At 46.8% G+C, this 143,589-nt stretch overlaps 1 protein-coding gene and 1 long non-coding RNA gene across 6 annotated transcripts; one reads left to right on the top strand and one right to left on the bottom strand.

The window, feature by feature from the left end:
- On the top strand, positions 22,767-142,606 carry NRP2 (neuropilin 2). 5 transcript variants are annotated; one of them, XM_005676406.3, is made up of 17 exons: positions 22,767-23,772; positions 38,055-38,232; positions 57,752-57,933; positions 64,714-64,944; positions 66,342-66,497; positions 68,445-68,614; positions 70,387-70,542; positions 83,229-83,373; positions 84,547-84,896; positions 86,989-87,133; positions 91,498-91,614; positions 94,537-94,677; positions 106,713-106,975; positions 108,515-108,611; positions 109,718-109,753; positions 136,950-137,000; positions 139,323-142,606. In XM_005676406.3, the coding sequence occupies exons 1-17, from the start codon at positions 23,700-23,702 to the stop codon at positions 139,625-139,627; spliced, it is 2,796 nt and encodes a 931-aa protein (XP_005676463.1). In that variant the 5' UTR covers positions 22,767-23,699; the 3' UTR covers positions 139,628-142,606. The 5 variants fall into 5 exon arrangements, with proteins under 5 accessions (XP_005676463.1, XP_005676464.1, XP_005676466.1 ...); XM_005676407.3 differs by having other exon boundaries at positions 22,768-23,772; positions 109,718-109,738; XM_005676409.3 differs by lacking the exons at positions 136,950-137,000; positions 139,323-142,606 and adding an exon at positions 119,572-123,075 and having other exon boundaries at positions 22,771-23,772.
- Positions 26,596-28,980, bottom strand: LOC108637783. Its single transcript, XR_001919307.1, has 2 exons — positions 27,635-28,980; positions 26,596-27,261 (listed from the first exon to the last, which is right to left on the bottom strand). It is a non-coding gene; the product is annotated as an uncharacterized LOC108637783 (long non-coding RNA).

The raw sequence follows: 143,589 nt of genomic DNA, 5'->3' as shown, positions 1-143,589 counted from the left end.
AGGTCTTGGGTATCCGGGCTATCATGGGGCTTCCAACTCTATGCTGAGTGGTTTGAAGCAAAGCCAGGGGGAATTCTGGTTGTTAGTCAGACAATAGAACCTGTTCAGGCCCATGCTGTGGGGCCCAACCAGGTTATTGCACCTCCCCGCCCCTCACCACGGGGGACAAACGCCACAAGTGTTGTGACCTCGCCTACCCTTACACCCTCCCTTCAGCTGACCCAACTGACCCACTAGAGACCCAGGAACCCCTGTGGGCCTTGGTCAAAGAAACTTACGAGGCCCTCAACCACTCCAATCCTAACGTGACCCAATCCTGCTGGCTGTGCTACACCCTACATCCCCCTTACTACGAGGCCGTGGGCTAAAATGCTACCTACAACTTATCCATTCTCTCCAACCCACCGCAGTGCCCTTGGGGAGACTGCAAGGTGGGCCTTACCATGAAAGAAGTATGGGGTTCAGGGACCTGCTTAGGCACGGTCCCTACCGATAAATAAACCTTGTGGGCCCAGACTGGCAATAATACCAACTTAGCCAATAAGACCTATGTCATACCCGACACCGGGGGATGGTGGGTGTGCTCACAGACTGGGTTAACGCCCTGTCTCCACTTGGCTGTCTTCAACCAGAGCAGGAAATTCTGTGTCATGGTAGCGGTAGTGCCCAAGATTACATACCATCCAGAAGAGGTCCTCTACAACTTTTGGGACCGAAATACCCCAGCTCCTAGGCATAAGAGGGAGCCCGTTACAACTATTACTCTGGCAACGCTGTTCGCCCTGGGAGCAGCTGGGATGGGCATGGGCATTGCTTCTCTGACCACAACATCAGGGCTTCATCACCCTGAGGGCTGCAATTGACAAAGACATCGCCCACATAGAGAAGTCCATGGCAGCCCTAGAAAAGTCCCTGACTTCCCTTTCCGAAGTGATATTACAAAACCGCAGGGGACTAGACCTGGTCTTTTTGCAGCAGGGGGGCCTCTGTGCAGCCCTCAAAGAGGAATGCTGTTTCTACGCTGATCATACTGGGGTGGTTCGAGAGTCCATGGCTAAAGTAAGAGAGGGATTAGAGCGCAGGAGGAGAGAGAGGGAGGCTCAGCAGGGCTGGTTCGAGTCCTGGTTCCAGAGCTCCCCTTGGCTGACAATTTTGCTACCCTCCCTGATGGGACCACTCATCATTCTTCTGCTGCTCCTGACTTTCGGGCCTTGTATCCTAAATAAGCTTTTGGCCTTCATCAAACAATGGCTCAACACGGTCCAGCTGATGGTGCTGCGACAGCAGTACCAAGGGCTCCCAACAAGCACTCCGTGGCAAGATAAACGGCAGACGCCCCCTGTCATCCCGGCCATACCCTACCCCTCGTCGCCCCTGTTCAGCAGAAAGTAGCCAGAGAGAGTCGGCGCCCCTTGTCCTATATCAAAAAAGCCGGGATGAAAGGTCAGGGCAAGGTCGGGCGTGTTGAGGCATGCCTGGGCATGCTGAGGCATGCCTGGGCGTGCCCGGGCATGTCGGGACATGTCCCGGCAGAGAGTCGCAGACAAGCCCCGGAGGCGGGCCGACACGGAGCCCTTGGACACCAATCACTGCTGAGCCCGCATTTTCTTCCTTATATGGGAGCCCGGCCCGGGCTATAAAACCCTTCCCCACCCTTCATACCTCGAAGACTCCCTTTGCTTCGCAGACCCCCTTCACTTCCTTGCTCACCCGCCCCCAGGAGTTCTGCCCGAGAGCGACCGCCCAATAAAAGGCCCTGATCAACGGTCCATAGGGGTGGCTCTTTCTTCCCACGGCGTTTCTTACAGTTACCTTCACAAACATTTCTTTTTCTCCGTCATGTCCCAATGGTAAGTTTTCGCTCTATTTTTGGACACATGCTTTTATTTCTTCGCCAATTTCCCTCCCCAATAGCACTAATCTGATCTTCATTTGCATCCCCTTGCTTTCGTGACAGACATAGCTGTGCACGAGTGTCAAGCAGACAAAACGATTCATAGGGAAAGTTTATGTGTCTTTAGAGGCCTCCTGCAAGGCAACTGTTGACCCCCATGCACCCCATTCATAGCGCTTCGAAATTTGTTCAGCTTGCTAACAAGTCACAGAGTGTTTAGAGAGGAGGGATGAGTCAAATGGGGACCATGAACAGATGGAAAAGAGCCAGTTGTTATGCTCCAAGTACATTTCCCACATTGGAACACCCGCATCAAAGCCTGGAGGTATATACTGCATGCAAGGCACCCACGTAGGATAAAACTGGGTTAATTTACTACCAAACGCTTTGTTTCTGCATTGCATAATCACAAATGTGCCCCCAAAGAGGCAGTGTTGGAATGTAAGCCAGGGCAAGGAGCCAGCCAGACAGGAGATCCTGTCCTCATCAGACAGCTTCTTCCGCTTTCCTGCCAGTCCTCCGGGGCCATTCTGGTCTATGACAGGGACGCACCTGGATGCTGCTCATGTCTGTTGACTTGTCTTCTGTGTACCAGGCTAGTGATGTGTGTGTGTGTTGCCAACCAGATCCCAGAGCAAGCTGGTGACCTATAAAGTGTAAGTGACCTGGTGCCTTCGAGTGTGGAAGCTCCCCCACCCTGTTGCTGCCTCTTGTCTTGTGAAAATTACTGCTCTGAAAACAGAACTCACTGTCCCTTGAGAAGGGCCTAGAAAGGACAGCCCTCAGCACATTTGCCTCCAAGGCCTTACCATTGAATCTCCCGCAAGCTTGAGGAACAGATTGTCAGAGACCCACTTAGCAGGCCCCAAACACCTCAGTTGCCTCTACTGGGTGAGGAAATTGCATTCAGGGAAAGATGCGTCTCAAGAAAGTTGGCTACAGAATGGGTTTCTATAAAGAGAATTCCATTTTCTTCTGGCTTCCATTACAAAATTGGAAAATTTGTCACACTGGGGGAAAAAGTCTCTCAGGAGACTAAAATGAACATTTGGGGTGAAAAAAAAATGACTGTAAACCCACAGCAATGGCACGTCTCTCATTGCAATGAACCAGGAACTGCTGAGAACTACCTAATGGTTCACTTTTCCTTTGAATCATTTCCAGCATTTTGTTGGCACTCATGAACCTCACCCACACACACTGTCGATCCTTTTCCCTCCCCGCCCAAATATATGAGAACTGTCCCCATGACTGAAGGTCCCATTTCTGTGTTCTTGCACCTCTCAAAACTTGGACTGTTCGTTCATGTTAGTCTGAATCTGGCATTAGGCTGCAGCATAAGATTTTATTCATTCATTCACTTGTTTATACCCTGCTTCATTCCTGTAAATAATTTGATGTAGCTTACAGGGATAAAGATGATGATATGGTATGTTTGCATTTCAGACTTACTTCTACTAGTTTGCCCTAATTATGTCAGTTTTGACATTTATAATGTCACAAGTTACAGCATTAAATAATAAATATTAACCTATTTGCGTTGAAAGAGTTTGAGGGAGTATGTAGCCCTACCTCTCTCCCAACATAGCTTCTGCCACATCCTAACCAAGTAAATGGGGAGATATTTCTACCTCCTCTCTGTAAGAGATGACTGTCATGTGTCGCTGTAAGGCTTCCATGGGAAGTCCTCACTTAGGACATGAAGCTTGGTGGGCTTCCCAGCGAGTGAAGAAGCTTGAGTCTATCTGGAAAACTCTTGCACAAATAACCTTTCCCACTGCCACCACCAGATGAGGGCATTTATTTTTCTCTCAGTAGTGACACTTGAGGCATTTCTAGCTCCAGTTTCTCTTTCTTTTTAATAGAGACTCCTGGAAAAGCAAGTCTTTGCTCTCCGAACCCAAGCTCCAACCCCCTCCCACCACCACCTGACAAAAACTGTTTATCTCATTGTCATCCACTCTCTGACTCAGTGGAATTTCCTGAACTTTGTCCACAGAAACCCCCTTCCCCAAACTTCCCCTTTTCTGGATCAGTTCCCCCAGTTATTTCTGCTTTAAAGACTTTGTAATCATGAATAAGACACTGGGGTCCTTCTCTTTGCCCCACGAGGAGTGACCACAGGTCCCCTTTGGGGAGGGGATAGGAACATTGATCTGACAGCTGAGCTGTTGGGCTGGTAGCCAGACACATCTCCTGATCTCCCCACCCATGTTGTGGGGTCAGGCCACCTCCTTCTGCAAGGACACATTCTCCCTCAGAACTGTAGTAAAGCCCCTTCCTACACAGTTTCGGGATCACAGGGCATATCCTCACGAGGTCCAGTGGATTTACAGAATCTGTGTTCACCAGATTCTGCTGTTGCAACCCCAAGATCTCCATGACTTAGAGGGCAAAGGTTTGTGTCCCACTCAGAGCACATGTCAGCACCAGTCATCTGTGGCTCAGCTCTGCTTCTGTGCCCTCTTCATGCTGGGATCCAGGCTTATTGGCAGCCCTTGGCGGGCACATGCCCTTCTTGCTCATGGCAGAGGCAAAGGGCAGTGGCCAAAGCTGACACTGGCTCTCCAAGTGACTGCTTGCAGGTGACACAGGTCACTTCCCCTTGCTTCTCAGCAGCCAAAGCACATTCCTGGCTGAGTCTGGGATGGAGTCATGTCAAAGGGGTGGAGGTGCAACCACACGGGTGAGAAGGCACTGCACACCACAGACAGAAGAGGGATGTGTAACACTTCTGCTGCAAATGAGGTGAATAACTGGGACAACCATACAATCCATCATGGTGCCATTGAAGTTTGGGGCAGGCTCCCACAGAGGAGCTAACGTGTTCATTCCAACGAAAAAGTATCATGGAGTTTCACTCTACAGCTTTTGGAGGCAATAGCTCATTATGTCTTCAAGCAGTCTTGAGTGTCCTCCACAGACTCTCTTGTCCCTTCTTTACATCACACTCTTCACTCCTTCCCTTCTCACCACACACACACACATACACACACACGCACGTTTGGGTCTTCTTGACTCACTCCAGTTCCCTCCCTCCCCTTCACTCCCAGGCTACAGTCCCTCCCAAAGCTGCCTCCTGTGCCTGGAAAATTTTTAGGGGTACAAAGTACAGATGCTCTTGCCTTGGTCCCGTTTCTCTGTTGGCTGAGGTAAGAAAGCCTCAGGTCCTTCTGCTGAAAGAAGGAAGGAAGGACCTACTATGGGCTAGCCTCTAGGAAATAGCTTGCTGTTCTTTGCACCCCCTCTGAGTGTTTTAGTTATGGTCCTTTCAATAAATCAGGTATCTCCTCTTTCAATAAATCAGGTATGTCCAGCTGCAAGCGTTCATCTTCTGCCAATGGGTTTCCCTGAGTTTATACATGAGACTCATATTCTTCCTGCTAGTAAAGCTTTTGTACCTTTTTAGACTAAAAGGATATCTGTCTCCTTCACAACTTTGGTTACATATAAATTATGTTAACTTGAGAGTTGTGCCCAGCACTTTTAAGATTTCTCAGCGTGTCAGTGCATGTATGTGCAAGGGCTCCTTTTTGTTGTTGCTGTTCATTTGTTTTCAGCAGTAAGTGAAATCCCTTCTGCCACTTGATCAACTGGAGCCCAATGCTGGGAACCATCCATACCTGCCTCACCCCTATGCCACCGTCATGCTTTCTCCTCTCTGCCAAGAGTGCCACTATTTTCTTATACTCTTCTGGACCTCACTCCTACCCAGAAGTTGCCAGGTACAGTTGAGCATCTTCAGATTCCTGAGCCACAGGAGCTTCTCTCAGCATTGCACCATTCCTTGTCATTCACCCAGGACCTCATATCACTGGTTCCTGCTGCTGCTGCTGAGTCACTTCAGTTGTGTCCGACTCTGTGCGACCCCATAGATGGCAGCCCACTAGGCTCCTCTGTCCCTAGGATTCTCCAGGCAAGAATACTGGAGTGGGTTGTCATTTCCTTCTCCAATGCATGAAAGTGAAAAGTGAAAGGGAAGTCGCTCAGTCCTGCCTGACTCTTAGTGACCCCATGGACTGTAGCCCACTAGGCTCCTCTGTCCCTGGGATTTTCCAAGCAAGAGTACTGGAGTGGGGTGCCATTGCCTTCTCCCACATCACTGGTTAAGTCCCCACATATTTTAGGCAAATAGCCTGGGATTGTAACCACCCTCTCACACTTCTAAATCATCTCCCAAACAGTGCATACCTCCACTAGGACTTTCATTTTTCTGTTTGCCAAATTTCCTTTCTAAAGTCTTGTAGAGAACTCTAGCCTGAATACTGCTTACATCACCCAGTCTCCCCTGAGGCAGAGTCCCCCTTACCCAGAGTAGAAAGCAGCCTTGAGACTGGCCCAGATCAAGACCCCAGCTCCACTCAGGTAGACAGTTGTCTTGATTTCCATCCAGAAAGGTCATGACCTTTGATCTTCATGATGTTTGCATCCCTGCCCCAATGCCTAATCCTGCTGCTTTGGGACAAAAAGTGCTTACCTATAAATTGCCAGACTTATAAAGGACAGATGACCATTTAATATCATGTAAAGCCAACTGCTTCGTGAAAGAATGTGCGTGGAGAAAGGGTTGTTGATACAAATGTCCAGTGAGCGAAGGCTTCATGGACTCAGGGAGGAGAAGGAAGGCAAATCTTTGAGGGAGACCAATCTATTCCAATCCCCCTATTTTCCAGAGGAAGATGAAAATACCCAAAGCACCGAGTAAAACTGCATGCAAGGCTGATAAATGATAGAAAGTAGACTATTTATCCTTTAAAGCAGCACTTTCTGTTTTACCATGCCCCCTCCTTGAGCTAATTTTTTTCAGTGATTTCTTTTCAGCCACAACAAAAAGGTATTTGAGGTATTTCTATTTTTGAGAATGTTACATGGGCTGTATATTGTCACCCTGCTTATTTAACTTGTATGCAGAGTACATCATGTGAAACGACAGACTGGATGAAGCACAAGCTGGAATCAAGATTGCAGGGAGAAATATCAATAATCTCAGATATGCAGATGACACCACCCTTATGACAGAAAGTGAAGAGGAACTAAAGAGCCTCTTGATGAAAGTAAAAGAGGAGAGTGAAAAAGCTGGATTAAAACTCAACATTCAAAAAGCTAAGATTGTGGCATCTGGTCCCATCACTTCATGGCAAATAGATGGGGAAACAAAGGAAAAAGTGAGAGACTTTATTTTGGGGGGAGCTCCAAAGTCACTGCAGATGGTGACCGCAGCCTTGAAATTAAAAGACACTTACTCCTTGGAAGAAAAGCTGGCAAACTCAGGTAGCATATTAAAAAGCAGAAAGATCACTTTGCCAACAAAAGTCCATATAGTCAAAAGTATGGTTTTTCCAGTAGTCATGTATGGGTGTGAGAGTTGAACCATAAGGAAAGCTGAGCACAATAATTCTTCAATTAATGCTTTTAAACTGTGGTGTTGAAGAAGACTCTTGAGAGTCTCTTGGACTGCAAGGAGATCTAACCAATCCATCCTCAAGGAAATCAGTCCTGAATATTCACTGGAAGGACTGATGCTGAAGCTGAAGCTCCAACACTTTGGCCACCTGATGCAAAGAACTGATTCATTGGAAAAGGCGCTGATGCTGGGAAAGACTGAAGGCAGGAGGAGAAGGGGATGACAGAGGATGAGATGGTTGGATGGCACCACCGACTTGATGGACATGAATCTGAGCAAGCTCCAAGAGTTGGTGATGGACAGCTAAGCCTGACATGCTATAGTCCATGGGGTCACAAAAAGCTAGACATGACTGAGCGACTGAACTGAACTGAACGTGATGAATAGTGGCAACTTGTTCCCATTTAGACAGGTGTCGGTTTATTTAACCTAGTTTCCATCAGAACTAGTAGAAAAAAATGTAGTGGTTCTTTTCACCCAAGCACACCTGTCTGCTTGTTCCTGGAGCGATCTATCACACCAACAAGAGAAAAGTTATCATTCAGTGGGCATGTGTGTCTTACTACCCGTGACTACCAGGTCTGGATCTTTCCTTGTCTTGCTCAAATCTAACTCTGTGTCATATATAGACTGAAGGACAAGTCGTCTCTTCTCATGACCCCAACTAGAGAGCAATTAGCTGCATTCATTTCCGTTCAGTCACTCAATCATGTCCAGTTCTTTGTGACCCCATGGACTGCAGCACGCCAGGCTTCTCTGTCCATCACCAACTCCTGGAGCATGCACAAACTCATGTCCATTGAATCAGTGATGCCATCCAACCATCTCATCCTCTGTTGTCCCTTTCTCCTCCTGCCTTCAATCTTTCTCAGCATTAGGGTCTTTTCCAATGAGTCAGTTCTTTGCATCAAGTGGCCAAAGTATTAGAGCTTCAGCTTCAACATCAGTCCTTCCAGTGAATATTCAGGACTGATTTCCTTTAGGATGGACTGGTTTGATCTTGCAATCCAAGGGACTCTCAAGAGTCTTCTCCAACACCACAGTTCAAAAGCATTAATTCTTCAGTGCTCAGCTTTCCTTATGGTTCAACTCTCACATCCATACATGATTACTAGAAAAACCATAGCTTTGACTATACGGACCTTTGTTGACGAAGTGATCTCTCTATGCTGTCCAGGTTTGTCGTAGCTTTTCTTCCAAGGAGTAAGTGTCTTTTAATTTCAAGACTGCAGTCACCATCTGCAGTGATTTTGGGGCCCCAAAAATAAAGTCTGTCACTTTTTCCATTGTCTCCCCATCTATTTGCCATGAAGTAATGGGACCGGATGCCATGACCTTTGTTTTCTGAATGTTGAGTTTTAATCCAGCTTTTTCACTCTCCTCTTTTACTTTCATCAAGAGGCTCTTTAGTTCCTCTTCACTTCATCCAGCCCTGCATTTCGCATGATGTACTCTGCATGTAAGGAGAAGGTGATGGCACCCCACTCCAGAACTCTTGCCTGGAAAATCCCATGGACAGAGGTGCCTAGTAGGCTGAAGTCCATGGGGTCGCTAAGAGTCAGACACAACTGAGCGACTTCACTTTCACTTTTCACTTTCATGCATTGGAGAAGGAAATGGCAACCCACTCCAGTGTTCTTGCCTGGAGAATCCCAGGGATTGACGGGAGCCTGGTGGGCTGCTGTCTATGGGGTCGCACAGAGTCAGACACGACTGAAGCGACTTAGCAGCAGCAGCAGCAACTCTGCATGTAAGTTAAATAAGCAAGGTGACAATATACAGCCTTGATGTATACCAATTAGATGCATTGGTGCTTAGTAAATGCTATTACATGGTGACATATTTTTACTACAGTGGTGGTAATTGTTTTGTTTTTTTAAAAAATCAACATCCTGGTGACAGACCCCAGTTTGGCCAGCTGATGCTGATTTGTGGTATGTTGCAAGATTTCTTTTGGAATCTATTCCCAAGCTCTTCTATAGACATGTGAATAAACAGACCATGTGGAGAGAGATGGGAAGGGCTGGCACTTGGACTCTTGAGTGTTGCCCTGTGGTGAAAGTACAGAGCTTGGTGTCAGAAGTTTAGAGTTTAATTTCCTGCTCAGCCAACAAGTCTTTGTGTGATAAATAGACTGGTATGCTATACCCGTAGGCAGAAAGACTGTCTACACAGCTTTGGTGCAGGGGGATCTGTTTATTTTGCAATTAGCAAAAAGGTAAAGGGTCTTGTCTGAAATGTTTAGGAAGGATCCCAGACAGTCCTTGACAGTCCTTCCACCGACTGTTACTGTTGTCTTCCTCTTTAAACAACCCTCCTGCTACCACATTTTAAGAGAGTTTGAGAATTTTTTTTCTTATCAACTCTAACAAATATCACAGAAGCATTTGCTCACATTAATTTTTTTAAATTGTTTTCCTTGAATCTGGGATTCCTCTGAATATATTCCCCTTGAACAAAAAGGATCAAAATACAGAAGCGATGGTAACAGTATTTCTCATGAAATCGCCCGGGTGAGTATTTTAAAAATAGCAGCAGAAGAGGCTTTGATTTCTTCCCATCATAATGTTGCAAAAGAGTCTAAATACAGCTTTGCATTTGTTTAACTGAAAGCTGCCATTTCTCCATGTCGGTTGGGTGTTACATCTCAAAATGATGAGCACAGTTAACTTCAGCTACTGTCATTCCTAAAATGATTCTATGAAAGATTCTACAAAGAGAAACTCTGTAAAAACTGGAATTACATAGAGAAATATTTGGGATGGGTTTGCATTTGATATGACTTACATTTGGCAAAAACAAGAAATGTGAATATATTGAATTTTCCCAACCTGGGAAAATTTGTCATTAATTGCTGTTGTTCAGTAGCTGTCATATCCAACTCTTTGTGACCCCATGGACTGCAGCATGCCAGGCTTTCCTGTCCTCACTATTTCCTGGAGTTTGTTCAAACTCATGTCCATTGAGTCAGTGATGCCATCCAACCATCTCGTCCCCTTCTCCTCCTGCATTCAATATTTTCCAGCATCAGGGTCTTTTCTAATGAGTCGGCTCTTCCCATCAGGTGGCCAAAATATTGAAGATTCAGCAGCAGTCACTGCAGTGAATATTCAGGGTTGATTTCTTTTAGGATTGACTGGTCTAAACTCCTTGTTGTCCAAGGGACTCTCAAGAGTCTTCTCCAGCACCAGTTTGAAAGCATCAATTCTTTTGCACTCAGCCTTCTTTATGGTCCAGCTCTCACATCCATGTGTTGGCAAAGTGACGTCTCCGCTTTTTAATATACTGTCGAGGTTTGTCATAGCTTTTCTTCCAAAGAGTAAGTGTCTTTTAATTTTGTGGCTGCAGTAACCATCTACAGTGATTTTGGAACCCAAGAAAATAAAGTCTGTCACTGTTTCCACTTTTTTAAATTTTTCATTAATCTATTTGTCATTAATAAATTTGTCTCATTAATAATGAGAGTAATAGCAACAACAATAACAATACAAATAAAGATTACCATAACATGATACAAAAGCTTTTCATGATTTTTACACATTTTGATCTAAACAGTAGTAGTTTCAGAACCTATTCCAAACAAATAGTTCCAGGTCAATCTACACTTACTGGGTTGGTCAACACTGGGACTCTTATTCACTTAAAAAATATAGACTTCCTTCAATTTAGTGTCTTCTTTTAGATTGTTCATAATATACTTTGATTCACAAAAATGTGATTTCCTACAAGCTAGCTCAAGAGCACATTTTTGCATGAGTCAAGTTGCCCCAGGATAGGAACACAGCTCCATGGCCATCGTGTAGACCTGCACTGGGTAAGCAGCTGCAGTGTGACTGGGATGCCTGGATGCCGGTGTTTCTTCTTGGTACATGTGTGTCTGCTCTGCTTCAGGAAGGCAGTGGGGGATGGATACAGAATATTGAGTGTAGAAATCCTAAACTCTGAGTCAATTTGCCTAGCCACAGATTTTCAGGCAATTAGGTAAATAAACTTGAAAATTAACTCTTGGGCATGTGCAATGGGCCCTAAGCAGGTCTGTTGGTGCTTTCCTCTGTTAAGGATGATGTATCATTGATTCCTCAATGGGATCTCCTCGGTCTGGTTCTCCCATCCCAAAGGATGTCAACTAAGGTCCTAGGCGAGGAAGGATGGAAGAAGTGGGTCATCAATTTCTAATCAAATGCATAATCTTAAAAATTATTCTGAGACAGAAAATCGTACTACTGAAGCCACAACTAAGGGCCGGTGGGGGCGGGGGAATGTGTGTTAAAGTAAGTTTACTGCTGCTTTGAAAAAGGTGACGTAAATGAAGACTCGCAAGACTAGTTTTAGGAAGGCAGAATTATCTGAATCCCCAGGGACAAAAAAATAGAAAAACTTTCTCACTAATTCTTTTCTTTCTTTAAACATTCTAAAGGTTTATTGAATTACAGTTTTAAGTAAGAAGGCAGTTTGCCCTACTTGGGAGAAGAACTTGTTAAGCTCTTTAAAAAAAAAAAATGTAACAGTTTCTGAGAATTCCAAAAGAAGGCAATTTCTAGCACCATAAGCAGAGAAGGCAATGGCACCCCACTCCAGTACTCTTGCCTGGAAAATCCCATAGACAGAGGAGCCTGGTAGGCTGAAGTCCATGGGGTCGCTAAGAGTCAGACACGACTGAGCGACTTCACTTTCACTTTTCACTTTCATGCACTGGAGAAGGAAATGGCAACCCACTCCAGTGTTCATGCCTGGAGAATCCCAGGGATGGGAGAGCCTGATGGGCTGCCATCTATGGGGTCGCACAGAGTCGGACACAACTGAAGTGACTTAACAGCAGCAGCAGCAGCAGCAGCAGCACCATAAGAGCAATGTAATTTTGAATTTGGTTCACAAGGTTGGCATTTTGAAAAAATATAATACATTATATTGATACTTTGGTAAGTTATTTGGTAATTCGTGCTGCTGTTTTTAAGACCCAGTGCATAAATATCACATTTCCATTAATTCAAAAAGCATTTATCTAGTACCATTTATATGCCCGAAACTGGGTTAAACACTGGGATTCTCTGATGAACAATATTACTATTTATTCAACAAGTAAAATTAAGCAAGAACTCTGTTCCATTGGAGGCTTGCTATAAAAATTAAACAGAATCACAGAATTTGAGAGCTTGAAAATATGTTAGAGATCACCTAATCCACTGAAACCCACAGAAAGTAATATATTTTTACATGTGACCCAGAACACGTGTGTGTTTATATGTGTAAGAAATATATACATAAGTGGAAACAACTGTTTCATGAAACAATATACACTCTTATTTTATTCTGATCTATTGCATTTTTAAAATGTTGATCACAAATTTCTAAGTTGATTTCAAAATCCACTAACGGATCTCAACCTGGACTTTGAAACGCACCAGTGTAGCAAAACTCCTTATCTTAAAGATGAGCAATTAAGCCTGAGTTAGGTTATTAGCCAACGATAGTATTGGTTAATGGAAAGACTAACTTAGATTCCCTGTCCGATGTTTACTAGTCTCTATCACATTATCTTATTTTGTTTTTCTCTTAGAACTCCCTATCATCACTTGAAATGACCTCGCTCCTTGTTGACTTGGGTTTTATCTGTCTCCCCTACTAGGAAGTAAAGCACCTGAGAGTAGTTGCCTTAACTGATGTAGTCACCATTATTCCAACCATGCAGGGCTCAGCATATAGTACCTGTTCAATAAATATACTTTGACTCCATGAAGCCTCTAAACTGGACCCTGCTTTAGATTCACCTGAATATTTGGTAAAGTCATTATTTTGGAATAATAACATGTTCTAATAAGTGAGGAAACAGAATCACAGAGAAATGAAATGATTTGACATAAAGCATCCACATGGCATCAACAAGAAAGCAAGAACAAGAAACTAGGTCTCCTGACCCACTTCAGAGCCCTTAGTTTCCTCTGACATGTCTGTCAACCTACATTGCTAATCCAATTATTAAGTTTATTAGACTGACTTGCCCTCGAATACTCCTCACCCCCAAAGTGCAACTTTTCCATTTTCCAAGGGCTAAGGGAGCTCAGTGTTGGAGAAGATGAGGTCTGTGAAAATAATGTCAGTCGGGTATAGCAACAGGAAAACATGCTTCCAAATGTGTTGAAAGGTCAAAAATTACATTTCCTTCTTCTAAATTATGATCAAATCAAATGGGAAATCAAATGCAAAGTGTTTTTACATCCTAGATCCTAGCCAAATTCTAACAAAGAGACAAACTTGCTTTGTCATTTAACTTTGGGGGGTGCTTGTGTAAAGGGAAGCAAATTGCTTCTGGTCAGAGAGGTTTTTATTTGGCAAAGTTTCCAGTATGACTTTTCAAACTTGTCAGAAACTTAACTCCAGGACTCCATGTCAAAGAAAAACAGAATGAGAGAGAGAGAAAGAGAGAGGGCTGAAGAGAGCTTCTGACTTTAGGCTACAGATGAAAGCCCAACAACCACTGCAAAACAACCACTTTTGAAATGATCATTTTGCAACTCACTCCAACACATCAAACTCCGTTGCCCACTTGACTCAGCCCAGCTTCATCTGGCATAGGGTTAAGGAGCTCGCCATGGCAAGTGCATGCCAGGCTTTCTCAGAATTACCCCAGCAATCCCCAAGTGTCCCCTGTCCATGCTGGGTCTTCGGTAAATCCAAGAGTCTAACATCAGAGGTGAGTGATTGAGAACAAGTGCCTTTCATCCTAAAAGGAAAGTTTCCACTGGATTTTAATGAGTGACATTGGGTGTAGAGTTTGGGACAGCCTGGGAATACTTTGTCTTCTGAATCAGACTCAGCAAATAAATACAGGATGCCAGGCACTCCATGCTTTATCCAGTGACCCTAGACCAGGGTTTTGATGTTTTTATTGCCTATCTTAATGTTGGGGAGGGGAAGTTTGGAAATTAAATGAAAAGTGATCAAATTTATTGTGCTCTAGAATCAACTTTCCATTTCATATTATCCTAGCATAAATTTTGCCCCTGCATTCCAATCACAATGAAAAACATCAGGGTACAGAACTCCCAAGAGGGCTGGTTTCTGCTTAATGTACCTAGAGGGAAGAGCCTAGAAAACATTAAAAGCAGTAGCTAGGAGCTTTAATGAAGTTAACCTGCTGAAACCAGGGGAAGTTTGCCTTAACTACACCTGAAAGCACTTTGATTATGGCATTGGCTTCAAAAGAAACGTGGTCCCTCATTTCTGAGCTCTGTTGCATTGAGAAATAGAATGGCACCTTTACATTCAGGCTAATTTCGCTGCCTCGCTGAGAGCTGAAAGCATGCTGAAGATGGAACGGATGCGGGATGGCCCTCCCACCCCCATCCCCCACATCACAAGTCCAAATGGACAAGGGGTGGAGCTCTGTACCCTTAATTGTGGAACAGGTCGTAAGAATGGAAAGTCCCGCATGAAAAATGCCTTCCGGTTCAGATAAAGATAACCTTCCACTTTCTGCTCAAGTTGAGCTAATCAGGTTCTACAGGTTGGCTTAAAAGAAATTTTTTTTTTTTTTTTTCAAATAATCCCTAGCCTTTATAAATTTCGCCTCTCTCAACATATAAACTCCCTTTAGCTTTTTAATATTACAACTCCTTTTTATTTTTTTGATGTTTTGAATTTGTTAATTTCAGCTTTCTTTTTCATTTTTCTCTTCTGCTGATCTCTCTCCTAAATTCCTTTCCTTCCACATATTTTCCTCTTGGATTTTAGCTCTGCATTTTCTCCTATTGTTTCCTTTTCTGGTCACAGCTGCCCCCTAATGGTTTTCAAGATCATTACTGCTTAGGCTAGGAGAGACAGACAGGGAAGGGAAAAGGGCTGGAAAAAAGGAGCTGAAGAAAAATATAAAATATGTTTTTGCTTTAAACTTGAAACATAGTCTCAGTATCTCTGGAAGGATACCCAAAACCCATATCAATGGGGAGATGAATTGGAAAGGTGAACTGCAAAACTGGGAGACATTCAATGAAACAAGTTTTCATTGAACACTTTTGCTTGGAATTTTTAAAATGATGTCCATTTATTACCTACTCTTTTTTTTAAATTTAGAAAATAAATAGAATTCAAGTCTGCAGATAGAAAAGGAGACAGCCTGTACAATTTATCTTGGTGCCTGCAGAAAGCAAGCATCAATCCAAGGTCCTCCCCATCCAGAAACTCAGTTGATTGGCAGCTCAGTAAACTGCGTAGGAGTAAATATGAAGGAAGAGAGTGGGAACAAATGACTCTGGTGGGTGTGAATTAACCCACTCCGGAGTATCCTCCATAGCCAAAGGTCAGCTCCCTGACTCTTGCCTTTCCATCAGGGCTTTCACCGTCAAATTAGCAACTATTGCCATCATAATGTAACAAGCACTTGACAGTGTAGATGTCTAATTAAGGCACTGTAAGTCACAGGTTGGGCTTCCAGGGTGACTCAGCAATAAAGAATCCACCTGCCCGTGCAGGAGCTTTGGGTTCAATCCCCGTGTCAGGAAGATCCCCAGGAGAAGGAAATGGCTACCCACTCCAGTATTCTTGCCTGGAAAATTCCATGGACAGAGGAGCCTGGCAGTCACTAAAAGAGCTGAACAGGACTCAGCAAGCAAACAATAACAAAGTTACAGGTTACAAATCTGAAAACAGCAATAAATAACAACAAATCCCCTTACAAATCAGTGGGGGTTTGAGAGGCTATATACACATGTGAAGGAAGGAAAAGGAATGCATCTCATGGATGGAAGAAACACATTTCCAGGAATTTTAGTCTATGAGTTTAGTGAGAGAATGGGAATCTTCAGCTTAAAATAAGATTTTCCTGAATGGTAGAAATTTCATCTCATAATCCCCAAATTACCCATCACATCACCTAAAAATGCCATGAAGTTATAAATAAGTTCTTGGCCTAATCATCAAGTGGAATCTTTAATTTTTTTTTTTTTTTTTTAGGAACTAGGAAAGGTCTTTGTCCAAAAATCCAAAAATATCTCTTCTGAAAGCCCTACCAAGATGCCTAACATACTTACTATTACTTATGCCTTGGGAAAAGGTAACAAATGAAATGGGCTTCCCAGGTGGCTTAGTGGGAAAAAATTCCCTGCCAGCAGAGGAGACATAAGAGACACCGGTTCAATTCCTGGGTCGGTCAGGAAGATACCCTGGAGAAGGGCATGGCAACCCACTTCAGTATTCTGGCCTGGAGAATCCTGTGGACAGAGGAGCCTGGCAGGATACGGTCCATAGAATTGCAAAGAGTCAGACACGACTGAAGCAACTTAGCATGCACGCACCCAATGAAATGTTGGGTAAATATTTCATATAACATCTTGTAGGAAAACCCAAATGAACTTTTTGGCCCATCTCAATGCTATGAAAATGGAATATCCAGTTAAGCCTCATCCATGCATTTTTATTTTCTTGGGGGATAAAGGATTATCAATTTTAATAACTGATCATGGCTATGAAATTAAGACTAAAACTAGCTTTTAATTCACAAATGTGGATGGAGTCCTGGAAGATCCCAAGCCAAATTAAAAAAACTGAAAAAGGGTGGATGTCATGGAAGAATATAGATTTGAATGACTTTCCCTCCTACATGTGAGGAAATTGGTTCCAAATTTGTTATCCGACTTTTCAAGGACACCAAAGAGCAGTGGAGAACGAAAGTCCATCTGCCCTAACCTCAGGTTTCTGCTGCCCTAACCTGCTTCTTTCCACTGAGGGCTTGAGTTGAGGCCAAGAGCCCAGAGCACTGTGAAAGGATTCCTGGTCACTGCTCTGGAAAAACTGTCCAAGAAAGCAGAGAAGGGGCACAGGGTGATAGACAGTAATATAAGCCAGCCCTTTTCTTCCTCAACAGGTAGAAACCAAACATTTTCAAATGTTTCCTATGCTGATACTGGGATTCCCTTTTGGATGAACAAGTCGAGGGAGCCTCAGAGACTAACAAGGGGGTGAATTTCTAGGGCTTCTATGGGAAATGTTCAGCTCTGGTCTTTTGATTATCTAAACCTGAGTGGTTGTATTTGTTTAATAGCCTTAACATTATGCAGAATCTCTTTATTTTTTTTTTTGAGGGACTAGGAAATTATAATTTTTTAATAAAATTAAATACAACTTAAAATTCTATTATCAGTCACACTAGGCATATTTTAAATGCCTCATGTTGTTGTTCAGTCATTCAGTCATGTCTGATTCTTTGTGACCCTGTGAACTGCAGCATGCCAGGCTTCCCTGTCCTTCACCATCTCATGTAGCTTGCTCAAACACGTCTGTTGAGTAGGTGATACCATCCACCCATTTCATCCTCTGTCATCCCCTTCTCCTCCTGCCTTCAAACTTTCCTAGTATCAGGGTCTTTTCCAGTGAGTCAGTTTTTCGCATCAGGTGGCCAAAGTATTGGAGCTTCAGCTTCAGCATCAGTCCTTTCAATGAATATTCAGGACTGATTTTCCTTAGGATTAACTGGTTTGATCTCCTTGCAGGCAAAGGACTCTCGAGAGCCTTCTCCAACACCACAGTTCAAAAGCATCATTTCTTGGCACTCAGGCTTCTTTATGCTCCAGCTCTCACATCCATATATGACTATGGAAAAAAACGTAGCTTTGACTAGACGGACCTTTGTCAGCAATATCTCTGCATTTTAATAAGCTGTCTGGGTTGGTGATAGCTTTTCTTCCAAGGAGCAAGCATCTTTTAATTTCAAGGCTGCAGTCACCATCTGCAGTAATTTTGGAGCCCAAGAAAATAAAGTCTGTCACTGTTTCTATTGTTTCCCCATCTATGCCATGAAGTGCCTAAAAGCTACGTGTAAAACATTGTTACCTTTTTCATTGCAGAAGGTTGTACTGGAGAACATGGCTTTTATAAAAATATTTGGCTGTGCCAGGTCTTAGTTGTAGCATGCTGGATCCTGGATCTTCACTGTGGCGTCTGGGACCTTTAGTTGAGGAATGTGGAATCTAGTTCCCAGACCAGGGATTGAACTCATGCCCCCTGCACTGGGAGCCGCAGCGTCCTAGTCACTGGACTGCCAAGGAAGTGCCTGGAGAATGCTGCTTTAAAGTGAAGGATTGATGGAGTCCTTTTTGAGAGTGATGCCTCCAATGGACAAAAATGAGTGTATCAGAGGAGGAGTAGACCCATGTTTAAACCACAGAGTAGCGAGAGCAATACAACTTCTTTAGTTTTCTTTGCCAAAGATTCTGGAGATGTTTGAATGAATTTTGCACATTTCACTTGGGTTTTTTTTTCTTCTTCTTCTTTTCATTCATAAGTCTCCCTTCTACCTGATCTAGTGTCTGTGTCTGAGAAAGAGATGAGAGACCCATACAGTAGAGTGAAGGAGATCTCAATGCTTTATGGAAATCTGTGAGGATTCTGGAAACGCACCAAAATAATATCAAATAGTAACTCCACGGTAGTGTTCAAATGTATTAACTAAAGAAGAATGTTGATTGTTTAAAGAGTGAATAGTAAAAAAAAAAAAAAAAAAAACTTATTGACCAGAAACCCAGACTTCAGCTTCGAACAAAAGAGAGAATAAAAAATGAAGACCTATTACATTTTAACTGAAGCTTTGCCTCTGAGACAGATGCAGCTAAACATTAACTAGGGCAGTGTGGTGAATTACAGATTAAGACTCAATTATGTCTCCCATCTCCGCCTTCTGGGGTGAGAGCTTGTCGATGTCAGGGCTCAGATAACGGGAAGCACCGTGTGACAGGTGGCATCTACTGTGGAAGCTTGAAACTTCTGGAACTCTTAGATCCTGTGTTCCCAGGAGACAAGACCCCAATGTCTTACTTGCTTGCACACCTCCTGCAGAGTCATGCTTCCACGAGCATTTAATAAGCACAATACAATGAACACAGATGGAAAACTATACCTGAAACAAACCTCTAGTAACTACCAATGGTTCAGTGGGTGGGTGGTGAAAGGGCTGGATCCAGCTCCATAAACCCCACCAGCTGGCACTTTAAACATGTTGCAAATCCCTTGCACCCATGAGGTGAGGTTTGGTGTTTTCAAAAGGCTCTTTGCTATTGCTACTAAATGTCATAAGGCAAAGCTGGAAATACCACCACTCTGGCATTTTTAAGGAATATGTTCTTGGGGACTTTCCCCAGAAATTTGAATCACCTGCTTCCTATCTGAAAACTGCCTGGAGAGGAAATGTGAAGAAATAAATACCTGGCCAGGTCCTTCGATGGAAGTGCATATAACTAAGATAAGTGCAAACACAGTGTCTCAGAACAGAGCTCCTCAATTCTGATCTGATGAATATTTATGTAGAATCACCTAAAACATGGGTTAAAAAAGCAGATTCCCAGGTGTAAGGAATCTGATCTGCAGGAATATGGTGCCCAGGGATCTGAATTTTTTAACACTCACCCTAGGTGATTCGGATGTAACCTTGGGTTGGGACTATCGAACAGGAAACACCCATCTCTCCTTAGGGGTGTGGCTGCTACAGCTTTCTCTTCCAACCTTTTACAAACCTGTTTTTTGTTCCCCACATCCCTTCCTGTTAAAGGAATGGAATGTGGGATGGGATTATCTATTATTATTCCACGATTAAGGATAAGGATGTAAAAGGTCCTAGGTGAGTCACTGATTCTACCAAGAATCTCGACTTCACTAGTTAGCTGTTTTCTAGTCAGTTTACTGTTTCTGTTAACTAGTGCATTGTTTCTGTAAATGCCACTAGTCTTTAGTAGACAAGTTTCTCTATGACGGGGGTCCCCAACCTCCGGGATCTAATGCCTGATGATCTGAGGTGGAGCTGATGTAATAATAATAGCAACAGTGTACAATAAAGGTAACGCACTTGAATCATCCTGGAACCAACCCCTCTCAGTCCATGGAAAAACTGTCTTCCATGAAACCAGTCCCTAGTGCCAAAAAAGTTGGAGACTGATGCTCTATGGGACTCATAAGAGTGAAAGATGCGGACTCACAAAATAAAAGCATGGTGCCTGGCTCACCCCTGCACCTCTGGTCAAAACCAAACCAACTGCAGCCAAACCCCTGAGATTCCAGTCCAGACAAAAACTGGGGCTGGCAGGTCTGAGCCAGTCCTGGTCTGGAGAATTTCCCTAAAGACTGGATTTCAGAGGGCACTGGTAGGATTTGTTTTTTGTTCCCAAGAGTCCTAGGAAGTCTTGAATCAAAACAATTCTGAGTCCTCCCTGAGTCCATGGGCTCTTGTTCACAATGGACTGGTGAGGTCTGGTCTCATCCTGAATCTCCCCTGGTCTGATAAAGGGCTGTGGGCTCCTGGAAGTCTCATAAAAGCACCACCAGAAGAGCTACTGCAGGTACTGTTACAATTATTTATTGAGTGCTGCCCCCTAGAGGATTAAAAATGGCCTGGCTGTGCTGGGAGTCCCCAGGGCTCTGAACCAAAGACTCACCCTCTCTACCCAGCAGAAGGAAGTCAAGACTTGACTCAAGTGGACTGATTAGAAGTCCTGGAACACTTTCTGAGGACTCCCAGAAAGTGAGTTAGCTCCTTCTTAATGATACCTCTGTAAAATTAAAATCCATGACTGGAAATCAAGTCCAGGAACAGAACACTGAGACTGACCCTTCTCCCTGCCACACCGGACCCTCAAAGCGGCCTCATGGGGACCTTCAGCCCTGAGACCCAAACAGCAGAAGTCCAGAATTTCACTCTTACGGTTTCCCAATGGGCTTCAGTTTACTTTTACTTTCTGTCTCCCCTTCATCTGAACTCTGGCTATAATGTTCTCAGAATTCTTCCCTGTTGAGCACTTGCTAGGTTGGTTGGTAGGGGGACATGATTCTAAGTGACTTTCGTTATTGGGCCTCCGCCACTGTAGATAATGTCCCTAAGTTAGTAACTTGGCAATGACAGAAGCTGAGATCTCAAATTGAGGTTCAAACTCCAGACTGCCTCTTTACTCCATTAAACACTGGGGGAGCAGTGGTCTTTCTTTACAATTGACATTTAAACAGGAAAAAATAGTAAATTTGGAGTTTTCAGGAATATGGATGTGCTCTCAAGGCCAGGAAGAAAGGAGGGAAAGAAGGAAGGGGAGAGAAGGGGAAAAAAAGGAAAGGAATGAGAGGTAGACTTTGGGCCAGTCTGGGGATATGCACATTGGAAGAACTCACCAGGCCTCGCTTAAATGCCCTTTCACGCCAGGCGTCTGAGATTAACAGTGTGATAGGCAGCCTGTGCGTTTACACAGCACGGTAAGTCCTTGCACGGCCTGGCGCAACTATTTGCAAATGACTTCTGATTCAATTTTGTTTTGGTTATCTCAGTGTAAATAACAGTTAAGTGGGAGCTACAGATTTTTCAGACACTAAAAGTGATAAACAAAGCTAATGGCAAGTCCAGATAAGGAGGAAAACCACCCAGAAGAATCCACCAGCACAGGCAAAGAAATAAATGGAATAGTCAGATGTGTGTGTGTTTCTTGTCACCAAAACTTTATTTTTCTTAATCTGTGGAGTGGCAGAAAAGGTATACGCAGAGTGTTTAGACTGTTTCTGTTGGAGTCTTTATGATACTGTAGTAATAGGTGCCTAGTGAAGCAAGACAGTTTGGAACCCACAAAGACATCCTTCGAAACAAAAACGCAAGTGTTTTCCCAACTGTTAGCTCGAGGCTCCCTCTAAACAGTTTTCACGCCTCCATTTAAAAAATAGTTGGCATAATGCTGTTTTCTTTCCTCGGCGGTGTGACCACATTACCACCGGGAAAATGTGAAAAGAAGTAGTTTCTGTAGCATTTTGAGAAGTCTTCCTACCTGGACATTTTTGGAAGGTTGGCGGAATCCATTACCTGAAAAATTGCTTTGAAGAACGTCTTTCCTCTTCTGATAGTTACAAGTTAGGGACGCAGGAAAAACTAAACCCTCACGCAGAGAAGAGAGGAGTATGTTTGGGACACAACAAAGGATCTGAGTAGTAAACGCAAGGAGTGTTTGGGGTTTTATTCAGACAGGGCTGAGCGTGTGTGTCGCCGCCACGCACTGCTGCCGGCGCGAACGCATGGCTGAGCTGCTGCCGGGTTCCCTGCTCCAAACACTGTACGCCACCCAACTCCTCTTGTAACGCCATTGCGCGTGGCATTGTGCTGGGCTCTACGTGTGTGGCACCGGAGTCGGGGAATCGGGGGCGGGGGGACAAGAATTTCCTCCGTTTCCCGCGGAGTCTCCCTCGAACGGGGGCCAAGTGGCCAAGGGCAGCGCGCCCGGGAGGTGCCCGGGGGCGCTCCTTCTGCAGGGCATTACGCACGGGCGGCCCGGCGAAACCCGGCCGCGGAGGTGCCAGGGTGGCGGGAGGTGCTGGGGGGAGATGGGTGGCTTGAGGGGGGAGCTGCCTTAACTTTGATCCGGCCGCTGCCGGGGGAAAACCGCCGCCGCCCCGCCCGAGCTGGGTGCCGCGGCACTCGCCTCTGCGCCGCGCGTCTCCGCGGCTGCCTCTTTAATCAGGAACACAGAAGGGGCGGGCCCTGAGCCGGCGCGTAATCGGATAGCTCTGCCGCGGCTCTGACATCCACATGCTGCTCGGCCTGAAAAGGCAGCGGGGGGAGCCGGAGGGGAAGCAGAGAACGCGAGCTAGGCACCAGCCCGCAGCCGCCCCCAGCACATCCTCAGACGCGCAGACACTCTGCCGGGCGCTGGGCGAGGTGGAGGTGAGGGCGGGCGCGGGCGAACTCGGAGAGGGGCTCGCTCACTCCCAGGCGATCCCAGCCGCCGCCGCCGCCGCACCACCACCACCAGCAGCCACAGCAGCCGCAGCCGCAGCAGCAGCAGCTTCCTTCCTCAGACTCCCCTCGCGAGGCTGGCCAAGCGGGTGTAGCCGTTAGGGGAGGCTCCCGCTAGGGGAACCCGGCGAGGGCAAGAGCTTGGGCGGCCGCCTCGCGCTCGGGCCGTCCGGCGGTCTGTGCCTCCGCCCGCGTGCCGGTCCCCAGTGCCGAGGGATGTCTGTCAGTGTACGCCTCTGAGATCACACAGCTGCCTGGGGGCCGTGTGATGCCCAAGGCAAGTCTTGGCTTGTATTTTTATTCTTTTTTTTTTTACGCTTGGCTAACGGGAAATACTCGGGATGTTGTAGGATAAAGGAAATGATACTTTGAGGAACTGGAGAGGACATAGATGCGTTTTGTTTTTAAGAGAGGAAATCCATCCTCTCTTCCCGGCTTGCTCCCTCTTTGCTGATTTCAAGAGCTACCCTCCTCTGGTGAGGTGGGGACCCAGCAAGAAGAAAGGTGACGACAGGCCGCCAGGACTCAGAAGGGAAACACTGACCGGTAGGAACCTTTGCAGAGGACACTAAGGAAGAACACAAGGGAGCGAAAAACACAAAGACTTACCATTAAACAAGAAATCTATAAAAACAGCTCTGGAGAAAACCTTCTCCAACATGGATATGTTTCCTCTCACCTGGATTTTCCTAGCTCTCTACTTTTCAGGACATGAAGTGAGAGGCCAAGCAGGTAAGCCCCCGAAAGTTTGTTGTTTTTTTTTTTAAATTCATTTCAGCGTGCCTTTACCTTTAAAAACAACTGCTAACGCAGGGGGCCACACGCAATGGCAAGAGAAGGAGAATCGCTCAATACTGAATAATTCAGAGAGAGATCCCAGTCGGCCCTCCCTATACCACCACCGCTGCTAAAACCCAACTTTTCTTTCCTGCTAGGAGTATGTGACTATGTGTGTGTTTTGAAACATAGACAGAATTTGGCGGTGTTCAGATGTCACATATGGACTGAATCAAAGGTTTAAAAATACTACAAAGCCTTTGCATTACAGTTTTGGGGAATTTTTTTCCCCTGTCTTGAAGCAGAACACATCTCCCATGAGTTTCTTCAACCTAGCCAGCGAAATATAAATCATTTGCATTCCCTCCACTTAGCTACACTGAGCAATGTTAACTGAAGGGCTTGGGAAATACAAGAATCTAGTTTGGGTTTTCCAATGCTGTGGCTTCTTTGCAGAATGTGTGGATGAGCCTCCGAATCATTGGGCTCAGGCTGATGGAGCAAGTTGTCTCGTGGCTCGGCTCCGGGCTGGGCGCTGCTGCCAACGGAGGCGGTTGGTCACCCAGTTCTCTTTCCTGCCTCCATATATTTTCTGGGGGAAGTAAATCATGTTCTTTTTAAAACTAGTATTAGATAAAACAAACTGCGTGGCCCTCAAAGGTCTCTCACTCTTGTGAAGTGGTTAGAAACTTTTGGGTAGAATTTGTTCTCAACCACTGCCAAAAACGGTGTGTGGACAGACTGCAGAGATAAGCACTGCAAGGCCCAGAATGGTCTGGGGCAAGTATTTGGGGGGTGGGGAGAATGGAGGCTGGCCAGGGGCACTGCTGTTTCAGAGAAGGGCTCTCTGGTTCCAGAAAATCTAGTGGGGCACGGTCTTGCTTCCCCACACCACTCTCTCCGGGCTGAGCCTCTCTCCCCTCTGACAAGAGTCTCTGGAATCTGACAAAACTCTTAAAAGCTGCTACAGGTGACTGAGAGTGGGGAAAGCATCCCTGGAGGAAATGGAGAAAAGAGAGAGGAGAAAAACGCTTCCTGGAGTGCCCTTACCCGGAGGCACGTCTAAGGCTGCCACCGCAGCGGTAGCACAAACCCCTGGCAGCCTCCCGGGTCTTCCCATCACAGCGGGTTAGTGGATCCTGCGGGAGCTGGGAACTCTGATTCTCACTCGCCAACACAGGCACGCGCCCCACTTGAAGCTTGGGTGTTTATTTGAGGGAAAGAAAGACGTGAACGCCCTTACTCTCCAGACACACACGTTTGCTGCTTTTTTCTCTTCCATAACTGGTCTTCAGAGCAGCTGCAAATCGTATGAAAGAGATGGGTGCAGGTCCCACTTGGGGAAATTTCCTGTGGCTTCCAGTTCCCTGTTCTCTTAATTCTAAATTCCCAGCTTGAGGCGAAATTAAATTACCTCCCACAGACCTGAAAGCGGCATAAATTATGGATGTTGTGTGATTCGCTGTATGTGTGTGTGTGTGTGTGTGTGTCTGTCCGCGTGCGCGCGCGGCGAGGATGCCCACGGTATATTATGTATTCAGGCACGGACTCCTGTAGGCCTGGGTGCGCGAGTGCGCGCACACTGGCGTACACATCGACACGCGCGCGCGCACACACACACACACACACACACACACAACTTCAGGTTCTGTGTGCTGTGCGGAGTGGGAGGGGTCGTAAAGACTCAGGGGCCATCTCGTACCCCAGATGTTCTCACATCTGTCCCCGAGCGCTGCGCGGAGTGTGTACGTGTGTGCGCGACACCCGCTCAAACCCACTCCGGCTCTGCCACCTGCCTCCCGCGCTCTCCGCAGAGCCCCCTCCCACCCCAGCCCCGGGCCGCGCTGCGTCACTTCTAGAGAAGCCCAGAGGCGGGAGCGCGGGCCGGTCACCCTCTCTGAGGCCTCAGGCAGCCTCGGACCCAGGGTGGGACCTCCCTACGGGACGCGGAGCTGGGACCCGCCCGGGATGGATATTCTCCAGCCCCCGGAAAAGGCGATCGCGAACCGCGGGCTGCTAGGGCTTTTGGTCGGAATAGCCGACTGGCACCGGGGGAGCTGGCAGCGAGCAGCAAAGGGCGAGGCCGAGCTAGACCTCTGACTCACCCGGTGCGCGCCGGCCGAGAGGGGGCCGGGCCCAGCCTGCAGCGACGGCTGAAACCCACTCCGACGAGTTGGGTTGGGTTAGGGTGGGGTGGGGGGGAAGGGCGGAAGGAGCAAGCGAGGGAGCCATTGAGCAAATAACCTCTTGGCCACGGCGCGTGGCCTCTCGCACTGGCTGGCGGCTGGGAGCTGAGTGGGCGTCGCGCACTAGGCTGCCCCAGTCCTTGCCACGCCGGCCGCCTTGCCGGATCACAGCGCCGCTGCCCTCCTACCCCTGCTCGGGGATTCGGGGGACGCTCCGAAGGCCCTGCGGGGAGCGCCCCCTCCTGCACTCCACTCTGCGCTGCAGTTCCCGCGCCGCCCCAAGAAAGCCGGCTCAGAGGGGTTGGGGGCCCGAGCGCTGGCGGAGCTGGTGGAGGAAAGCCGGGGTGGGATTGGGACCTGAGGTTGGAGGCAGAAGGGAGGCAGTTTGAGCCGCGGGAATGCGCACAACTTTAGTAGCGCTGCGCGCCGGGCGCCCGCCAGTGCGCGCGAACAGGTGAAGAGCACGCGGCGCGCGGGCATTCCACGTGGTGGAGACGTGGGGGCCCCCCTGCCGGCCCTCCCCACCCCCACCCGCGCTGTCTCTAACGCCGCATCGATTTGTTTGGGCTACGCAGCAGAAACAGAGCCGAGCGATCCATAAACATTCTATTAGGCAAAAATATTCCCAGAGAAAGCAAAACCCAAGCTCCAGCCCGGTTTAAGTGGGCCGCCTCCAACTCCTCTAGCTTTGTCCCCTCCTCCTCCACACTAAGGACACCCCCAGGGAGAAGCCTGCGGCATTTCCTCAGCACTGCCCATTGCCAGAAAGTTAAGTCTCCGCTGCGGTCTTCGGCCTGGGAGAATCCTCTGCAGTCGCCGGCGAGTTCCGCCTCCCCTCCGCCGCCGCCTCGCTCTTTGCTTTTCCACTGGAGAAAAAGAAATATTCACGGCCAAGGCTCCATTTTCACTGATTGATTTCTTTTTAATATCAACAGAAGTTAATGGAGGCGAGACGAGCTGTGATTAACTGGCTGCCCCCGTCCTTCGCCTGGGGCTAGCGCACCGCCGTTTTTCCCACCAGGTCCCACCCGGGCGCCCAGCGAGGGTGGGGGGCATCCCCGGAGCTAAAGTCCCGGCGGCTGGGTGGGGGGCATCTGCCGAGCTGAGGTCCAGGACTGCCGGGATCGGGGCTGGTGGAAGGAACCGCACGCCCCTCCGGGGACCGTGGCGTTATGGAGATGGTAATCAGCTTTCCCAGCCAAGCTTAGGGGATCCAGCTCCACCGAGTCACCGCTTCTGCGGCTCCGGCTGAATTTCTCTGGAAGAGGAAGGAGATCCGAGCTCGGGTTGATTGGCCGGTGCTCACCGCTCGCCTCCCTCCCACTACCTCCCCTCCTTTCGGTTTCAGACAGCGAGGAGAGCCCCCTGGTGCTGGCCATTCACGGTCAGCGCCTGGCCACGAAACTCCCCTTTGCTAGACTTAATCTCGTGGTCTGCGGGGAACTGGGTTTTGCTCAGGAAATCAACCCCTGACAATGGGCTCCTTCAGATGATGGTAACTCCCAGCCCTGACGTTTCCCAGCCCACGGGTCTCACCGCTTGGGGCCAAAAGAACCCGGACCCTGTAACCATCAACCGCCCCCCCCCCCAAAAAAAAAAACCTCACTCCCACCCCCGCCTCCTACCCGTACCAGCCCCTTGCCTGGAGAGCTTTGATCTGTGGTTGAGTTTTAACACCATTGCCATGGCCCCTGGCAGAAGCGGTCAATTCAGCCTTCCGTCTGGAGAGCATGATGAGATAAGAGGTGTAAATTGACTGTGGGAGACAGAAATCCTGAAAGAGGCAACCACGGTCTCGGCTCCGGAGGAGAGGAGTCTGAAGAGGGTTTTCATCTTTGTCTTCTGCTGTCTCCCTACGTTGCTGGATGACTGTGGGCAGGCATAAACATTTGCAAGTAGAACTATAAACTCTTGGATTTGGCACAGACGGCCTGCTCTAGACTTTGAGGGACTAGGCTCTTGCTGGCTTTCAGTGAGTAACAACTCCACTTTACCCCATAAACAGCCACTGGAGGTAGTGAAGCTAGTGCTAGTTGCCAGCAGAGTGCAAAACTGTGGAAAACAGTGCAAAACAGTGGAAAGAGAAACGATCCCCACGCGGGTTCCAGGGCAAGCCCCTTCTTGTCCAAGTTGTGCCTGGTACAATTAATCGTGACTGCCCAGGCAGCCCCGCAGGTCTGGGCTTTTATATCATGCTGAGGAGACCTCAGATTAAGCCACAGAGCACCCAATTGGCAAAATGAAATGTTGGAAGGCTGCAGTGACTAGAACCCTGGGCTATCCAGACGGGACTCCTGCTGTCTACCAAATGGCTCGCATCTCCTACTGGATAGATCAGGTTCTGCACCTGAAAGGCCAGTTCCTGCTTTCACAGTGTAGAGGAGACTAGGAGTTCAAATGCCAATTCATAAGCAATGAGGCATGAAAGTGAATGACAGCTGAGGAGAGGCCCGTGGGGGGTCAGTTGGGAGAGACACTAGGGGCTGCATGGCCCTGAGGATCCTGCCTGGTGTCCGTCATTTCCCTCAATGCTTATTAAAGCAGTCAAGAGAATGAGCTGTTTTTGGGTGACCCTAGTGTGAGACACTTCTGAGCTGACAGAAGTCAGAACCAGGTTCTTTGGTAAAGGGTTTTCAGAATATACTCCCCAAAAGTCCTGTTGGGAGAGACTTTAGGAAAGTAGAGACAAGACTTTCTTTTTTTCAAAAATGGAGCAGAAGCATAATACCTTTTTAATTTCTTGCACTGACGAGAAAAGACTTGAAAAGTGATGTCTGGGCAGTAGTTTATAGTATCATTAACATATTTGAGGTATTTTATCATCTGACCATCATTTGCCACTGGATAATCTTTGAGACACTCTCCTTGTGTGTCATACTTGTGTTTGATCCCTGAAAGTTTTTGTATGATTCCTTCCAAGTAAGGCATTAACTTTTTTTTTTTTTAAATTAACTCATTCCTGGAAGGTATTGTGAACGTTTGTCCTGGAGAACCTACAGCCTTTTCCAAAGCTTTAGCTGCCTTTATGAGAAACGGTTGAAGGGCTTAATGGGCTCATTACCTAATAGGAATCAGTAGGGTTGGATTCCAGGACACAGTGGCCTTGTAGTGTGGCTGGCCCTCCAGGAGAGAGCATCTTCTAAAGGTTTAGGAAGCTGTCAAGTTTAGATAAGGCTGAGCTCCGATCCTATGGGACCTTGGTTGTATTAATAAGGAGAAATTAATTTTTAACCACTGGGAACATTGCCAAATTATGTGACCTTTGGCAGACCAGCTGTGCTATAAAAATAAATCCCCCATCTCTGAAAATGCTGCTCCTCTCCAGTAGAACAATAACAACCGTGGCATTTAGGATGGAGAAGACTGGGGTTGAGGAGACAGGAGAGAAATGGAAACTGCTAGGGAAAAAAAAAACCTCTGATATTGTGACACATACTTTCAGACTTGAGTGATCTACTCACACCCCCGCCACACCCTCCCCCCCAAACACACACCCTGGTTTCCAGGAAGCAGGAAAGAGGGCCAGGATGACAAGGAACAGAGTGCCTGTGTGTTGGGAGTGAAGAAGGTGTTAAGTGCCTCCAGCCCACTCACACCCCAGCCTCAAACACATCTCTCATTGTTCACACACAGATTCCTGGCACTGGGAGAGAAAAAGGAGTTTTCAAACAGGCAAAACATTTGTCTGTCTCTAAATGCTATTGAATAAGTTTGTCACTGAAAGGTTCGGGGAGGCCTTCATCAGACATCCTAGCTTCTGAAGCGTTAGAGCCAGACCTGTCAGTCACCTGATGGCTCAGTGATCCTGAATCCCTAATTTCTCTCTCCCTCAGTGTCTCTATCTGTAAGTGTGTTTGATCCCAATAGCTGACTGATTTCTAGGGTGTTCGGCTATTTCAGATTACATAGAGTACTGTTGAGTACATATTAAGCTGCCTGTTCGGAAGTCATTTAATCTTCAAAACAGCTTCAGTAGGGTTAATAGTATCTAGTGATCATAAAAAGACAGAAAGCACACTAACACCCTTGCGGTAAGTTTATGTTACTTTTATGAGTTTGTTCTTTTTTAAAAAAATCAGTAAATAATTACTTATTCTCAGCTCTTACCCCACTAGACCTTTGTCTGGTTTTATAAGCGTCAGATTAATCTCTCGGCACCCTGTTCTTCAGAGGTGCATGTTCTCTGCTGGATTCTCATCTTAGATTTACATCAGTTCTTTATACTTTTTTTTTCGCCTTGGTTTTCTACTTTCAGAGTTCTCACCTCTACTGATTTTTTAAATCTCTCTCCTTTCCTTTCCTCCTCTTCCATCCTTCATCCCTGAAAGTGTGCTCAGCAGGAATCACCGCATGGAAGGGGCTCCCCAAATGTGTAATAACTTCTACTCTGGCAGAAAGGCCCCTCAGCAGCTGAACTCAAAAAAGTCGTCGTAAAGACAAAATAGCTTTTACCCAGCAAGACCCTTAATAATCCCATTTCCCTCTGGGTCTTCATAAAAGAGTCATGATCTAATCCAGAAAAAAAAAAAAAGGAGTGGGGTGGGAATAACAAAAGGAAAGCATGCCTTGGATGGGGCTGCTGGCCAGTCTAATGCACATAGCCAGTGATACCCTATTCACCGCCTCTCAAGATCCTGTGATAGACAGGGATCTGGGTTCTGGCCAGTCTTTCAGTGAAGAAGATAAAGGGAATTGCAAATGACTGGACCAAGCGGCAAAAATAATTTATTTTGATAAAGGGGAAAAATAAAACAGATGTGCCTAAAAGGCATATTGGGGGCCAGGGGAAGGGAGCTGATGGAGGAGGATGGGTAGAAAGGAGTGAACTGAAACCCAGCAAGAGTTAGGGATAAAGTAGGACTTTGAAGCTTCTTGGTGCTACTGAAAACAAGTATCTAGAACTTCCCCTTGGGAGGATGGCAGGATGGAATGAGGGGGTAAGAAAGCCCTCAGATAAAATTAATTTTACCATTGTTAGAATTAAAGCGTAATTTCCTTTGAACTTCGTCATCATTATCTGAGGTTACTGTGTCCTATGAGTTCACACTAACTCTACCTTGATCTATGACTAGGTATTATTATCCCAGACAAGTCCTCTAAACTCCTGGTTCACCAATAAAAAATATTTGCATTTAATAGCAGCTGTGAGTTGGGAAGGAAGGGTGGAGGCTGGACATGCAGAATACTTTGTGATAAGGCTTTCTTAGAATTTGTGATACCTACTGATACTTAGGGTATTACCCTGCTGAGGCAGCGTGCATGGGTGGGCAGTCGTGTCTAATTCTTTGCTTCCCCATGGACTGTAGCCTGCCAGACTCCTCTGTCCATGGGATTTTCTAGGCAAGAATACTGGATTGAGTTGTCATTTCCTTCTCCAGGGAATCTTCCTGACCCAGGGACTGAACCCACATCTCCTGCATTGGCAAGTGGATTCTTTACCACTGAACCACCTGATGTTACCTAGTCAATTATTAACTCATTAATTCATCAAGCCTCATTGAGTGTGATATTTGGCAAAGACTCTGGGTTTGATGCCGTAAGGTTTGCCAAAGATGAACACGTGGTCCAGCAGCATGGATAAGATTCTCTCAAACTTTAGAAGATGCTAAAGAGCTTCAGCCTCAGAAGTTGGAAGAGGTTACTCCTGGGAGATCAGGGAGGGTGGAGGTGGCATGTGAGCCTGGATTGGGAGTTTAGATGGGTTTAGAGCTGGGAAAAGCATAGGAGGGGAAGGGCAAAAGGGAGCAGAGAAGGAACACTGAGTGTTTGGGGAACACTAAGAAATGGCCATTTAGACAGTATGGAAGCAAATAGTTGCAAATAAGTTTGGAAATAATAGCTTGGGCCAAATGCAAGGTCCAAATTGCTGGGCCAAGGGGTTTGGATTTCATTTACTAACCAATGGGGAGCCATGAATGTTTCAACAGAAGCCTTCTGTTAATCAAAATTAATGAAAACAATCATATTACCTTTTGGAGAGACCCTAAAATTATTCTTCTTCTATTTCCTTCCCCAAATGTCTGTTGAAATGGTCAGCAATTGTAATCCCAGATCTCTCATCAATGGCATCAAAATTGCATTTGCAATGCGGTCTGGGAAAGAATGGACATAAATATCAACTAATGATATTATATTGGCTGCCCTATTGGAATTGCATTTGTTTATGATATAAGATGACAAATAACAAGGTTACCACAGGTGGCATGATTCGAGGTCAGGGGAGGTAATCACATCAAACTTACATTTTAACGATTAAATGAAGGTTCATTTTTAGCATCCAGATTGAGGAGAGACGTTCCAAAGGCCCTGTTTCCAGACCCAGTTTCCAGTTCTGTCCTTGGTGAATTCATCAGAGGTGTTTCAGAAGAGGAAGTTTGCCTCATTCCTCACTCCTTCTTCCATGCTCAAGTGCTGCCTTCCTTTCCCACTCTCCCGTTCCCTCCTTCCTGCCCTGCCAGACAGTTCTTTTATTCAGATTTTGAACTTTCTCATTGCAGAAGTTCACAAGAATTTTCATTTGCTGTGCCTTCAGGAGTGGATCACTCACTGCCACCCAGCCCCATAAATTGAATAGATTGCATCCCTTCCCAGTTGCCTTAGGAAGTGGTCAAACAGCCGCATTCCTGGGCTGATGGATTGGCTCATTTCTTCCAAGCTTAAGCCAAGATACAGATTTTTATGAGACTGTCTTGTGACAGGCTGAAGTCGCTTTGAATAAAACAAAATCCAGCCCCAGCCCACAGAGATCACTTTAAAAGAAGCTTATTCAAGGTTAGTGAGCAAAATTTGGTTCAAACCCTGAGCACAGGACTTAGAAGATCTGTGTGAGAGATTGGGAAAAACTCCTCCTCTGTTTTCTTTTCATGCATCATTGTTGAGAAGCTCACACACAGAACTGTGTATGCCTTATATGTATAAATATACAGCCACAGACTTAGTTAAGAAAAGAAACTCACGTCAGTAGAGCTAATGTGATAGAAAGAGACATTTAAACTCTCCATAATGCAAGACAGATGCATTCACTGAAGAATCCTAGAGTTTTGTTTCAGGCTTACCAAGCAGATGAAATAAAATCAACACCTTGCATAAATACCTTGTTGTCTAGGAGGGTAGAGAATCTTTTTAATTAGAGGTTCATCTGTGGGTTATAGGATTTTCCCCTTCCATAGTTATACAGGCTATGAAATTTAGAACTGGAACTGACCTGTAGCACCACTCCCCTCATTATAGATGGGAAAATAAAGGCTCAGAATGGTTTACTAACTACCCAAGGTCACACAGCTTTCCAGTGGCGAGATCATACTTGCATACAAGGCTCCTGACTAGTTAACACAGTGACAGCCTTCTCTCTTTTGAAGTCGTAGAAAGGGCTTCTTCTTTTCTTTCCTGCTAATAAATAAAAACAATGCTATGGTCATAGGATGAGACTATGGTGTGAATGTGTTATTTGGGGATGAAATTAGACTGTTTTTCTCCATCAAGTGCCCTCAGGTATATATATAGGGTCTTCTAATCCTTGTACTTGTTCTCTTTTCTGTGGCATTTGAAAGTAACAAGGGAACTGAGATCTAATGGGTTTCAAACCCAGTTCCAGAAAGCCCTGAAATCCTTATGGAGAAGCTCCGTCAGAAAGACAGGGAGGGGCTTCAAGGCAGGCATACTGCACTGTTTCTGCTACCCTCTGTGCCCACACCCAAGAAGAGCTGCACTTTTAGTGGCTTTGCACTTTGGAGTTCTGGGTCCAGTTTTGATCGAGGGTAAAACAAACACTTCCAAAAAGAACTTTGAAAATGACACACTTAATTCCAACCACTCACAGAATTACAGTTTAGGAAACTGAGACACAGGAAGGTTACAGGGAGTTAAGAATCCAGATGCTTGCATCCCCTCTTTTGCTAATGCCAGCCCCGCCCCCTCCTGGTAGTCTGGTCCCCTTACCCCAGGCCCACCTTTGACAACAACCTGATGCTCCAGTCCCGTATCCAGCCAGCCTAAGTTCCCTGTTTGTGATAAGGACTTTTACCTTCAGTTCAGTTACACCGAGTGATCTGATTGTTCTGTGCAGAACAGCCCGAGGTTTGTAGCTGGTGTCACCTGGCCATCGTGAAGTAAACCACCGTAATCCGATTATTTTCAAGTTCTGGCCATACAGTGTTCCTTTAAAAGCAACTCCAGCTGAATTTCCTTAGGAGGCAGACCAGATTTTTTTTAAAGGATCTGCTACTCCTTTTTAATAAATACTTCCTAAAAATTGTATTACCAAGGAATCAGTGCTTTGTCTTAAATTGGGTCCTATAAGAGGGTGAGTTCCTTTTCCAACTGGCAGAGTGCCTTAGAATTGTAAGTGGACGGGTCCAGAGTCCCTTTACCTGATCCAGGAACAGGTACCCGTAGGCAGCATCAGATGGTACTTAGCTCACCAGCAAACAAGTCTCTTCAGTCGTGTCTGACTCTTTGCGACCCTGTGGACTGGAGGAGCCTGCCAGGCACCTCTGTCCCTGGAATTCTCCAGACAAGAATACTGGAGTGGGCTGCCATGCTCTCCTCCAGGGGATCTTCCCAGCCCAGGGATCGAACCCCTCATCTCTTATGTCTCCTGCATTGGCAGGTGGGTATTTCACCACTAGTGCCACCTGGCAAGCCTCAAACAAAAGCGCATGAGAAAAACAACCAAGGAAACAAAGATACGAAGGTCAGAAATAATCTGACCTCTTATATGTCAAATTAAAACACCTAAGTATTCATTATGGGGGTAAATCAGACCTTTGTGACTTTAGAACTTAGTAGTCCCTTGATTTTAATCATGTCTAGAGGTGTCACTTGAATCCTTTCATCCATGGTCCAAAGACCTCCGAGGTCTTTATCTGACCTGACCTGGCCCATCCCTTAGACTTCCCTCTCAGATGTAGGAGAAAACCTGCTCTGAACAGTCCAGGCTTGGGTTCGCCTGCTTCTCTTTGGGAATGAATTTGCCCCAGGTGTAAGGTATTCACCAAATACAGAAAGAAGTCACTTGTCAACTTGCCAGACAGGCAAGTAGCTAAAATTCAATGGGGTCAACCTCGCCTCTCTGTGTGGAGATTGGCCTAAAGGCGTTTGCCCTTGAGTTCAACTCCCTCTTGGCTGGGCTGGACTCCTCTGAAACACATAGAGAACATTTATGCTGTTCCTTTTGGCACGTGACACAGACCTCCTGAGCCCTGGGTGGTGCAGCTCTTTGGAAGAAAGTCTAGCTCATTTCTCTTGGAGACGTGTTTGTATTTCAGACAGACCCTTCTGTATTTCAGAAGGGTCCCCAAACCTGGAAATGAAAGATCAGTTATCAAGAGGAGGTGGAGAAGGATTAAGTGTGTTTTCTTTACAGTTTTTACTGATGATAGATTTCAAGAATTCAGATCTCTCCAAGAAAAATAGAGACGGAGATTCTAGTATTTATCTTGGTGGATATATGTCTGTGCAAATGATGTGTGATATTTTATGAGAGGGTGTGAATGTGTGTATAGGACTGAAGTGTGAATTTCTAATAATTATGTGTCCCGGATGTATGTTCAATATCTATGTGTATGTGCGTGTGTTTCTGAGTGCCATCCAAACAAGAATGTGAGTTTATAAATGTTTGGATATTGAAAAGGTTAACTCCATGCAAGCAAAGCAGATGTTTTAATGAGTTCTTAAATATTTTAATAAATGCCTTGGTGTTCTTCAGATAAAGAAAGGACAAAAGAAATGAGTTACTCCTATTTCCTCTGGTTAAGTGAGTTTTAATAGCAAAAAATGTAGACTGTCCACTATGGGATATATATAGCTTAATTTTTTTTAAAGTGAGAAATGATTACTCCTGATGTGAGTGAGAAACGAAACCTTCTTATGAAGAAGTTTCCTGTCTTTATTGCTGATTATGTGTGCCTTGTCTTAGTACTAAAAGCTTAAACTTGGGAGGCAGGGAGTTGAAGAAAAATTCCTCTTTCAGGAGTAATGGGAGGGGAGGGAACAGGGAAGGGATGCTGAAAGGAGGGAGGGAGTTTGGATGACCAAACAGGAGCTCAGCTCAGATGCCCTGTGATGAGTTCTGCGTTAAAAGGTGTGGTTTGGGGTGAGCCAGGAGCAGGCCTGTAGTTTCAGCACAACAGCTGGCAGAGGAGCTGCACCCTGTAGAAAATTTCCTCTCCTGCCAATTTAGTCCAGGCAGCTGGTGATCTAAATCCAGACAGCTCCACTTCCTCAGAGGGCCACTTTCAGCCCTATTTCCCACCCATGAGCAAAGACCAGCGGGCCACAGTTTGACCTTGTTGGGAGATGCTGGGTGCCCAGCATGGCTGAGTGGTGTGGACCCCTGGAAAGCCTGCAAGATTGGCTGCAGGGGGGACGAGTGGCACCCAGCTCCACCACTGGCCTCGTCTCCGTCTGGGCAGGAAGGCTGGGCCCATTGTCCTGCTGGCCTGGGGAGGGCGCGGGGTCATTAGTTAGAGGATGATGTGGTCTCTGCTAACCAGAGGAAATGGCCTGCTTTTGTTTTTCACCCAGTAGGAAATGGAACCTGAATCCATTAGATTCTGGGCAGCTCGACTGCGGCACAGTTTGAGCTTGAGGCGCGATGCCTAAAAGGCTACTTGCGTGGATTTGTGTGTCCCAACCACCATTGTGCGGCATGCCCATCTTTTATGCATTTAAAGCCTGTCAGGCTGGTAATCTAAAGCAGAGGTCTGGAAGACAGTAATACCAACTGACACGGGGAAGAGGAGAGTGCACCTGTAGAGTTAAAAAATGCATGACCCTTTCCTCAAAGAGGGAACACAGGAGAAAGCCCCCATCCTGTCGGGTAGCTGCTGAGCTGGAATGCATAATTGACGGGCCCGTGCTGCTCCATGCAGATGGCGATATTAAATCGTGATTGATGCTAAGAGAGGCACACATCTTAGGAAGGTCTCCGAGAGGCTTCTGAATATTTCTAGGTCTCTTGTGCCTTCCAGTCTTCTGTTCTACTGTGGGATTAAGCACCCCCTTTCTCATTTCCCAAGAACCCCTCCTGGGGATGACAGAACTTCACTCCCAAATATAAGATGCATCAAATGTCACCACCCACCTTTTCTGCCTTTGAAGATTGCCCGCTTCCCTCCTGGCCCCCACAAAGCTGTTTACCTCCAGCCGGGCACTGCTGGCAGGGGGAGGTTGGCAGTTACTCCCCTGCAGCTGCCTCTCCAATGGCTGGTCACCCCTGGACAAAGCAGCAGCACACTCTGCTGGTGGTGACCAGGCAGGAAGGACGTGGATAGAAAGCTCAGAGAAAACACAGGCGTCCACTCAGCACAAAGCACCTTTGTAAAAACTGAGATCAGAGCCAGTGGATTCCCTAACGCAGATTTTTCCACTCGGTGTGTAATGAAATAATAAATCAAATTTGTGGTGCATGTGGAATTAAGTGTTTGGGGGTTTTGCTTTTTTTTTTCTTTAAAAAAAAATGCTGAAATCACCCTCCAGGGCCTATTCTGGCCCAAAACTGAATATCCTTTCTCCGTATCACAAGTAATTGTTACCAGGCTCACTTGTGGGTCGGCACCACAAAACCACTATTGTCGGTTCCCGGAGTCTTTACTTCTGGCTGCTGGGCTGGGCTGGGCTGGGCTAGGAGACACCATCAAATTACATGAAGGATTTATGAGATAAAGATAGAGATGCAAGGTTTGAAGGAGAAAAAGATGAGCCAAGCAGGAGAGACAGGAACAGGAAGGGAATCGTGTTAAGTTTACAGTTTTTTTTTGGTTTTGTGTTTTTTTTAAATATCAGCCCATGTAATTGGAAATATTTATGACTTCTGGAATATTTTCATTTTGGAGAGAGTGTGTGTGTTGTATGTGTGTGTGGCTGGGTGAGCTGGGGGGAGAATGAGCTGAAATAATCTCTTCCACTGAATGAGTAAGTAGGTTAGTCTTTTGGACTGCCATAAAAGGTCTGTAAAGCAGTGTTAATCAGCCACTGGTAGAGAAGAGAAACAAGGAGAGGAACAAAACAGACTGTAATGTATTTGAAGTTCTTGTCTGCCTTCTCTTCCAGACCAACCCTGTGGAGGTCGTTTGAATTCCAAAGACGCTGGCTACATCACCTCCCCAGGTTACCCCCAGGATTATCCATCCCACCAGAACTGCGAGTGGATTGTTTACGCCCCCGAACCCAACCAGAAGATTGTCCTCAACTTCAACCCTCACTTCGAAATTGAGAAGCACGACTGCAAGTAAGCGTGGCCCTGTGCCCTGTACCTCCATGAGACACACCCTCCCATCGCCCTCCCCAGGTTCCTGCCATACCCGCCACCTCATGGCAGCACCCCCTGGCCCCAGGACCTGCAGAACAGTGGTATATCCTGGCCCCAGAGAGGAACCTCAAGAGCTTTATTTCTTTCAGGGGAAATCAAAGCCTAGTTGACCCCATAGAATGGAGGTAGGAGACTTATTGAGTGAAGAGTATAAAGAATACACCCTAAAGTCAGAGGCTTGCAGAGGAGGAGAATTCCACGTGGGAGCAGGGGGTGGACCACCTCATGCCAGCTCTTGACCTTAGGAGTGACTTTCCTCTCAGCAGACACTGAGTGTGCGCCCCGTCGTGTATGACTCTTTGCAAGGCCCACCAGACTCCTCTGTTCATGGGATTTCCCAGGCAAGAATATAGGAATAGGTTGCCATTTCCTTCTCCAGGGGATCTTCCTGACCCAGGGATTGAACCCACGTCTTCTGCATCCCCCCAGAGATCTCCCCGTTTCTACTGTTGCTCCCACATGAAGGAACCCCAGCAGCTTCCTTAATAAAACAGTAGCCAGATCCTCAAGTGGAGACTTCCTCTGCATCCAGTCATGGAGAGTCAGGCCGTTGTTTTATGAAGCAGCAGCTGGTCCTTGTAGAAAGAGAGTTAAAAATCTAAACCTATACTGGTAGGCCTGAGATGCACCTTGATTCTCAGGATTTGTGCTATACAGGTTAGAAGCTGGTGTTCTGGATTCATTTGACAAACAGTCTTCTAATTTCTTTGTAACTATCAATCCATTCAGTTCTCACAAGGGCCCTGAGAAGTTGGTATCATTATCATTATGACTTCCATTTTGCAGATTAGAAAACCAAAGCCCTGAGAAATTAAGTCAAGTCACCCCCGGTCACTCAGCTGGGCTCACAGCCTTGGTTCTACCATTTTAAAAGTGTGTGATTTTAGGAGACAGCAAGCAGACAGTGACGTCTATGAGTGGTTTAGAAATGCCGTCTTCCAAGCCTCTTCTAGGGAATCCATCACTTCTCCCACCTAGCCTTTCCATGTGAGCATCAAAGGGAATTTCTTTTTTTTTTTTTTTTAATTGAAGGATAACTGCTTTACAGTATTGTGTTAGTTCCTACCAAACACCCACATGAATCAGCCGTAGGTTTACCCATGTCCCCTCCCACTTGAACCTCCCTCCTACCTCCCTCCTCAACCCACCCCTCTAGTTATTACTGAGCCCCGGTTTCAGTTCCCTGAGTCATACAGCAAATTCATCAAAGGGAATTTGTTTTCACAAAGTTTCTAAGTTTTGTAATCTCTATCTCTTTATTGCTTTGGTCACAGGAAGGAAATGGCAACCCACTCCAGTGTTCTTGCCTGGAGGATCCCATTGACAGAGGAGCCTGGTGGGCTACAGTTCATGGGATCGCAAGAGTCAGGCACAACTTAGTACTATCTTTTTTTCTATGGATATGTGTAGCTACAGAAGCTTACATAATAAGATGTCCTACTTTCCATCAACTATTAAAATATAAAATATTTTACTGCTTTGGGAACTTCCTAGTTATACCCACATATAAATTCCTACTGACTGTGAACCAGTCTACATTTTCTATAAATTTTATAGCAGTAATCCCTCTAGTTTCCTATCAGGTAAAAATATATAAAACCTCATTCAGAGTGGTATTCCCTATTCAGTATATATGCCTATGATAAAAATCATATATAGAATAAAAATCTTGGATGGTTTCAAGAAAAAAAGCAAAAAAAAAAAAAAAGAATTGCTATGTTAACATCAAGGTCCCTATTAGTTAAAGTGAGGTAGGGAGCAACATTGTATTATAATGTGAAAGAGTGTGAATGCTCTTTGTTTTGTCTAGTGGGCTCCACCTTAAAGTCTTTCTTCACTGAAACAAAAATGAGAGTTTTCTCTGTAGGACAGAATGTGCCAACAATCATTTGTTGTTGTTAAGCTGCTAAGTCATGTCTGACTCTTTGCAACCCCATGGACTGTAAGCCCACCAGGCTACTTTGTTCTTGGGGTTATCCTGGCACAAGTACTGGAGGTGGCTTACCATTTCCTTCTCCAGGGGATCTTCCTGACCCAGGGATTGAACCTGCATTGCAAGTGAATTCTTTACCACTGAGCCCCCAGGGAAGCCCGCCGACGATCATGTCTTGCTCTAAATGAGTGCCTAGAACTTGCCATGGCTCTGAGGAGTTTTCGGTGGCCCCTTATGATTAATAAGTAGTCTGAGCATTCCTTGTGACCAAGGCACTGTGAATACTGATGAACTGACAGAGGACAGAGCTAACAGGAGGTATACCAAGGACAGGCCTCAGTCTGGGCCCTCACTTCCTTGTGGAGGAGACAAAGCCTCTCTATAACCAGAGCTAGATTGGGAGATTCAGTGAGTCAGTGTCATTGTTATCATCCTAGGACGTCTTTGCACCTTCATAACAGTTCTTTCCTAACAAGAGATAGTCTTTGTTGAAAACCGGAGGGTTTCCCAGATGGACGCCTCATGTGATGAAGAGTCATAAGATGGAGTTCTAATCCCAGAGCCACTCTTGACTCAGTGGATGACACCGGGGAACTTACTGGTTCCTCTTTGTCCAAGTTAAATGCACAGCCTATGTGTATTTGCACAGCGTCTCAGGGCTGCCAATTCCCTGCAAGTGAATGTTACCAAAAATTTCTGCTAGAAGAGTTTCTTTCTAAGGTATAAAGCTTCCAGTGCCTCTGGCTGGGATCCAGAAGGTTGGCACAAACTGAAGCATGCTGTACTCAGAGCTCGGGTCTGAGCTCAGAGAAATTTGACTAAGCACCTCTCTCAGATGAGGGCCAAAATCTGTTATGCTTATGCCAGCAAATCTCCCAGGGAAACTGCAGAGAGGTCATCTCATATATATTCATAGTGGCCGAGAGAGAAACCGTATTTTTGAAGGGAAAACTCAGGAGCTGGTGAGCATGACTTAAAACACGTTGGAAGCACGGAAAGCCAGGGAAACATGCTCCTGCCCTGTCTGGGGCTGTGGGGTACCATTTCCCCTCAGGACTCAGCCCCAGGGATGGGGCGAGCACAAGGTCTCTGAAGCTGCTGGTGGCAGAGGACCCAAGATGGTGTCTCTGACTGGAGCTGGAGTAGGGGAAGCAGGCAAGTTACAGGTTATTCTGAAGCTTCTGGTGCTTATCATCCATACCAAGTAGCTTCCTGTTCTTCTCCCCACTCCTCCCCTCCTTGCTTCCAGCTTGAACCAAAAAGTTCACGGAGGTCAGAAAAAGATCTTTCTAGAGTCTCTTTGCCCCAGTGCCAAAGTGTCAGCAAGACTCTGTTGGGGTCTTGCTGCTTCATCTGGTGCTTATCTCTCTCACTCCCTCCCCTGCTTTCTAACTGGATTTGGTTCTCAAGATCCTTTTGTTGTCGTTGTTCAGTTGCTCGGTTATGTCTGACTCTTTGCGACCCCATGGGCTGCAGCATGCCAGGCTTCCCTGCCCTTCACTATTTCCCTGAGTTTGCTCAAACTCATGTCCATCAAGTCAGTGATGCCATTCAACCACCTCATTCTCTGTCGCCCCCTCCTCCTCCCGCGTTCAATCTTTCGTAGCATCAGGGTCTTTTCCAGTGAGTTGGCTCTTCACATCAGGTAGCCAAAGTATTGGAGCTTCAGCTTCAGCATCAGTCCTTCCAATGAATATCGGGGTTCTTAGGGTGAATACTCACCAAGAGAAAACTTCCCAAAGATCTTCTGAGAAGAGCATAGAGCAGCAATCAGTTCATTTCAGTTCAGTCGCTCAGTCATGTCCGACTCTGCGACCCCCCCATCACCATCTCCCGGAGTTCACTCAGACTCACGTCCATCGAGCCCGTGATGCCATCCAGCCATCTCATCATACCCCTGCAAAACCTGAAAGTGAGCAAGAACATCAGAAAAAACAAAAAAAACAGCCTTCCTGTAGAAAAAGGGCAGGGGTCACATGCCCACCCTCTTCTGTTTTCCCTGTCTTCCTTTGTGCAGGATTAACTGCAAAGATGGCCCGTGACCTGGGAGTGGGCCCTGCTATGAGAGGATTAGCCTGGTCACTGGCCCCTAAGCATTTGGCTCTCTATCCCTTGAAATCCACAACCTAAAGGTGGAGGCCGTTGGTGAATAAACCCCAGACAGGCAGACCTTTTCCCCTAACCGTCACTTGCTAATTTTGTTCCATTTAAACTTGCCGTCTGCTTGGAAACTTTCACTCACCAGCCCCGGTTTTGCCTGAGTCAGTGCAATCCAAGGCCGCCGTCTGCAGTGAGCTCCCTCCTCCCTCTGGCCATCCTCAGGAATCCAAGCCCCCAGCACCCATAGGCCGTTCTGAGGCCTGGTTACCCACTACAACCAGAAACCAGAAACCCCTGTGGCCCCGCCAGGTCAGGGTGGCTGACAGACGGAAAGGCAGGACTCAGGGCTGACTGACCAAACAAGGCGAAGCCGCTTCATCCCCTGTGGTGGGGAAGAACGTCCTGCCACTGCCTTTCACTTGAGTCATCGGCCAAGTAGCTGGATGTTAGGGCTTTAGAAACACATGCACGCAAACTTGCATATTCTTTCCCTTTCTGAGATCTGAAATAGACATATTCTTGAAAACCCCCACCTGTGTGTGATACAAAGCTTATTCATGAGCACTCGCACAGGCCCAGATGAAGCCAGAACCAAGAGTCTAGGCCCATTTATGCTGTGCTTAGTCAGTCAGTCGTGTTCAACTCTTTGTGACCCTATGGACTGTACCCTGCCAGGCTCCTCTGTCCATGGGGATTCTTCAGGCAAGAATGCTAGAGTGGGTTCCCATGCCTCCCCCAGGGGATCTTCCCAACCCAGGGATCAAACCCAGGTCTCCCCCATTGCAGGCGGATTCTTTACCATCTGAGCCACCAGGGAAGCCCCAGGTCCTTTTAAGAACTGGTTATTTCCAGATGGTGCCTTGAAAAACACGCTTCAGAAAGTACAAAAACCACTAGGAAGACTTGAGAGAATACTTAGGCTGAAAAACCCAGACGCAAACCTACACTAATAATTGTATGTGTGTGCTCAGCAAAAGAGATCTCCTCTACCATGCCACACTGATATTTCCACATTCTAAAACATCCTGCTTTAAAGCTCCAAACGTTCCGCTTTAGAAAGATCTCTGATTAAAAACATTCTGTGTCATGTGCCACACTTCCTTGTCTTCTGAAACAGAACAAATAATAAGGTGAGTTAACTTTTTCTCAATGACTCAGGCTTTTAATTCTAAACTTGACTTATTGCAACAGAGGCTGGGTAATGTCATATTTAGATCAGATAGACTTATATATGAGTTTTTGTTGACCTTTTACACTTCCCAGGCCTTAGTGTCTTCATCTGCAAAACTGTGTCAGTGATGACTGCTTTGCAAGATTTCGGTCTCCTGTTTATGTCGATACACAATACTTTATCGACCATGTCAGCATCTTTGTACTTTGGGGAAGTGTGTGACATTTTTGCTATCTATACACTTGCTGTCATAGTGCTTCTAAGTGCGCTCCTCTGATCTGTTTTCACCCTTTTATTTTAGGTAGGATTTTGCCTCGAGAGGTTTTGGTGTCCGCTTGGACCTCTTTAGTCCTGGGGTCTAGCTTTTGTCCCAAGCCAGTACAGTCCAGGGCCAGCATTCTAGCTTGCCTTAGTCAGCCTCACTCGTAGCTGGGAAAGGACTGGGGTGCTCTCCTGGGGACAAAGTGCAAGAGCACCAGTGCATGGGGTCCTCAGCAGTAGTTGAGCTGCTCACCATCTTTTCTTTTGAAACCATCCCCTGTCCCCATACTGGATATTTGAGGTTTGGGGATATTTGGCCTCTAGCTAAGTGTGCTGGGTAAACAAAGTGTTCTTGTGTTTATCTGTGGCCAGAGGAGCCCTCTAAATCTTAGATGTGTCTGTTTTCCCCCAAAATAGGGGATGCTGTGTTAGAGCGTTCTCCTAGGTTGACAAGTTGACTACAGAAAACAGAGGGAACATACCAGACTTCAGTTATCTGGCCCCACCCCACCCAGCCAACAATTACATGCACTCAGTTAGCATCCTCCACGTACAACCACATCCAGCCTTACTTCCGCAGACCCTGTGAGGGCAGAGGCTCACCTCCCTCTCCCCTCCAGCACCCCCTGCTGTGTAACACCCTCCCCTCCCACTAAGAGTCCGAGATTCCTCCAGCTCTTCTAGGGCCTCCTGTTCAGAACTCCCTAATCGTGCAAAGTGCCTTGATCTGCTTGCGTTTTGTTCATGTGTGGCCATCCTGTGTTCTGAGCATGTAAGTTCTCCAAGGGCATGGACCACATGTATCTTGTCTCTACCCTTTATGGCCACAAAAACCAGTAAAGCCATTGTTACTCTTCCCATTTGACAAATGAAGAAACTTGGGCTCAAAGAAGTAAGCAGCTGGCCCAAGGTCACACTCTTTGAAAGTGGCAGAGAAGGGATTTGAAGCCGGAACACCCTGCTTTTTTGCAGCCTGAGCTGTTTACTCTCATGCTTTATTGTCTTCACCAACACCATGCATTCTGATTGGGGGCATGATATGAGCCCTGGGATCCAGTTGGCTGAGGAGATCAGGGAAGGCTGCTTGGAGGAGGTGATGGCTATACTGATCCTGAAGAAGTTAAGCAGGTAAAGGAGGGGCATGGGTATGGCCGGTGGCCTGGGCAGAGAGCATCGTGTCCCAGACAAGAAGGGAACCACAGTAATGAAAGGCCACCTTTGTCTCTTGTTGATACAAACCCCCTTCCCAGTGAAGAGATTCCTGGGCAGTGCTACTTAATTTTATTTCCTGGCCACATGACTTCCAGTATCTCAGAGAGGGGTTGAGGTCAGGAAAGACAGAGATGATGGGAACTCTCTGCTATCCCACTCTCCCGGGTCAGAGCTTCTACAGTCTCATACCCTCTATCCAGGGACCCTTGCCCCCAATTTAATGCCTGAAAGTGAGATTTGGCCTGAGGAAGTCCAGGTAACACTCTGGATTAAGCTCCGTGCATCAGAGTACTCCTACACAAGACTCCCTCTGAACATACTTCTCTTTCCTGTGAATAGAGGGCACAAGGGCCCAATGCCCAGTTAGAAGTGTGGCTTCAGCTGGTTTCTGCCTGAGCCTCTGGAAATCCAAGCAGAGAGTGGGTTCTCTGTGGTTGAACAGGGTGTCTTATACTCAGGAGAGCCCCTCAGGTTGATTACTCATGACATTCTTACAGATTTACTGCCTGTCCAACCTCAGAAATATTCTGATTCCCCCAAGGAGCCCATGAGCAGCAATACTTGTCTGTATTGCAACCACCCTGCTAATGACAGAAACAGATCCCCCTCCAGGTACGTGGTGCCATAAATGGGAGCAGTCTGCTGACTGGAGCTCAGCTGGCAGCCGACCCCGCACTCACCAACCTTGACCAACGACTCCACCCAGCAACTGAGGTTGCTGAAGAAGTGGGAAAACACACCGCAGATTGTTCTCCTCCGCCTACCAAGGTTAAAGAGCAGTTGGGACAGCAGTTATTTTTGGCAGTTTGTTTTTAAATATGCGATGTTGCAATCTCAGCTCTCAAAATGCAAGCTTCACTGTGGATGTCCTCCCTAACAATGCGTTTTTATCTTCTGATTGAGAAAATCACTTGAGATTTTCTAGTACACAATCCCACTTGTTCTGCCTCTCAACCCTGGCACATTCTCTGAACCCCAGAGGTCCCAGAGGGCCAGGATCTCATCCCATGTAACTCTGTGTAATTCTCCCATCTGATTACACTGGGTGAGAGTCTGTCTTAAGAAATTCAGTGGGAACTCTGGGTGTGGAGGGGATAAAGAGGAGAAGGAAATAGACCAAGCAGAGAAATTAGAATTTTGTAAAAGCGGATTCATATGTTCTCTGGTAGTCATGAATCCTTTAAAAAAAAATGTATTCCCTTTGTTTTGTCCTTTTTCATGGCAGGGCGATTGAAACCTTTGGATTAAGAGAAACTCAGCTGATAATGTAATTCCATTCTTCTACTTCTGCCTGGATAAATCATCCAGGAAAAAATATGTATATATTAGCTGCCCTTGTCTTTCCTTCTAGAAAAGAGCTTCCATAATCGTCCTTCATTATAAGACCTATGCCTCACAACTCATCTCAGTTGATTGCAGAGTAGATGGTTGTATTTCATTTACATAATAAAATTTTTTTTTTCCTAGAAAGAAAATCCCTGAAAATGTGAGCTGGTTCAAAATAAAACTTGACAAAGAAGAAGAAAGGAAAAGTGTGAGCTAGGCTTAGGTTTAGAAGGGCAGCAAAAAACTCTAACACGGTAAAGGAAAATTCACATGATTTTTATATGCTTTTTCCCCCGGCTTTGTAGCCAAGCGTCTCAGCAATCTCTATAAATTTTTTAGCTCTGCCCCATTAGGGACTCCGTTTTGTTTATAGGTAGTATGAAGGGATTGTCAGTTGGACAATAACAGCAAATATATATTGAGCTCTCGACAGGTCCCTGGTGCTACTACACCAAGAACTTGCCATATTTTACTCTCATAACAGCCCTCTGGGGCTGGGACTGCTGTTATTCCCATTTAACAGATGGCGTTACTGAGGCCCAGAGAGATCACACAGATAGTAAGGGTAGGGCTGGGATTTGAAGCCTGCTTTAGCTGCCTTAGGATACCTGTGTCCTTGTGCCCAGAGCTCTCATCTGCTTTCCCAAGGCTTAGGTACTTGGGGCCTCTCTGATTTCCTAGGATATCCTGGACATGGATTTTTTTTTTTTTTCCTCTCTCTTATACCTTTTCTTTGCCTCTTCCTGCCATCTGCTCACCTCCGGATGCCGACAGGGCAGTCAAGGAGAGAGAGTGCTCTTTCTGTGTCTTTAAATACAAGCTGAGAGGCCTCTCAGTCAATTGTTTCCTTCTGCTTCCTTGTCATCCACCTCCTCCCCTGTCCCCTCCAGCCCCGCCCCATCCTCTTCAAATTCCCTGCCATTCCCCAACACCTCACTCTTCATCTGGAATCCAAAGATGTGAGGGCTAGTAATAGAGTGTCAGCGGAAGTAATTGATTCCTCACACAGAGAGAATTCTCCTGCCTTTAGTGTCAATGGAGCTGAACCGGAGTCTTGGAGGGTGAGCGAGACATGTAAACAGTCCATGGCTGAGCTGTCAGGGCGAAGCCAGACACACCAGAGAGTGAGTGAGAGGGAAAACGGTGGAACAAATAATTGTTTTATTGGAAAGGAAAGGAGTAAATAATATTTCAGCCCAGGAATTGGCAGTTTGAAAGAGAGGGTTGAAAACTAGGAGCAGGAGGAATCCGTGATGTGGGTTTTAATGGTGGGGGGGGTTGGAGTTCCATTGTCTCAAGGTAGGAGGTTTCGTCCCACCCCTCCCCTTCCACCCATTATCATCATTATTATCATTAAAATAATTACCGTAACAATTACAGTTGATGAGACCTCGGGTTTATAGAGCACCTTTCATCTAAAAGTTCAAAGTGATTTATCTGTGCGTCATCCCTTTGAGAGCGGCAGGAGGGTAGGAAAGTATTATTTTTTTTTTTGGTCTTATCTGCTGGGAAAGCGAGGTCCAAGCAGATAGAGGATTTAGTCCTAGCCTCAGGGCAGGCTGCTGTTGGGGTACTGACTCTTCTTCTGGGCATCTCCATTGCCCTACTGCCCATAAAGGCCCTTATGCTTGTGTGGCCCCCACAGCTCATCCCTGACGCTGATGTTCCCTCCCACGATGTGAGGGTCCCGCCGGCCACTACAATGTGATGGCCGTCTCACCAGCCAGCCAACTGCTCCATGCACACAGCAAACAGCCTGCTCTGACTGTGGGATAAAGGTCCTTCAAGGTCTGACTCACACTGTTCCCATCCTGTGAGAAGACTTCCTGCAATCTGGTTCCCTTTCTTGTAGAAGCTGGTGTCCTTTCTAGCCATATTTCTTCCCGGTCTTACTGAGTCTTCAGCCAAGAGCACCCGTTATTCTGAACTTCATAGCTCCTACTCCCCCACAGATGGCAGCTGATTCTTTCAGGATAGAGGGATGTGCTTCTGTGATGCAGAGAGGCGAGCGCTGTAATGTGCCCTGAGTGGACAGGCCTGCTTTTGCTCCAGCAGCCACGGGGCCTTCAGAACACAGTTGTCGAAGAAAGCTGTTACCCAGTGGTGGTTTGAGAGGCGGAAGTGGTCCCAGCTGACTGGCCACCGAACGGTCTATTCAGAATCTCCACCCGGAGTGGCAGCTGTCCCTTCCTGCCTGGACATTAGTGCAGGTCCCTCATGTCCACACCCCAGTGCTTTTTGCACAGTAGTGACGAGTTTGCCCCTGGAGCCAGGAAGAAGCTCTGAGCTCTGTAACCTGAAGCTCCGAGTAAATGAAATGCAAAGACAGCACTCTCACACCTGCCCGGCCACACCTCCTCCTCAGACTGTCCCCTGCTTGGATTTCCGCATGGCACGTTTTTCAGGCAAGTTTTGTATTTCCTGACTTGTTATGGAGGCTGGAAGCCAGCAAAGGAAGACAGAAAAACCTTTGAGAACTCCCTTGATCCCTGGAAAAAACATAAAAGATTTTTTTGATGATGACAGATTCCCTGGAGCTTAGCACACCTCGTTCCCAGCAGGCTCCCATTTTTCGGACAGATGGAAAGGTTATGATTCACTCTCACAATTAGACCCTCTGGGAGCCAGGGTGAGTGAGCACCCATCCCAGAGGGAACCATTCACCCAGCCAAGTTCAGGGATGCTGCCTGCACACCAGGCCCAGAAATGGTGCACTCTGATTTCCTCTCAGAGGGTTCCAGTAACCTTCTGCCCCTACCTGTCAGCCCTGAGGGGCACAGAGACATCATCCCTATACCCAGTTATGAGAAGAGGCAAGCTGAAGCATGTGTAGTTGAGCCAGGCCAGCTTGAATAATTCAGGAAGTCTCTGGCCCTTGGGATTGGAAGGGGTTCACCTTCCCATCCAATCCCCAGTCTGCTGGTGAATGGAGACGAACTGTGGGCAACTCTTACCTACTTTCTACTCTGGTATTATTACACAATGCCAGCCTGGTGTCTTTTAAGCTGATGGCAGAGGATGAGGATTTTATAGACGCAAACAGAAACACTCAACAGTCATGCTGAAAACAGCCTGCCCCAAAACCTTAAACTTCACACTGGCACTGGTTGCCTCGAAAATCCTTCCTTACATAAACAAACAAGTCCTATCCAAGCCAGTCTCCAGGAACAGAGCAGATTTGTGGCCTTGGGGCCTGAGGAATGTGCTTGCTGGGAGTCGGTCAGTGGAGAGAGGGGTGCTAGGCCAGAGGGTCAGGGGAGAGACGCTGTGGGCTTTGTTGTGCGCCCTTGATCCTCTGAAAGTTCATCTGCAGTGAGACTTATCAGACACTGTCTGGAGCGGTCTCCTTCCTCACGTTGCAAGGCATTCTTGGCAGCCTGCTCTGCCAGAAACAATGAGGCCGGCGGGCCCTTTCCCTCATCCCGGGGCTTCTGCGGAAAAACAACCAGTAATTATAAATAGATGTTATTTGTAGTTTCCATTTTCTTGCCTTCAAGGTTTTTTGCAATAATTCCTCCAGTTTCTTTTGGGTTGTTCTCTTTGCATACTTCCTTTGCTGGGTGGTCAGATTTCCTCCCTTCTGAAGAGCCCTGGTGACCTGGGCCCTGAGCAGATTGTGAAAAAGCTCAAAATATCAGAGATTTGGGGTGGGAAGAAATAAAGGAAGAAAATGAAAGTGCCAACAACCGGTTTTAAAACGGCACTCGGCACCAAGGCAAATACCCAAAGCGATGCAGTGTGTGAGTCCATGGGGTTAGATAGCACATAATAGAGAAGTTAGATAAGACATAACAGGGGTATGAAGTTAGACAACAACAGATAATAATAATGACAGCAGCAGTAACAACTAACATTTGTTTATTGAGCATGTACTATGTGCCTGGCCCTGTGCTGAGCTGTTGACATGTATTAACTCACCAAATCTGCGGGTTCAGTGCCTAGTTGTTCAAGATCCAGCACGTGTGAGGGGCAGCGGTGCTGGTTTTTGAACCCAGCCAGGCTGGCTGGTTCCAGAGCCTGGGCTGGGAAACGAGACTGAAAAGAATTCTCACCAGCTCAAGTGATGAAGCACTGTGGATGGGTTTGTACAGGAGGAGGGTGTTTAGAAACCGCCCTCTATAGCATGGAGGTTGGGTGGCATAGACAGTCCCTAAAGTTAGGACTTTTCATTTCATTGTCACCTGTTCAGCTTCCAGAGCATCACGTGTGTGTAACTCTTCTCTCCCCCAAGTCTGCCACACGGTTTTGTAGAACCCAAGTAATAATAAAAATAGCCAGTGCCTCTCAGGTGGTTTTTAAGGCATCTGGTGCTATACTGGGCCTGTGTAGACCTTTATGAACCTTTCAGCAGTCCCACAAGGTGGGGAAATTATTATTTCCATTTTATAGATGAAAAAACTGAGACTTAGAGAAGATAAATGCCTGAAGTCATAACACTAGCATGTGCCAAAAACTAGCTGAATCTGTCCACAAAACAAGAGTATACATAGAGTATGCATTTCCCAGACTGTATACACCCTTGTACACGGATATGTTTCTATGCAGTTGAATTTTTTTTTTTTTTGTCACAGACCCCATCCCTAGGAAAATGTGTACATACACAAACTGACAAAATTTCTGCATATGATTGTAGGGGTTCCCCAATCTACTAAAATTCATCTGTGGACCCTACTGGAAATTCACGGGCTTAAAAATGTATGCTCTAGCTGGTACTTAAGAGCATGTAAGTACACAGGATACTGTTTTCTCACTCGGGCCATATGTTCACATATGGGTGTATATGTGCTTATAAAAATACTTCACTTACAAAAATTAATACATTATCCCATCTGAACACTTAGAAGCTGGATTTCTACTGATGAGACTCAAAACCACGAATTCCAAATCTACTCCCTGCTTCTATGGGTGACTTGTCTATTAAATTTGGCATTGTTAAACAAAACAGCTAAATTAAAAGACTGAGATTCTGTGAAGTTTCTAACTGAGATGCAAAGGGTGCTTTGCACCTGCACCTTCTAATGTTGTAGTGCTCTGGCAATCTGGCATGCCCATTGCTCTCTGATCTTTCCTCAGCACAGAGGACAAAGGATGGAGGCAATGTCAGTGTGCCCTGGAGTGAGACTGCGTGGGCCAAGCCTGCCTCTGACCTTTCCTCATCTTGAGACTTTGGGCAGGTCAGTTAGCCTCCCTTAGCTTCACCCTGTACATCTGTGAATGGACAGTTACCATTTCAGGGTCTGGTGTGTACTAAGTGAGGGTCAAAGGAAATAGTAAATAAATGGAGCGAGGATCTAGCCCATTAGGAATGCTCAGTAAGTGGGAGCTTTTCCCATTGATATGCCAGCTTCTTCTTAAATGTGTGTGTGGCACCAGTGAAAGGGAGAAATTCAAGGAAATGAAAAGACTTCTTAAAAAGCCCAACCTGACAGCTAGCTAATTTCTACAGAAAAGCTGAGTGTCCCAACTGAGCTGGAGACCAGGCGACCTGGCTTTGGACCTGAATTGACTAGAAACTTTAGCATCATGCAGACCTGCTCCACAGCCTCTTAGGAACTCAGGCAGCTTCTTTGTTGGGAAAGTTGTACATGACAGTGTTGTTTTTTCCTATTTTCCCTGCAGGTTTTAATGTAAGGATTAATAAGACAGTGTTTGTAGATGTCTTTGAGCTTCCTGGAAGAAAGGCACTCCAGGAGGTGATAAATTCTCTGGCCTGGATAATCTACTCATGAAATATGGAACTTTGAAAGTGTGAGAAAAATCTCAAATCACTTTGACAGCATTTTAATTATAGTTGATTTGTTTGCCGCTAATAGTGAAAATGCTGTCAGCATGATTTGAGATGTTTCTTCCACTCAAAATGTTATATTTCGTGTTTTCAAGTCACAAGGCAACATTTTGGTTTCCAGATACAACCAGAATAGCTCAGTGAGTGCGCTGGCGCACAAAGGCAGAGTAGAAAACAGACCAACATATCCAACCCCTCGGAAAGCAGAGTTTATCCTTTTTAACATATAACATCAACCTTAGGTTCCCTCATTCATTTATTCACTCAACACAAAGATAGTGAGCCCTCCTATGTGCCAGGGCACCATGCAAATATCAGGTTGGCCCAAAAGTTCATTTGGGTTTTCCCATTCATATGAAAAACCCAAATGAACTTTTGGCCAACCCAGTATTATAAATTCATCTGTGAAAAGGTAAATTTCTCACCCTCATGGTCCTGGTTGTCTAGTGCAGGCCCTATATTCTAAACAAATACAGTATATTGACAAGACCTTTCCAGATTATGGTAACAGCCATAAAGACAATGAGAGCAGGTGAGGTAGAGAATAAGGGCATGCCAGCTGAAATGGGACGGTCAGGGCAGGCTTCTCCAAGGAGGTGACATTTGCACTCGAAAGAATGAGAGGGTACTGGCCAGAGCAAAAGCTAACAAAGAGTATTGCAGACAGTGCAAAGAGCAAGTGCAAAGGCCCACCGGCTGGAAAGAACTTTCCATGTACAAAGCGTGATGGCTTAGACATTTCATGATGCAAGTAGCATGAGAGGAGGCACCGCCTGGCTGGCAAAGGTTATGGCTTCAGGACTTGGGCACATAGGTGCTCAGCCATATAGACAAATCCCATAGAATGGGCACAGCATTCTTCCTTGAAGCAGCTGAGGACTCTGCCCACAACATAGAAATCCCCTCACAAGCAGTTCTATGCGGCATCCACAAAGGTAGACTCTGGATGAAGCCACACGTCATCCAGCCCTGGGAGAAGGGCCTCCACGTGGTGAATTTTCTAGCACAGACTTGGTCGGCTGACCCAGCCTTTGGTGGCCTGCTGGGCAGCGTCACGCGTGGAGAGAGTTACGGAAAGTAAAAGTCTTTTCATGTTTGCCTAGTGATGAGAAGAAGAGATGAGACTGATGCTTTTTCATATCTTTCCTGTGGACCCTTAAAATTAATTCCGCCATCAACATTCCCACAGCCCAAATGTGGGTTTAGGGAGAGGAATGAAGACTTTGAAGTTGAGAGAGAAAGTACAGAAAGCGTTCTCTAGACAAATGCTCTACATGCGGATGTCGGGATCTGTGAAAACAAAAGTAAAATGGTACTTAGGGAAGCATTTTAGAGAGGAGGAGGAAAAAAAAAGAACTGGCACAGAGATGGCTACTTCAGCTTAGGAAAGTAAATAAATAAATAAAATTTGAAAAGGTAGTGTTAAAGCTTTGAAAAGAATTTTTTCATTTGAGGGAGACTAGGAATAATGAAATGCAAACACAATAGTTAATATGTCTGTGAGCTGGTGTCTGTTTCCTTCCAGAAAATGGATAAGAGGGATGGCTTTTCAGGTTATCCTACTTGACTACCATTGGGGTGAGCTCTGAGTTTGCAGCCCAGATTCATTTACCCAACAAATGCTGGGTATTACATGCCAGATGCAAAGTCATACTTATTCCAAGGCCACAACTTCCTAAGTCTCTGCTAGCTCTTCATAAAAAAAACCTGACATCACTGAAATTTCTAGAGAGATTTACTCCAGCTGTAGCAAATCCCTAATAATAAAAAATTTCCCCAAATGAGTCAGTCTCACCGGAGGTAAATGAGACATTCTGTGTGGAGTCAGCATGTCATTTGGAGTATGCCCTTTATACAAAAAGCCCAGCCAGAAGAGTTGGTGGTAAGCTGGAGTTGGTCCACAGGGCAGAACCCCAGACGCTGAAGGGAAGGGGAATATTAGCTGCCAGATTGTAACTCTGGGTCGTTTTCCCCCTCAAGTAAACCTGATAGGAAAATCCAGTTTTGCTAAGAAGTTCAAGTAAGGGCTGATTATTTGCTTCACAAAAGGATTTCCCAGAGGGTCCTTTAAATAACAGCCTCAGAGAGAAGCTGTATGATATGACTGATTTGTGTGAACCTTTTTCAAAAATGCCTCCCTTCACTAATGTGTATGTAGATATGTCAGGATGTATTTACAGCTAGCCAAAAGGATTTAGGTGATATATCTGTTGAGTAAATTGAGGCAAGTTTGCAGTTATGACATGTTTTGAGTACTGTTGCTTCATTGATGATTCTGTTAACCCCCTAAATGACCGCATGGGTGATTTGGTGACCGGATAAAACCCTCCGCTTCTAATGAACAAGCCAGGTGAATGTCAGGGCCTCTCTGTGTCCTGTATAGAAACTGGCAACACAACGACTGGATAGATGTGATGGTCTCTTTAAAATTGTTTTAAAATTTTAATTGAGTGTGGGCCATGTCCCTGGCACTATTCTAGGTGCTCCAACAAGCTATGTCTTATTTAGCTCTTACGGATGATGGTTGCCATCATGATGGTGGCATTTTTTGTCTGCAAAATTATGAGAGCTGGGTTATTTTTCTCAACTCTTCTACTTGGGAAAAAAATTCTTAATAGAAGGATCTTTATGTATTTTAAAGAAGTGAAGACTTATTATAAACAACTCAGATAATAGAAAAGACGAAAGCAAAAAATTACAAATTATCCCCCATCAATATATTTCTGCTGCTGCTGCTAAGTCGCTTCAGTCGTGTCTGACTCTGTGCGACCCCATAGACGGCCTCCTACCAGGCTCCCCCGTCCCTGGGATTCTCCAGGCAAGAACACTGGAGTGGGTTGCCATTTCCTTCTCCAATGCATGAAAGTGAAAAGTGAAAGTGAAGTCGCTCAGTCGTGTCCGACTCTTCGAGACCCCATGGACTGCAGCCCACCAGGCTCCTCCATCCGTGGGATTTTCCAGGCAAGAGTACTGGAGTGGGGTGCCATTGCCTTACCCACCATCAATTTATTTCATCACAGTTAATGTTTTAGTCTATAGTCTTTCAGGCTTTTTCTGTGTGTATATGCAAGGAAATTTATATACTTACATATATTTTAAAGCATACTTTTAAAACAATCTGCTGTTTTTCAGCTTAATAATATACCATGGACATTTTTCCTTAAAGGCCAAAAAAATAAAAATAAAAAACCACCTATACCTACAGCATTTCCACTATAGCAATGGAGCTTTCCACTTATAAATGTCCCAAATTGATTTGCCCACCATTGTTGTCAGACATTTAGACACACACTTTTTATAAACTAAGCATCTTTTCACTTTTCCCATGCTTTTTAAAATATGTACACACACACAAAGATACATATACATCTTTGCACAATTGTCTGATTATTTTGCTAGGAAAAATTCCTAGCAGTGGGATTGCTGGATTAAAGAATATGTATATATTAACTTTTGTCACATTTTTGCCAAAATGCCCTCCAGAATGTTTGAGCAGATGCACATTTCCCCTTAGGCAGAGCCTCATGCACTGGCTCGCTCTCTTCGGGAGAATCACTTCTGCTCTATATGGCTCAGCCTCTTCCCCTCTGAAATGGGCTTGGAAACACAACAAATCCCTGTGAACACTGACGAAGTCCACACTCACTGCCAGTCCATGTCCTAGACACTTTCTGTAGATTATGTGGGTCCTTTAAATTTCAGAAAAACTGCAAGGAAGGTTCTAGTATCCCTATCGTGCTCTGATTTTTCCCATTTCTGAGGCTCAGAGAGGTTGAGTAACTTGCCTGAGAGTAACTCAGCTAGTAAGGCTGAGCTGGGTTCTGCCTCCCTCCGGAACGAGGTGGGGGTGGGGGTGCTTGCCCCTCCAGGCGAGCTGGGTCCGTCTGCTCAGTGGGTACAGTTGTGCTCCAGCATTGCACACCCTGTGAAGGAAGGCATCGCCATTACTCAGCTGAGTGACCGTCCAGCGGTGCTTATCTTGGTATGGAAATAACAAGGAGGGATTTTCCAGAAGGTCTGGGGGGATTTCCTTTGAGAAGAAACTGTCTTTTCACTTATGTTTTGGAACTGAGGAAGCACACTTTCAGTGTCAGCCTCATCTCCCACTCTGAAAGCACAGACCTAAACAGATTCCCCCACCCTCGCTGCCTTTCCCAATCTGTGGCCATCTCTCTGGAGCTCCTAGGGGAAAACCCTGCCATCTCCCTTCTCCAGACTCTAACCAACTTCTGTGAGTCTTTTGACTGTAGAAGTCCAGTCCTCTGGGGTCTACAAATGAACTAAGCCTGGTCCACTCCATATATTCTCTTCGAAGGCCTATATATTTGGAAGTGGCTGAGCCATCTGAAGTATGGCTTCCGGGGTCTGCACGGAGGCCTCAGACCACTCCAGCTCAGACAGGCCACTTCTGCAGGCCTCCAGCCCCCGCAGACCCTGTGCGTGTTGTGTTAACAGCTTGATGCAAAATACATAAACAGGGTGGGAGAAGGAGATGGATGGCTTTCAGTAAATAATGGTACAGTGACCAGCAATTTGAGGGGGTTGGTAGGGAAGAAATTTTCCACATCAGCAGCTGTGACAGGGTGATCCCCAGGAGCCCAGATGAAGACCACAGACTTGGGACAGTGAGGCTTGCCTGACCACATGCTGAAGCTGAAAGCGTGCATCTGTGCAGATAAGATGGCACAGTACCTGTGCAGTCCTGTGAACCTAGTCAAGGATGTCTCTGAGGCGTCTCCCCCTACCTGGACCAATTTGATTCTGTTTGAAATGAGCTCAGGTCTTCAGGGTAAGGAAGGCAGCTGGCTCAGCCTCTTGCTGAGACTAATAGTTATGTGCTCAGAGAAGCTGGGTCCCCTGGGATTCACCCCCTGCTTTTGGAGAAAGGTTTTTATTGCCTTATCTAATATGGTGCTGATTCCTTTTAAAAAAAAACGTGTTGTTGACCAGATAGACACTGCTGATGTGAACTTCTCAGAGTTATCTCAGGGAGGGAGATGGCCCATGATTGGGGAGTCTTTATTACTAACAGTTAAAGAAAAGAAGGGTTGACCCCTTCAGTTCAGCAGAGAACTGAAACTTGGGAAAGAGGCCAAAAAAAAAAAAAAAATCTCTCTGAAACAACCTCCGTGTGCCTGACTCAGTGCCCAGCACCTTCCTTACATTTTTTCCATTCCATCTCTGTCCCAGCCCCCTGAAGTGGATATCTTTATCCGCATCTTATAGATGAAGTAATTGATGCTCGCAGGGGTTAAGTAACATGCAGAGACACAGAGCCAAGAAGAAAAGACTAAGATTCAGATGGATCATGATGAAAATAAAAATGGTGCTACCGAATGAAGAAAAAAAAAATGTTTGAGACATTTGATAGAATGATGCTACTGCTCTTATGTGAGCAAGAGATAAGGCCTTAAAGTTTAGCCATGCACAGAGGTGCTCTTTCTCTGTGGCTTTAGTAAAGCAACTTCCTATATCTGTGTTTGCCAGTCTCTACAAGTAAACCTAAGTGCCCTTTGTTTATCCATCCAAGACACCTTAATGTCTAGAAGTGGATGGAGAGCACCTGATCTGGAGGGAGACACTAGCCCATTTCAACTCCTAGCAGTGATCTTTTTTTTCATATGTGCCCCTTTATGCTGTCTGCACCCAGGTATGACTTCATTGAGATTCGAGATGGGGACAGCGAATCGGCAGATCTCTTGGGAAAGCACTGTGGAAACATCGCCCCACCCACCATCATCTCCTCGGGCTCCGTCCTCTACATCAAGTTCACCTCCGACTACGCCCGGCAGGGGGCAGGCTTCTCCCTGCGCTATGAGATCTTCAAGACAGGTCAGTGTGGTCGTGGGTGGGGAGAAGCAGGTACTCCGCCATCGCCAGCTGTGTCTGGCCGCAGTGCACTGTGTATCGGATTTGCCTAATAGTTTTGCGTTCATAGATGAAGCCCAGTGGGTTGACCTACGTGGTCAGGGTTCCAGTTTTATCCAGCCTGAGAGAGTTGATGGAGGAAAGAGTGTTCAAGGTGAGCCTGGAGACTCTAAGTTGAAAAGCCCATTTAAGTTTCCAGTCAGTTTAAGAGGGCAGACTGCAGGGTTAGTGTTTGGCTGTTTGCTACAACAAAAGCGTAGGGATATCTGTTATATAGAAAAACACATTTGGAAAAAAACCTGACGTGTGTGTGTGTGTGTGTGTGTGTGTGTGTGTGTGTGTGTCACCACAGTAATCTTCATGGTGAAAGCAAAACTTGGTTGAACTTCCTCCAAATTACTTCATAATTTAAATACCCTTTCTTTAGAACCACATGGGGAGGAAGGACATAATCTTTTCAGTGTTTGGAGTCTCTAAAAATCTTACTGTGACCCCACCACCAATGGGATCATGCAGTAATTTTAGATCCAAAGACCACTCCTAGAAATTCCCCCTGCTGATCCACTGTATCACGTCTCTCCATTGAACCCCCACTTCCTAAGTGCTGAAGAAACTGACTCCCTGAAAAAGATAGCAGAAGGAGAAGCAGAGAACTTTTAAGTTGACTGCTTGCTTTTCATTAGGTCCCCCTTAGATTACTTTTAGACCCTGAGAATATGGGCTAATGCTTACTCTCCCTAGAGTCGAGACAACTTTGATTCGCAAGACGCTAGTTCAGCATCTCCACGGAAGCGCTCAGAGCAGGTATCCTTCCCTCGGATGTGTGAGCTCATTAACTTGAGGCTAAGTGAAGCCTGTCCTCCAGTTCTCCCCTCCCCCCTGCCCATCCCCCCACCTCGGGGGCTGCTGCCCCATCCAGGACTGTGTTTCCCTCTCCAGCAGCCACGTTTTACAACTCGTGGGCAGAGTCTGCTGAAAGGAGAAGCTGTCAGCCCTGTCATCATGGAGCCCAAAGCCCGGCGCCTGTTGAGTTCAGTGCGAGGGGAACTATTCATATATATATATATATTTTTTTTTTTCACCAAACAATTCTTGAAAGGAAGTGGTAGCTGCTGAAAGCACTTTTTATATCCACTCTGTCTAAATATTTGCCCGATTTGTCTGCCTGAGAACAAGATCATAGGATCCAGTAAAGGGATGGGGCTGAAGGAGCCGTATAGAGCCAGAGTGGGAGCTGGACTGTCCCAGGGCGCGAGTCCTGAGAAGGTCTGTCTGCCATGGGTGGTCCTGCTCCCGCGTACTTGATGTCATGGGGACTGACCATCCATGTGTCGGGTGGCTCGGGACTGGCACGAGACTTGCAGATACGCTTATCCACATTCCGTTGAGTCCTCTGCGAGATTCAGATTAGGTAGTGCCCCCAGCAACGATGGACTGCTCATTATACCACATCTGCTGGGGAGATAGAAGAGAGAAGGAAGGAAATGGGTGTTGGTGCTCTTCTGCTGGGGGAGATAGCCCATAACAGGCACACAGTTGATGTTATTGAGTGACTATGTGTAAATAGATACGTAACTTAAAAGGTATAAACTGTAATATGAGGCAAAGTATCAAGGTGTGAGTAACATGCTATGGACGCTTCCTAGGTGGCGCTAGTGGTCAGGAACCCGCCTGCCAATGCAGGAGACACGGGTTCCATCCCTGGTGGGAAAGATCCCCTGGAGGAGGGCATGGCAACCCGCTCCAGTATTCTTGCCTGGAGAATCCCATGAACAGAGAAGCCTGGCGCGCTACAGTCCGTGGGGTCGTACAGAGTCGCACACAACTGAAGTGACTTAGCACACATATATAGCATGCTATGGATTTATACTTAATGCACTGTGGTGACCTGAATGGGATGGCAGTCCAAAACAGAGGGGATATAGGTATATGTATGGCTGATTCATTTTGCTGTACAATAGAAACTAACACACATTGTAAAGCAACTATGCTCCAATAACAATTAATTTCAAAGAAGAGCATGCTCTGGATATGAAAATGAGGAAGCCATCTAGTGGCTTGGACAGCGGGGGATCTGGGGATTCCTTTAGATAGCTAGGTCCCCAGTGCTAAAGCGGCCACTCAGCCCTACTGGGTTGACCATGAAAGCTGCTCCAAGCAAAGGCTTCCAGAGAGCTGGCCACCGAAAGTCAGAACAAGAATGGGGAGGACCATTGCAGCTCAAATCTGTTTCATACTTCCCAGCTTAGTATTTCACAAAGGACGGTACCACATCCTCCAGAAATCAACATAAAAATGTGAATGTTAGCTCTATGCCTGCCTGCCTGCTAAGTTATTCAGTTGGGTCCAATTCTTTGTGACCCTATGGACTATAGACCTCCAGGCTCCTCTGTCCATGGGATTCTCCAGGCAAGGATACTGGAGTGGGTTGCCATGCCCTCCTCCAGGAGATCTTCCTGATCCAGGGATCAAACCTATTTTCTGCGTTACAGGCAGATTCTTTACCACAGAGCCACCAGGGAAGCCCCTGTTAGCTCTATCCATCATGCAAATTTGAAGGGTTGGTATTAAAAGACAAAATACACAGAGATCATCATAACTCAGCATTGCTGTTTTGAGGGTAGGCTGATGTATTGAATCAAGCAGCAAGTCTGTGGACTGCCTAAAAACAAAAAAGGCAGCCAAGAAGGGCATGGGGAATTGGGACAGTCTACTTTAAGAATGGGATTGCCTAGGAAGGAAGAAAGAGATTACTGCAACAACAGAAGATAACAGCCCTGCCAATAGCAATCATTCTTCTGGGGATTGTAAGAAAAGAAGGTGAGAGCCCAGCGGCCCCCGAGCCATTCACACGTGCTATCATGCCCATTGGAAAGAGCAACTTATCCTCAATAAGGCAGACAGAGGTGCAGGGGTGGGGGGCAGCTGTGCCAAACTCAAAACTGAGGAGTTTAGGAAGATGAGCGTTCTTCCAGGTCCCTCACCCAGATCTCCACTGTTGGAGCCCTGAGAGAAAATACACAAAGTTACGTCATCCACAGAACATGAAAGAAACGCATGAACATGCTGAAGAAATCCAAACAAACACAGTTGTGTTTGCTAGTCAGATTCATAAAGAGAGAGAAGGGGGAAGTATAAACACAGATACACAACTGTGCCGAGGACTCAGGAAGCCTTCGACCGCACATCACCCAGGCAGGGCTCTGCTGCTGTTATACCGTCAGAAATAAACCCACGATTCGGTACAGAGGGGACCAAGAGGGGAAGTTCACGTCTGCCCTGAATGAAGTGGTTTATGAAAGAGTCTACGTATGTCCACGTACAAAAGGGTTAAGCAAACAACTTGCTGACTTAAGTGATCCCAAATCACTAAATCATAAGCATAACAGAGAAAGGAATTTTAAAATAATTTAAAAAGTAACATTGGAAACGGAATCACTGGAAAACGTGGGTTTTTGTATGTTTGTTTCCTGATTGTCTTCTGACCAAAGTGCAAGATCAAGTTTTCTTTCCTGGGGCCCAGTGAAATTTTAGAAACTGAAATCTCACTTTATCCACAAACGGAGAAAACCTGGGGTACCCCCTACTCTTCTTCAATTGAAGAACTGGATTTACCTTTTGTGGTTAGACCCAGCTCAATTTTGGATAAATGCACCATGTTTTCAAGAGCCTTGTGCTTGCAGATTCTTCTTCCGCTTGCAGAGTTATTATACAATTTACAGTGAAAAACCACAGGATGGGCATTTTTCATACCAGAGTCCTTTGGTATGATATCATTCACGGCAGCAAAATTCCCTAGCTACTATGGATAATCTTACCATTGCATGAACTTGAGTATCTATTGACTGAGCTATTTTCTTAATTTTTAATTCATTTAGTACATTGCGGAAAAGCATCTTGGTTTAGGTAGGTATCTGCAAGACTCAACTCTTGCCCCAGGGATAATCACCTTTCCTGAGATCTCTTCTCCACATTCGATATTCGGCTGCCTACTTTCTGACAATGATCATAGTCCAAACAGCAAGATGGCGCCGTTATAAATGGATGAACGATTATAATGGACAGGCTTGATTTTTCTGCATAAAGAGGATAAAACTATTTTTCTTCCTCATTCAAAATAAGCCACGGGATTTGTTGATGTTATTCAGTCGCTAAGTCATGTCTGACTCTTTGCAGCCTCATGGACTGCAGCACACCAGGCTTCCCCGTCCTTCACAATCTCCCGAGGTTTGCTCAGATTCATGTTTGTTGAGTTGGTGATGCTGTCTAACCATCTCATCCTCTGCCTCTCCCTTCTCCTTTTGCCTTCAATCTTTCCCAGCATCAGGGTCTTTTCCAATGAGTTGGCTCTTCGCATCAGGTAGTCAAAGTATTGGAGCTTCAGCCATAGGATACACCCATGCTTTCCAAGTTGCTCAGTGGTAAAGAATCTGCCTGCCAATGCAGAAGACACAAGAGACGTGGGTTTGACCCCTAAGATCCCCAGGAGGTGAAAATGGCAACCCACTCTAGTATTCTTGTCTAGAAAATTCCATGGACAGAGGAGCCTGTTGGGCTAGTCCATGGGGTCGCAGAGTCTAACACGACTCAGAACACACACCCACGTAGCCATATGTCAGAGATACGCACTGTTTTTTTCCTTTTTGCTTAAGGACTTCAAATTGAAAAGTTCTCTCCAGTCCATTACAGGACCACAGAACCTTGGATACTGTGGGTACTTTAGGATCTTATATTCTCCAGGCCTCCTGGGGCTTTCTAAGTGTCCTTTGTGTCCCTTATGGATGACAGGGACCAAAGAAAGATTCCACTATAAATTCCCATGCCTAGGGGGGTGGGGATTCCCCTTGCCTTGGAGAGGAATGACAATAGGGCAAACTCTAGGAGGGATTTTCAGGAGGCCTTTCCTAGTTCTGGAAGCAACTTGTGAATAGAGTTAATTTCCTCTGGCTAAGTGGCCCAGCAGCCATAAATGCTAACCTTTTGAAAATTCCTCTCGGCCCCCTGAAAGCCTGCCAGCTGGCTTGGCCTTCCTAAACTGCCTCATCCTGAACCACTGAGGAGGCCCTCAGAAGCTGGGGTCCTGATGGTAAACAAAGCTGGGAGTACCGTGGTAAACAAACTGGGGGAGAGGTCATCTCAGCTGCTGCCTCCTGGCCTTGCTGCCCCCTGGACCAGCTTGCCTCTGAATGATGCAGTGCAGAGCTTCTAGAATGCCACATTAGAGAGCCTCAGAAGAATCCTGAAAAGATTAACTCTCACCCCAGGTGTCCTGGGTTCCCACCCTGCCAAGGCACAGTGCTGGCTGGAAGAGCAGAGGTGATGGACAGGTGGGTAGGGATTTTGGAACTTCCTGTCTGATGCTAAAGAAAGTTCCCCTCCCCCTTCCCCCAATTATTTGCATGGCACCTTTTCCAAGTCAGACGTTTGCCGCTTTCCAGAAAGCCGTCATCAATAAAAAAACTCGCAGAGGGGCTGCAGCAGGAGCCACGGATAAAGACATCGCTGCGGGCTAGGATCAGCGTATTGACATCACACAGTTATATTTCAGTGGGATCCCCAGAGGACACTTCCTGCCAGTAAACACCTGGTTTATCTAGTATTTCTCTGTTTTTTTTCCTTCATGCTTAGAGTGCCTGTTATTCTCCTCGTAAATCCTGCTCCCTTTTTAAACTTTAAAATCAGAACATAATGAAATCAATTCTAATTGTGCAGCGTTTACATTCATCACGTTAATTTGCAGAACTTCTGGCTCCGAGCAGCTCCCTGGGCCCTGCTCCTGTCCTGGGACTGTCCCAGGCCCGCCCTGGCAAGTGGTGGCCCCATGAGGGCCCTTTTAATGTGACTCCACCTAGAGGCATTAGGGGAGAGGGGAGCTGTAATCCTTTTACGAGCTCCCATTGAGGTCCAGGCCGAATGTGTGTGGCATTTAAGAAGACGCCTCCATCAGTCCTGAGAAAGCAGACACAAGAGCTTGGGGGAGAAACAAGGCCATCCCCACCACAAAAGAGCCAAAAGCCGTCCAAATGCCAATGCATTGCCACATTTTTTCCAAACTTTCTGCAGGAGTGGCCTTTAACATCCCCAAACCCTGCTGTGATCCACCGGCTGCAAACCTCAATTGTTCATTGTCTGGCCACTACAGAGCCGCTCGTTTTAATATAGTCATGACATGAATGAGACCCGAGCTCCCCTTTGCCCCTCCCCTGAGGCACCTTGGATCTTGGAGGGAGACGGGGGCACCAAGTTGGCTCTGGTACAATAGGGGCTAGTGTTGAGGTCAGCAGTAAATAAGGGGTCACATTGTTTCCCCTGCTGGCAATCAGCAAGCCTTCCTTAAGGATTGAAATAACTTACATTTCTGGAGCAAGCAGCTGAGTAACTGAGAAAGAAGACTCTGTTCCTCTTTTCAAGGGAATCCATCTTTCTCTCTCCCTCTCTCTCTGTCTCTCACACATGCTTCTTTCTACACCACCCCTCCTCCCAAATCCTTAATTGCTGCTCTTACTCTAATATGTAGAGCAAGCCTGCTCGCCTCCCTAATTTCTCCCCTAAAGATGGTCTGGCTTAAGGGCTTGAAATGTGGATGTGAAAAGTATGTTGCTTCAAGGGCCACTCCAGTGGAAACAAAAACTTCTTGAGTAAGGAAATTTGGGCCCAAACATTTAAATAACCCGTGTGACAGACACAACAGAGAAAGGCATCCTCTTCCACTCTCTTAAGGCTCTGCTTCTCTTTCACCTACAGGATCCGAAGATTGTTCAAAGAACTTCACGAGCCCAAATGGGACCATTGAATCCCCCGGGTTTCCCGACAAGTACCCGCACAACTTGGACTGCACTTTCACCATCCTGGCCAAACCCAAGATGGAGATCATCCTGCAGTTCTTGACCTTTGACCTGGAGCATGACCCTTTGCAGGTGGGAGAGGGAGACTGCAAATACGATTGGCTGGACATCTGGGATGGCATCCCCCATGGTGAGTGATGGCGCCTCACCAGGCCCTTCCCAGTAGCTTCATTGCCTGTTAATTGCTTTAGTGGCAATAAAAAACAGAGAACAAAGATGTTAAAGCTCCTCAGAGTTTATCTGTGACCCATGATGACTTTCTCTTATCCTTCACCAAGGATGACTTCAGAAAAACTGTGGAAAGGCAGTTTCCTCACTTGGGGATACTTCTTTGCAGAAGGATAAGAGACTGGAGGAAGGCATGGCAACCCACTCCAGTATTCTTGCCTAGAGAATCCCCATCGACAGAGGAGCCTGGCGGGCTAGAGTCCATAGGGTTGCAAAGAGTCAGACACAACTGAGTGACTAAGCATAGGAGGAGACTGAGTAGATACTTGGATGCGGATGAGAAAACCTATAGGTCATATTTTCTTCTGCTCCATAGAAAGTGACTCAGTGACCACTCTCTATGTCCAAATAGGACTCGAGAGCCAGACTAAGTTTGAACTGTGGCTCTGATCTTAGCAGCTCTGCAACCTTGAGCAAGTTACTTAACCTTTCTGTGTCATATTAATATCTGTTTAGATTAGCTGCTATTAACATCATTATAATTACTATAATTTTATTACTATTTATATAGTCACAGGCTTCCCTGGTGGCTCAGACGATAAAGAATCTGCCTGCAATGTGGAAGCCCCAGGTTTGATCCCTGGGTCAGGAAGATCCCCTGAAGAAGGGAATGGCAACCCACTCCAGTATTCTTGCCTGGAGAATTCGATGGACAGAGAAGCCTGGCAGGCTACAGTCCATGGGGTCGCAAAGAGTCGGACCCAACTGAGCGACTCACACTAACTAACTAACTATGGTCATAGATGTTAAAAAAAAAACTTCATCCCCCAAAGCCAAGAGGCACCTGTGCTTCTCATGTAGAGACCAGCATGAGTCTTGGGTATATAGTATCGGTGAGGAAACTCATCTTTCACTTCTATCATCATTCTAAGTATTTTGCACTGTAAGGGATACTTGATGTCTAAGCAATTTCATTTCCTCAGACAAGCGTAAGATTTAGTCAGGAAATGTGTTGGAGTCCGCGCTCTGCTATTTCCTGGCGGTATGCACAATGAACAGTCATGTGCCCTCTCCAAACCTCAATTTCTTCCTCTGTGGAACAAGCATTATAATGATACCTTTCCAGCCCATCTCGCAGGGCTGTGAAAACAGAATGAAGCCAGGTCAGTGAAAATACTGCTTAATGTGCAGGAAAAAAATATTAGGCATTGTTCTGAAACTGTATCTCTGGTTGTTTTGTGCCAAGGCATCCCGAGTGATGCTCTGTTGAATGACTTGGAATTATGGGAAGGGAGAATGTATGGAGATTGAGGTCTGGCGTGTTCAAGTCTGTGACCTCTCTTTGTCCTTCCTGTCCAGTTGGACCCCTGATTGGCAAATACTGTGGGACCAAAACACCTTCTGAACTCCGTTCGGCCACGGGGATCCTCTCTCTGACCTTTCACACGGACATGGCGGTAGCCAAGGATGGCTTCTCTGCACGTTACTACCTGGTCCATCAAGAGCCGCTGGAGAGTGAGTTGGCTGGCTGGGAAACTCGGATCTGTCCTCCGATGTCTTTTGCCATGAGGGTGATCTCTGCAAAAGAAGGAGGGGGGAAGTCGGACCTCAAGGGAAGAGAGCTGTAGCTTCTTGCTGGGCAGAGATGAATGAAAATAGAATAAATGTCAGTCTGGGTGCTCATTTCTTTAAAGAAAAAGTATGTATACCAAGAATTAGTTATTCCCAGGGAAAGTCACAGGACCATCTTAAGTCTCAGAATGAAAGGGAGAGTACTTAAGATATCTATATTGAGTCCCCCATGTGCTATTTTTGGGGGTTTCGCAGGTGGTGCTAGTGGTAAAGAATCCACCTGCAGGATAGGCAAGAGATGTGCATTCGATCCCTGGGTCAGGAAGATTCCCCTGGAGAAGGGAATAGCACCCCACTTTAGTATTCTTGCCTGGAGAATCCCATGGACGGAGGAGCCTGGTGGGCTACAGTCCATGGGGTCGCAAAGAGTCAGACGCAACTGAAGCAACTTAACACATATGCATATGCTTTTCTTTCAGTCTGGGGTCATTTTCCTCACTCTCCAAGTCTCAGTGACCATTGTCAGAAAAATAGAACTTTTTTTTTTTTGGTCGCACTGTGCATGTGGGATCCTAGTTCCCCAGCCAAGGATTGAACCCACACCCCGTGCACTGGAAGCTCAGAGCCCTAACCACTGGACAGCCAGGGAAGTCTCAGAAATAGAGAAATTTTAAACCTCTCTCTATATACATATGTTTTAACATGAAATCTCTCTGGGCCTGACTAGAGTTTCTCTCACTAGGCTGGTACACTGCTGGATTTTCACTTTGTTCTGCCAATAAACAGTTTTTTGAGCTTCTACTGTGTAACGGGCACTGTGAAAAGCATAGAAAATCTAGTCCAGCCCCCAGCATTCATGGGCCTTGCCATCCAGACCATCAGTCTCTTGCTCTGAGCTGTATCTTTGAATCAGTTCCTCTTGGACGTGGACTTCAGATGTGCTGTCATTTTCCCGGAGAAACCTAAACAATCACGTGAATGACCAGAGGCACACTTTGAGGATGATTGGAGCTGGGCGAATCCTGCCATGGCTGATGACAGTTTACTACACGGCAGCCTGGCCAAGGGACGGGTTTCATTCTGGGTTTTGTTTTTTCTTCAAAGAGCTCATGAAGGCTGAGAGACAAGAAAACCGTCTTGTGAGTTAACCGAGTTCTGCAGGTGGTCAGTGTGGTCACTGAGCAGCAGAGGAGGTTTGATGCCTGAGAGAGGTTGCTGGTCCTTATCTGACATGCACACGCACGTATTGACCAGTGTCTGTGGGATCATGGGAAGGACAGCAATTAAACTGACAGCACAGGCCAGAGGAGGTGACTTCCGAGCCCAGCTGCCCAGACAGGTGGTACAGGCTAATATAGAACGACACGCGTGTACTCACAGAGAGAACTCCCAAAGACAGGTATTTATTGCTTTGCAGTGTCTGTCTTCGGTGCCAGAACTCATGAGACAGTTGAGTAAAAGAAAGAAGCAAAAGTGCCTCCTGGGTGTTTATTAATAAAGCAGGCTTCCCACGATGCATCAGCCCACCCAAGTCTATCACACATTTACCTGTTATTTCAATAATGGTGCATCTGGAGTTTGTGAGCATCCGTAGCCTGCAGCACTAACAGTTCTTGTGCTTTAGATTGTATTTTTAATTTCTATGATGATTCTTACTTATCCACAGCCCAATTTCTTTTAGGTCAAGTTTAGTTCCTTTCAGACCAAGAGGGGCTGTCAAGATCTGTGACTTGGCATCGTTGTTTGTAAAATGTTGAGTGTAGAATTAGGTCTTTAAGATGAAGGAATGCCTGAAAGGACTTACCGCTTGAAGGGAGCAGCATTTTGAGGGTCTTGGGGGTTTAAGGCTGAGAGACCTAACCTCTGCCCTTGACCATCTCTACCCGCCAGACTTTCAGTGCAATGTCCCTCTGGGAATGGAGTCTGGCCGAATTGCTAATGAACAGATCAGTGCCTCATCTACATATTCTGATGGGAGGTGGACACCTCAGCAAAGCCGGCTCCATGGCGATGACAATGGCTGGACACCCAACTTGGACTCCAGCAAGGAGTATCTCCAGGTACTGACTCAGAGGCTGTGCAGAGTGTGTGTGCTTCGGTGGGTGAGGCTTCTTCACTGGAGTCCACCAAGGACATGAAGAAATTAATCATAACATAACTGAGAACTCCTCTCATCCATCCATCCTAAGAAATCCATATTCTAGGCACAAACACAGCGCCAGGCACTGTGCTAAGTGCCAGGATGAGATGGACACTGCCCTGCCCTTGTGAAGATTACCAGTCCCTGGTGGACTTGCTGGGCTGGGAGGGTGTTTGCCCTTTCACTGTAGATATCCAAGCAACTTCTATAAACAGTTCCAGAGCATCCTCATTCTTGGCAGAGGGAGGCATCAGGACGTAGGGGGCATTTTTCCTAAAGGCAGGCTGGCTGAGAAGCATGGCAACCTTTTGTGATCTCTGCTATTTGGAGGGAGCCCTGCCAGGAAGGTTTTGCCGATAGCCATCAGGAGACCACGTGGGAAATTATCACTACCAGGAATGAAATTCCAATCGCGTCGATGCCCTGCAGCATTTTTGCAGACTATTTTTTGCTTTCCTTCTGAATAAGACGTGCAGCTTTTGTGGAGTAATCCTTCCTTGCTCTACACACCAGTCCAGTGCTGGTCCCCAGGGGAGGGCAAGCCGCTGGTTCCATGCTAGAGCAAGGACTGCTTTCATGACACGTGGCAGGTAGCCTTGTGACCTGCTGACAAGCCTGTCCTAGCTCTGACGCTAGCCTGTCCTAGCAGCCTCTGCTCTGAGAAGGACGTAACTGAGCAGATGACAGGAAAGGGAGAAAGACCCCTTAGAAACTTCCAGAGCATTCCACAGAATGAGCTCTAACAGCCCAACCCTAAGGCCATCTGTCACTCTCTTCTCTTCCTCTCCAATAATCCTTCTCATCTAGCAAAGCTTCCAGAAAGTTCTTACTGACAGCCAGCATTCCGTTGACTGTAGTCCTCGTTTTGAGTCCTAATCATATACTTTCTCCTATTGCTCTCCACTTGTTTATCATACACATATACAACACAGTGTGCTTCTTTAGAACACTTAATCATGCTGAGCACATATTAAGTAGCTAATAAATGCTTACTGAATCAAATTTTACCAGGGCGTGCTGACTCAATTTTGATCACAGGGAGATTGCTGTTAAGAAACACTGTGGCCTGCAAAGGAATGACACCTAGCAATTTCCAAATGGGTTTGGTGTTGTGGAAGGGAAGGTGGCTCAAAATGTTGGCCATCCTCCTTGTCGGACAAAAGGTCAGCACTTGGTCCATAAGCCTAATTGCTTGGGCAGACTCTACATGCCTTTTGACCCCTAGGTGACCCAAGCGACTAAATACACAATGGAGTGAGGGACTGAGGGGAGGAGAAACAGCGCTGAGCTGAGACTTTGGCAGCTAGGCTGGATCAGAGTGGAGTGGATTGGATTTAGCCATTGTTCCTGTAAAACAGCATCCGCTTTCACTATCCAAGGCAGGTCATGGTTAAGTAAAAAGGGGTCATAGTTCTAGATGTTCAATGATTCCTTTAAGATAAACAGTCATCCTGTCTGTTCAAATTTGAAAAAAAAAGAAATAAAACTCAAGCTACAGTTTCAGAGGTGTCCAGTGTAGTTCGAATATGTCGAGTTTAACTCTCTAGTGGAGGCAGACAGATACTGACCACCAATACCTGTGAGTGAATCACAGACACGGGTTGGGAGTCAAGTACTGCAATGGTGTCCTGTGAAGATGCTGCCCTGTGTGGGAAGTCAAGACACCCATCCTTCTTCGCCTTTCTTCTCTAGGTGGACCTACGCTTTCTAACTGTGCTCACAGCCATTGCAACGCAGGGAGCGATTTCCAGAGAAACTCAGAATGGCTATTATGTCAAATCCTACAAGCTGGAAGTGAGCACTAATGGTGAGGACTGGATGGTGTACCGGCACGGCAAGAACCACAAGGTAAACCCATGGCCCCACCCCAGTGGCACGCAGGGCAGAGCAGGAGTGGTGGGTCAAGAGGGGCTGCAAACCCACCCCACACGGACAAGGCAGCCTTGTTCCCCAGGGCTCCAGTAATTGATGGAGGCACCGGAGACGCTGGCCCTGAAAATATTCTTTCTTATGCTAAAGTGATTGGAAGACACTGTTTTCTCCGACAGCCTGGCTGCTGTCGTGTCTTGTACAGCAGAGAGAGAAAGAGCTTGCAGAGTGCTCTCTGACTGCAAATGAAGGAGAGAATGTGTTCCTGGCCCGTGTCTCCCTGCGCAGGATCCACTGAGCATTGATGGCCTGAGTCCCTTCCACGTACTGCATTAACAGTCAAAAAACCTCAGGAAACTGCAGTTCGGGGAGTTACCAAGGTCTGGAAATAAAAGGGCACAGATCCCAAGAGGGAATCACAACGTCCCGAAGGAAAAAGAGGACAATAAATAATGAGGAGAAATTCGGTTTGTCAGGGGTGAGATCTGAACTGGCAGTCATGTTTGGCAGTAAGGCGTTGAATCTACAAGGCTGGTGCCTTCAGCGTCTGGGGCTCCCACAGGCATGTCCTCGTGGGTGATGTGAGGCTTTTGTTGTATATATGGATGAATGTCTGGTCTCAGCTTTCTTACAACACGTGGCTTTCTGGCAGTGATCAGGTCTGCAGCTGGCCCTGGCAATGTATATACTGGTTATGAGGTAGACTCAGTGCATGAAAAGGCTTATTGGAAAAGGCCAGTGGTCTCACCTGGGCAGGGCAGGAGCACTGTTCTTTGTGGGCTGACTCTTGGGTCTCAAAGGAGAATGCTCATCCTTCTCTGAATGGAACTGGGGAGTGAGGAAGAGTGTCTCTCTCCCTGTCTGTCAGGTTGTGAGTTATCAAAAGGGTGCACAGGTGGCCCAACCTTGAGAGGCCGAAGGTCTTTTGCAAAGGGCACCTTTGCACCTCTGAAGGTGCCCTCAGCCTGCGTCACTGCCCCAAGGCAGCTTGCTCTTGCTCTTGTAACAGGAAACCTTGGGCCCAGAAAATCCCAAACTATAATGTTGGCACTGCTTCACTCGGGAAATGTGAGTTTTTAAAGGAGTGGATTTTTAAAAATTAAGATCGCCATAGTAACATGGCACCATTCATCTGAAATCATGGCTTCTAGATATTACCAGGTCTCTTCTCTCTCACACACACACACTCCCCATTTCACAGATAAAGAAAGTGAGAGACTTAGCAATTGAAAGACTTCCGCATCTTAATGTGTCGAGCAGGTCTGGTTTCTCATTGCCTGCTTTTGTTTCAGGGAGAGTTAAATGTGACTTGGACACAGCAAGCCAGAGTTGGCATGGGGTGCTGGGAGCTCTGTGGACAAAGTCCTCATCCCAGCCCGCTCCTTCTCGTGCCCTCTCTCTCCACCCTCCCTTTTCCATAAGAAAGTGCTAGAACCCAGAAATTCAGCGAGGCAGGCGAGGGCCAGCAGCTGGCTTGGGGTGGGTACGGGGGAGGAGGAAGAGGTTCCCCTAACCACCTCCCTGTCCAGGCTCAATGACTAAGCAGCGCTGGCCAAAGGGATACTGTAGCATAAGCCGATTTTAAAAGCATGCAGATGGACTGGGATGCTATTTAAAACACCATTTGTAGGAAATCTGGTTTTGGAAATACCTTAGCACTGCACATTTTGATAGAATGCTGTCCTCCCTGGCTTTATCCCTGGTATTGGTTCTGCAGGGAAGATATTCCCAAGAATTAAATGTAGCTTTCTGGACTCCTTTAGAACCATTCTTCTCCACTTTTTCATACTGGATACGTTCTCATCTCTTTTATTTTCTCTCTCTCTCTCCCCTTTGCCTCCTCTTCTCACCCATGACTAAATTTCTTTCCCTAGAAACCACGGGGTAATTTCCTTCCTGGTACCTAGAAAGAGGCAGAAGAATGGAAAGGCTGCCAATCAAGCATTGCCCCCTCCCTGTGCTCCCTTGTCCCCCCTCGGGTGTGGTGGGCGAGGGAGGAGATCTCCGGGTCCTCGAGTCCATGGATGATCTCTGCTGCTCCTTCATTATCGGATCTGCTCCCAGACGCCTGTATTTAATGTGCAGATTCTGCACCGTTCATGGTGTGTCAGCGCAGCTCTCTGGCTGTTCGGGTTGAAATAGTTGAGTGAACCGTGCCAAATAGATTTGTCAAGTCTGCTGCAGTTTGATTTGATGCCATGAAGGGGAGGTGGGGTGAGGAGGGGACCAGGGGGCAGTGTGGGGAGAGGCTTCGTCGACCCAGGACACTACCACTGTTTCCTTTTGTAGCTGCTGGATGGTGGGCACCGTGCCAAGCACACTGGCGCTAAGTGGACTCAAAAGCAGAATTCAGCCAGCAGGACCTGTGAGCAAAGCCCAACAGAGGTGGAGGCAGCAGTGGACTCTGCTCTGTGGGCAGTTGGGAGGGGTTGCAAATGGGACCCAGTGCACGTGGTGTGCAAAGAAGTGACGGTGATGTTTGGGGCAGAAATGTGGGGACTTGATTTCAATTCCCTGGTCTCTGTCAACACCAGTGCGGTATACCAAAGGCCAGGGAATTGGGGAAGTTGGAGGAAAACAAGATTAATGAGCACTCAGGGTGGTGGGGGATGGCTGTGCTAGTCCCTTGCAAAACACTGTCTACAGTTTGAACCCAGACTGGGCTGAGGCAAGGCCTGAGCCTATGAGGGGAAGACTTCCTTGAGGCTAGGAAGTGAGGGGGACTAACTGAAGAGCTCTTTTCCAACCTCCCACAGCCTGGAAGCAGCCTCTTCTTAGGCCTTTCCATCCAATAGGTAACGGTGAGGCTACGGATAAGAAAGGCATTACCCTATTGCTGGGGATATTGCAAGGATCCTCCAGGCAAAATGCAGCCCGGTTACACAGACCATGTGTACAGCACATCCCCAAATCCTTATCCAACTCCACATGCCATAGAAAATGGAACCTATGATTTTCCTACGGGGGACCTTCTTATGCATATTTACTGCATAACCACAAGACAGAGAGCTCTTCCACCTGTTAGAGCCCATAGCCAGCCTGTGCACTCCCTTAGATTATACAAATTGCTTCACACATATTTCTTCAGAAACCACAAGCATAAAACTACTGCCTTTGGTTTCACCAGCTGTATTAATAACCCCAAACACAGACATAGCATTGTAAGTACAATAGTGGAGAATTGGTATGTATGTCTATAATTATAGGCACAATTATGTACACACAAACCAAGGGAGGGGCGTGGAGAAAGATGGAAGGAGCTGGAAGGCACGAGGCCTTGGCTAGGATCCTGCTCACCTCTGAGATGCTGGTTCTGCGAGTCTGCACTGGAAGCAGTGAGACAGAGGCTGCTGTCAGGCCAGGAGGACACAGGCCATGCCCTTACAGGTCTAAGCAAAAGCCTCTAATTTCACTGGTCCCTTATTTGGTACATGTGAGCATCTTTCTTGCTGATGTCACTCTGGTTACCTTGTTCTTAGTCACAGTGTTGCTGGGCTGTTCTGATGTGTTCGGAAGAAATTTGGACTAAAAGAAAAAGTCTATCGGGTGTTACCTGTATCCTGATGGCCAGATTGAGGATGGAAGGGTGAGGACAGGGATTGGGTAAGGTTTGGGTCCAAGAGTTTTCAAAATTACCCATAATGAGTGGCAGAAATGCACTAAGCTCAATCTTATTAATGTAATGATGACTTCCAAGGGGCTCGGAGAACCCTCATGCACTAGCTTATTTGCTTCAGAATTTAATAGTGTTTCAGACTGTGGAACTGAAGCTCTCGGGCAAAGTAATTTGCCCCAGGGACTTGGGGGAACTGTGGAGTCCCTGTGGAAGGCACCGGTCACCACGCTTTGAGTTCAGACCAGTCTTCTCATAATCTATGGCTCACCATCTTGCATTCAGAGGGAAATTGGCTTCCTCATTGTTCTATCCAGAGTTCAAGAGAGGCGCACATTCGTGGAGATATGAAGGCAAGTTGTGCTTTGAGGGCACTGGGCTCATCATTTTGGATTTGGGGCCCCACCATAAGAATCCTGAGCTGTAACTTGAATGAAGTCATTTTGGCCACATCCCTTCAAAACAAATAACCACTTTCCGATCACTTCAAAAATCCTCAGTTCTATATTTATTTTCCAAATTAAAACAAATCATTGTGAGAGCCATCTAAGAAATTTAAAACCCTTTGTGAAGCTTTCAGAAACTTAAGAGGAAAGACAAACCCCCTCAAATTAATTGGCTAAAGGTTAGAACCATGTGGTGTCTCTCTTCAGACCTTCTCAGATGATGCACTGCGTGACCTTGGAGATTTCTCTTTGCAGCTCCGTGCCTCACCTCAGTGTTTCTGCTGGCCCAAATGGAACGGTGCCTTTTTTGCTGTAGGCAGAGCACCTTGGGATCCATAGATGGAAGGCTCTCTACAGATATAATTAATGTATTAGACCCACAGAGCTCTTCTTGAGCAGAAGCAAGTTATCAATTTTAAAAGTAACAAGGCCCCATGGGATATTTATCTACCTCTCTTAAAACCATAGGTCTGGAAGGGACCTGATAAGTCATCCAGACCTCTCCGTGCATCTGATAGGGCCTGTACGTGAGCTGCCACAGATAAACCGCACCCCTCAGGCTTCAGTTAGGAATGCAATTTTCCTTCAGTGAAAATTTGGGTTTTTTAAAAAATACATATATACCTTTTTTTGAAGCCTCCTGGCGGATGACTGGCTTTCCCTTTCCCTTTTATTGTAGTAATTTTACTTATTGTGTATAATATTAAGACAATGACTCAAACCATCAGCTAGTAATGGACATCAGACTTTAGAAGTCATGGATATGATTATATCATCCAGGATCATGCATGTTCAGAAGAGGGCTAATGTCCTCTCCGAATTCAAGTCCCCCAGTTTATCTGCCCCTCTCAATTATAACCAAGAAGAATCGAGGGCCCATGGTAATTAAGTTTGTCCCTTATCCATTTGCCATGGGATGAGCTCAGACCTTTAGCCTCTCTACTTAGGAAGCTCCAGGGAAAATTTCATTATACATAAGCTTGGAACCTTTTCTCCATCAGGCCCCCATGGCTGGCTTCACCCAACTCCCATGGGTGCTGAATTGTCTCCGGGACTGGAGGCCAGCCTCCGTGGCGCTTACAGCCTTGATGCTAAATTCCTTGTGCTTTCCAGACCCACGGCCAGTGGGACGGAGCAGACAGCAGGAAATGTGAAATGGTGCTGTGATTTTGCTTGGGCAAAAGCCCAGGCATCTCCAGATGAGCAGTGGGGTGAGCACTTCGCCAGGTAGATTGTCAGGTTCTTTGCTGTCACCGGTTCCCTGCTCTGTGATTTCCTGAGATTTCTTCTGGAAAAGGAGTACAGTTCGCAGGTAGATTTAGCAACCTCATTCCCTGCACACTTTTTGCTCTCTTTTCCACACCTGGAGATTAAAAAGTGCCTCCTTCAATAATGTGGCAGTGTCCTTTCAGGAGGTATTCAGTTGGAGGCCCTTCCTACCCAGGTAGAATGTCTATTTCTGCCCCACCTTCATGGGAGTACACCCTCATGGCTCTGATATTCCACTCTTCTGCATCCCGTCTCTCCTCCAGCCCCCAATCCCTGAGCTGTCCTCTGCTCCTCTCCTCCCTCATGCTTTCCTGTCTCAAGTCCTGAAACCCTAATCCTGTTAGTATGCTGTGTTCCAGGGCTCGGCATCTCGATGGGGGTAACTTGATCCCTCAGTAAATCTAACGGGCCCCTCAAGGCACACACAGATGGGGATGTGTACATACTACCCACCTCCGCCCCCCACCCCCAGAAAAAAAAATCGGCTTTCCTTGCCCTACACCCCACAAGCTCTTGCTCGTCCGTCTTCTCCTGCACATCAGCAATACTGCCTGATGATAAAAACAGCCCTAAAGTAAAGGAGGAGGAGATAGGAGGGCATCATGGTGGTAAATGAGCATTTGGTGGTTAGGGAATTTCTTTGCCCTACCCCCATCCCTTCCTGCCCTTAAATTCTCTTTCTCAGTGTCTCTCATAGATATATATTTATACAGGAGAGAGACATCCCTTCTGATTCTGTATCTGGCTAAGTTCCCACATTCACTAGAATGAAAGCAGCTTAAAAAAAAAAATTTATAGTCTTTAAGGAAGAGATTTAAGAGAGAAATGTCAGGACCAAGATTTACAAACAGGAAAAAAATGTCCATTACCTTAACATCATTTTCCCCGAGTGCAGCAGGCCCCCCAACCCCACCCCTACGCTTGACTGTTTGGCGCAACAAATTAATTAAGCAGGATGGTATCCATTGATTAACCGTTTATTTCCCTGTATAGCCCCGCTGGCTGATTTGAGGGAAAATGCAAGGGAAAGCGGGTGGGAGAGGGAGGACCAGCATCTGGTCCTGAGTGAGGACGGGTCAGTATGGTGGTCCCTGAGAAGAATGTTTAAGATGTGCTCCTGCTTCCCCCATCTCTGCCCTCCATTCCTGCCACCTCGCTTCTCTGCTGGCTTTGTTCTGCTCCTTGAGAGTCTGTGCCAAGCAGATTGAAAAGAAGAACTTTGGATGCAATGAAACATTTATTAGTGAAGAGAAATATTTATTTTTTAAAAAGAAAGGGAGGAGAAAAAGATCTCCTGCACAGTTTCTACCTCAGGGCTCCAGCACTGTGTTGTCTTTGAAAAATTTTCTCTCTGTGCAGTTCCTGGAGCCAGTTGCGTTCACATGTTTACAGCAAAATAGAAGTAAACTGTAGGTCACACTAGAGGTAATGAAGGGACGGGCACGCGCAGACGGAGTGAATGAAGCCCAGTCAGGTGGGAGGCAGTGCACAGAATGAGAGTCTGTGTCTGTGGACCAAAGGGCCTGCCTGACGGAGGAAGGTTAGGCAGCCAGGAACACTGTGAGCCTGTGTGGGGTGTCTCCACCGAGAGGCTCAAAGCCTGTTGAGTGTCTACACTGGCCTGGGCACCCGGATGTTGATGGCAGAGATGAACAGCATATGGGGAGAGAGATTTAGGGCTGGCAGAGAATCCACCCTCAAAGAGCACTCCCAGGTAGGCAATGAAACAGTAACTGTTCTCAGTGGCGCCTGAGTCACTGCATGTTCTTCAAAGAGGTCTTTGGGAGGGGTCAGCAAGAAGTGGTGGCTGTGACTAGAAATGGGGGGAAAGACAAAGGACAGATGACCTCAGAAACCAAACATGCTGCTTTCTGGCTAGATGTTTCTTATTAGAGTATAAATATATATACATACATATGCATACATGTATACTTTTCTTTTTTGGTTTTCACATAGTCCATACCTTATGAGCTCACAGACATGGTTTGAAACATGTTGTTTCCTTTTTCTGGGTGGGGGAAGAGTGATTTGTAGATAATAACCAAACTGGGATATTGGATAGCAGCCAATTTAATTGGCAGATGCCCCCCTCTCCCAGAGGTGCAAATCAAAAAATCCATGAAGTGCTGCCGGTTTCAGATTCTGTCTTACTGAAAATAAACCAAAGGTCTCCAGAATCAATTGGCAAGTGTTGGATTATGTTCGGAATTCAGCAAGGCACCAAATGGATTATCTAAACCACTTCGTGCCCTGAATTGTTTTTCAAACTTGGTTTACAGAAGTGCACTTGAAGAACTTCATATTCAACATAGCTTTATATATTCAGATATATATATATATATATATATACACACACACATACATACACACGCACACACACACACATTAGTAATTACAACATAATCAATGCTATCCCACCTCTTTAGAAAGCTAGGATCACCTTGAACACACTTCTGGTTTTCCTTTGGGTGGGAAAGCAACCATATTAACTTTTTTTTTTTTTTTTTTTTTGGTTAACAAAAACATATACCATCTGTGACATCCAGCTTTTAAAGCAGATGTTAAAATGTGATCATCACATTTTATATACATCTATCTGGGTGTACCATACGCTGACAAGTCACTGAGTTTTCTCAGCAATGTGGACTCCTCACTGTGAAGTTATGGCCTGAAAATTCTTGGCCCCGAGGTGGGACTTGAGAGTTAATGGCTCTCAAGGCTTGAATTTTCCCAGTTAAACAGAGACCTATTTGTTACTCGTGCTCTAGCTTCCTGTCTAACATCTGTCCTGGCTGCAGTGCTGGCCCTAGAGCCAGCAGGGAGGGCTGGCTGGTAAAGTTCAGTGTCTATTTGCAAGCCTGCTATCTACTTTATTTTCCTGAAGGAGAAATCAAGGTATCTAAGGTTTATTGATTTGCCTATAGTGATTCAGTGAGTCGGCAGGGAATAGGGAGTGAAACCAATTTCCTGGCATCATTTCCCAAGCACGCCAACTCCTTACCTTGCAGTGCCTCGACTGGAAGCCAAGAATCCATCTCGGAGAATTTGATCAGAAAACATATGAAGGGTGATTCTGAAACCGCAGAAGCATTGAGAAAGTCATAAAGATGTATAATATATGATAGCATTTACCAGCTATAAATAGGGCCGTGCAGGGAGAAAAATAGAGTCCTTATAAATCCATTGGGTCTGGAGAAATAGAAACTGCTTAATGTTTCATTAAAAATGGATTTTCATAAATTGCACTTTGATATCTTTGGGCACAAGGCAATATGTGAGGACTAAGGTGTTGTTATTTATTATTCTTTGTTTATTAATAATTTGAAGTGTTATTGAACCAAAACATCAACAAGTTATATTCTCTCTTTGAGTGGAGCAGTCACCAGGTGTCCTGAGTCTGAGCACTATTTGAAATGTATGAAAATCCACAGCATTTGTCCACAAAAACACTTAGGCTACAAGGGACAGTGGTAACTAAAATGCCCTGTTAGAAAGTGGACACTGCTGGGGCAGTTATAAATGAGAAACTCTTGTGAAGCAAGCCTTAGAATCTAGGGGCCAGAAGGGACTGTACACATCAACCCATACAATCTCCTCATTTAATAGGGAAGGAAATTGAGGCCTGGGGGAGGTAGAGATATTTGCCCACAGTGAGGGCTTCCCTGGTGGCTCAGATGGTAAAGAATCTGCCTGCAATGCGGGAGACCTAGGTTCAATCTGGGGTTGGAAAGATCCCCTGGAGGAGGGCATGGCAACCCACTCCAGTGTTCTTGCCTAGAGAATCCCCATGGACAGAGGAGCCTGGCCGGCTACAGTCCTTAGGATTGCAAAGAGCTGGACACAACTGAATGAGTAAGCACAGCAGGAGATAATTAACAACAGAGTCTGGCTCCTGGTTCAAGCCTTAGTGTTTGAACTTTTTGCTACTACGCCCACCTCAGAGTAAGAGGTATATAAAAAGTTTATTAAAATAAGCTGGTATTGGGAACTTCCCTGGAGGTCCAAGGAGGAGGAAATGGCAACCCACTTCAGTATCCTTGCCTGGATCACCCCAGGGACAGAGGAGACTGGGGAGCTACAGTCCGTGGGGTCACAGGGTCAGACCCCACTGAGCGACGGGGCAGAAGCACACGTTGGAGATCCAGTGGTTAAGACTTCTCCTTCCAGTGCGGGGCTGCAAGTTCGATCCCTGGTTGGGGAGCTAGGATCCCACATGCCTCATGGCCAAAATACCGAAACGTAAAACAGAAGCAGTATTGTAGCAAATTCAATAAAGACTTTAAAAATGGTCCACATTCCAAAAAAGGACGGTATTCCATCAGCCAAGGGTCCCAAGAATAGAGGGTAGTTAAAAGCACAAGCTCAGGGGCACACGAGACACTGAGAAGAAACTGGGCTCAGAAACAGGAATGGTTACTTGGGGTCACATTGTAAGAGCCTTCATTTGGTTCAGGGGTGGGAGAAGAGTGAGCAGTAGTGGAAGGAAGGTCAGTTAGAGAACCAAGTAGGTGTCCTCAGGTAGATAACCCACGTGCCTGCCTCCCTCACTGACTGATGCCACTGTGAGCAGAGATCCAGGAGGCTTACCCAAGCCTGTGGCCACACACATCCATGGGAAGAGCAGCCCCCTCCTTAAGCACGTACCCACGCGCGTGTGTTCCCCGTGCCCACACACAGCCAGCCTCCCTAAGACAGTCCAAAGACACAGTCATTTCCTTACTGAGGAAGGAAAGAAATGGTTTCCTGGTGTTGTCTGCCCAGGCTGAGAAATGAAGGGGTCAGATAAGATAAAATTGGATATTAAAAACACATAAGACGTGCTGTGTTTCTAAACGGTACCAGCATGGTGTGTACGCTGTGGATTAGCAGCTGTGTTAAGGTTCAAATCCACTCAACACTCCAATTATATATTCACGTGGCAAATCAAACCCCCTACCAAGCCCCCCGCCTTGGAACTTCTTAGCATCTCCTGATGGAGGCCACACACAGCCGCCACCACCATCCTCAGGGAGCAGGTCAGTAGTGGGCCCCCCCGCCACTGCTCACAGCACCCGTCCGAAATAAGCAGAGGGCTTGTCTTTGCTTCTGCCCTGCCAAAACAAAACAAAAAAAAACAAACAAAGAGCCTCTGCCTCATGCTGAATTCTAGGAGAACTGATTCATCTTTTTCCCTTGGATTCGGTTGCTCCATCTCTTTCCCCAGAGCGGCAAGGAAGCCAAGGAACGGGCATGGCGAGGCCTGAACTGTCTGCCCTCCTGCCCCTCCTCCTGGTGGTTCCTCCCCAAGATTAGATCACAGAGGTTCAGGCACCTCCTTCTTCCTGTCGGCCTTCTCCCAAGTGTCTGGCTCCAGCTTCTTTCCTTCTGCTTTTGTGGCCCGTTTTCTTCGTCTTCTCGCTCTTCTTTGTCCTCAATCACCGTGCGGGAAGCAGCCGAACTGAAGCTGGGAGGAATGCGTGCGGCAGGCAGTCCTGCTTTGGTGCTCCCAGCAGTCAGCGAAGCAGCAGAGGAGGAAACTGGCGGCCTGGGGACCTGAGCGGAGGCTCCCCAGGGGAGCAGAGCAAACAGCAAGGCTGGAGGGGGGTGCTCCCCTGGAATAGAGGCGCTCAGTACCAGGAACAAGGGGTTTCGGCTGAATACAGTGGTCCTCTGAATACTGTTTTGTCCTCTCTTTCCCTCCGTTTCTCTTCAACAGACCACATCCCCTTATTTGGTTGCAAAAGGTATGATGGCTCTTAGCCTTCACTGCCACCATTGATGGGAGCTAGTAATGGCTCTGACGTTTGACCTTTAGCAAATGGGAAATACAGAAAGTTCAAGGTTGCCAAATGGCAGAGTTCCTAGTTACAGTTCCTAAGGAAGCAAAGACCACGTTGTTTATTAGCTCTAAGCCTTGGTGCTGCTCTTTCACTGTTTCCCAGAGCCTTGGGATTAGAAACAGTGGGAGCACACCACTCAATAGCAGCTCTCCCTCCATTCCACCCGTGCTTGGGGATCTCAAGGCTCCTAACACCAACATAAACACTGCACATGTAAGAGAGACAAGAATCGAGGGAGAAAACCACAAGCCTACAGTCTAAAAATGTGGCAAGGACTTGAGATCCAGACAGACATCTCTGAGCCTCAGTTTTTTCATCAGCAAAGTGGAAATAATAGCACTTACTTCCTGCAATGTTTTTTAGGCCTGATTGTGTTTAAATAGCATCTGGCTCAGTGGCATTCCAACATACTAGTTTCCCTATTCCCCTTGTCCAAAGCCTGTCCATGCCCAGACAGCTCATGTGTTATAGGTGTCATGAGCTGAAGGATCTGGCCCCCCTACCCAAGAGGAATGGCTAGTTGTTGCAGAGTTGGCTGTGAATGGATTTACAGTCACTTGGTTGTTAGAGCTGTGACAGGTGTGATCTAGGAGTGGTGGTTAGCAGTCCTTTCCTCCACTCTTATCAAGGGAAACCGGGAGAAACTCATGTCCACTTGCTCCAGCTCCTCTTTGTTTCTTTTTTGTAATGGAGAGCACAAAAAAGCATAAGGTCCATATGGTAGTTATTGATTTGGGCCATCTGGTAAGCTCGGACTTGCTCCTACCATGTTGGATCAGAAGCTACTCGGGACAGCCATTCCTCCCATAAGAGATGCATCAGTCAGATGGGAATGGGGCGGATTTCATTACAGGGCAGAGACTGCAATGAGAGGAAGCCAGAGCAGGACTCTGAGGGTTTGACTGCAACCCTGACCCTAGGACAAAGACCAGAAAGAGCCAAGAAAGTGTTGATTGACACAGGGGCACCAGGGTAGACAGTGCTTTCTCACCCATCCGTGGAGCAGGGAGACCTCTAAGTAACTAACAAAAATAATCGTGATGCACTTTCTGATGATAAAATACCCTGCAAATATTTCTGTATGCTGAAACCTAAGGAAGAGAGAAAGTCAAGTTCACACTAGTGAGAGAGGTCCACAAGCCCTAAAAGATGACATTGTCATTCCATTTTTAAAGGATATTCTGCTGCTTATTCCCCCTCTCGCTTGGCTTCTGAAAGTGTTTTCCTTTTCATGGTGCCTTCCTCTGCTTGCTCTCAGGCCCAGAGGCAAAATTTTTTCTTCCCTCCAAAAGTTTTTGTGAAGACCATGTATTGTTTTCAAGTTAGAGCAGTGTGAGAAATTATTGTGTTTTTTTTTTCCATGGTATTTCAAAAACAGCCCCAGACTACAAACTCACTGATTATTTTTAAGCTTAAGGGAACTAGCATTGAACAGAGCTTCCCCCACTCCGTCAAAGACTGCCTGGCTCAACTACACACAGGGATTTCAATAACATAGACTGGCGTGTGATGTTACAGGTCTTCCAAGCCAACAACGATGCCACGGAGGTGGTTCTGAACAAGCTGCACTCGCCGCTGCTGACACGGTTTGTCAGGGTCCGCCCGCAGACCTGGCACACGGGAATCGCCCTCCGCCTGGAACTCTTCGGCTGCCGCGTCACAGGTAAAGTGGCGTCGCTGTGAGGTTGGAGAGCGAACCGAGTCCTGGGCTCTGCTTCTGCTTCCAGCCCTATGCCAACAGCACGATTGCAGCACGTGGCCTTCATAGAAGGCTCGATTTTACCTGTGTGGGTCTTGAATGCACATGAAGTCTGGACCCTGCCTTGCTGGGTACCATGTCTTCAGGCAACCTCCACTCTCTCAGTGGCTGCATGAATACTTATAGAAGGCCCCCTGTGTGCCGGACCCCACGCTGGGAGCTGGAGATGAAAAAGAGAAGGGAATGAGCAGATAGGATTCCTGACAGGGCAGGGGGGCAAGGTGGTACCCTATGGTGGTCCCCCCAGTTCAGGCTGGGGGGCAAGACAGATACTAAACCAATGTAAGTATGGGGATAACTATGTGAAGGAAGAGCACGAGGTACTCTGAGAGTGACTGAAGGAACTTGTTGGAGCATTGATCAAAAGTTTGGGGACAGCCTTTCTAAGGGTGTGACACTTAAGGTCTGGGCTGAGTAAAGGGTGGTCTGATGGTGAGTGAGGGGAACAGCATTTTGGGTAGAGGGAACAGCAAGTGAGAAGGATGCAAGGCAGAAAAGAGCTGTGATGATACATATGGAAGTAAAGACCTAACCCCATGAAGAGTTCCATCTAGATGGGCAAACAAACACCCAGCTTACAATTCAATGCTCAGCGCAGTTCCTCTATGCTCACCGCCCCCAGGAGGGTTAGTGGAGACTGTCACCAACAAGGACGTGAGAGTCCTTGGCTAACAGCGTAAAATGCTCAGCCATGCCAGGCACTGTGCTTTTCATACAATAACTAATGGAATCAGTAACTGACTTTTATATAGTAACTAATGGAATCCTTGCAACAACCCCCAAGAAGTAAGTACTACTGTTAATCCTCCTTTAGGCCTAGGGAAACTGAAGCACAGAACACTTCAATCATTTTCCCAAAGTCACACAGCTAGTAAGGACAAAGCAAATGTGAATCCAGGCAGTCTGGTGCTCAGCCATGCTCTTAACCACAGTGCTATCCCACCTTGAAATGCATAGAAGTCAGTGTTGACTTACAGTGTTTGACAGTCGGGTTCTTTGACAGCTCCCTACTCATGGGGGTGGTCCCAGTTAGTAGGGTACCAGCCTGACCTCTTGTATCTTCCTCCTTCTCTGCAGATGCCCCCTGCTCCAACATGCTGGGGATGCTCTCGGGGCTCATTGCCGACTCCCAGATCTCTGCGTCCTCCACCCGCGAGTACCTCTGGAGCCCCAGTGCCGCCCGCCTGGTCAGCAGCCGCTCAGGCTGGTTCCCTCGGATCCCTCAGGCCCAGCCAGGAGAGGAGTGGCTCCAGGTGGACCTGGGAGCACCCAAGACCGTGAAAGGCGTCATCATCCAGGGGGCCCGTGGAGGAGATAGCATCACTGCAGTGGAGGCCAGGGCGTTTGTGCGCAAGTTCAAAGTCTCCTACAGCCTCAATGGCAAAGACTGGGAGCACATCCAAGACCCCAGGACCCAGCAGCCAAAGGTAGGATGTTCCCAGAGGACTCCCTAACCTTGCCCCACAAAGGGAGGTTGATCTGGGGCAGGCTGGGGTGTTGATTTCCCATCTAGATGGTCATCACCAACTTCTATGAGCCAGTCAAACAAATGTTAACTGAGGGATACCTTGTGCCAGGCCCTCTGCTGAATGCCTTTTAATCCTTACAACAGGCTTCCCTAGTGGCTCAGAGGGTAAAACACTGGCCTGCCGGTGCAGGAGACATGGATTCGATCCCTGGGTCGGGAAGATCCTCTGGAGAAGGAAATGGCAACCCACTCCAGTATTCTTGCCTGGAACATCCCATGTACAGAGGAGCCTGAGGGGTTACAGTCCATGTGATCACAAAGAGTCAGACATGACTGAGCAACTAAACAACGAAAATCTTTATAACATCTCTAGAAGGTAGATCTTATGGTCCCTCCCATTTCAGAGATGACGAAACTGAGGCTTGATGTCATGTCCAGGGTCACACAGTACCTGTGGTAGAGCCATGATTCAGACACAAGTCTCCCTCCAGAGCACAAACACCTAACCACTATTCCACACCGCCTTGCTAATAACTTGGACACTCTTAATACCCTCTTTCAGATAAAGTTTCCCTGGAACTGGCCAGATATTCAAAGGGGATGTGGTTCTTGGAGGCTCAACTATAGAAACTTAGGGAATGACTTCCAAAAACAACTGTGTGTTTCTGAGTGTTGCTGAACTTTGTATTTTGCTGGGCTTGACTGCTTAGATCTTTCCCGCCTCTCACAGGGAGACTGGAAAGAGGCAAAGGAAACTAACTCCAGGCCAGAAGTGCAGGCCAGCGTCGCCCACTCTGTCCTGCCATTGCAGGAGTAAAGGTCAGCCCTGAACAGGGGGCACCAAGGAGCTCCAGGAAAGGGAGGGATGTAATGCCCCTGTCCCTTTCCACGTTAATCTCCCAATCAGCCTTGGGCACCAGTCCTCAATGCTAACTCTTTATTTTTTGCAGAAGATCAGGGCCTCTAGTAAGGAAGGGGTATCACGTGTCTCTGTTTGGCCTCCTTTACTAAGCCAACATTTCTGTTCTTAATGCAGAGGCAAGGGCTGGGCTGGAGGTTTTGCACTGCTGATGTAAATTCCCAGCTCATGATTCCAGTGGCTTGAAAGGGCTCAGGGCTTGGTAACTGGAACCTTCAATGGATGGAACACAAGTTGGACCACAGGCTCTCCCAGGGACCCTTGACCTTGAGTCTTCTTAACCATCCTGAGGGCCGGGAAAGGAGATGATCTTAGCCAGGCTCAGAGCCTGCTCTCCCCATGCAGTGCCCCGCTTTTGGAATTGTGGGCATTCTGCCGCATTCCTAGATAAAAATCTGCCACAGCGCCTGGCACACCTGTGCACCGCCTTTCCCTAAATCACTGGATCACAAGTGTGCTCTGGGTTGGTTTTCCCACGTGACTTCAGCCAGGGCAAGCCCAGTGGTCATCAGTTTCATGTAGTGTGGCTTCAGGTAAGGTTTACTTTGACAGAATGTCTTCTACTAAACCGAGGTTGGGGGAACACAGTCTTAGACTATCAGCATGTGCCCAGCAGAAATAGCCATTAGCCTAGAGAAAGGATGGTCACTTTCCCTTCAGCCTCTCAGTGACCTGGAACTTTCTAAATTGAAATTGTCAAGCTGGGAGTTTCTAACTCTAGACTCTTAAGCATCAGGGAAAGAACTTCTTTTTCTAATAAACGGAGAACTTCGGAACAGGCAAGACAATCTACATGCCCTTTCCTCCTCCCTAGCCAAGTACAGCTTCACACTCACTCAGAGCCAAATTCTGCATTTTCAGTTTCACTCCCAGGATAGAGAACAGAACCCAACAACTGCCACTTTCATCTGCTCCCTCTTTGCCATGTTTCTGGGACCTCCCAAATGAATAAAAACCTTGGTCTGAGAATGGGGCTCCCTTAGACCGAAATGTGCAGCGACGGTGGATGAACTCTGAAGCAGACTTCTAGCCAGATGTAAGGGGCGGGGAGGGAAGGGGGAGGAAGGAGCAGAAGGGAGGAGTGAAGAGGCGTCCACTCAGGAAGGGCTGAACGGCCTTGTCTCCCCTGCAGCTGTTTGAAGGGAATATGCACTATGACACCCCTGACATCCGGAGGTTCGACCCTGTCCTGGCGCAGTACATGCGGGTGTACCCGGAGAGGTGGTCACCTGCAGGCATTGGGATGCGACTGGAGGTGCTGGGCTGTGATTGGACAGGTAAGACCCCCTTTCCACTTCAGGTCTCACCCACGTGGTCTCCTGATCCCGGCTTCCTGGGACAGCCTGGGAGGAGGTCAGAGTATGATGGGGACAGGCAGAGGCAGCCATCCCCAGTGAAGCCCCATCCATTCAAAACCGCACTGCCCCCCCACCGCCCCCACCCCGCCTGCCCTGCACCCCACCTTATTTGACCTCAAACCACAGGCCCTGCCACCTCTGGACTTGGGACAGTTTCTCAAGGGATGTGCTCTGTCAATTTTAAAGGATCGTTTCAGTCCTCCACCCTGAGTCTCTCAAAAACAAATCGTAGCTACACACCACCCACCCAAATTCAATTAGACCCTGACTCTTCAGGCCAGAGGGCTGTGGCTGTTGATTTAGGGAAGGGGAAAAAAAAAAAGCCTTGCTCATGATAATAAAGTAATCGGTTTATGTCTGAATCTGGCCTCCAGATGTCAGTGGCTAAGAGACTTCATTTTCATTTCGAAGCTACATCTGTAAAAGGCATTTATTTGCTCGGGAGGGACCCTGTTGCGGGGGAGCTGCTGGGAACCCACCTTCTTCCCCTTGTGCGGCAGAAGCCTGGCTGGGTCCCGCCTCTACCCAGCAGCGGCCCCGGGGCATCTCCAGAGTCTCCTGAACAGGATGAGGCCCACGGATCACGGCCACCCTCCCTGTTCCTTGGGAAGCACCCCATCCATCCTTCCGAGTAGGGCCTCCCTCCTCTGCAGGCCCCCACGCTCCTCTCGGGCAGAGCTGGCACAGATCTCAGCTAAGCCAGAGTCGAGCTCGCGCGCTGCCTGCCAGACGGAGCTGGCGCGCCGAGCCAGAGACAGCAGGAGCTGCAGGCAGGCCCCGGGCCCCAGGTATCTCCATTTTCCTGTCTGTAAGGTACCTGTCAGCAGCTCGCCCAGCGGGGGAAGGTGAAGGATTAATAAGGGCATGTTGGAGAAGTGCTTTTGGCTCCCGGGGAGAAAAATGCTGCCTGTGTGCTCTTACCGTGGCGCCCAGGAGGTGTCCCGTTGAGGCGCGCCGGCTGGGAATCCGGCCGAATTAGCCTTTCTCACCTCCAGATGGAAGGCAGCCCCAGTGAATGCATTTTAGTGGGAAGACACTTTATTCCCCGTCATGAAGGAGTGAGGCCAGGTTCCCTGCAGCCCGCTGAGTGTGCCTCACCTGTCCTCTTGCGGCCGCTGAAAACTGCCCTCTGGCAGCGACCCAAGCTGGCTGCTTCGGGCCAGCATCAGAGTATTAGAGGAACAGAGGACCCGAGGGCTGCAAGGCCAGTGACTTTCAAGCGTTTCTGACCATCATCTGCAATTTAAAATAAATTTGTATCACAACCCACTTGACTTACAAGCATGAGTACACACACACAAGCACACACTACCACAGATGTGCATATGGAATATAGACTATCATTAACCTAGCGTGGACTCTAGGGACAGATTGCCAAGTTCAGGTCCGGCCTCTGCCTATCTCGGTTATCTTAGCTGAAGAACGGGGGTGTAGCATATCTACACCTCTCACCGTTGTCATGAGGATTCAATAAAATAATAAAAGTACTTAGCCTGCTGCCTGGCACCTGATAAACTTGTTATAATAAGTAAATGTGATTGAAACAAAAGTTCCCAAAGCAGTGCTAACACATGAGTACACTCTGAAATATCGTAGTCCCTTTTTTTTTTTTCAGAGTCCCTATTTTAAAATCCTAGTCCTGACCCACGAAATTGATCCACAACCTGTTAACAGGATGACATACAGCTTGAAAAAGATCACCGATCTAGGAGGGGGAAACTGAGTTCCAGGGAGAGGAGCCACTTGCTAGAGGCCACTCAGCTAGCTGAGAGCTGACTCATCCTTCTCTCCTGTCCCTGGTCTCCCCGTGCCACGCCTCTCCCAGGCTGGCCCTGCTTTATGACCGACTGAACAACCGCTAATGGCCTTTTCCTCGTACTGCCCCTCCCAAGCTGGCCCAGATGACACTGGAGATGGGTAGCAACAGGTTTCTCATTTCAAAGTTCTCCTGACCATTCTTTGGAAGATCAGAGTAGGACCTCGACACCCTCCACCCAGCCTCCTTCCCTTTGAAGTCTCTGACATCTGGTTTCAATTGCCGGGGAGCATAACATGATGGGCAGTTACCTCTTAGTGTCCAGTACAAACAGTGGACACGGAGGCCAGCTGTCATCCCCTCACTTTCATTCACACGTCCTGCCCTCTCACTGCCTTGCCCGCCCCCTTGCCACTGGATTTAACATTTTACATCTCTGCCAAAAGCTCACCCACTCTGACGTTTCCTGGAATCGCTCTCCCAGACCTTGTGGCTTTCTGCTTTTCACATTTCCATTCATTTCTGCGATTCACCTTTGTTCCCTTCTTCTTTCCTACCCCAAAAGGATAACAGGGAATAGAATGGGCTGGGTTGAGTTGCTGCAGCTAAATAATTTGACAGGGCTACTTCACCTGTTCGTTTGTTTGTGTTTCCAATGATTACTTCTTGCCTTGCTGCCCATAGTTGCTTTACAATCGTGTTGGAGATTCTGTGACACGGTGACAAATTTGAACTTACAAATTAGGACGCTCTGAGTTTGTTTGCTATTTACTGTGAGTGAGAGGCAGACATGGCAAAAGGAAGTATGAAAGGTTATGCTCGTAGTATTTAATAGCAGAAAAATGGGAAGTCGACCGTGAAAAAGCTATTCAGCGCGTTTAGTGATTTCCTTCAGCTCCCAGCTTTATTAAATGGTATCTTGAAGGGTGCTGACAAAGATGCCTAATTACATTCAGTAGCACAAAAACACACATATAGAAATGGTAGGAGCCATGCACAGGCTTTTTTGGAGGTCAGCCCTGGGATGAAGACCCCACCTCACAACACGCAGACTTCAACATCAGTTTCCAGCATTCCTTGGGGCCCCACCTAGCACCTGACTCACGCTTTCATTCACTTCAGGAAAGGTTGCTGAATGAATGACTGGCAGCAACAAATAAACAAGTGAATGGATGGATGAGTGAATCACCTAGAGCTGAGGGCAGAACTGACTGCCTGCAGCCAGGTTTGCCCAGCCAGGTTTGGTTGCCTGCTCCTCATATTTTAAATCAGTTACCAACATTGACAAGCCTGGAGATTTTCCCTGGGTTGGTTTTTTTTTTCTTTTTGCTTCATGTGTGGGAGGAGACATCTTTTTGCAAGATCTGGCCACACTGACCACCTCCCTACTTGGTGCCATCAGGGTGGTGGCCTCCTTTACAACAGGCATGTGGAGTTCCTCTACCACTTCCCCTGCAGCCCTTTACCCTCCCTGCCCCGCAGTGGGCCATCCCAGCCCGTGGGCCATCCCCGCCTTACAAAGGTGGTTTGTATCCTAGAAGCATTTGTACTTACCACACCCTGACCTAAAGGCGCAGCCCTAAATGCTTTCCACTGAATGGAGTCTGAGTCCCTTTGAGCCCTATTCTTTTCCATTCAGTTTTGTGCAAACAGAAACAGTGTCTGGGGTCCCACCTCCCAATGGCTTGGCTATGACTTCAGCCCTTGTGCTTCTGATGACCCTGTAACAGATGGGCTCCCAGGTCGGGTTCGCTTTGGTTCATAAAAGCACCGTCTGACTCAGAGAAGGTAGAGATGAGAACGTCTGTTCCTGTGCCAGCTGGGCCGAGCCAGGGGCACTCCAGTGGCCGCACAAGGGTCCGTGTGCAGACGTGTCTTCCACAGGACGGAGCTCACTGTGTTTACCCAGACTTTTCAAACCATTTTTGATAGGTGTTGTTCACTACATGTATCACCCGTACTTGTGTCTTTAAGTGATTTTTTTTTTTTAAACATTTCTGGCCATGCCATGTGGCATGTGGGATCTTCCCCAACCAGGGTTTGAACTCACATTTCCTGCACTGGAAGCGTGGAGTCTTAACCACTGGACCGCTAGGTCTAGCGTCTTAAACAGGTTCTATGTCTTAAACAGAACGCCCAGGGCATGGTTGAGTCCCGCCCGGGGTCAGTGTCTCCCACATTGATTACGGCCTGGCCTGGCCTTCGGTGTTGGCCTCAGACCCTCTGCGGTGGAGTACACAGGTGGGTTTGTGTTCATCCCTCTATCAGGGCTGTTTCTACAGCTAGGGCCCATTCTCCTTAACACAGGTTATGGTTTTGACTTCACCACAGCACACAGAAGTGACTTCATGAGTGTGTGTGTGTGTGTGTGTGTGTGTGTGTGTGTGTCCATCTTGGCTTTCCTTTCTCCTTCCATCTTGAAAGGCCCACCCTTGGAGGAGAGACTTAATATTTGGCATCTTCCTCCTGCTGGGTGTGACACAGGCTGCTGCCTGAAGGATTCACTCCCGAATTTGCCTCTCTGCAGACTCAAAGCCCACAGCTGAGACACTGGGACCCACCGTGAAGAGCGAAGAGACCACCACCCCGTATCCCATTGACGAGGAGGCCACGGACTGCGGGGAGAACTGCAGCTTTGAAGATGGTGAGGATGGGGTGGTGGTTGTACTTCACCCGGGGTGGCATGGGTGCCAGCCAGTCACAGTGGAGGCTGGTCCATGGCTGCGGCCAGGAACTGGGGGTCCCTTGGTCAGAGGTCAGGAAGGTGTGCTACTTAGGGACTTGGGGCAGTGGCTATTTATAACCTATCTAGAAGGATTCAGATATTGGAAAAACCAGTATGCTGGTCATCGGCTGAGATAAGGGTCCATCCAAGGAGAACTCCATTGAGAAGTCTCCTTTCCGAGCCCTCACTTCCTGTCTTTAGAATCCACAACCGTGATGGCTGTGTCCACACCACAGTCAAAGGGAGATCTGTCTGTCAGCTGGGTGACTTGGTCAGTGGAACACAATAGTTGGGTTAACTCAGCAGTTAACCGTGACTTATCTGCATTTCCCTGTGTCTTCACCATCACTGGTTGAGCAAGCGTTACAGTTCTGACTCTAAGAGTGGGCGTTGCATTCTCCACAAGGCGAGTGAGGTCAGTGACGAAGGCAGATGTACGAAAAGGCACCTCAGTTGCCCCTCAGCACTCAGGGCCTCTTCCTTTCCGATGGACCTCATCACATGGGAAATCTATATCATTTTCATTTTCTCTCCTAAGCATATCCAACTCAGATTAAAAAAACAATCTTTGGCAGAGCCCAAGAAGGACATCACATTTTAAATCTTCCTGCTAAGGCCACAGAATATGAGAACATTCCTAACAAACCACAAATTTTACAACACCTGGCATTTTTGACTAGGATTAAATGCTCGACAGCCTCAATTTACAGTAAATTGCTGATCATTATTAACTGTTCATTAAACCAAATGAGGGAAGATTGGTGAAGAGGCTGGGGAAGTGATGGAGACATAAAAACCTAGCACCCAGTCAGTGGGTAGATGGATGGTAAAGTCTGTGGAACCCATGCCCTTAACCACTTGACAGTACGAGGAACTGTGCTGATGGGGTAGACGGCTCCCAAAAAGGGCTACAAGGAAGAATGGGAGGAGAGCCAAAAATAAATGCTGAAGTTGTATGACTGCAAAATGATAATTTAATGCATATGCTTTTAGGAATGCGCTTTTGTATATTGCGTGGGCGGGTGGGATGGGGGACACTCTTGGTCAGGGATAGTTGATTCAGAATTCTGACATTTTAATGACCTTATTTTTGTTTTATGAAGAGGAGAAAGAGACTTGGAGAATCTTCCAAGACATGTTTGAAAGAGTTTGAGAGCCAAAAGGGGAATGCATTCATTTACTGTGTGGTGTTGGATTAGCAGAGTTAGCTTGGTGGAGGGCAAAAGGAGGGTTTTTATCTAAATGCCAATCCAAAGGAAAATTTAAGAGTTCTGTTGCAAATCAGAAGTTTAATATAATTTTCCTGTTTATCGTGTGGTTTGTTTCATTTGGGGTTTCTTTAGTGGTTCTTCCCTTCTCTCTCTCTCTCTCTTTTTTTTTTTTTTTTTTAGCAAACGATCTCTTTGTGGAATTGGGTTCCTGAGATACAGTATGCATATAAACATTCAAGAGGAATTATGCTATATTGAATTACTTCATATTTTTGAATGGAAAAATAGAAATTTAGAAGTTTTCGGGAAAAGGGGATGGTAAGGGCGAAGGGCTGACTTTTCCAAGCCACAGGTTGATGCTGCAATAATAGATTCCATGTGTTTGTTCTCATGCTGACTTTGGCCAAGGATGGGCAAATATTAAATATTCTTTCTTGGGAAGGGGAAGCAGGACTCAGTGGCAATCTGCCGTGTGCCCCCAGGCCAGTAGGGCCCTCCCTTCAGAGGTGAGCCCTCCTTACCCCCAGGGTGGAAGCAGCTTGTTGCTATCAGTCTGTTGTTCCCTTTCGACTTCCTAACCTGCATTCTAGGTCTTCCCCACGGAAATTCCTCTCTGGGAAGCCTGAGAAGGGAAGTGAAAAGGTCAAAGACCCCACTTCCTCCCAGCTCCCAGCACTGAGCAGCATTTTTCCACTGTCTCCGCAGCCAAGAGTCCTAATTTGGGTTTCCATTTCCTCTCTTCCCCATCCCCCCCACCCCCACTTCATCACATGTTTGGCACCAGCTCAGACTGGATTTTTTAGAGCTAAGTGGAACCTCACAAGAAACTCTTGGGTTCAGTCTATTCACTTAGAGGTGAACAGCCCTGCAGATGGAGACAAGCCATTGTGTGGTCTCTCCCTAGATTTCCATTCTCTGCTGCCCCTGGAATCCTGGCCTTGGGGCACTCCGAGCCATGTGAAATTATTCTTCCTCCCAGTTGGCGCTGAGGTGGGTGGCAGGCTGCTCTGCCCCCACCCGCCTCGTTTTTGCCCTTAACATGCCAAGTTGCCCTCCTGGCAGCACCGCCCTCTGGGGATTCTGAACTGACTGGTCCTCTGAAACAAGAGACCTGGCACAGGGAGGTGAAGGGGAGCAAACAAGCCCTCCTTGTTTCCGAGGTCACTTTCTCCTCCCCAGCCAGCACCTCCTGCATTTCGAATTCCAGCCTCTGCGGATGCCAACGGGCTGCCCATCACTGCTGACAGCCAGGTTGGCAGGATCCCGCCTTCCACCGAGGCACTGGAGAGACATTCTTCTCTGGCATTTAGGGAACAGCGATTTTCACATTTGTCTGCTCTCCAAGGTGGACAGAAGAGGCTGATTAGAGCCTGCAGCCATTTGGTGGCCTCATTTATAATTGCTGACTATGGGAACCACTGGCAGACTTGGCTTTCATGCCTGGGAAGGATGAGACCAAAGGCTGACCCGAAAGCCAACCATCGCCAAGATGGGTTCAATGAATAAGCAAAGGGAACCATTGCTTTCTCTGCTCTCCCCTTAAGCCCTGCCAGTGGTTTAAATAGCACCACTGTGGCTGTTCTCCGGACCCATTTCATTTGCCTTATTTTGGGTTTTGTTTTCCTTTCAGACAAAGATTTGCAGCTCCCTTCAGGATTCAACTGCAACTTTGATTTCCCGGAGGAGCCCTGTGGTTGGATGTACGATCACGCCAAGTGGCTCAGGAGCACCTGGGCCAGCAGTTCCAGCCCCGACGACCGGACGTTTCCAGGTAAGCCAGCCACGAGTGATGAGCTGAGAGAGGACTTCCCTGGTGGCTTAGTGGTAAAGAATCCACCTGCTACACAGGAGACACAGATTCGATTCCGGGGTCGGGAAGATCCGCTGGAGGGGACGGCATGGCAACTCACTCCACTATTCTTGCCTGGAGAACGCCATGGACAGAGGAGCCTGGTAGGCTACAGTCCGTGGGGAGCGAAGAGTGCGACACGACTGGAGTGACCTAACACACGCTCAAGACCAGCCTGCACCATGTTTCTCGGCTCTAGATTCCCTGACGAGCTTCCTAATAACTTCCCACCAAGGAGCAGTCCTCTGCTCTTTGCCCACAAACCACTGAGTCTTTGCTGACAACGTCACCCAACAGAATAGCTGGTTGGTGGTTCCTGGCCTCTCTTGTGATTGCAGTGCAGCCTGGAAGCTGGGAGGGAGGGAGAGAGGCTAAGGTAAAAGAAGAAGAAAGAGCAGTTGGGAGTTCCTAGGAGAGGGATGAGTCAATGTCCCTTTGTTCCTATAGTCAGCGCTCACCACCACCAGCACAGAGCCTCTGGTCAGCTCCAAGGTGGGTATTCCTAAAATGGCTCATTGGGAAACTCCTGGCCCAAACTCCTTGACTGCTACTTCTGGGAAGGTATCAGAAGTAGCAGTCTTCTGTCGAAAACCAAGTCAAGGGCATGAACCACTTGGCCTCTCAAAGAGCATCGCTGCCAGTCCTTGGAATATTAGAAAGCCATCCACTTGGTCTCAAAGCCTCTCCTAACACTGCTGACAGAGTTGTTGTTGTTGTTCAGTTGCTAAGTCGTGTCTGACTCTTTGTGACCCCATGGACTGCAGCACGCCAGGCTCCTTATCCTCCACCGTCTCCCAGAGTTTGCTCAAATTTATGCCCATTGAGCCGGTGATGCGCTATAACCATCTCATCCTCTGCCGCTCCCTTCTCCTTTTGCCTTCAATCTTTCCCAGCATCAGGGTCTTTTCCAGTGAGTCGGCTCTTCGAATCAGGTGGCCAAAGTGTAGAGCGGGGTTGTCTTTAGCCCTTCTAAGCAGATAGAGACAAGAGTTATCCACACTCTGTACCATGGCAGGCTTTTATAGCAGTGTTCCAGTAAGTTTTAACCACCAGGATTTTTTTTTTTTTTCTAAATCTGCTTTGTAATGCTTGCCACTCTGTGGTGTAAATCCTCCCACTGTGGTTGAACGCAAGCTACCAACATGACATCATCAGAGGCGGAGTGGAGAAGTAAGTAACACAGCCTTAGTTTTTTCCATCACGCAGATACAATAGATATAAATAACTTCAGAATCATGTGTACTGGTAAGATGTATTAAAATAATTAGGAAGTATTACACTTTGAGAATTTATTTCCTTTTGTTTTTTAATATACTTAATTTCTGGGTAACTTTATATAGTTCCATTGGTAATAATGCTTATGTTTCAATAGCTGGCTTACGAAATTCCAGAAGATTCCACAATCAGCTCTCTTAAGCCAGTACATGGTAGATGTTGCTCCAGCATGTCACGAGTTAGCTTTCAATGCTCCTGGACCTAGGCCCCCAAGAGAGTTTGAGAGGAAAGAGGTTAATTCTAGAAATTAGTAGGTCATACGTTGCTGGCCTAGAGAAGGAAAGGGGGAGAAGTCCCCTTGTGCAGAGTCCCCCAGGCCTGGCTGTGTCCCCCCCTCCCCAGGGTGGCAGTCAAACAGATGCTGGGAGAGCGCCACAGGCCACCCCCTGACTCGGCCTGCACTTGCTTTCCCGGAGGGTCACGGCGTCTGCTCTGGAGAAAAACATTTTCATATTTCAAGTGTTTATCTCTTCAGCATTTGAGTGCTCAGAGAGATTAATATCTGAAGATCACCACCGCCCTGGGCAACGGGGGAGAACACTTACCCTTGTCCCAGCCTTAATCATCCTCCCCTGCTTCATTCACTGCAATAATGTTTAATTAATGTAATGAGCCTCCTGCACGTTGGAAAAAAATACTTATTTTTATAACCCAGCCCGGATTTTTCATTTCATTTCCTCTCCTTTGAGACTTGGCCCAATTAATTGGTTGTTTTTCCCAACCCCCACTTTTTATACAAACGTAAAGGAGATTTGCAGGGTGTGTGTCTGTGTGTGTGCACATTTACAGGCGTGTACTGGTGCGTTGTGTGTACGTTTGTGCATGTGTTTCTTTCTCAAGGTGTTTGTGATTGTGTCTGTGTGTGCGTATGTTATGTTTGTACGTGTTTGTAAATATGGACATGCATGTGTTTGGTTTGTGTGCATGTGCAAATGTGTGCATATGTGTGTGTCTGTATGTTTGAGTGTGTTTGTGGTTTATATGCATGTGTGTGTGTGTGTGTGTGGTGTGTATATAAGGGGACAGCTTGGCAAAAGCGCTTTGCATGAAGTGGTGTAGATGATATAGCAAGGGGAGATTTACTGAATCTTATTCAGCATCCATCCTCAGGTTCTTTCTAACAATTCCACTTCCTCCCTGCGCTCTTCTGAGCAGATTTTCTCTAGGAAGGCCTGAGGTCAGCCCAGTCCAGGCTGACCTGGAGGTCCAGGTTCCAAGGCCGCCAATTTGCAAGTGACACTTTGGGAAGAGCTTAAGTTACTCTCTGTTTGACAAGGTTCCTCTCTGCCCGCTCCTCGCCCTGCCCTGGCTCTCACCTGGTGCCCCATCGACCCTAGCTACTGCCTGGGGATCCTCATCCTTGCTCTCATTCCGCTTGATTCATTATACCCTGTGGTTTGGGAGGGCTTTTCAGAGCAATCTCGAAGAGCGGGCAGCAGTCCAACCTTGGCTGGCTAGTTAGGGACAGAAAGAAAATTAGGGCCACAAGGAACTGCTAGATCTAATGTTGTTTCTCCCTTAAGAAACTGAGAAAGAAAATAACAATTTTCCTCTTCCAGAGGAATCCCTGAGGCTTGCGAAAGCAGCCCTTAGACACTGCCTCCAGAAAACCGAATCATAATATTGTCTTCAGAGCCTGTCTGTCCATCCTCTGATGATTTAAAGAATCATTTGCTGTATTTCCCACTGTCCTTCTCCTTACAAAACATGACACTGGATTCTAAGCAGGAGAGGATAGAAAGCCTTTTCTGTTCAGGGTGGTCCTTTTTTCTTCTTCTTCTTCTATTTCTTAAAAAAAAAAAAAAAAAAAACTGGGGCCCCGAGGGGAGCAGTTGGGAGAAAGGAAACAGCTGTGCTTGGTTAGGGGCAGGGCAGATGCTGACGGGTTCAAAATCACGGAACCTTCTAAGTCAAGCCTGAAAGCCACTGTGTCGCCCACTTCACCCCTCCACAAAGAGGAGACCGCACCACTCTCTAAGTGCGCCGTGTGTTTTATCTCCTTGTTAGATAGGTAAACAAAAGTAATTACACTTGAGAAAGGAGGTGTCTCCATCAAGTGCAGAGGGAGAGGGCAGGAAAGAAAGAAGGAAATAGCCATGCTGAAATATCATAACAGGCTATTTGACTAGAACTGTCTGTGGAAACGACTTACATTCCTTAGATGTTTTCTGATTTCGTTCTTTTCTCTTGTTATGTTTTCTTCTTTTCCTTTTAAGCAAGCAATTAGTTCAGTTCTTCTGGCTAGTGAAAAGAGTTGCTTAAGGCTGACAAGACACCCTCTGGTTTTATTCCACTGTTTTTGTTTTTCAAGATAGTCTTTCAAGATACTCAGAATTTCTTTTTTTAGCTCTTTGCTTGTGACTTAGAAGCCTGGAGTATGTTCATAGTAGCCCCTGGGGACACTGTTGCAAATTCCTGGAGTGGGTTGCTGTGCCCTCCTCCAGGGGATCTTCCTGACCCAGGGATTGAACCCACGTCCCTTTTGTCTCCTGCATTGGCTGGGTGGGTTCTTTACCACTAGTGCCACCTGGGAAGCCCTCTCTGAGAAGGCACTTTGCCTTTGCCCTGTAACTGCAATGACACTGGAAATGTCTTCCCTAGTGGGAGCCACTGTATCTCCTGCAGACATTCTCAGGTGTACTGATCAGAAACAGAATTTAGGTGCAATTTTGAGGATGATCACATTCAGCTCAGCAAGGAACAAGGCAAAGAGATGCTGTGGTGAACCTGTGTGTCTAGACCTGCCCTGCTTCATATGGTAGCCACTAGCCACCTATGGCTAATTTAATTTTAATCAGAATTACATACAGATAAAACTTCAGTTCCTCCATCATACCAGCCACATTCTAAGGGCTCAGAACCCACTGTGTGGGGTGGTGCAGATGGAGAACACGCCAGTCATCACAGGATGCTGTCTTGGTCAGTGCTGCTCAAGCACCTTTGGACATGAACACGAGAGTAACGTCCAGGGTCCTTGCTGCTGCTGCTGCTGCTGCTGCTGCTGCTGCTCCTTGGTTTGGTGTAAATCAAGGGGCAGATAATTAGGGGGATGTGTCTTCTCTTTGATCCCTTCATGGGAGTGTTCAGTGCCTGGTACTTGTGTCACTGTGTCATTCTACCTAAGTGAGTAACACAGTAAAGTCAGCAAGTAACATAGACAGTATCGGAACTATCCCATTCAATCAAAAAGAGTAAATACTAAGTAACAGCAAGTATAGTAATAAAAACTGTTTTATTATTATTATCTTCAGGAATGAGACAAGGCTAGATACAAAGGTGCTATGCCAGGTCAGCCTCAGCATCTTCAAGTGTGTGGTCGCCCTACATATGTGCTCTTTGATATGTTTGTTGACCTGATGAAGTATGACTTCAAAATTACTTCACTTCAGTAACTTTAAGTCATGGAAGTAATATAAAGAAAACAGGCAAAAGCTATTGGGACTAGTTTACCTTTCTCAAAGGACAGAGTTCTGGCTACCTAGCATTTGCATGTTTATTAGATTGAGAGACCAGAACCTTTACTCTGGATTCAAAAACAAGTGAAAGTAAGTCAAGAATACAACGTTCTGAAATACTCAGATTTTACAAATGGTGGCTATTCCATCAGCTGGAGGGCACATTGAGCTGCTGAATAAACTCCAGGAGCGTGGAGGACCAGGACTGTGATTCACTGTGGGACATGCACAAAAGAGGATTAAGTGTAGCTGGGGATGGTCAGTAGATGGTCACAAAGGAATCAGTTAAAAAGATGAGTCACTTGCTTACAATGGGCTTCATTTTGGGTGGTGAGCTAGCAGTGACTCTTTGAATTAAAAAGCAACTCTCTGAACTCAAAAGACCTTCCTCATAGGTGGGGCTGTTGGCAACAGACAGTCCGGACACGGAATTGCCATTAGCTTGAATTACCTTCAGAAAGCAGTTACTGTGACTCAGCTGGGACACAGCCACTACAGATATGGAGACAGGAACTTCTCAGGCTTAGACCAAGCTAGATTAAAATTAAAGACCAGGAGCAGCTGGGCTAAAAGAAAGCCATATTTAAGGAATAACATTAACTGGAAAAGGAAAGTATCGTGGCCCTTCTTCATGGAAAGTAGGGAGGACAATATCTCTGACTCTGTAGAAATCACAGCAGTAGAGAGGAGAAACTACTTTTCCTTATCTTCTGCAAGTCATGATTGGTCGAGTGTGTAGATTGACAGTGAAGATACAGTGTGATAAAGAATGTCTCGATTGCAAACCTTCATAAAAGCTGACATACCAAAAAAATCAGCTCCTGATAGACTTTTCTGCAAAACCCAAGCCTGAAACCTCAAATGTCCACAAACTGGTCACTTGTAAACCTCGAGAACATTCTATGGAGTTCATCCAAAGTCAATGTTTCCCTTAACCAGTTGTTAATTTGAGGACCTTAGCAGACATAGGCTGACCTTGGGAGGCCAGCTGAGGGGCTGACTCACGTTTTAAGCATGACCTATATGAAGAGACTCCATCTCCTGCAGCACTGAATAGTCTTTCAGATGGCTGTTCTAGCAGGAGGGCAAGATGCTAGCCAGGAGATGTGTGTGTTGGACAGATGGTGTGTTTGGCTTTGCGATAGCCAGGGGGATAGACTGGTGATTTATTTCAGGGTTTGGTAAGGTGTCGGCGCCATTGATCCAGTTGCGGTTGGGCCAGGAACGTTCACGTGATCACCCAGCACTTAGGCAGCTGAACCCAGATGTGGTTGTAAATCGCCAGGTGAAATGTCAAGAGACCCTTCCCAGAGACAGCATCAGGTTAAGATGCCTGAGTGACCTTGTCCTCCGCACTTCCTCTCTGCCCTTTTGAACTCCTGTTATTTATTCCCTTGTGATTGTTTTCCCTGTGTCATGGGCAACAACAGATGTTTTGAGTCAGGGACCTAGCAGAACGCTCCCCAAGTATGTCAGGTCCAGGAGGAGAGGGGTTGTATCTCTGGGACATTTTCCTTTCATTCTCTTTCTGCAACTGAATGTATTTCCTCTGCATTGTTTCTTGTTGGAAACCATCCATTGGCGACCTCACTGCCATCAAACTACAAAAAAAAAAAAAAAGAAGAAGACAACCTCTAGCAGGGAGACCTGGTTCTTAGTCAGTTGTCATGTTTTAGGACCTCTTAACCATCCAAAGGGCTTTTCCCCTAAAGTCCAAGCAAATCAGTAAAGTAGCCCACCCATGCAAGGCCAACCCTTGGCTCTATCAAGCCATCAACAGTCACTGTCTGCTAAAACTTCCTCTGTGTTTGGCAGTGGCAGGCCATAAAGTAGAATGTTCCAGAAGAGCAGACTCCATTGACACTGCATGTGCTTCAGTCACAGCAGAGACAGGGATGCCGGGACTTAAAGGAGCTGAAGCTCTGAACTGAGCAAAGTATGCATCCAAAGAGGCCAGGGTTACATTTCCTAAGGAAGCAAAGACCAGGGTCGTAATTCTTCAGGAGTGAACTTGTTTCTTAGTCAGAAGACGGAAATTGGCTATACTTCATGGGGGAATAGAAGGATGACATGTGTCTAAATGACAGTGGGAAAACTTAAAACTGAATTTAAGTCGTTTCTGACAGTTAGGATTGCGTGCTCCCTCCCCCACCAAAACAAAAACAAAAACAAAAAAACACATTGCCAGCATGGCTTTTGGAAACTCCTGCTTTGGAGAATTTAAAGCAAAGGTGGGCAGCTGTGCTGGGGATGTTTTCAGCGTGGTTCCTCTGAACAGCAGGGCTGGCCCCTTCTAAATGGTCTTCTGGGGCCCCACTCTCATTCCAGAAGGATGTATTCTTTTGTCTGCTGTGCTGCTGCTGCTGCTAAGTCTCTTCAGTCGTGTCCAACTCTATGGGACCCCATAGACGGCAGCCCACCAGGCTCCGCCGTCCCTGGAATTCTCCAAGCAAGAACACTGGAGTGGGTTGCCGTTTCCTTCTCCAGTGCATGAAAGTGAAAAGGGAAAGTGAAGTCACTCAGTCGTGTCTGACTCTTAGCAACCCCATGGACTGCAGCCTACCAGGCTCCTCCAGGCTCCTGGCTCCAGGAGCTCCTACTACCAGGCTCCTCCATCCATGGGATTTTCCAGACAAGAATATTGGAGTGGGGTGCCATTGCCTTCTCTGCTGTCTACTGTAGATTGACCCAAAAGACATGTGGTCAACAATGCCTGGTGTATAGCATGGGGCTGGCCCATTTCTGGGATTAGGACGTTTCCGGGAACCATCTTATTCCAGAGAACATCTTTACTGTCCTTGAGCCGAATCTTACTTCCTTTGAGTCTCCGATTGGTCTTCCCAGGTTATTGGGGCTCTTTGGACTCTTTTTCTTTCTAGAAGAAAAAAGCCAGCAAAGCTGAAGTTCCAATACTTCGGCCACTTGATGCAAAAAGCCGACTTATTGGAAAAGACCCTGACGCTGGGAAAGATTGAAGGCAGGAGGACAAGCGGGCAACAGAGGATGAGATGGTTGGATGGCATCACTGACTCAATGGACATGAGCTTAAGCAAACTCCAGAAGATGGTGAAGGACAGGGAAGCTTGGCCTACTGCAGTCCATGGGGTTACAAAGAGTCAGACGTGACTTAGTGGCTGAACAATAACAGGAGGCAGAGTGTTCAGGGATGGTAGTTGAAATAAAGATCATAGCTTTTATGGAGCTTCTACTCTGCCCCTGTTCCTATGCAAAGCGCTTTAAAAGGCTCTTTCCATTTCCTCCTCCTCCCAGCCCCATGCAATATTGCTATTATTGTATCCATTTCACAGATGGGAAGACTGAGCCTTTAAAAGATTAGCTAGGATGCTAGCCCCCATGAGAGGTGAGGCTCTGGCGATTTTACTCGGTCCAATGAGGGTTCAGATCCTACTTCCATCCCTCTCTAGGAGTGGTCTGGGACACACTTTTCAATTCTCTGAGCCTCTGTTTCCTTTTTGGTAAAAATGGAGAGCATCATACTTATTTCACAGGAAGATTACGGAAGGCGATGAAGCCCCCAGCGTGATGTCTGGCACCTCGAGGTGCTCAACTCACGTCAGTTCTCTTGCCCCTGCTCTTCCTCTCCTCCTCTCTGAGCTTCTCTTAACCAAAGTCGTTCCTTCATGATGTCCTGCTTCTAATCAGTCCTCTCTCAGTGATAGGCAGGGACGTTTTGCAGCTCAGCGTCCTTCTGACTGATGTCTGCTGCTAATTCCTTAAATTTACATATCATCTTTCTTCCCTCGAGCTCGTAGCACTTAACAGACAAGTGGGGCACAAGTGATTTCACTAAGTGAAATTCAGAGGCCTGCTTGTCTAGAGATTCTGCAAACTAGTGGATTAGCTCAGATGTCAGCACTGAGTTATGATCCTTCAGCTGCTCGTGCTTAGCACGCCACCAGCATTAACTCCCTGGTCTTCCAGTGGTCCTTTAAATCATGCACAGTGATTATCATCTTATTGTGAGAGAGAGAGAGAAGAGAAGAGAGGAAAAGTGGGAGGGGGAGGGAGCCAGTTCAGGTCCCCAGGAGAGGCAATCTGTGACACCTTTGGCCTCACGGTGCCTGAAGTTTTAGCAACAGGATGGGTAAATAAAGCAGACCCGGAGAAAATCCAGCCAGCCCGGCTTTTTACACCTCCACACACATTTTACTGACTAAATTCTAACCATTATGCTATGATTCCCCTGCTGCTTAAGAATGTAAATTCACACAAGTGACAGTATTTCTGCCAAGCAATTTTCAGACAGCCAGTGGGTCTTATTTGTGAAACTGTGAAGGAAGAAGGCTGAATAATAAGTCTCTGAAATCTGGTTTCCTTTATATATGAGGTGGAAGCAGTAAAGTCTTGGAAATGACTGGAGCGTGGGAGCATTTGGGGGGTTGTCACTGGCGGCTCAGTGGACTGGATGCTTCCACAGGTCACCTTGTTTTAAGATCTGCGTATCGGTTATAGGTATATTTTCTTTGCAAAAGCTATTGTGCATTTTTACTTATACATACTTATATTTCAGTATAAACATTCCTTAATAAAAAGCAGAACATCTCAAAAAAACCACCTCACCTTTGAAAAGGGCTGTTGGCTTGGTAGGATGGGAGGGAATTGTGAGATTATATGAACCTGAGGGATTACAGAGCCCAGCTGATTCCTGGTCTGTTCTTGTTTCCAATAGAGAATCTCATAACATTCTTTATGCATCTGTTTATCATTCATTCATTCATGGGAACAGAAAATTTTGTCATATATATGTATGTGTCACTATCTAGGGGCAGGGAGAAGAAGCATTCTTAACCCTCCTGTGTGTAAGGCCAGGACCTTATAGTCTAACCAGGGAAATAGAAAAGACATATACCAAACAATTTAATTGCAGTACAAAGCAGGGAGCTGAAATGCATGAAAATGGCCTCCAGTCTTTTTAAAAACCAGGTAAAATCAGTGGTATGGTCAGTAAATGCTTGAGGTGTTGCAAGAAGAGAGGCATTAATGTTGAAATGCACAGAGTAGTGAGGAAAACTGGCAAAAGTGGTGGGGTGGGGGCGGGGAAGCAGAGAGTCACAGGTAAAAGGAGAAAGGGGAACAGCGCCCAGTGAGAAGCCAGTTTACCTTAAATCATATGTGACTGATCACGTGGACTTGGGACAAGGTTACCGGGGGCACAGCTGAAGTGAAGGGCCTACTGCACAAAGGAAGAGAAACCTGAAGTCAAGTCCAGCTTTGCTCCTCACTAGCCTTTCTTCGACGTCCTTACTTCCAGCCTTTCTGCATCTTATTAAGTAAGATCATAGACCACTCACCTAAGCGATGATTCAATTATAAAGGCAGATCAACATGCTTTGTAACCTGAAAAGCAGTATGCAAATAGGCCTTATAACTATTATCATTAATAGTGGTAGTAATGAGATCTGATAGGAGAAGCATAGGTTTAGCAGTTCTTTGAGTGTCTGGTTGTGACACCAGTGTCTCCTCCTCAGCAGATCACCATCACTGAAATTCTCTGCTGTAGACAGCTGCCTCCTTATCTGTGCTAACTTTGGCCTTGAAGGGCTCCCATGGTGTGGGGTATTAGGCCAATGTGCCTCTAGATGGTTAAAAGTTTCCCAAACTAGAATCCTGACTATGCATCTTAAACTGGTCTGATTTGGCCTCAGGAGAGAGTAGCTTCCAGAACAACGACCTCAGAGGACCTAACCAGAAAGGACTTAGGGGAGACGGGGAGGAGGGAGAGAGGTGGCCAGGAGGAGGGAGGAGCTGTTTCTGGGACACTGATGGGAGCACTGCCCACAGGTCCTGCTCTCACTAGAAAGAAGATGTTGGCAGGCACACGGCAGCACACGGGTGGCCCAGGAGTCCCCTGCTGCTCCTGGCCTCTGGAGCCCCTGCCGTCCTTCCCTGACAAAGATGTTCCCGGTCCCTGCTGAGTGAAAAAAGCTCTGTGCCCACATCTCAGATCGACATGATCCCGAGGTGGCTGATGTGCTGGTCATGTGGTGCGAGAGGGCCACTGCTGTTTTGCAGAAATGTTCAACAGAAGATGTTTCGGGGCCAAAAGGAGACAGTGAGATTTTCTGCTCAAATGCCATCCTGTTCTCTGTGCAAGTGGTCGAAATGCTCCTGCATGAACTGGATTTGCCAGTGCAGGTCCCCACACCTGTGTCTGCAAGGCATGGGGTCTGCCAACAGGGAACTCTGCCTCCCACAGAGTACCTGAAGTATTTTAAAGTGCATCAGCCAAAACACACATTCTTCAAACATTTGGATGGGTGAGACCTTCATCTCCCAATGTGTGTATATTCTCTGCTAAACACATAGCTTTTGTTAGTGATGATGACAACACCTGTTTTATTGGGGCTGTAGTTGCCTAACTCTCTCAGAAAGGCCACCTTCAGGCCTCCCCTGGGTGGGGCAGGTAAGGGAGTGGGGTCTCAGGTCCCTTGCATCACCCCTTTGTTGTTCATTATTCAGTCGCTCAGAACTTTCTGACTCTTTTCAACCCCATGCACTGCAGCACGCCAGGCTTCCCTGTCCTTCACCGTCTCCTGGAGCTTGCTTAAACTCATGTCCATTGAGTCGATGATGCCATCCAACCATCCCCCACTCCTATTCAGCCACCATTCCCTGCTCTGCTTGAACAAGGATGCTGGGCTTCTGAACTGCAGTTACTAGAGCCCAGGCTTCGTCCAGGAGCACTGCTGGAGACAGAAGGTTGTAAATGTCTTCCAGCTGGACAGTGCCCAGCCAAGATGATAAAGGCTTGACGCATAAACCACCTGGCTAGAACCATCCTGTAGTCTAGCAGTCACTTCACCCCTTATTATTCAGCTCATTATAGTGCCCTGGCCCTTTGGGTAAGCCGATGATGATTAAAATGTGGGCTTGGCCTCTCAGAATCTAGAGGGGAAACACAGCCAACCAAGACCTAAGGCGGAGGGCGCCAGGTGCCATATGTAAAAGGTACAAAGGAAGGGATGCAGAGAAAATAGGCAGGAGGGACCTTCTTGACATAAAGACTCAAGAAAGGGCCTTAAGGGGATGCAGCATTTGAATCAGAGCCCTAAGAAAGGAACACAGAGCCTGGAGAACAGGTTCATAAAGGACAACCCAAATTCTGCCCCGGCTTACCCCCCGCCCCCCGAGGGGCCACAACTGCCAGCTGGTGTCCTTCCCAAGCATTCACCAGGGACCTCTGTTCGGGTTTGTTTCCCCCTCCAGATGACAGGAACTTCTTGCGGCTGCAGAGTGATGGGCGGAGAGAGGGCCAGTACGCGCGGCTCATCAGCCCGCCGGTGCACCTGCCGCGGAGCCCCGTGTGCATGGAGTTCCAGTACCAAGCCACGGGCGGCCGCGGGGTGGCGCTGCAGGTAGTGCGCGAAGCCAGCCAGGAGAGCAAGCTCCTCTGGGTCATCCGCGAGGACCAGGGCGGCGAGTGGAAACACGGGCGCATCATTCTGCCCAGCTACGACATGGAGTACCAGGTGGGGTGGCAACGGGAGACGGTGCGGAGATCCGAGGGGATCCTTGTGATCTGCGTTTCAATATTTCAAAGGCCGTGCCCATTCATCATTAGGGAACGCGGTTAAGCGCCGCTGTTTTCATTGTGTTTCTCCCGTTGCCATGGCAACTAAATGACACTCTTATTTGTTATTCAGAATGTGCCTATCTCTACACCCAGACTTGGTTCTTTGTTCCTCCTATTGCCTTTTATGCTGCTGAAATCTTCCCCAACAAATGTTTCTTCTCTCCATTTTATTTTAGATTGCTATCAGGTAGGCTGACAAAGGAACACAGAAGCCAGGAAAATAAACACAAACAAACCCTCCACACAGGAGAAAAGAGGCCCTGGGAACCCCTGAGACTCAGAGGAAGAGAGGGCAACAGCCTCCCCCCCGTCCCAAGTGTTCAGGTGGCTGTGGTGCTTAGTGGTCAGCAGACCAGAGAGATCCCTAAATGAGTGCGTTCTCACCCTGCAGCTCCAGGAGTTGCATTCTATTATCTCTGCCCTCACAGAGCAAGAGACTGAGGCACAGATGGGGATGCGCAGCTGTGGCTGAAACTTGGGTAGAGTAGGCACTGTGGAAGAGGTGACTGAGAACCAGCCAAAGCATTAACCTGCTCCTCCCCAGACGAGAGGCAGCAACAGATGGCTGGTGAGGCAGCCAACTGCTCACTCAGCTTGCCAGAGGACGTGTGCTCGTTTGCAGAGAGAACCTGGGGAGGGTGAAACCGAGGGCTGACGAGACCACTGAGCCGAGAGGCTCTTGCATGCAGCCTGCAGTCACCCTCACGCTTGCAAAATAGCCTGAGTCCCCCACCCACCCGCCTTGCTCCTTAGAAACCTCAGTGTGTTGTGGAGCTACTCCCTGTTGGTATTTTTGTCTCACCCACTAGACGGTGAGATTCTCCAGGTCTTGTCTTAGCGTTTGTAACTGTCAGGGTGCCTGGCACATAGTAGGTGCTCAGCAAACTAGTGGTGAAGGAAAGTCACTTACCTGCTAGTTGTAATAATGGAGCCATAAGACACTGTTACCCCCAAGGTAATTCAAACCTGTACACTGCATTTCTCACATTAGCCCTACCTGCTCATGTCCTCTTGAGTTTCCAAATACCTGGGTTGAGCATTTGAAAGATTTGTGAGAAAAAGAAAAAAAATCAAACATGGCTAGGGAAATTTCAACCCTCCTTTAAACATGCTCTGATTGTAGTCCTTTTAGTCAATAATTCTAGTTACTGGACAACAATACCCACCACTTAGTTATATATATATATGTGTTTTTTAATCCCCTTAAATATGCATTTGATTTCAACCAACTCATTTTAAATTGAGATTTCAAGTACCAGAGCCATGTGGTCAACAGATGTGTACCAGGTGCAGTAAGGCACGTGTGCGTGTGCACGTGTGCGTGCGCTCACACACACACAGATTTTAAGCTACAGTTAACAGAAAATTGGAAATCTTTGCACTGTTTGCACCAAGAAGCTCAGTTAACCCTGGTGCTTTTTCTTCCTGCTTCTAGATTGTGTTTGAGGGAGTTATAGGAAAAGGACGTGCGGGAGAAATTGCCATTGATGACATTCGGATAAGCACTGATGTCCCGCTGGAGAACTGCATGGGTACGTGAAGATCTGTCTCTTCGTGTCTCCTCCAAGGGCTGGGATCCACAAGGGGCGGCAGCACCTCGTTTTCAAACACAGCTGTTCCCCCAGTGGGTGGGTTAGCACCAGTCCATGCAGGAGGCGAGATGTGAGTTCAGTTAGAGCTTAGGCTGCGGTCAGGATGGGAGAGGTGTCAGATAAGGTGGAATCCTATCCCCCTGCTCCCATTCAGAAAAAGACATGCACTTAATATATGAAGATTCAGGGTGCCAAGGCCTCATCATCAGACTCCAGCTTTTAGCAAAGAAAATGCTAGAGGACGAGAGCAGCTGCCAGTCAGAATTACATGCTGCAAAGGTTTGATGGATTTAATGGAAACCTTCACTGGTGAGCAGAAATAGTACATATGTTATATTGGAGTGATAACACAATTACCCAGGCAGTTGAATGAATTGCAGGACGATCTATGGCATGGAAAATAAGAATTCAGATCTTGCTTTGAAGTTACTATCTGTAATGCCCAACATGCCAGAGTTATAAGATTAAACATTGCATGCCAAGTGACCAGCCCAGGAAGGATACTCCCTCCTTGGACAGAAGTGCTAAGCAGCCAGGTCACCTAGTTCACCCCATGCACCACCTCCCATCAGAGCCATGGACATTCCCAAAAGCAAGAGGAAATCCTGAGAAGGAAGGAGACCTACTTTCGCTCCACAGAGTGAGTGTAATAACTCACCAAGTGCTTTTCTTGGCACATGGATCCCGGGTGTGTGTGTGCCTGATGAGGTCAGAAGCACCTGGGACCGCCCTAGTCCCTTCAGGCAACTTTCGGGGCCCCCGGCATCTAAAACTAATCCCTTCTCTGAGAAGGTAATCAGTGGTAAGTGACTGATTACAATGCTTCAGGGACCCATTACTCTATAAAGGACTTTTTGTTCTGAAGCAACTTTGAGAATTCTTCCCACCTGGCCCCCATGACGACGATGTGTTAGACCCAGAGCCTGTGGCGGGCATGGGAGACTTTTCATGGCATAGTATGAAAAAGCTTGATGAAACTCATTTTCATCATACACTGTGTTCACCTTATGTATTCCTCTCATCTAACTCAAATTTTTTTTTTCCAGAACCCATCTCAGCTTTTGCAGGTGAGAATTTTCAAGGTAAAAAAAAGTTATTTTTAAATTTCTGCATGCCTGTTCCTTCCTCCCATGTGATGTGAATTTGGCAGAGGCGATAAGCCTCCAGATTTGACAAAGCTCCCAAGAGAAAAATAGATGCCACACCTCACCGCTAGATGGCGCCAGCAACACCTGTAGATACAGGGAAAGGGCAATTGAGAGCCTCGCTGTCTCTGGTTTAATTAAAGTTTAGAAACCTATAATAGAGACAAATAGGTTACAGATAAACCTTTCAGCTTTGCATTGTCCAATGGAGAGCAATGAGGCTGAAAATGCATGAGTGGTGAGAAGAGAGAGACTGTGGGGAGGCTGAACCAAAAAAAAAGAAAAAAAGTCAGTAGTAAATTAAAAGTGAAATGAGGTGGCAATGATTTATTTTCAACCAAAGATGGTTTCTTTCCAGTCACAGGGCACCAAGGCAGCAGTCTCAATTAACCCTCAGCGAGGTACACAGCTGTGTGAGGGAAGAAAGTTAGGGGAAAGACATGAGGGATGACGGTCCTAAGTGGAGAAGGTTGCAGAAATCTGGAGATGGTGTCTGGTTAAGGGAAGAATGAGGCTCATTTTGGTGCCTGGAATTAGAACACTTGAAATACAGGACTGAAAAATAGAAAGCGACATTTTATCCCTAATAAAGTAAATAGAGAACAGAGCAAAGAGAGAGGAATGTGGGATGCCTGCCTTATCCCAGGAGAGAAAACTAACCTCCAAACTTGGGGGTCCTAAAGTACAGTGTATTTCACATCTCACCTCTTTGGTTGACACTGGTAATGTTTCCACCCAGGTTCCAGTGCTAAGGATTTGGAAACCGCTCTGTAAATGCTTGCCATGAGTTGGCCCGGGTGTATAAGCACACTCAGAGACACTCACCCACACCTAATAACAGAACCTAGTTTATGCAAACAATCCCGAGGGTTTCTGTGCCCTGTTTATATTGGCTGGCCTTAACCCCACAGGTGACAGCATTTCAGAGATAAGGGAAGTCATTTTTATATCTGAAGTCTAGACTCGTTATCTTCACTCTCATTAATCTGTCCAGCTCCTGGCTGGACAAAGATGGATTCCTGGTTTGCCACCTAGATGTGCTCTCTGACTTCAAATCATCTCGCCCAATTTGCCACTCATCACCCACAGCACTAAGACGGTAGATGAGGGAGATGGGGGCTGGGAAACCTATCTAGGATATCGTTTCTTTCTTCCTCACCCTTCCTGGCCTCCCTGAGCCCCACCCCCACTCCCCATTGCACATTTTTCAAGAATTAAGAGTATTCCTGTGCATGTGTTCGTCCTCCTTGGGTGTGAGATTTTCTGTTAACGTGAATCTAAAAGTATCGGAAGGAAATCTGAGATCAAAACTGAACGGCTTGGATAACAGTTGAATTCAAGTTCTAACTTTCGGGACCCAAGGTAACGTTAATGCTGGGGGAAGTAAACTTGCTTATGTTGTTTCACGTGACTTTGATTGTCGAGACTCAAAGCTCCCAGAAAAGGCTGGTTAGGGCCTTCAGCCCCCACGGCAGACACCCTGCTGTGTGAACATAGATGTCTGGGTCCATGACTGACAAGTTCAGTGGCTAAGTGCTTTGCTTCTGTAAATGAATAAACAAACTAGGGCACACGTGCTGTCGCCGAGGCTGTATTTACCAGGAGGCTTCGCAGGCCAGTCATGTTCTCTTGTAAAATATATGTATAAATAAAATAGCCTCAGAGCTGCAGTGCTCATTTAGCCAAAATAAACACAGGGCTTAGGGACTCCAAGGTAAGAACTTCCAGTGTGCTTCCGATGGGCTGGTTTGGGGCTTAAGCACAGGCAGCCCTTGAGTGGCATGGATTGGCCCACGGCTGTGGTCTTGGGGAATAACAAGCATCTTTGGAAAGAGGCAACCAAACTCCAGAGACTTGGCTCAGGAGTCAAGGGCAGAATGGGAATTGAGAACGGACAGTGTCGATCGCGTCGGCAAGTTTTACGTGGAACTCTGACTTGGTAGCCAGATGAACCCAGGGCCAGGGAGGCTTCTATTGGGCTGAAGCCCCTCTAACTTCAGTAGACACCTCTGGGTTTTGTCTTGAGCGAAGCCTTCCATTTGGGAGAGGAAAGAGGACATTCGCTTTACCTAACCTGCTGACCTCTCCGGGTCAGGGCGGTGGCAGCCTTCTCTTGGTGGGAGAGTGAATGCCTTAGGAGTTAAACCAGGCTGTTCACTCAACTAGAGAAACAGAGAAATCAGGTTTGGGCAAGCAGGGTATGGAAAGCTGATGGTGAAACCCGATTAACAACAGGCGTATATTGTTAGTATGGGTGGTTTTTTTTTTGAATGTAGATTGTTTTTCTTTTCCATTATAAATTTACCATGGGACAGAAGCAATCTCATTCTTTATGAGAGACCAGTGTGTGCTAGGTAAACCTTTAAGGCAATGCAACAAAAGTGGCTTCTGGACTGAGGCTTATTGGATAGTCTTGATCTTTTATATTCTGAAGTGTCTTTCATTTTCTGCCTCTTACTCATCTCTTGCCATGGAACATTTTCTTTTTATTCGAATCACCTTGTGTTTTCTGCTTGGTGTATATGCTTTGATTGTGAATCAGGATATGAGTCAGTAGTGAAGAGAAACAAGCCACACTGAAAAAGAGAGCCATGTAGAGAGGGGACAAGGAGGAGATGGAATGAATAAGCTGTGTTGCCTGCTGCTGCTAAGTCGCTTCAGTTCTGTCCGACTCTGTGCGACCCCATAGGCGGCAGTCCACCAGGCTCCCCCGTCCCTAGGATTCTCCAGGCAAGAACACTGGAGTGGGTTGCCATTGTGGTGTTTAAAAAGGCTTTCTTGCTGTTGTTCTAAACAATGTAGCCTGGGTGTGCTTTTCTTTTTTTTTTTTTAAGCAGTGGCTATAGACATAGTGCCATCATGTATCTTTTTCTAGAATTTGAGCTTTAACAAGTGGAAAACTGTGTGTAAAGCAGCGGGGGCGGGGGTGCAGGTTGGGGGCTGGTGGGGGGACGTGGAGAACTGAAAAGTGGTGTAATTAAGGTGATGGATTATTTTTTCTTAACCAATGCTTTCTATTTTCAATACAAGTAAAAATAATAAGCCAGTAAAAATATATAAAGCCCATAATCTGAGTTCTGCAGTTGTTTACCAGGTAGTTATTTTTAGCAGGTTGCAGTGGAAGCAAGAGCTCTTGTTCATGTTAGAGGCTGTGGGCTTTGAACAAAGCGGGAGCAGAGAGACCCGTGGGAGTCCCAGGCACGGGTGGTAGTGAGAGTGAAGGATGCGAAAGCACTGCGTCAACCACTGATGGCTGCTAAGAGGAACATCAGTAGCTCCTGCTCACAGCTGTGAGTGTGGGTTTTACGTCTCAGACCAGCTCTGAGGGCTGCTGGCACAGTCTCTTGGGCCTCTCTTCGTTCAGTCCTCTGCAGTTTTCATCCAGGTAAAGCTAGGAGAAAGGACAGCACGGGCTGTCTCCTGGGCATAGAGGGGACCCATTTGGGGCAGTGACAGATGCCTAGGGTTTGACCCTGTGTCTCAGGTTTTCAGGTCTGTTTATTTCCTACCAACTGGTCCATCTCTGCCATGTCTCTTCCCCATCTTTCCATCCCTGCCCTTATCCCCGGTTGATCTGCCAGTCGGCTGCCTCCCTGAGACTTTGCTCCCCAGTGTAATCCCCCCATGCCAGGGCACAAGACCTGGGATGAGCCTCAAATTCCCCTTTCTCTGGCATCCCTTTCTCCCACAGCTCTCTTGACTAGAAGCACTTGCAAGACGCAGTGAGGGTTAAATGGCATTCTCGCCGTAATCCTCTGATGAAAGGCAGAGAAGTATTCCCAACCCCTGCCAGGGCTCCAGATAGGCAGCTGTAGGGTGTGACTCCTTCTCCTTGGCCCCCTCCCCCTGAGGTCCCCAGCTGCCAGATCAGAGCTAGGTGTTGCTCAGCCGGGGAGCCTGGAGATGAGATGCGTGTGAACCACTAACTGCCCGGCTGCTGTTGCTGCCCAAGGGGACGCCAAGGCATCCTTTGTGAAGTTCGAGCCGCAGAGGCCTGACACATCGCCCTGCAAGTTTACCATTCATCTAAACTGCCACCAACGTCAGTTTCTCTAAGGAGAAAAAAATTTTTTTCACTGACTTTTCCTCTCTCCAGGAACAGAAAGGACAAGACTTAATTTAAAAGAAGTAATCTAAGTGCTACCAAAGAGAGGACAAGTGTTCAGACTTCAGGCAGCCACGGATCTGGGTTTAGGGGTGTCTTAGACAGGTGTGGGGTGGGGGGCAGGCAGCAGCTTTCCTACTAACTGAGTGGAAATCTCCCACTGACCGCCCCCCCCAACACACACACACACACACACACACACACACACACACTCTCACACTCACACTGAGTGCAAGGCAAATGAAGAGTCATTTCGCAGGGAGATTGTATACTTCTACATTCTTCCAAACAGATCTGTGGGCGTGACTGCGTTCTTCGACCCTCTTCTATAAACTTCTCTAGAGAAGCTAGCTTTGTCTTTTGTTTGTTTAATCTCACAAATTAAATAAATGTTTTAACTGAAATGCCCCTTCTCCAGCTCTTCGTTTTCAACCTACACATGCGAGACTGCAGACAGGCCAGGCCTGAAACAGTTCTGATTTGCAGTGAACCTTTTCTCCCTCTCCGAGAGAAATGATTTACGTACACTAGGTATCTTTCAAAACATTTCTCTTGGAAACCTGGGTGACTCCTCCAGGTCTGGAGGACATTTCATAAACTTAGCTGCAGGAGATGTTTTCGCTTTTTGGTGATTCAGTGAGAATTTGACTGAGACAATCCGCAGACAGGTTCAGACAGAAGAAAGAAGCAGAAAGGGAGAGGTCTGCTTCCTGTTCCACCCCATGTGGTTAGAGCAGAGTCTGCACACTTTTTCTGTCGGTGGACAGATAGTGAACATGTTGGGCTCTGTGACACTGTGTGGCTGGGACTCACTGCGCCTGTAGCACAAAGTGAAGTGAAAGTGAAGTCGCTCAGTCGTGTCTGACTCTTTGCAACCCCACGGACTATAGCCTACCAGGATCTGCAGTCCATGGGATTCTCCAGGCAAGGATACTGGAGTGGGATGCCATTTCCTTCTCCAGGGGATCTTCCCGACCCAGGGATCGAACCCGGGTCTCCCGCATCGTAGGCAGATGCTTTACCGTCTGAGCCACCAGGGAAGCACAAAGGCAGCCATAAGCCATATGCGATGAGGGTGGCTGTGTTCCAAAATGTACAGAAATAGGCTGAGAGCCAGGTTTCGTCTTCTGACCCCTGGGTTCCAGCATGGGTGGAGGATTTGGTCCACGTACTTCCAGTCCTGACCCCGCCACTTCCCAGCCGTGTGTGCTTCCTCCGAAAGCTCTGGGCCATCTCTCAGGTTCCACTCTGTGCTGCCCCCGTCCTCCTCCTCAGTTTTCCTCCAGGCAAAACCAGGAGAAAGTCACTTATCCTCTCAGGTTCTCCACTTTTCCCATCTGAGAGTCATGAAGAATAAAGATGATGAGTAATCCAACACCTGGCACCCAGGAAGTCTCCACTCATTAGAGCGGTAGTTATGCTCACATTTCTCAGTTGCTTATTAATTCAGTAACCCTGTTTGCACAACAGGAATGGAAAGAACCTACCTACTGTGTAATTTTTTTTTTTATACTCCCATATCGCTTCTCAGCCTTTTGGCTAAGATCAAGTGTATTATCCTCCCGTGCAGGACTTCTTAGAATCTATTGTTTCTCAGAATTTAAATTCTCCACCTTCACACCACCCCTTTCTCCAGGGGGCTCAGAACTTTTACAGGTGGAAGTCTACTCAACCTTGCAAATACACTTGGAGTTATTGACTATTTAAATTTCTGTTTCTCATTATCTTACACGATGAGAAAACCGTATACAGAATTAGAAGGTAGAAATTCATGAAAAATAGAACAGACATTGAGAGCATCTTTCAGTTGGGGGGAAATCAAAGTCTGTGAGTACATGGGGGAAGTTTGAACAATCAAAGGGACTCTTCAGGTGAGCACATCACCAGTGTTGGACAAAGTTGAAGTCACCTGTGTTTTTTTCTCCCATCCTGGGGGACATGTCTCCAGCTCCTGAGTTGTGACACAATGGCCTGGGCATCTCATATGGCTGAGGGGGCAAGTGGGGCTAAAATACAGCCACTTACCAGCATCTGCCCAAAGGGGGCACCTTTTTGCATTTTAATGTAGAGGCATGGTATGAGGTAACAGAATCTAACACTTTCCAAGAATAACTATTCTGTGAAGTACCATTAGGTCATCAAGGTTTTTTCAAGGAAGTCTGAATGTTGGTCCGACATGCATTCCTCCATTCAGCTGTCCACTCATTCATCTAGCCACCCTCCATCCCTGTACCCCATCTATTCATCCATCCATCCAACATTCCTGGGATTGCTGCCCTTATCTAGGAAGGTGCTCTGGAAAAGGACTTAAGCCCTATTGACCTTCCTTTTCTCTGGCTGGCAGACCACAGCCTCATTAGCATACAGCCCTTGAAGACTGCCTCAGAGCCAAATTCTAAAGCAGCAGCCTGTGGGAGTTGAGTCTCTTTAGCTGGAGAAGATCCTAAGAAACTCTGGCCCCAACTGCAGGTCATCAAAAATTGCCTGAGGGGGATGAGAGGAGGCCTGTTAGCTGTATCCTCTCTTTTCTGACTGCCTTAACATTAAAAACACAAATTCACATAGTATATTTTCTCATTTCTCCAAACACATGTCCAGGGAGAATGTTTAAGGAGCCAATATGATGTCGTCCACCAAATGGCTTCTGTCACTACAATTCTCTCCATGGTGATCATTTCTGGGGAGGGGAGTATTAGCAGGAAATGGGAGGAAGGTTTTATGAGAAAGTGGAGTTTGTCTTCCAGAGCAGAGCAGAACCTGAGGCCGGGGATCTAGCTCTGATTCTGAATCTGTAACCCACATAACGTGACTTCTTCTCCAGTGTTCAGTCGCTGCAGTCATGTCTGACTCTATGCAACTTCCATGGACTGTTCACCAAGCTCCTCTGTCCATTGGGATTCTCCAGGCAAGAATACTGGAGTGGGTTGCTATTCCCTCCTCCAGGGGATCTTCCCGACCCAGGGATTGAACCTGAGTCTCTTCTGTCTCTATCTTTGGCAGGTGGGTTCTCTACTGTCCCCTAGATCCTCCCCACCGTGCCCCAGCTTTGTGGCTATCATAAGCAATATTTCGGGAGTCAAGTGAAGAAGGCCTCAGCCCCAGCGTGTTGAGCCCTGGGGGTGGGAGATGAGGCAGTGTATTTAGTGTTGAGAACCAGCATTGTGGCTGAAGGAAAGCAGCTTTTTGAAGTGAGACTGTGTGGTGACGGTGGGGACGAGAGCAGTTGTGACTGTTTCACGCTTTTGACAAAAGTGAGTGCTTCTGCTTTGGGGTTCTGGTCAGGCGCTTCAGAGCGGGATTTCATCCCTGTGGGCATACCCCCTTCCTTTCCCCTCGTGGCTGAGCTGCGGCCTCATTAGAGGGTGGGTCTCACTGTGGAGCCAGATGGAAGTCAGAGGCAGACCCGAGGACACCCTTTGGGGAGAGGCAGGTGGCCCGGAGGAACCTGGAGTCCATCTCTGCACACTTTGTTGTTTCTCGTGCGTTCTTCTGAGCCCACATGAAAAGCCAGCAGCAGGATGGTTGCCAGGCAGCAGATCCTCTTGGTGACCTGCATAATGAGTTGACACCACGTCCCTGCGACTCACGAGCTGGCCACTTCAAGGAGCTGTGTTTAGTGCCTTGCTTTCCCTTTCTGTTTCTGTGCCTAATTTTCAATACAGTCACAAAAAGAGGGAGGGAGGGAGGGAGGGAGGGAAGGAGGGAAGGAGGGCTGGAGGGAGGGAGCTTTCTCAGCTACAGTAATCAAAGTGTTAAAAGGCGGAAATGGTCCGGGAGTGAACACAAATAGAGGAGGTGCTAAGGAATAAGACAGTGTCAAAGGGGCGTGGTGGTGACCCTGGGGTTCTGGGGTCCTTTCCACCCCAGGGGCGGTGGCCACAGCTGCCAGGGTGTGTGCTGGTGACACATTCTTGTCATAGCTCCTCCCAACCCTGTGGCACTTCCGATGGGCTCAGGGACACCAGCGAACCCTGTACCCTAGCACAAGGGGATTCCCTAAAACTAGAGGAGTCAGTAATTAAGAGCTGGGAAAGTGAACAGGCTCTGAAAGATATTCCAAGAAAGATGCTCTCATTTTTCTAACACTTCTGAGAAGGCCTCAGAAGATCTGATTCACCCCTCAGCTATCTCCCAAATCAAAGAGAGGTGCTCCGGGGTTCAGGCTGCAGGAGTCGGCAAACACTGACTCAGAAATAGGAGTCTTCACCTCAGTTCGGTCTTTTAATCACAGGCGTTTACGGAGAGCCTTCTTGGTGCATACATACCCTGAGGTAGAAACCAGGGATGAGAGCAAGTGCTTCTGCTTGAGGAGCTCCACGTCTTGTGAGGGAGGCATGAAAATATCAATGAGCCTTGTCTGCGTCTTGAGCAGAGATGCACCCACAGGGTAGGACCAACGGTACGAGGAGAAGGCAGCAGCATCTCCTTCCCACCACTGTGGCTCCCACCTGGGATATTCCACGGATAGAGAGCACACATCTTTCTGGCCACCTCTACTTGATGTAAGCAGCTAGGGAGGAATTTTTCATAGGTTAAGCATACATCATTTTTCAGAAGTAAAGATCATGTCTGGTTTTGGCAAGCTCAAAAGCTCCTAGTCCCATTTGGGCCAGATTCTCATTTGATGTAAATCGTTGGGAGAATCGAGTTGTAGCACTGTTTTGCATTAAATGGGACTCCAGCCAGTCTTTCCCCAGAGTTACCCTGGGCTTAAATCTACGACATCATCTCCATGGCAACCAGAGGCTGGCCAGTGAATGTGGTTGCCTTGTAAATCCTCTGCTAGCTTCTCTTCCATCCTCTGTCTTTTCCATGATTAGAATGTTCTCCCTCCCTCTGCTCTCACTTATTCACTGTCTCTCTCACATACCTACGATCATTTTGCATCCACATTTTTTGGTTGCAACATCCTTCCAATCCGCTTTTTAAATCCTCTATTCAATTAAAAAATGAAGATGTGTTAGTCACTGCTTGACAGTGGTAATTGACCTGTTTAGACAAGACCAGGCTGATTTCAGTGGGCATGGAAGCCTTGGCAAACCAAAGTGGAATTCCCCTTCAAGTCTAGCCAGCCTAATTAATACATTGTTTGAGAATGCTGGCCAGCCTGACCAAATATTGTTATTTCCACCCATTCGGAGAATCAGTCCTATGGAATCCCAGAAGTCATTTTAACATCACTTGCATGCCTTCCTGTGTGTGTGTGTGTGTGTGTGTGTGTGTGTGTGTGTGTGTGTGTGTGTGTGTGAGAGAGAGAGAGAGAGAGAATCATAATGCTTCTACCTATTATAGAGTATTGTAGTTTAACAGAAAGAAGAAAAGAGTTTTGGAATCATACAGTTCTTGGTTGAATACAGTAGTTACCACTTACTTGCTGTATGACCATTCATTTAACCTCTCTGAGCCTCTGTTTCCTCATCTGTAAAATGGGTCTGAGAGTACCTACCTGATAGGGTTGTAAGTAGGAAGTAATATCAATCACTGAAAAGTGCTTGGCCCACCCTAAATACTCAGTACCATCTTGTTCCCCTGTCCCCTTCCCTATCCACTCCAAAGCATGTGTGTGTTTCTTTTCTTTTTTTTTTAATTAATTTTTGGATTAGTCTGCATGCTCTCAGCCTAGCAACACTCTTCTGTGTCTCTCCACCAGGGGGCACCCTCCTACCGGGGACCGAGCCCACAGTGGACACGGTGCCCGTGCAGCCCATCCCAGCCTACTGGTATTACGTTATGGCCGCCGGGGGTGCGGTGCTGGTGCTGGTCTCCGTCGCGCTGGCCCTGGTGCTCCACTACCACCGGTTCCGCTATGCGGCCAAGAAGACTGATCACTCCATCACCTACAAAACCTCCCACTACACCAACGGGGCCCCTCTGGCCGTGGAACCCACCCTAACCATTAAGCTAGAGCAAGACGGCAGCTCGCACTGCTGAGGGCCGAAGCAAGGACCGCACCCAAATCAAACAAGAAAGACTGCAAACACGTTGCCTCGATTTTGCACTTTTTCCTCCTCGCCTAGTCTCTGTGTGAACGCTCAGACATCTCTGTCTCTGGGCCCAAACCCTGTGCGCTCGTATCCATCCCGACCATTCTCCTCGGGTTCTTTTGTTTGTTTTCCTTTTGTTGATTCCAAACCGCCCAACCCCAACTCTACAATGCTGCATCTTGGGAATACGAGAAGAGACACGCCCCTAAGCACCTCACAACTCACGGCTCAGCTGGTTTCCTTCCAGAGACTGGTTCCTTATTTCTTCCCCTTGCCTTAGCCCATCCCTCCTCTCTGGTGGGCAGTCTGCCAGGAGACTTGAGGGGAAACCCGGATCTGTGTGTTTGTACATAGTATACATTTGCGCCTGTGAATAGCTCTGTGTGTGCGTGGGTGTGAGAGAGAGACTGGCTCATTGGGGGGCAGGGGGGGGGGGCAGCGTGTGAGTGTATTCAGAGAGGGCCCCCTTTAACTCTTGTGTTACTTCTCCCGGGGTACATGTTCCAGAAAATAATATACTGTACTAGTTCTGTTTACTTGGAGAAGAGATTGAAGCTTTTTGTTGCCTTATCTAGCTCTGGCTGGATTTCTGTTGGCTTACCATTGTCATCTCCAGGTACCTAAAACTAGAGGCCACATGAGAAGAAATGTGGCCCCTCCCATCCCTGTCCCCAGGCCCCGCCCACCTGACCCAAGAGGAAGGTTCTCCCACTGCACTCAGACCAGACATGACTGCTAGCTAGTCCCGTCTGGGATGTCTCTGAAGTTACACAGTAACAGCCATTGGGTGCCTGTGGAACCATCCCTTACTTCCAGCCCTGAAGCAAATTTGTCTCATGTTGCCTTATAAAAGAAAAGCTCATAATGAATGTTTAGCTTTTATCAGTTAAGTCCAATCTTGGAATAAGTCATAGAGAATAACCATTCTGAGACTGATGTATGAAAAGCAGTAGCCTGTTGAGAGCAGGAGGAAGTGGAGAAGGAAGGATTGAAATGTTGTCTAAAAAAAAAACCCTCACCCCAGGGGGTTCATTCTGCCCAGTGCGGGGTGGGGTGGAGTAAGAAGGTTTAAAAAGTGTATTCTTTGGTATCATATGGATCATGGTTAATAGCATTTGTAAAATATGGGGGAAAGGGGGTCATTTGCTTTCCTTTCATTGTGTTAATGTGTGCCTGAATCTATAGCCACTAAAATACAAGGCTGTTCCCTGATTTATTTGAATATTATGAGAGAATAAAAAGTTACCATTTGTTTAAATGTACTGATGTGCTACCCCTTAAAGCATTCATGGCATCTGGTAAATACACCCTCATAGGCTGGCCTGCATTTCCAGATGTTACTGCTTCGTCAGGAGAAGGTATAAGGAAGATAAATCCGTTGCTGCCCATTTGTCCTCTCTGAGCAACGCAGGGAGAGGGATGTTAGAGATAAATTGCCTAATGATATTGTACGAAGGATAGATTCAATAATGAAGCCAATTTCATTGATAGAAAATGCATATTTTAATAAGATTCTCAGTGTACTGGGGCTTAGGCTTGGGGGTGTTTATTTCTCACCTTCCTGCTAGGAATCCACTGGGGAAGTGTAAGATTCTCTCCAAAGATGGTTGCCTGGGCTGAAAGCCTGCAGGTACCTTCTGAGAACAAAATACTAATGATTTTTTTAGCTGCTTGTGGGAGAGAGACTTAGCATTCTTTTGGAATATTCACATAGGTCCCTCCAACAAACGCACACTCAACTTTCGCATCTGGTTTGTTTCATCCTCCTGAAAGAATGGTGCTCTCCCACTCTTACTCTGTTTCAAAGAGCTAGTCTGTCTCAACCACAGCAGCCCTGCCAAGAAAAGAAGATGAAAGGCTAGAGCATGAGCTACCTTGAGATTTCAAGAAGTGTCTTACCCCAGCTGAAGATGGAGAAAGAAAGAGGGGGAGAGAGAGGAGGGGTGGCAGGATACCATGGATACCTTACGATGACTTTCATGCCCATCACTGAGGGCTTTTTATCTCAGGTGTCTGTATCCAGTGATGTGTCTGGGGCCAGGCGTTTCCTTGAAATGATTGACATCCCTATAGGCACCCCATGGAAGCATGGTGTCGGGAAATTACACCTGGGAAGTCCGGCCAGTGTAGCAACTGAGTTACCGTACACCCATGAGGATTTCCCTTCTCTAAAAGAAGATGACAACAACTTTGTGAATTTGCTGTATCTTTATCTGATGCCCCGTGGTGGCGTCGTCTTTATGTACATGCTGTCATTGGGAATATGAGACTGCTCATGAGACTGCTCAAATCTCTGTGAATCCCATAATGCACTTCAGCTGGGGATATCACATCTCTCTCTGTCTCTCTCTCTCTCTCTGTGTCTCTCTCCACTCTCTCAGCCCCAGCAACTTTCATAGTATTATCCAGGTACTATGCTAAAAGGGCAGCTCTTCTGTAATGTCATGCCTTGCAGCTTTAAAAAGCAAAATTCTGTATTTCATGGAGGAAGGGAAGGGTCCCTTTCTTCTAAAAAAATAATAGACTGGACAGGTGAATGCATGCATGCATGTTTAGAGTTGCTTCTCAGAAGACAAAGTGGTGATAGCAACTATTTAAAAAAAAAAAAGAATGAAAGGAAGGTCTAGCTTGGGCTGGTAAAGTTTTTGCCTTAGTAGAGCTTTCATGTTAACAGTTCCAGGAGGGAAACCCTTATCTCTGGGGGTGAAAAAAAATCCCTTTCTTGGTATTATGCTAGCAATTGCTATCCCTTACTTGCCTGTGAAGGCAGAAGAAAGAAAAACAGGATCATAGCATTGCCATTGACAAAACAGAATGCTGAAAGTAAATTATCTTTTCCCCTGTCCCACATTATTGGGATTAAAGCCAGAATAGGATAGGAAATGCAGTAATATTTCTGAGGTTGATACCCCATCTTTAAGAAGACTGCGTCTTTAAAAATGAAGCTAGCAGGCAAGTAAACACCTAAATTATCGAAAATTACCAAAGAACAATAGCAAAACAAGAAAACTTAAAGATTTTTACTTCCTATTCTTATCCCCTTTGCCCTATAACTGTGACATCTCTTGCATTGCTCAGTTGCCTGTGTGTCAAAATACCTTGTGGACGTTGAAAACTATTTGAAAATGTATTGTGTGGAATGTAATAAAATGATGATATTTTTATACAAACATCTGTTTTTTTTTATCACCGTGGCTTATGAGAACAAAGTTCAGGTGTAGGCTTTGAACAAACTGATGTTTGCAAAGTTTATACATCACCTTCTGAGCTAGAGGGCATTTCTGTGGGAAATAGGTGGGTTTTCTCCTTGAAGCTGAATGCCAACATCTCCTTCTTTTATTTTTATTACTACTGCTTGTTAGGAGTTTTATCCAATTTGTGCAGCTGAGCCAGCTTTTATGATTGGTGTGGGATTTTGCAAAAGTTGCTAAGTGCTAAATTACTCCATGTGATTCCACAAAATTTCTCTTGATGGCAAATCCCTGGAGCTGGGACTCTACTTTCAAAAGGCCCCAGGGGCTGGGACCAGCAAAGCTGAATCATGTTCTCAGCTCTGCAGAGACAGATAGTTTCCTTTGGAGAAGAAGTGGCAACATCTTACCCCTTACCTACCAAATTATTACTTCCACGGGGACGTCGATCTCCAATTTATGAGCACTTTCCCAGACCAAACGGAAACTTACAGTATGTTCAAGGCTCAAAGATATTCCAGACTTGGGAGCAACTAATGAAGATAATTATATGATTACTGGGAACCTGGAAATATCATGGTGGAACATTTTATAAAAGGAATATTCTATAAAAATTTTGAGGAGAGGAACTTGGGGAAACTTACTTGAAGAGTCAGATCTTTTCATAAGTATTTGATGAGTATTTGGTTCTCTTTATTGAGTATTTAGAAACATGAATTATGACTATGAGTTTGTGTGCTCAGTCGTGTCCGACTCTTTGCAACTGCATCCCATGGACTGTTGCCCACCGGGCTTCTCTGTCTGTGGGATTTTCCAGGCAAGAATGCTGGAGTGGGTTGCCATTCCCATCTCCAGGGGATCTTCCTGACCCAGGGATCGAACCTGTGTCTTCTACACTGCAGGCAGATTCTTTACCCACTGAGCCATTGTGGAAGGCCATATTTAGTGACAGAGTTATGTAAAATATTTTATCAGAGAGTTATTAGGGGAACGGAAAAAAAAAGATATAGGAAAGACAGCCTCACAGCAATTCAGTGTTTCTAAATGGTGGTCAAAAGTGATGATGGAAGAATTTTCCACCCCCCTATATTTGTGGAGTCTATTAAAAGTATCAACCCCAAACCCTTCCTCAGATTCTGAGAACATTTCTAATGGCCCCCAAGGAAAGGAGCAGGTCCAAAAGAGCCTATTTCTGCCAAGATCCTGCTTTTCTTCCTTTCTAAAGCTAGAGACAGGAAGAATTGCTTTTTACAGCTATCAACCTGCCCAAGTAGTGCTAAAGAAAACAGGCTTCTGGGTTTTCAGATCTGCAGTCGCTACAGCTGGCTCACTAGAGATGTCACTGTCTGTCCTCTGCAGGAGAACAGAGTTGAATGTCCATGAGGAGAGCCTTGTTTTTTCCTCTAACGACGAGCATCATGACCCATTTTGTCCACATAGCAGTTGGCTATCCTTAAAGCCATTTGCTGCTATTAGCAAAGGATGAAAATGAAAGCATCTCAGAAGCATTTATTTCCAACAAAGAGTCAGGCTCAGTCAACATTTTCATAAGCTGGCCTGGGACCAGATTTGCCAGTGAATTAAATTAGCCATCGTGTATGCTTAATTAGCATTACTGTTTTTGCAGCCACCTTTGAGAATTTCATCATTGCTTTTCCTGCCTTGGTTCTGATCCCAAGGTTTATTCTATACACATTCTTTCTCTTCCCCAAAAGAGCAGAGACTGTTACGATTCTGATCTTAGGCGTCAAACACAGCACTGTTATCAGTATGGTATTTCAGACCTAACCCAAGCATAAATGTTACAGAAATTGTATTTCCATGGATCATAAACACCAGATGTCAAGGCCTAGTAGGGTCTGTCTTGGCTCCTACCTGGCCCTTTATGATGGTTTAAATGTGCATTCTTGCGGTTGAAGCCCTCCTAGCCCAGATACCCGCAGCCCGGCCAGTCGACTATGGCCCTGGGTCTGTTTTCATCACCTCTCTTCACAGACTGTGCAGTTGTTTGGCACAAACGTTGTTGGCCTTTCTATCGTCTCTGATGAAAAGAGCTTCATTTTTAAGTTTTAATTTGTCCGCTTTGTGATCTCCGCATCTGAGCCAAACTGCAGATCTGTAGGTGCGGCTTGTTTTCTCTTTGTGCACATCACTGGGGCTCTTGCAGCTGTAATTTGCCTTTCATCCATTTCAGTGACCGCCCAAAGAAAACACAAAACAAAGCCAACCAGAGGAAAAGGAGGGGAAAGGGGAAGCACCAGCTGATGGCCTTATGATCGGCAGGGGAAAGATCGCCTTATATAAATAAACTAAGAGCTAGGAATCGTGTAGGATTTAATGAAGCCTGACACAGACCAAGTGCACTGGAGAATGTCTTCAGGTTAGATATCATCAGACACCTGGACCCTCAGAAGGCATTGGGCCACAGGCCACAGCCAGGCTACGTTTGCACTGTGTGGAGGAAGGAGTTCCTTTTGGCCCCAAACCTAAGCCTGGAATGGATACATGATTTGGGCACTTGCCAAAAAGAAGACCCCCTCTTGGTATGGTTTCTGCTTGGCACAATGCACGATCTTGGTGCTTCAGGGCAAACAGCAGAAACCATTCTTGACCCAAGGCCAGTGGGCAAGAGACTCAGAGTCCTTTTACTCTCTTTCCAATAAAATAGTTGTTCCTGGGCTTTGCTGTCGCTGAACTCCAAGCTCCCAATAAAACTAAAGTCCCATGGGCATCAAGCCAAGAAATGGGAAAGGTCATTTGAAGAGTCAGCAACAGACATGCCGGAGGCAGGACTGGTCATTGAGTGGAGAAAACACCTATTCTTGGAGGCTCATGGCCAGAGTGGTTATTGATACTGAAGAAGGTCATTGGGGGAAACTTTAGGATGGTATCTGACTAGGCTTCCTTTCATTTCTTTTCAACTTGTGAGTTATTCATGGCTATAGCCTCAAAAACTGCAAATCGTTTTTTTAAAAAGTTCATTTCATTGTTAACCAGTCCCACTCCCCTCCCAGAGGGAACCATGAGAAATTGTTCAAGGTATATAACTTAAGGACTTGTATTATACCTTTACAAATGTATATGTTCATGTCTAATTATGCAGTTTGCTTTGGTTTTGTGTAAACAGTATCAGCATTGGATCGCTTGGCTGGATAATGTGCTTCTTTTCATTTGACAAAGTCTTGGGGCTACTTTGTTGCATGCCGACAGGCTTACACAATTCTTTTTAAATATCATCCAGCATTTTGTATCATGTGGATGTACCGTAGTTTATTAACTGCTTCCCTGCTGGTGGGAATTCAGGTTGTGTCTAGTTTTTCTTACAATGATAAACAGCACTGTAATGAACATCCTTACAGTTGCCTCTTTGTTCATGTTTCTCTGGAATAGAATATGTGGGTCAAGTGGTGTGCCTGTTTACACTTTATAATAGATGCCTTGGAAGCCTGGAGTCTACCTTTTAGAGTGAACCTGCCTCCATCTGAGAGGCTAACAAACTAGTGGACAGCCTGCTTTATATCCCCTATCATGTGCACAAGCCACATAATCTCTGGGTCTGTCTCTCTAAATTAGGGGGAGTGCTTGCAGGGGAAAACTTTAGGACACTTTTAACTGAAGGAAATCTTAATTGCAGGGACTCTTTCAGTGCCCATTTGTGGAGAGTGTGAGCCTGGCTACAAGTCGCAGCTCACTGGAACTGTGGCCACTGTGCCCCGGGAGTTAATTCTATCCCTGAGTTCAGCAGACAGAGCCCTGTTCTCCGTGATTAATGAGTTCCACTTGGTTTCTTCAAAGAGTGACTGTGCTGTGCCTCGCTGTTATTTATTTATGTTTTCTACTAAAAAATTCATGTGAAAAACATTCTTTAAGGTCAGTGCACAGTATTGTGCTACAGACAAAAATATTCCAAAATATTCCAACGGTCACAAGCCAGCCACATGCCAATGGAAAGTCCCCAGTCTTTGGGACCTTGTACCTGAGGCCCCCACCATGACCACAGCCCTGAGAGGAGCAGGCTTACCCAGCTGGAAGGATGCACCCAGCTCCTTTCTGAGGAGCTTCAGGGCTACTGTGACCTGAGGAAGGGGAGTAGATGAGGTGGTTTTTCCAGTGGGAGGTTTCAATGTGCAGGTGAAGCTACTAGCCCCAAGTGGCTCCAGTAAGGAATGGCAAGCAGAAGAGAAGCCAAGAGATCCATTAGTCCCAAAACCATTTCTTTTAAGAGATGTTACCCTGATTTCTACTGTGCGCTTAGACCAAGCAGTCATAGTGGTGTGACTGAGCATAATGGATAGTGTGACAGCCATACAGAAGATCTTTGTGCTTTCTCCAACTTGCCAAAAATCCAGGACTGCTGCCTCTTGGGCATGAGGCTAGGGTATAATTCTTTGCAGGAGGTGGGGATAGGGTGGAGTATAACTTTTGATGGCTCAGTTTGGGGGAGCAGCACAAGAATGAGATGTGGGTGAGCTAGAGCTATGTCACCACACACACACACACACACGCACACACGCCACAAGCTTGTTTTGTCTTCTATGTGTAATTGTGCAAAACTGAACCCTTGTAGTATCATTAACTGATGTACCCAAAGGCAAAGGCTCTCATCCGGAAGAGGCGTGATAGGGCTCCAGGTCTGGCTTTCAATAGCGGCAATTTCTTTCTCAGGCGGCAGGACTCATTAACTGGACGCTGAACTGCAGTCCTCTGGAACTCGCTAGAGAGCGACCAACTCCAGTAATGAAGGGAATGCAGAGGAAGCTTTGAACCTGAGGTGGCCTTGACCAAAGCCCTGTTCTCAGTCAGCCTGCTGGTTACCGAGGCTCATTTCAGCACAGTCTGTTAAACTTTTCCTCTCTTTGCATCTCCCTACTGCCACCAAGGGGCTGGGAGAAGGGACATAAGAACCTTGGGGGATGCGTCGTCTTCCTCATCGCTTTCTAAGGCACTCGTGACAGCTGGTGTGTGTGCTGTGTGCTAAGTCGCGTCAGTCGTGTCTGACTCTTTGTGACCCCACCTGGCTCCTCTGTCCATGGGATTTTCCAAGCAAGAAGGCTATAGTAGTAGTAAATGTCACTCAGTCGGATCCAACTCTTTGCAACCCCATGGACTATAGCCTACCAGGTTCCTCTGTCCATGGGATTTTCCAGGCAAGAATACTGGAGTGGGTTGCCATTTCCTTCTCCAGGAGATCTTCCCAACCCAGGGATCGAACCCAGGTCTCCCGCTTTGTAGGCAGACGCTTTACCATCTGAGCCACCGGGGAAGAATGCTATAGTGGGTAGCTATTCCCTTCTGCGGCAATCGTCCCCACCTAGGGATGGAACTCCCATCTCGTATGTCTCCTGCATTGACAGGCAGGTTCTTTACTGGGAAGCTGGTACTGAGGTGGAAGTATAGCCACTAGGACCTAGACAGGGGTGGATGTGGGGGAGTCCAGGGAGCCCCATGATGCTTCATCCGCCTCGGCCAACTGAAGACCAGGAGCACGAGCCCCATGATGCTGTCTATGGGAAGCCTTAGCCTGCACCGCTGTCAAAGCTTCCTGGCTCTAAACCCCTGGCTCTAAAACCTCCTTCCTCAAGGAGGACCTGTCCCCACTGACCTATGCGCAATTGTATTGAGTGTGGTTCATCTTTAGCCCCCACTGTTCCCCTTCTGCACCTCTCCTGTCTCTGCTTTCTTAATGTATTTTTGTATTTATTTGTTTTTTTGGCTGCACCGAGGGCTGTGAGGGCTTTTCTCTAGTTGTGGCAAGCAAGGGCTACTCTTCATTGCAGTGCACGGGCTACTCGTTGCTGAGGCTTCTCCTGTTGCAGAGCACAGGCTCCAGGCACTGAGGCTTCGGTGGTCAGGGTGACGGGGTTAGTTGCTTCACATCTGGTAGAATCTTCCTGGATCAGGGACTGAACTCATTGACAGATGAGTTCCCTGCATTGACAGATGGATTCTTAACCACTGGACCACCAGGGAAGTCCATCTTCCCCTTCTCTTGGTGGCCCTTTTCTTATCCTCTGGCATCCTTATACTTTCTTTACCTCCCTCCACCAAGGCCTCCCACCAGAAAAGCATGTCCGATCTCTCATGTGCATGCGTGCATGCAAAGTCGCTTCAGTCATCTGATTTTGTGCAACCCTATGGACTGTATCCCGCCAGGCTCCTCTGCCCATGGGATTCTCCAAGCAAGAATACAGGAATGGGTTGCCATGCTCTCCTCCAAGGTATCTTCCTGACTCCAGGATTGGACCCACCTCTCTTATGTCTCCTGCATTGACAGGCAGGTTCTTGACCATTAGCGCTATCTGGGAAGCTCAGTTGCATTCATGCAAGAGACCAAACCTAAAGTCGGGGCTTCCAGTAATGAAGAACATCTCTAATTTTTTCAAAGATCTAGAGCAAAGAAAGTGAAGAGTAGCTAAAGAGCCTCTTGATGAGGGTAAAGGAGGAGAGTGAAAGAGCTGGCTTAAAACCTAACATTCAAAAAAACAAAGATATGGCATCTGGTCCCATCATGGTAAATAGATGGGGAAAAAGTGGAAACAGTGACAAATTTTCTTTTCTTGGGCCCCAAAATCACTGCAGATGGTGACTGCAGCCACAAAATTACAAGACATTTGATGTTTGGAAGAAAAGCTATGACAAACCTAGAGAGCATATTAAAAAGCAGAGACATCACTTTGCCGACAAAGGTCCATCTAGTCAAACCTATGGTTTTTCCAATAGTCATGTATGGATGTGAGAGTTGGACTATAAAGAAGGCTGAGTGCTGAAGAATTGATGCTTTTGAACTGTGGTGCTATGGAAGACTTGAGAGTCTTTTGGACAACAAGGAGATCAAACCAGTCAATCCTAAAGGAAATCAACCCTGAACATTCATTGAAAGGGCTGATGCTGAAGCTGAAGCTCCAATACTTTGGCCACATAATGTGAAGAGCCAGCTCATTGGAAAAGACCCTGATGCTGGGAAAGATTGAAGGTAGAAGGAAACGGAGGTGACAGAGGATGAGATAGTTGGATGGCATCATCGACTCAATGGACGTGCGTCTGAGCGAACTCAGATAGTGAAGATCAGGGAAGCCTGGCATGCTGTAGGTCCAAGAGTCAGACACAACTGAACAACAACAACAAGAGCAAAGGAGAGATTCCAGAATTTTCCTCCATCACCATTACTGGGTTTTTTTCCAGCCTACACAATCATGAAGCCTCTGTCTATAATTAAACATTTTACTGGCTGCCTTCTTTTTCTTATTTTCATGCAGATTGTTGGGGCTCAGTGGAGCCATTCTGGCCTCAGCTGCTCATCCGCCTCCACACTTCAAAGTATTATTAGGTCATTTCACAACCTTCTCATTTTAGTCTATTTTTCAATCCTTTTTAGTGTTTCCTTCTGATAATTCAACTAAAAATAATTGAAAATCATGTTCAAAGTCTTCTTAAATATCACAGATCAAGCCCCCTTTTCTTTTCCAGCTTGAAACCCATTTTAAAACTGCAAAAAAAAATTTTTTTTCCATGACTTTGCATACATTTGGCTATAGTTCAAGAGATAAAAACCCATGATAAAGGATCTTCTGGTGGTGTTTCTAAACTCAAGCCAAACCCAGCACAGGATGAAGGGCTCTCAAGTAGCCTGACTCTAATGGAGGAGTTTTGGCAAAATTTCGATCTACATCTGAACTTTTGGCTCCTTATGGCAACTGGGGATGAACAAACTGAATTAGGGAAATTAAGTGTGGTAGGGAGTAGGAACCTTCAGCCAACACTAAATATTAAATCAAATTAAACACATTGAAGAGCCAAGAAATATCTGTTAGTCCTTCATGATTCCTCATTTGTTTAGATCACAGTGTTGCTTCTCCTGCTGGGATCAAAACAAAGTGGCTGAGAGAATTTTCTGAAGGCTACTCCCATTTGAATGGTCCGGTGATTTAACTGACCTGAGGGGTTCAGGAACTTGGAATCAAACTCAACAAGGACTCTCAGTGGCCAAGAGCTAATCCCAAATAAATCACAGCCCTAAACAAGGTGTCGAAAATGTGGCTGACTCTCAGGTCTGCTGCTGAGCTCTTCAGTGACTTCTTGCATTTTTCTACTCTCCTTCCTCAATTTCTTCCTCTTTGAATAGAAGTGATGACACTTGGTACCTGTGAAAATGAATGATTTCGGTGATTTCCTGTGTAGGCATGTCTTTGATCCTTGCTTTAAAAGCTGATTGCAGTTTGATGGGTTGAGTGGACATGTGGTTTCAGTGGCTTCTCACCAGGTTTTATCAGCGCCACCTTAGCTAAGGTGGAGTCTTCGAGTTTGGAACACTATTTACCCAATCTGTCAGTTCTTCAACTGCCAGTTAGCAGGATTGATTTCTAAGCCAAATGAGCAAGTATGGGAAACACGGGACCGCATGGCTTGCCCCCGCCTGTCCTTTGTGTGGTCTTCTCCGTCCCCACAGAACTTAAGATGGATGACTTCAGGTGGGAGGCACCCAGAAGAGGACAGACCTGGGGTAAAGACTGGGGCAGTGAGCTCTTTTCTGTAGAAGCTGCCTTATCTAATATCGGCCTTTTTGGGCAGCCCTCAACAGAAAGACCGTCGTAGCTTTCCTCATTGTCTTCCTGTAAAGATGATTGGGTTTTTGGGCAGGAGAGAACACCAGTGCTTGCTGTACAGAGGAACAAGCTGAGACTCAGGGTGCTTAGAGGCTCATCCTAGCCCCCACACCTGAGTGGAGTGGTGGAACTGTGATGAGCAGGCAGTCTGCTCCCAGGGCAGTGCTCCCAGCCCGGGGCTCCTCCCTATCCCGAAGTGCTCCCCTCCAGGTGCAGTCCTGAGTGTGTCCACTGCATGTTCTGGGTGGCCAATCTGTCATCAGCTTCCACCAGGCCTCTCAAGCCACTGCTCGGAGCTGGCTTGGAAGAGACTCTTTAGAGAAAAGCCAGCATATGTTGGTGTCCTGATCAGTGTGCAGGTGACCCAGGGATGATCTTCAACCATTTATCTAAAAGCAGCCAGTGGTTTGGGGCAGACTCCTCACTCTCTTAGTGATCTTGTGAAGCTCTTTTTTTGATATAAAAACTAAACAGAACAATGTCAATGAAAATACACTTGCAGTGACCACAGCATATGAGAGATGTAGTGAAAGGGAAGGTCAAATTTTTCTGTAACTGCAGAAAAACATTCTAACCCCAAAGGATCCTAATTTAGGAAAGGAAAGAAAAAGATGAGGGAGAGAGCAAAATGTGTGTGTGTGTGTCTGTGTGCGTGTGAAGAGAGAGGAAGACTGGGAAGGAAAATCTAAATGAGAGAGAGCATTTTTGTTTGAGACCTACACCACACTCAGGGGGAATTTTCCACTTGCAGGCTGGAGTGTCTGGGGTATTTCCCCTGCCTGGCATGTGTGGTCTTACACTGCCAGGCAGTGTTCCAAACCCCTCTGGGAGATACACATCTCCCTAGAGTAGGCTCAGTTCATGACCAGTATGGCGGTTCCTCTTTTGTGCTGTACCTTTGCAATTTAGTGACAAGGATGCTGGAGAATATTCGACTCTTCTGGGTGGAGGGGGCTTGCTGAACAGTCCAGAGGATGTCTTGGTAACTAGCCACTATAGGGTCTTTTGTTCTGGAAAATCAGGATAATAGGAGACAGGTAAGACCTTGAATCACTCTTCACTGGGTACCTAACCCACCTCTCTGCAATGCTAATGGAAACAAGGGGACCATCTGGCCTGAGATGCAATGTCAATGTGAAAATGACCAGGTTTTCCTGAATTGGGTTTTTGTTTGTTTTCTAAGTAGTGGCTACTCTAATCACTTAGTTTCTCAAAATTCTGTTCAACTACCTTCTAGGCATTCATGAGTTCTTCTTCCTCTTGCTCTGCTGGTCTGCAGTAGCTGGTGCAGGGAGGTGGGCAGAGACGTGACTCTGATGTAGGGACATATAAGGAGGAGATCTGTGACCAGGCAAGGCAGTCTCTTTGAATTCCTCAGTGGATCTAAAAAAAATGAATTCATGCCCCAAACCAAGAGATCAGTGTACAAGCTTAAAGGCTCAGGTGCCATGTTTGAGACCGTCCATACCTATCAGAGAAAGCAGCTGGACTCCCCATCCCCTCCCCACCCCTGGCAGCAGCCTCCATTCCAAAGCCGCTGCCCTGTCCTCCCACATTTTTCCCAGCAGTGGCCCACCCTCATTTGCCCAATCCCTGCCCCCAACTCCATCAGCACTTTGCGGTCCCTCCACAACAGCTCCCTTTCTTTTGTGCTCTTTTGGCACGGTGGGCCCTTGCTTCCCAATCACACTGAAGGGCCTTGGTTGTAGACACCAGGTCCCATACATCTTCATTTTCCAAACTCCTCTGTATGGTTCCCTGGCACGTAGTCGACCCTCTTAATGAGAATTGGCTGATTGGCTGGTAGTCAGTAAGTGAACACTGCTCTATGAAGAACAATGAAAGCCCACCTTCCCTCTCTGGATAAGGTCTATCATGAAAAACATGAAGCCCCAAATTTCAGGTCACCGCATCCTCACATTCATGAGAAATCTTGGTGAGTTCCTATCAAAGTGGTGAGCCAGCAGTGCAGGCAAACAGCCGGACACTGTATCCAGCCCGCTGGGATGAAAACAAGGCAGACTGTCTTCTCTACTGGAATGGTCTTCCCAGGCGGTGCAGTGATAAAGAAGACATCTGCCAATGCAAGAGGCGTGGGTTCGATCCCTGGGTAGGGAAGATCCCCTGGAGGAGGAAATGGCAACCCACTCCAGTATTCTTGCCTGGAGAATCCCATGGACAGAGGAGCCTGGAGGGCTACAAAGAGTCGAATGTGATGGAGCACACGCACACACAGGGCTGATATAGGTGAAATGCACTGTTCTGCCCATAGCCAGAGAACTTGTGTGCACAGGTGGAGGAATTGAAGGAGGAGGGTCTTCTCTGGCCCGAGTACAGTACTGAGAGTCAGAATTCAGGTTTTGGAGTCAGACTGACCTGAGCTTGAATCCACACAGGGGCCCAGAAGGAAGCAGGGTCATGTCAGCACAAAGGTCGAAAGTAGAAGTCGTGTGGGTGGTAAGATGCATTCCTGATCTGTGTTCTTTTAAAGGTGGGGCTCACTGCAGTCTCTGTCAACCCACTCACAAACACACACGCCTTCTAAAAGAGTCCTGGAATGTCCTCATTTAAAAAGTTTAGTTCCAGGTCCCTGCTCAGCCTCTCTTCCCCAGCCAGGCCTCCATTTGCTGGCTGTTATGTCCCCTTCCTGGGAAGGTGCTGCTTCCAGGCTCTGCCTTGAGCTCCTGGCTCACTCCTCCTCTCTCCAACCCACCCTTGTTTTTTCTTTACTAGAACTACAGGGACCCAGTGGACATCCACACACCCTGCCAGCATTCTGAGGAAACAGGCTAAAGTTTCTCTCTTGGCCTCAACAGAAAAGGAAAGTGGTCCATGAAGAGCAAAGAGGCTTCTGGGAAAGAAAGCTCTTAACCAAACACAGATATCAAGAATATTAACAAGGGGACTAGAGAAAATTGCTATCAAAGTAAATTGCTTTTTGTACAAAAGTTCCCTTTATTGGGGTTTTCCCCAATGTGTCATTCTTTCTTTAAGCCTTCATGAACAGATGCACTTTTGAAAATGTTGATTAACTTATCCTTTTTTTGACCCCTTCCCACTCACCAAACTCCTGGGAGCAGTGATTATGCAAAAAGCCAAGTCAAGCCTCTAAAGTGTTCTTCACCTGAGGTAGCCTTTGATCCTACAGGTGCAGAAATCTGAGTCACATCTGGGTAATCAATTTCATAGAACCTTAAAAATGGACCTATTCTTGGGGGGAGAAGGGTCATCTCATCCAGTCCTCTGCCCTCAGAGACAAGTGGCTATGATCTCCTGGGACAAAATGTTCTCATAGTCATTACCATCCTCTTACCCTTTTTCCTCCAAGATCAATGCCACATCCACTCCTTTCCAGCTGGTGATCAATAGTGTGTTAAGAATTCTTCCCTGAGGGTGTGAGATGGAGCAAGATGGCACTCTAGCCTCCAAACCTGTCACATCCTTGGCAGAGATGGAATCCCTAAAAGCAAGAACAGGATTTGGCCCGAAAGTCACTGGCAGGAGCCCTGCAGTTTTCATCCTGGGTTGATCCACATATTCTTTCTCATCCAGTGTTCTGCTTCTTTTAACCATGAAGGTGTTAAGACGTATAAGCATCCCATAAAAATGATTAATTGTTAGAAATGTGGTGGTTTCCTTCCATGTTTGTTTTTCTCTTAAGATTTTTTATTTTAAGCCTCTGGGTTGATTTCCATGAGCCTGATTTGATCCCTGTGACAGATACCACCTGCCTCCTGTTGATTCATGTCTCCATCTTCATTCCAAGGGCACAGCCTGCATTGTAGAGGCCTGGAGAATAATGCAGGGATGGGCACTGAGGTGCGGAAGTTGGCGGGGCCTGCAGGTACTAGTTGCTGTGCTACAAACGTGCCAGGAACAGGCTGGATTTATGGAGGATTGGTGCCACATGGCATTCATCCTTTCCAGCGGGGTCTTGGCATTTTGTTTTCCGCATCCCTCATGGTGACGACGAGAATGAGACTGTGCTTTTAGCACTTTGGCCAGGAATGAGGAAGACTTCTAACAGGATGAAAACCTCTGCTTCCGGGGAAAGACTGAATGCCAAGCATGGCAGTGATGGATCGATCCTCAGTTCAGGTCGTGATCAAGTAGATCTTCCCCCAGATTTTGTGCGGATGAGGGAGACGTTCAGGCTGGTCTAAAGTCCTTTTGTTCCTCTTGTTTGATAGTTTAGCTCTTTGGAAGCTTGAGTTTGTGTTCAGTCTTGACTTTTTTGGATATAAATTTATAGTGCTGACATCAAGGTAGCTCACCTGACTTTGAGCTGAATGAAATTTCTGAAGGGCCACGTACATTCACTGGTGCCACTTTGACCTGATAGCCGGGACAGGCATAATTAACTCATAAGACAGGAAGAAATGATAAGACCCTGTTCTTCACCACATATTTGATTCTCTTTTTTAAATATTTTACCATTTTAGACAAGTAATTTCCATTGGCTCTGATTTCTATAAGATGGACAGCAAAGTGAATAGAGACCTGTATTAGCTATCCCCCTTCCCCCCAAAAAAATTATCATAAAAAAAGAAAAAGATAGACAGCAGTAATACTGGAGAAAGTTTGGAGTAAATTAACTTAGCTCTGTTCAAGCCTGGGCGAGTCAGGTTGGGTGCCTGTTTGATCTATTCTAAACCGTGAAGAAAGCCAATGGGAAAAATAGACTGGGAAGGAAAGAGAGAAGTATTAGCATGGATATGTGGGGGTGGACAGGCGTTATAACATTCTTTCCAGTTCTAGTTCTATAAATACACTAAAACATATAATGATGAAATGTGACTTACTTAAGTTACATTTGTTGCAATCCAGAGGAGAAACTTTTATACTTTGTGTCCACTTAGATGCATTCATATGAGGAGGGGTGGTGTGTTCTATCAGATGAACATCGCAGTCATGCAGCTGAGGAAGGACATGAGAGAAGTTGCCTTAGATAAGACTCAGACCTACACTGGTTGTACATAACAGTTATTATAAAGATACAAGCGAGCATCTACTGGGCACTTAAGGCCTTTCTTACTGTTTCTGTTCTTCTGGTTGTTGTTGGAAGTAAAGTCGAGTCATTTGAACGGGGACGGATCCAGTAATGTGCAGTACTAAATGATCTAGAAGCAGATGCGAATTTTTAGCTTCCCACAATGCTGGTGAGTCATTTTCAGCAAGGTGGCATCTCTGCCTTTTAGCCGCTCGAACCTGTTATGACTGATTTTTTCAAAATTTTCTTTCTTGTTATAGTGGACATCCCAGAAATACACGGGAGAGAGGGCTACGAGGATGAAATTGATGGTAAGTGTTGTTATGATTTAGAAGATAATCATGAAAGTCAAGTTTGGCTATAAAGCTATCAACAAAAATAATGCCCGGGGTATAGGAGGGCCAGAATTCAGAACTATCAGCCAGAAATATGTGACAAGAATCCAGAGAGGAATGAAGAAGCCATCAATTTCTTTGTCAAAGTCAAATTTAGAGAGTTAGAAAGTTTATTGAGTTTCTTCTGCCTAATCTGAAATAGGTCCCTTACTTTGGGCAACTTTTGACACTGATGAACTTCGAATCTGAATAAACCCTTTAGAAGTGAAAGCCAGGCTCCTCTATACATGTCACTGCTTGAACCCATTGACCTACTTCCAAAAAGGGCTTAGTGGATAACTGTCAGTGTGAACATTCCTTCAGGCCTGCTGAGATTTCTGATTCCATGGCTTTCAGGAACCAAGGTGGGGCTCGTTGCAGGATTTAGGTCTCATCCTCACTACCTATCTCATTTTTCATACTTATTCCAAGCTCTGTTTTCCTACTTCAAATACACATATTCCATGAGGCTGAAGCAGGAGTCCTGACTGGAGGGGCGCTGAGCAAACACCCAGATGTAATATCTTTCCTCCACTCAGAGGAGCACAGGTCTCTCTAGGCGTCTCTGAGAGCCAGAGTTGATTTCCAAGAGAGATCACTAAGGTTCGCCTCAAAGAGCAGCTTTAGACCAAGACTGATGCCTTTAAGACGAGCAGTTTATAGAGCTGCTTTTTTTAACCTGACCTTAATCAAACACTTCAAGTGTAGTTATAGAAACAGAGTGACTAACCCAAACAGCACCTTGTTAACTGAATGCAGACTCCCCCTGCAAAGCCTGGTCTAACGTTCCTTTTATGGGCAAAGCTGCACAACTGGCCTTCACAGAGAGGCTGCGATAGATCAAGCGGCAGAAGCCTAGATGGGGTAGAAAGAGTGAAAGATGAGGCTGCAGAAAGCCTGGTTTCTAGTCCTAGTTTAACTCTTTGCTAACTCTGGGGACTTGAGTGAGTTACCTAATCACTTAATTTCTCAAAGCCTCAGTTCCTCATCTATTTTTTTCAAATTATAGTATCACCCTGCCTTCTTCATGGGATTATTAGGAAATCCCACAAAATTTGCCAGAGATGTGGTCATGTCGTGATCATGCTATAGAAATAGATTCGTTTGCTTGAGGGGCCATGATAAAATACTGCAAACTGGGTGGATTAAACAACAGAAATTTATTTTCTCACCGTTCTAGAGGCTAGAAGTCCAAGATCAAGGTACCAACAGGGCTGGCTTCTTCTGTGGCCTGTGAGGGAAGGCTGTGGACCAACCCTTTTTCCTTGGCTTGTGAATGGCCATCTCCATGTTTCCATGGCACTCTCCCACCTGTATCTGCCTCCAGATTTCCCCTTTTTACAAGGACACTGGTCATACTAGATTAGGGCCCACCCTCAGGACCTCATTAACTTGATTACCTCAGTAAACACCTATCCTCAAAGTAAGGTCACTTTGTGAGGTACTAGGGGTCAGAATTCAACATCTGAATCTGTAACACATAGCAGTAAGGTAAAGCTTAGGTCGTGAGGCCTGGTGGATCAAAACAAAAAATCTACTGCTTGGATGGCCAGGAATGCCAAATTGGAAAACTCATCATGTTGAAATAGTCTCAGCCTGTTCTTTGATTTAACATGAAGCAGCTGGAAGTAAGGGATAAGGAGATGAAGGAAGAAGAGTGTACAGAACAGAGGGCCATTCCAAGAGCTCTAAAGGCACCCTGTGAAAATCTAAGCTCACTTACTGTGACTCAAACTGTTTAAGTATCAGATACTTAGACCATACTTACTTTGTGCTGGACACCAAGCACTGTGCAAATGTTAATTCATTCAAACCTCCTAACAACCCAGTGAGGTTATTAGTGCTATTTCACAGATGAATGAACTGAGGCAAAGAGAAACTAAATAACTTACCCGAGGTTACGCAGCTAGGACAAGGTGGGGCTGGGTTTTGAAGCCAAGCAGGGCTTCCCTTTTGGCTCAGCTGGTAAAGAATCCGCCTGCAATGCAGGACACCTGGGTTTGATCCCTGGGTTGGGAAATCCCCTGAAGAAGGGAAAGGCTGCCCACTCCAGTATTCTGGCCTGGAGAATTCTGTGGACTGTAGAGTCCATGGGGTCAAAGAGTCAGACACGACTGAGCAACTTTCACTTTCAGGATAGTTCCAGTGTCGAACAGCTCAGCCTCAGGTTCTGGAGAACCTCTGAGCTGGGCTGGGGGGAGTCTCAGTTATTTCTAAAAGAAGCAGTGTCTGCAGTCTCTTGTGTCCTTTACGTCCTAGATGACTACGAGGTGGACTGGAGCAACTCTTCTTCTCCGACCTCCGGGTCTGGGGCCCCGCTGGCTGACAAAGAGAAGAGCTGGCTTTACACTCTAGACCCCATTCTCATCACCATCATTGCCATGAGCTCGCTGGGCGTCCTCCTAGGGGCCACGTGTGCGGGGCTTCTGCTCTACTGCACCTGCTCCTACTCCGGCCTGAGCTCCCGCAGCTGCACCACGCTGGAGAACTACAACTTCGAGCTCTACGACGGCCTCAAGCACAAGGTCAAGATGAACCACCAGAAGTGCTGCTCAGAGGCCTGACAGGTTGCACCCAAATCGCACCTGACATTTCATTCCAGCAAGAGGGGCTAGTGAAAATTACAATTTTTTTTTCCTTTTGGAAACTGAATGCCATAATCTCGATCCAACCGATCCAGAATACTGAAGGTGTGGACAGGACAGATAGGCGAGTCGAGGGAAGTGGGGAAATGCAGTCTTTCAGGGGGTCGGGACCCACCTGAGACCGCGTGGCTGAATCATTTGCTGGGACAAGGATGAGCGCTCATCTCTTTGGTGGTCACAGTTCTGTTTTGTTTGTGAGTTTGTTGCTAATTCTGTTTTATTTCCTTCGTCTGTGAGCAACTCAAAGAGGCAGAAGAGAATGACTTTTCCAGAATAGAGCAGAGTGGTGATCAGTAGTCTCTGCTTTTTCTTCCTAATCAACGCTTGGAAAGCAAAGGGTCTTTTCAGACTCTCCATCTTTAGAAGATAAATTCTCCAAAAAAGCCGTCCAGTTTATCCCACCCTCCGATCGTCTCATGACTTCCGGGATTTGCTGTGGTATAGCTTCTGCCAGCCAACTTGACAAGCTGCCGTTTCCAGTCCTAGCATTTCGGTAGGATGTTGTTGCCTTTAACTTTTTTTATCCAGGGGAAAATTGCCATTTTAGGGTCAGCATGAACAGCTCTTTCTTACATGCGATTTAAAACAAACCAGAAAGGAAACTTCACACGTCAAAATCCGTAGAAGCGCCTCCATGTTAGAAGCGGACAAGCCTTAAACGTGCTTTGTGAATAGGAGCCATTCATTCAGTCCAGACCCAGAACTTGTGGCTGTGAGGCTGCTTTGTGGGGCCTCTGGTGGTGGTTTTGCTTTTTCTTTTCCTTCGTCCTTGCTCTTCTAAAGCATACGCACGTGCACCACATGCACACACATGCACACCCATGCATACACACTCATTGTCAGGTCTCTAAGCCCCAGGAAGCAGCACTGTTTGACATTCTCTGAGATGGGGCGGGGGAAATATAAGCTATCAGTATGTTTGTCCATCCGTGAGATGTCACTAGTGACAGCTGACGGGAAAGGAAGAGAACAGTGGAGAGAGAAAAAGAAGTCCATTGTCTGTGATCATGTGATAGCAAAGACTGCCATTCTGATACATCCGTCTCTGTTAGGCTAGTAAACACAGACTTCTTGGGGTGACAGCCACCACCTCCACCTTTCAGAAGCATCAGCAGCACTGCAATGCCTGAGAGCTGGTTCTAACCAAAAGTCTGCAAGCCCTGTGGACCAAAATGCTAACGCTGCTTCAATCCCAGAGAGACGTGTGTTCTTACATACACCCACCCACCCACACACCAATTTATGTATTTTTTTTTATTAAGTGCCTTGAAAAAATGAAGAAAAAAAATGTATTTTCCTTCTATGTAGAAATCAATGAATACCATACAAGTTAAGGCATTCCTCTATTCCTCTTCCCTCACCCAGTGGCTCCACACCCAGCTTCCCCCACACCACTGATCCTATGGATGGAGTAAGGCCTGCCACCCGAGAGGTAATGGTAGCCCTAGATGACTCTCAGCTGCTCTAGAAGGGGAGGCATCTGGAATCGCATGAAGCTGTGTGAAGAAGATTGTCCGCGCCAGGATCCAAATCTTGATTTTGTAGTAACGCCTACAGCTTGCCTGTGCGCTGGAAATACATTTGAAACCCAAACAGTATGCCCAGCCTATTGCTAATCAGTGGTGAACTGTCAGACCAGTTTTTGCTGCTATGGTCACCCACGATGTCATTTGTCTCATACCCAGGTGAAAGGGGAAGGGTGAATGGGGCTGGCTGGTTCCTTTCAATGTTAACTTATGAAAATGGTAGTTCAAATGGTAATGTCCCAGTGTTCTGTGTGAAGAGAGGGAGAGTTCATACCGACAGCTATTTATTCCTATGTGTGTGTGTCTTTGCCAGTCTTTGAGTTCTCTGTATCTACTGTGTATGTGAATGGTCACGTGGGACTCAGTGGTGTTGTTGTGACTTTGACCTAGGCCCGAGTGTCACTGCTGATCTTGGCACTCATTGGCACAGTGGTAGTTAGAGGTGAAAAGTGAAGCTGTCAAGCCCAAGGCCTTAGCTTCAGGCCCTCCTGAGCTGAGCGTGTGGCAGAAGCAAGTTCTTAATTAGCCCACTTCCTCTTCGCCTTCCCTTGTAACTCAGTGTTCCAGAAGTTAGCACGTCTGGGGGTTTCCAGAGTTAGCCTGCAGAAGAAGAGAGTTCAAAAGTTGACAGTGGGGGCCCTGGCCCTCTCAAGCCCCGTGGGCCGTCCTGCAACTCCCCAAAGACCAGCCTTGTCTCCGACCCGCAGTTCACCTCTCAGTTATGTACAACTCAACCTACATCCCTCTAATGTCCTGTATCCATAGTCACCATTGGCTGGTTTGAGCCCTTGAGTGGGCTCCGGATGCTAAACAAAAGCAGGCCAGCCAGAGCTACATGTAGATACCTCACCAGCCCCGGAGGCTGTTCTATTGCAAAACAGGACCCCGATTATAACCTGGCCAGGGGACACCCTGGTGCATTTGTTGTTGCTATCTGCAGGTAGGCTCGCCGACCCATCTCCTTGACTCCTTCCCCTTGGGAAACCCAACTCACAGTATTGATCTCCTTTTATGCCTTGTACTGAATGACATATTACCTCCGCGCTCTCCCAGACTAGGCGGTCAACAGGACCACAGGGCTGCTTCCTCTCTTAGGTGGGCATGGGGAGTTGACAGGAATGAGGGTCCAAGGAATGAGCATGAATGGCAAGAAAACAGGGGGAAAAGTTAAACTGTCACACAGGAGGTTAACTTTTCCAAGGTTAGCTGTTAAAGGTATTTGACCATCCACTGGCTGAGCCAGATCAAGGGAACTTGAGAGCTTTTACTGTGATTCTTCAATGTAAAAAATAAACAACGTCAAACTGTGTTTATATGATTTGTATAAAACCTTTTTAAGATTACTATTTAAATAAACATTATACCAGAGATATTTTTCTGCATTTTTTTTTTTTATTGGAGACAAAGAGACTTAGGTTCACCTCGGGTGACCAAAAACATCCCAGTTTGCCTGAACATTGCTGGGTTTTAGCTCTGAAAGTCCTGTGGTCCTGGGAAACTCCTCCATCCCAGCCAAATCGGATGGTTGGTCACTCTCTTGGGACAATGCTTCTTAGCACCTTTACATGCCGTTAGTAAGTAGATTGGTTAGCTGGCTTTTTATAAAGTGAAAATATGATATGGGCAGGTAATGAGCTATGTGGCCAAGTTGGCCATTTCAGCCCATAGACTTGCCTGGTAGATTTCTGAGACTGTGAGCCCTGCTAACATTCCTCCTCCCTGGACATCACCAGTCCCCTGTGATTTTTGACTCTGCTGTTTCCTGTATATTGAAACATTTGCTTGTCAATATCTCTAGTGATTTCAAGGTCTATAACAGTGCTTCTCAAAGTGTGGTCCCTGGACGGGAACTATTAGCCTCACTGTCGGAGGTGTACATTTTAAGACTCCACCCTACATCTACTGAATCAAAAACTCTGGGAGGATGACCTAGAGATTTACATTTTAACATGCCCTCCAGGGGGTTCATGGGCTTCCCCAGTGGCTCAGTGGTAAAGAATCTGCCTACAATGCAGGAGACTTGAGTTCGATCCTTAGGTCAGGAATATCCCCTGGAGAAAGACCCACTCCAGTATTCTTCCCTGGAGAATACAATGGACAGAGGTGCCTGACAGGCTATAGTCCATGGGGTCCTAAAGAGTCGGACACGACTAAGCAACCGAGCACACCCGTATCCACCAGGGGTTCAGCTGCACCTTCGAGTTTAAGAACCTCTGGTCCAGGAGAAAGGAAAAGTAGCCTGGCTTCACAAAATGATCAGAGATCTTTTCACCTGTGGGTTATTGGATTCAAAACAAGCTGGACTTTGGCCAGGGAAAGCTAAAGGAGACCCAGTACACTCCTAGGCAATGCCTG

The sequence above is a fragment of the Capra hircus genome, chromosome 2, assembly GCF_001704415.2.
Source record: "Capra hircus breed San Clemente chromosome 2, ASM170441v1, whole genome shotgun sequence".
Classification (NCBI taxonomy): domain Eukaryota; kingdom Metazoa; phylum Chordata; class Mammalia; order Artiodactyla; family Bovidae; genus Capra; species Capra hircus.
The sequence above is the reverse complement of the archived record's forward strand: the minus strand, read 5'-3'. Positions and strand labels throughout refer to the sequence as shown.

Excerpts from the sequence above, each read along its gene's own strand:
- NRP2 (XM_005676406.3), top strand. The coding sequence starts at position 23,700 with ATGGATATGTTTCCTCTCACCTGGATTTTCCTAGCTCTCTACTTTTCA. Across the intron at positions 70,543-83,228 it reads GGCACGGCAAGAACCACAAG|GTCTTCCAAGCCAACAACGA; the intron begins GTAAACCCATGG and ends GTGATGTTACAG. Across the intron at positions 106,976-108,514 it reads GCTACGACATGGAGTACCAG|ATTGTGTTTGAGGGAGTTAT; the intron begins GTGGGGTGGCAA and ends TCCTGCTTCTAG.